The 144,179-nt window shown below is 41.9% G+C and overlaps 1 protein-coding gene across 1 annotated transcript; it reads left to right on the top strand.

Moving 5' to 3' along the window:
- The first annotated feature begins 34,202 nt into the window (after positions 1-34,202).
- Tafa4 (TAFA chemokine like family member 4) lies at positions 34,203-139,807 on the top strand. The gene is made up of 5 exons (XM_042680109.1): positions 34,203-34,267; positions 35,357-35,472; positions 118,644-118,799; positions 131,770-131,894; positions 139,075-139,807. Exons 1-5 carry the CDS (start codon positions 34,254-34,256, stop codon positions 139,084-139,086), a joined length of 423 nt encoding a protein of 140 aa, XP_042536043.1. The 5' UTR covers positions 34,203-34,253; the 3' UTR covers positions 139,087-139,807.
- The last annotated feature ends 4,372 nt before the right edge of the window (positions 139,808-144,179 follow it).

Below are 144,179 nucleotides of genomic sequence, written 5' to 3'. Positions count from 1 at the left end.
TCTGAGGATCGTGGTTCAAAGTCAACCCAGGCAGAAAAGTCCTGTGAGACTCTTATCTCCAATTAACCACTTGAAACTTGGAAGTGAAGCTGTGGTTCAAAGTGGTAGAGCAGTATCCTTGAACAAGAGAGCTCAGGGACAGCACGTAGGCCCTAAGTTCAAACCCAGGACCACCACCAACAAATAGTCTTATTGAGCTTTCAGAACAGAATTTTAATGTTTTGAGGCAATGCTATTTTGTTTCCATCATGGCTGCACCATTTCCCTGTATTATCCCATTCATCCCTCCCCTGAGGCCTCCATCTTAGGTCCGGTCATCATCTCCCTTCTTTCCTGAGGAAATTGACGCTGCTGGGAGAAGCCATATTCCTCATCAGTAGCAGAAGAGTGACTTGAACTCAGATTGTGTGGTCCAGAGACAGAATGCTCAGGAGATCATTCATTCTTACACTTCTAAAACCATCCACCAAACTCTTCTCATGTGTCACCCAGGCCCAGTGAGGAGAGGAGATAAATAACAAATGTATTTATCCCAGGAACCGGCTCCCAAATCTTCTGCCTGCAACATGGAGGCATTTGACCGTGCATCAAACGCATATTGTGAAACAGATATTTTATCCAATTCATGAGGCCTGTAGATATACACCATGACTATTCAGGCTGCCTCAGATCTGTTGGCAATTAATAATCAGGTAACCTGGTTTTGTAAATGCCTTGGCAATGTTTGCTCCGTGCACTGGGGGTGAGAGGGCATAGCTGACAGAGGGAGGAAAGAATCAAGAAGATAAGCTTTACGTAGGCCCTGAGCTATGGTTGCATATTTGCGTTCGAGAAACATTTGGCAAAGGCCATGGGCCTCCTGCTCACCCAGGTCACAGTGTGATGGAGTCACAGCAAAGGAAGGCCCATCTCACCCCTCCCTAGAATTCACAATTGATCCGTTTGGTGGTGCCTGAGCCCTTTGTTAGCATCCCATGTTTATTCATTATCGTGATTACACAGTGGAAGCGGCTCTCCTTGATGTGATGAAGCAAAGCAAGAGGCAAAGGCATTTAAATACACTTGAAATTAACGTTTGCACAAATAGGTGTCTGGCAGTGACTCTAATTTGATTCTAAAGACCCAGGAATAACTGAATCTGAGAAGAAGGGTCAGCTGGAATCCAAACTCAAGGATGTATGGCTCATCTGAAAGGTTTTAATGTGCTTGATCAGGGAAAGTCCCGCCCTCCCATGTTTGGTGGGGGAGCTGCCGGCTCAGGACTCACAAGCTGTGCCCTGGGTGCAGCGAGTTCTGGTGATTTCGATGGTAGTTACCATCAGCTGTCCTGATGTGTACAGGAACAAAAGCACACTAATCATCCAGCCATGTATTAATCAGGAAAGGAAAATATTCCTCAAGTCTGAAAGTTAAGGTCACCCTGAGAAAAACAAGACAGGCAAGAGTCCTCTGTTCCTTTAAGACATTCTGATTCTGAATTTACTCTCTTCACATTTACAAAAAGACTCCAGGACCCCCCAAGTGTAAACTTGGGCTCTGGTTTGATATGCAAATATTTCTGAACCAAAGCATAAATAGACATGAACTTACAAGGAATTGACTACATTCATCTATGAGTTTCACAGTCTTCATTTACTTAGAAGCAAGGAGAGAGAGAGAGAGACAGAGAGAGAGAGAGAGAGAGACAGAGACAGAGACAGAGAGAGAGACAGAGAGAGAGGGAGGAGGGGGGAGAGAGAGAGGAGATGAATAAAGGGTTTAGGCAGATAGTATTTTTTAAAAATCCTTTGCAAATTCTAGAATTTTGTTGAATTTTAAAAATCTATATTAGCAGCCTTGTTGAGTATCTAGTACTATTGCTATTCTTTATTTAGGGTTTTTAATTTGTTTATTCGAGACAGAATCTTGCTAGTTAATCCAGGCTGGCCTTGAACTTGAGATCCTACGTCAGCCACTAGAGAGCTGAGACTTCAGGCATGTGCTACCACTCTTGGCTGCTATTCTTGATATTAGTACTTAGACCAATGCGCTAGAATCACTGGAAGGGTTGCCGAGCCAGATTCCCTGACCTCACCCCCAGAGTTTGTGGGGGATGAGGGGATTAAGAACATCTGGGCCGCCTTAAGATTTGATTTGTGTTTCCTTTAGGTTCCACAAGGGTCTGATGCTCTCTAGTCTTGGACCTCACTTTGCATAAAATCTTTTAAGACAGTTTATTTTTCTCAGAGGTGAAAATGTTTAATATGGAGATTTTCATAAAACAAGGTTATTTTGATTAGACCAGGAGCTTCTCATTTTGCATCACACTGATAAGCTTGTCTAAATAGTATGATTCTGAAGATTGAAGGTTGATTCAAATGACTGGACCCAGAGTACAAATTAGGCGTTCGTTAATGTATGTGAAGCCAATTTTGGCAATGTCTGCCGCCAGTTACTCTTCGATCACAAGATGGCATTTTTTTGTCGTTGAAGGCATTGAAAATTAAGTATGTTTTTATATTGTATAGCTGGATATAGCAGCTTTACTATTGGCAGCAGTAACCCGCTGACTTCTGACATCTTGTTGATGTCTATATTGACCAGGGGAAAAAACATAGCTTTGATTCCCATATACTTTGGAGAGTGATTTAAATTATAATCCTATTGGCAGGTGATGAACAGGAATTTTGCTTTTGTTCCTGTGTAGTTAAGACTCAGCAGATGTTAAAAGCTGATATGGATTTGAGATTTCATCCATCCTGGGACTAATTGGAGACAGGGGGAAGGCGCAGTAGAGAGAGTTATAGGACTTGAGGGGATGTGGGAAGTCTTTGCACAGATGCCTGGCATGTTGCTTTTTCTTTCTATTTGGAGGAATAAATTATCTTCTGCGTTTGCCTACATGAAAAGCTTTCAGTGGGCTTTATTTAGTCTTGCACTATTTGGGAAAGTTAGAAGTTTACAAACCGAAGGCTCCCCTTGATTGAAAATAAAAAGATGTAAAGAGCTTGATTTTTCCAACTCCTTGCTCATTTTTTTTTTTTAAAAATGGAGTTTGTCTAGATTTTTTTTTTAATAGAGAGGATTGAAGCCATAGAGATGTGCGCATATTGGCAGGCAGGTTGAAATTAATGATCACTGAGCATCTTAGTGTGAGGGCAGTCATTGAAACGCCTCTGTCTGCAACTCAGCTGGGGCAGGCCCATGGTTCTCTTCCATAGACAGTGATATGTGCTGTTATCAGTTGGTGCTGTAGTGACATTTCCCAAGGTCCCATCAGTCACTGTTGCCCCTTCTGCAACAGTGGTCCACCTGCTCCTTTCTCCTCCCTGGCTGTCTGCCCTTTGGCCCTGCACGTCCCTTCAGCCCTCAGTCCCAGACAGGAAGAAGATGAGGGCTCCCAAGTTGAGTGGCAGGAAGGGCATTGCAGGAGAGATAGCTTCCGTGGTAGACTGAGCAGAAGCGTTCACATGACAAAATTGTCTAGTTTTTTTTTTTGTCATTTTTTTTTTAAAAGAGCAAATAGTCACCCATGCTTGGGGACAGCTGATCAGTGTTAGTACAGATGTTCAAGCTACATCATCGGTCAGCAGCCATGCCACCAGACATCCTGAAGGCACATAGTGACTTTGGAACAACACGAGTTGTATAACAGGAAAAAAAGGAGCATGGTCTCTTCTAGCACATTGCTAGCCCTTGTTCTGTGAATGTGGGACTCGTTTGGTTAACATCCTTCCACACATCTTTCCACATATGTCACGCAGGTAACATACATTCTGTGTCAAAGAAAGCTGCACACATGGAAGAAGAGTAGGTGGATGATGACTGCTAGACTTTCTCTAACCAAGTGATGTTGGTTTGTCAATGCCAGCTGATCAACAGAAGTCAGAGCTTAATTGGCATTTAACATCAACATATGTCAATCTTTTCAAGATCTGTGCATTCTTGTTAAAGACAGTCTTGTGTGTGATTTTCTCTCCCTTAAATTTAGTATCCTACTGTATATCTGGTTCTGTAAGATATGTTTTTCACCTACTGAATTTTTCTTTTTTGGTGGTGGGGCTTAAACTCTGGGCCTGGGCACTGAATTCTTCAGCTCAAAGCTAGCGCTCTACACTTGAGCCACAGAGCCACTTCTGGTTTCCTGAGTGGTTTATTGGAGATAAGAGTCTAATGGGCTTTCTGGCCTGGGCTGGCAGCATTGAACTGTGATCCTCAGATCTCAGCCTCCTGAGTAGCTAGGATTACCGGCATGAGCCACTGATGCCTGACATACTACTGAATTTTTGGGGGGGGAGGGTTATTTATTTATTTTTGCTGGTCTGGAGGCTTGAACTCAAGACCTGGTTGTGGTCTCTGAGCCCTTACACTCAATGCTGGCGCACTACCACTTGAGCCATGCCTCTATTTTCAGCTTTTTGCTGGCCATAAGACTCTCACAGGCTTTCCTTCTCAGGCTGCCTTTGAACTACGATCCTTAGATCTCAACCTACTGAGTTGTTAAGATGACAAGTATGTTTCACCAGTGCCTGGACTTTTGCCTTTCTCCCTATCAATTATCTGCATTGATACATACATAATTTTCTTTCATTGCTTTAAGTATCATAGAATATTCCACTATGACTATTGAATAATTCATTTAGCTGCTTTTTTTTTAAAGGCATGCATTTGGATTTTGGGCCTTTTTTTGTTCGTTGGGTCATGAGACTTGAACTCAGGGCCTGGGTGTTGTCACTGAGTTCTTTTGCTCAAGGGATACTGCTCTACCACTTTGAGCCACAGCTTCACGTCCTGTTTTCTGGTGGTTAATTGGAGATCAGAGTCTCACAGGAATTTTTCTGCCCGGGCTGGCTTTGAACTGTGATCCTCAGATCTCAGCCTCCTGAGTAGTTAGGATTATAGATGTGAGCTACTGGTGGCCTGGCCTGTGCATCCAGATTTTTGTCCGATTTTTTTTCCTGTTAGGCAGTGTGGTGAGAGCATTTGTGAACAGAATCACACATGACAGTGACTGAGATACAGCAATAGTCTTCTCTGCTTCAAACCCTCCCACAGTTGCACATCTCTGTAAAGGTATATACCAGCGCTTTTGTAGAGCAGAAGGGACATTGCCTGTGCTTCAGGGCACCAATGCCCTTGGGAAAATATCTGGAACACATGGGGACTGTCTCAAATCTCTTGCATCCTAGGTTCTCTAGGGACTAAGATGTAATTCTAGAACCTGCCAAGCTCTGGATGTGAAAGGTAGGATCTGTCACAACCGTCTTACATATCCTTAGATGTTCTGGTAGCATGTGCTCCAGTGCTACAAATGCTCTGAAACTCCTTCCAGCCAAGCCACTTGGATCTCCCCAAGCCACACCCCTGAGCTCGGGAAAATGTGGCTCGTGGGCCTCAAGAACCGAGTTGTAAATTTTATTCAGTTTTAGTTTAAGTTGAAATAGGCAAGGAGTCGTGGCTGCCTTAACAGACGGCCCAGGTAAAAGGCAGGCGGCAGGCGAGAGGTGCAGCCATTAGATCTTATTAGTCCCAACATATGTTAGAAAGTGTCTTCAGGACCAATAGGATTAGCATCTGTTTTGTTCTGCAAGAGGTTGCCTTTAATGAAAAAAAGAAAACAACAACCCACAAACCTTCAAAAAACAAGGAGATAAATAAGCCAGTGAAAAACAAGATGGGGTCATTAAGATTTATCAGGCATTGCCCCTCCTTGTTTAGAGACTCAGCCTGGGGCAGCCTGGGGGAGCAGCCCTAAATTGATGGCTATGTAAACACAGCCATTAACCTTAAGCACCTCACACAGCTCCTTGGGCGCCGGCAGTTTTCTTGCCCTTGAAAAGGCTGGTTGATGGATGCCAAGATAGGTTAGAAACCGGTTCCTTTCCCTAACTGGTTGAAACAGGGGACTTCTGACTTAGTGTCTATTTGGTAGCAGAGATGGGATTCTATTCTCCTGCAGGGGTACCTTCAAGGTTTACTTCTGTTGTGCAGTAAATAAGACCCTGTGTATTTCTTTACACATACATGCTTTTTTAAAAAAAAATTACACAAATTGAATTGTCATTTGAAAGTACTCTAAGGAAGTTTGTGGAAGACATGGTTTGAAAGCAAATGGAATTTTATCGTTCTAGAAGTTGGTATGGATTTTAAATTAGGAGTACATTGTAAACACAACAACAGCCTCTATTTTCTGGAAAGCTATATTTTATTTTGTGCTGGTAGCAGGACTTGAGCACAGGGTCTGAATGCTGTACTGTAGCTTTCCCATTTAAGGCTGGCGTTCTACCATGTGAGTCACACACCTCCACTTTTGGATTTTGCTGGTTAATTGGAGATAAGAGTCTCAAGGACTTTCCTGCTCTGGCTGGCTTTCTGAATAGCTAGGGTTTCAGGTGTAAGCTGCTGGTGGTTGGCAAAAGACACTCTGAAGCCGGGCACTGGTGGCTCATGCCTGTAATCCTAGTTACTCAGGAGGCTGAGATCTGAGAATCACAGTTCAGAGCCAGCCCAGACAGGAAAGTCCGTGAGACTCTTATCTCCAATTCACCACCAGAAAACTAGACGTGGCTCTCTGGCTCAAGTGGTAGAGTGCTAGTCTTGAGCTGAAGAGCTCAGGGACAGGGCCCAGGCCCAGAGTTCAAGCCCTACAACCAATTAAAAAAAAAAAAAAAGGGATGCTCTGAGAATTACATTTGGGCTGATGAAGATAGAGGGTAAAGAAGATGATCATGTCGAAGACCCATTTGGTTGTAGGAAAAACAGAAACTGTATGAAAGTAAAAAGCTGACCGCCCCACTAGTGCCCTCATTTTCTCTGTGGTGTCTTCTGTATCCTCTTTTCCTGGGGATGGCTGTCTATACAAAAAGTGCATCAACATTAGAGAGTATGGCAGGAACATGCATGAGCTGGCCATTTCCCTTCCTTACTAATGGAACTTTGATTTCTAATCAGGCGCAGAATCAGGATTCTACCTCTACCAATAGTCAGAAGATTTCTATGTCCAAAGAGAGTCTTCTAAATCTGAGTATGGGGCCCTTTCTGGATCTTTCTTCTTCCCAGTCCTGAGGTTGATGTAATAGTTGGTATAGTAACAGCCATTTGGGATTACAGTGTGACTTTGAGGATGAAGGCAGGAGGGAAGAAGATAGAATAGAAAGAAGCAGCAGAGTGAGATCCTATGCATCTTGGGTGCTGTGGTACTCACTGTAGCCTGCTTGCCACTGGTCTTAATTTTGGATGAATTACTTTGCGTAGAATCCTTTATGGGTCATGATTACTTGGAGTGAACTGCAATGGTATAAGTAGAATGAAGTGCTAAGCTTCCACACCCTTAATGAGATAGCAAGCTGGCAACCTGTAAATTCAGACTATTCAGTGCTTACTTGCATCATGTATACTTGCATTGTGTAAGGCCTGAGTTGTGGTGGGCGAAGAGACTATATAGCAGATTTGGAATAGGAGGCCTGGCTACCAAGCAGGAAATACTAGGGAAGCACTTCTGGGGAGGGTCAGATGGAGATATTCAGGGATTTGAGACAAGAGGTGGAGAAAGTTGGGGACTGGGGGTGTGGCTGAATGGTAAAGCACATACCTCAGCATGCATGAGGGCCTCGGTTCAATCCCCAGCATCGAAATACAGAAAAGGAAAGAAAAGAAGAATTAAAAAAAAGAAAGGGCAGAAAACTGCCAAGGGTATTAAAAGCCATCAGAGAATTCTCCAAATTGGCAATATTGAAGTTAGTTACAACTCATTCTCAAGCAAATTGAAGTCTTATCCATTTGATGGGCTTTGACAGGAAATGTATATTTACTGCCTGAAATAACTCCAATTGCTTGAGTGCTGAGCCACTGTATTCCATAAATGATTAACATTAGATGGAGTGAGGAGAAACCTCGCACCTTTTCTTAAACAGCCTTCCACAGGAAAGAATTTCTCACCACTGCAAAGTATTTACCTTATTTCCCAAAGTACACATTTGCCCTGGTTACTTCTGAACTTGTCTGTCAAAAGATAGTTATTGCTTTTGCAGATAAAGAAATAGTCACTTACAATCTAAAAAGATGAGCAGATAAATGCAGCTTCTCTAGGTTGATTCAATATTTATTGAATGGGGATAGAAATTTCTCTTAAGCATTTTTCCCCCTTCCTTCATATATGTATCTCAAGTGCTTGTTCTGCACAAAGTAGTGGGATAGGTACTATTCTTAATTCTAATGTGGATTTCATACGTCATGAACTTTCAGTCTAGGAAGAGAAATTTTAGCTACAATGTAGATAGAATGTGAGGCATTCCAGATGGAGGAAACAAGCCAGTTCAAAGTTCAGAGGTTAGAAAATTCTTCTTCCATCATCGTTTTGAGATTTAAAAACTTTAATAGCCCATTAACACCCCAATTATGGTCTGTGAGTGTGCTTCCAACAAAAGCCCTCAATGTTACGTCTTAAACATACAATAATAGCTTAAAAACATGGAAGCTGATCAACCGAGTTAACCTGAAGGTACAGTAAAAATTCTAGAAAGAAGTGGACAATTTTAGGATATATTCATTCAGCAGAGACTTAGTGTGTTTATTTGGGATGCTTGGTGGTTTTCGTATCTTTTGCAGCAAAGTCTTACTGATAGTCTTCTAGTAGCTTCTGAGAGAGAAGGTATCTTAGAGTTCTCAGAGCCCAGACATAATGCTTAAGGCTTTTCAAAGGCAGAATTTTCAGCACGAGGAAATCATGATGGGTGTTTGAGAACCTCCTTGGAGAGAGAGGATTGGAACTGTGAAGTACTTTACAGAGGTGCCACTAGCTATGATGTCTCTGCAGGGGTTGGCAAGCTTTTCCAGCTCTGTAGTAAACATTTTAGGCATTGTGGGCCATGTGGTCTCTGCCACTGTTCTACTCTCACACTGAAGTGGGAAAAGAAGCTAAAGACAATCTGAAAATGAGTGTGCCCGGCTATCTTCCTATAGAGTTTTATTTATGGATAGTTAAATTTGGGTTTCATATTATTTTCATCTACCAATAAATACTCTTCTTTTAATTTTTTTTCCTCCCCAATTATTTGAAAATGAAAAATGATTCTTTTGTTGTTGTTGTTGTTGTTGATTGTGGGGTTTGAACTCAGGGCCTGGGTACTGTCCTTAAGAACTTTCGCTCAAAGCTAATACTGTATCACTTTGAGCCACAGTGCCACATCTGGTCTTCTGGTGGTTAACTGGAGATGAGTCTCATGGGGACATTTCTGCCCAGGCTGGCTTTGAACCACGATCCTCAGATCTCATCATCCTGAATAACTAGGATTACAGGCATGAGCCACCAGCACCCACCTAAAATGATTCTTAGTGTGCAGGTTGTTTAAAAACAATCTGTGGGCTGGGTTTGATTCTTGAATAAAGTTTGTTTGCTCCTTAGTTAAAATAAGCATCCATTGGCCAGGCATGATTGTTGATAGCCCTTAGGAGGTGGAGAATCATAAGTTCAAGGTTAGCCTCGGCTACATAGCAAGAGCCTAGCTCAAAAAAGAAGAAAAAGAAATAAATAAAAATAAAGTCTGTATTTGCCTTTGCCTCCTTCTAGAGGTTAGATATGACAGACTTCATTTTTGTTCCTATTGCCTTTGTGGAATTTTTTAAATTGTATTTTTATTACCTATTTTTATTGAAATAGGTTTTGGTTTGGTTTCAACTTAAACAGTAATTATCAATGAGATAATGAATTCGATACTCTGGATTCGTTCAATACTGATGAAATGATCATTCTTTAAATTGCATTTAGAAAACCATGAATTGTTTCTTTGAGTTTTAAAAAAATGTAATTATAAAGGTGATGTCTAGAGGAGCTACAGTTATATAAGTCAGATAAAGAATATAGTTCTTTTTGGACAATGGCCCCCCCTTCCCTCACTCTCTCCCAGTTTTTCCTTTCTGTCCCCACCCACAAGTCGTATAGTTCATCTTCAACACTGCTGCACTAAAACCATGAATTATTAACATGGAAAACATTAACTTCGCACCTACAGTCACGACATCTATACCAAGAGAGTAATTTTATTATTAATTTAATAAATTAATAAATGTATTATTAATTTTAAGAAGTGGAAGTATAACATATGTTAAAATACCCACAACTTAAATTTTAGGACTTCAGAAGTTCCAATACCTCTGGGGTCCTTTGTTCCCCATGTGAGTCAGATAACCACTTCTTTTAGGTAATAGGAGTCTACTTTTGCCAGCAGAGCTTTGTTTTAAGTCTTCTCCAGCTCAACACTTGTCTACGATTGCCTATAGCAGCCATCTTGATTGCTGTGTAGTATTCCATGGTGTGAATCAGCTTCTCTTTGCCTATCTAGAATACTGTTTGGGTTGCTATGGATAGAGCTATTGAGGTTTTTTTGGTAGTACTTGGAATCAAACCAGGGCCTCCAGAAGCTTGTCAAACATCCTACTGTTTGCTCCAGCCCTTTTCTTTGTAATTTGTTTTGGAGAACTGACCTCAAACTTGTGATCTATTTGCCTCATCCTCCAGAGTGCAGGTGTACACTACCAGGCTCAACTATTTTTGTATACATTTTTTGCAGATATAGGCCTGCATTTGTTTCTGTTGCATTCTCTTTTTTATTTTCTTTAACTGTTTGAGTCAGGGCCATGTCTGGCCAGAAATGATACATCATAATAAGAAAGCATAGTTACCATTTATACAGTACTCCTACGCACCAAACGCTATTCTCAGTCCTTTAGAAATACTAATTCTAATGGTGCTTTGTGGATTACTATTTCCATTTGACAGGTAGAGGAAACCAGGAACCGAGTGAAGTCTCTTACCAAGGACACACAGGAAGTCACAGAGATTGAATTTCTCTCCCTCTCTCTGCCTCTCCTACTCTAAGTAAGAATACCTTTAACATTGATCAGGTTAGTAACAAATACTTTCCCCATGTGGTTACCATTTGGTAGGATGGTAGACCAGTGAGAGGTCAAATAAGAAATGAACCATAGTATAAACTGAACAACCAGGATCTCACCAATTCGAGCTAGAATTGAAACGCAGGAGGCTGGCCTTCAAAAGCACAGCATCCAGTAAAGAACAGAAGTCTTGACAGGTACACCCTGCCCCTAAGCACACCCCTGCCCTTCTTCTTGGGCCCTTTGCTGCTCCAGTTGCTGGGGTTGCCTCTGGCCATTGCTGCTTGGCCAGTTCCATTTTTCCACTCTACCTGCATACCAAAGACAGATGGCCTTTAGGAAACTGCCACGGGAGCTGCCTGCCTGGATTTACATCTTGGCTTCAGTCCTAGGCCATGTGCATTCCTGGCAAATGAGCTAGCTCTTTTGGGGACTCTTCATCTTAAAAGGAAGAAAATCATCAGGTGAGAACAGGTAAGGGATGAAAGATCACTGCATTTAGCATGGAAACCCTTCATTCTGTATAAGCAGTTGTGGTCTATATTCTTCCTCTTGATTTTAGTTGTTGCTAGTTTAAATAAGTAGATTAGTGCAAATGAAAGGAATGAGTTTTTTGTAACTGGAGGAGAGGGATGAGAAGAGGAAATGGGAGGAGAATGAAATCAGGGTGACATGGACCAAGAAGCCCCATACTCATATCCTGGCTTATGGAATTGTAACCCCTTTGTTCAACTACTTAATAATAAAAATAATAAATAAACAAATAGAATGCGTCACTGAAGGTCTTGTTAATTCCCCTCAGAGTGACAGTTCTCACACAATCCTGCAGAGTAGGGCTGCCTGGGCAATAGTTTGGGACAGGTTCCTACCCAGTTCCAAATCTCCCAGCATTCAGAGCCTGAGAAAACACCTGGTTGAACTCCTGGAACGTCAGAGAACTGTCACTGGCCATTGTTATTCTCCAGGGTGTCTCTGAGCCTCATGGGGTGGAGTGGTGGGGGGTAGGGGTTAATTCTTAGGGGCTTCAGATTCCTCTTTTCAGGCTATCATGGAAGGGAAACCAGATTTCAACTCTTGGGGGTTTAAAAAAGCAGCCACAAATCCCAGAGTACTTTTATAGGAGCTAGTAGCACCTTGGGCCTGTCTGCTTGCAGCTGTAGCTTTTATTAATTCCCTTTGAATGCAAGAGCCCACAGAGATGGGGAAGAGGTTTTAACTGCATGCTGCTAACTGTCTCATCTGGTACCAAACTTCAGGAAAATTCCAGCAGCTGGGGGGGGGGTGGTTGGAGAGCCCCCCCTTACAAAAAACCCCAAAACAAACACCAAAGAAAACCCCAGATCTCCTGGTGATCAGCTTGTGCAGTGCATTTCACATTTATGCTTCTTAATGTTTTTCATTTAATTAGTGTCCAGTAGTTAAGTCAAGCAGCTAACATTTTGGCTGTGTCCTTGAGTTGTGGCAGCCTTTTTAATCACAGCTTTCCCTCCTCCCCCCCCTTCGCTCCCCCCTTTTCTTTTGATGTACTATTCTTCCAACAAATAATAATAATAAAAGACCCAGATGAGATGGGGCTGGTAGATGTGAAAGAGGAGTTTGGTTTTCAGGGTTTTCCTGTTTGATGATTACAGGGGTCCTAGCAGGTGGAGAAAAAAAAGAGCAAAAAATTTGGCTTGCATATCCTTTCCTTCAGTGTTCTCAGAAAGTAGAAAACAGAAAGAATGGAAGGTGGTAGCTGCTCACGATGGTGATTGGTTTCCGGTGGAAGACTGCAGTAAAGGCTTGGGACATATTTAGTAAGTTTAGACCCAAAGAATAAATGAGAAAGATCACTTGTTCTCTTAAATGTGGTCAGTGAAACATTGATCCAAGAGGGCTTAGCGGAGGGGAGGGATATCTCACAGGTGAGGCGTGGAGAATTGAAATGATTTTATAGCATTTGGGCTGGGGACCTGGCTACCGTCTTGCTGCTCCCGTAAGGAACGTGTTATTTCTAATAAGGGCTTTGAGCCAAGGCAGCTGCACCTGCTGCCCGGCGTACCTCAGTCCCCCTGCTTCCTTCCCAGGAAGGATTGTGGCATCTTACCTTCTTGTTTATTTCTTCTGAAGCACTAGATACAATGGAACAATCATTCTTCTCTGTAATGCAATCCTGTATTGTAGCATCTCCTCTGTTTACTGGTTGTCTGGTTTATTTCAATGCCAGGCAGAAGTGACTGGTATGTAGCCAAAAAAAAATGTAAATGTTTGTTGAGATAGTAATTGATTTTGAGGATTCTGCAATGCAGAATTAGAGGATCATCTCATAAGGATCTGGCTTTGAATTCTAGGCTAGTGTAGTGTGGTGTGGTGTGGGGTGTGTGTGTGTGTGTGGGTGTGTGTCTCTCCTTGGGCAAACTACTCCACTTCTTTTCCACTTCTATTTTTCCATCTTGGGACACCAAGTAGCTCAGTGACCTTGTTGAGCTCAGCCCTGGACACAGACTGTCTTTGATTGTGTCCCTTGTTCTTTACCCTAGCAATGAAAAATCCACAAGACAATGTAAATCTCTCAGGAGGCACTTGATTCTGATTGGACTGCTCTTCCTTCTTTTTGGTGCTTCATCTTATAAGAAGATGATGGTGACCCAAGAGAAGGCTGTCCCATGTTTGAATGCAGCCTTCTATGGGAAAGAAATGGATTATGGAGGATTAATCGTTACAGCTCGTTGTATCGATTACCTCAGCATAATTGCTTTTCTCTCAAACATCAGTGGTGTCTGCTGTCTGCAGCAAGCTGTACAGAATGTGAGCAGCACCCTTAACGTGTTTGAGGGCTCTTGTTACTGAAGTAATAGAAATTCAGCAGAAGAGGAAGATGAAGTTTGACCCTCTTTCAGGGAAATGAGACACTAAAATGGGTTAATATTTCAGGCAAAAAGCTATCACCACATCTTTTATTTTTGCATGCTTGGTAGTTTAATAGGAGGTGAGAGTTGGTATTTACCAGACAATTCAGCAAACATTGTGTCAGACTTTTAATGATGTTTTAATGTGACAAATCTACAGGGTTGGCACAGAGGGTGTGTGGAATGAAGGTTGGTGCTCAATTAGGTGTGCAAAAGAAATGTTTGGCCATGTGCAGGTGGCTCACACCTGTCATGCTAGCTACTCAGGAGACAGAGATCTGAGGACCTCTGTTTGAAGTCAGCCTGGCCAGTGAAGTTTGTGAGACTTTTATCTCCAATTAACCAGCAAAACCTCCCTCCCTCCCGTTCTCCCTCCCTCCCGTTCTCCCTCCCTCCCTCCCTGTCTCCCTTCCTTCCTTCCTTCCTTCCTTCCTTCCTTCCTTCCTTCCTTCCTTCCTTCCTTCCTTCCTTCCTTCCTTCCTTCCATCCTTCCTTCCTTTCTTTCCTTCCCTCCTGCTCTCTGGCTGCCAATGCTGAGTGAACCCTGGCTTGTTGGTGTCATGCTTATACGGAGCTAGCTAATAAAAATCTCTCATTCTGCTCTATCTGAGTCAGCATATAAGAGTAGTTTAAAAAAATAGTGTTGAAAGATGAACCCAGGGCTTTGTGTGTGTTTATACACACTCTAGTACCAAATGTCATCCTGCACCCTCTCTTTAGGTACTGTAGTTTGAACCCAGAGCTATACCCTTGCTAGGCAAAGTACTTTACCAACTGAGCCATACTCCCGCACTCTGTTTCTGAGGTTTTATTACTTACTTAGTCTGGGCTGGTCTTGAGTGGTGTGTGACTCCAAAGTATCTGGGATTATATGAGGGAACTACCAGCTCACTTTCTCTTTCTTTCTTTTTTGTCATTACTGGGGTTTGGACTCAGTATCTCACATACATCTGGTTTCCTTGCTTGACTGGTGCTCTACCTCTTGAATCATACCTTCAGCTCAGCTTTTTGATTATTTTGGAGATGGAGTAGCTCAGACTGCTTTTCTGCCTGGGCTGTTTTGAGCTATAATCCTCTGGATCTCAACCTCCTGAGTAGCTAGGACGATACATGAGCCACTTGTATCCCTGGCTCCTTTCTCTAGTTTAGAACAGTGGCATTAGCTCATTGTGCCTGCAGGTTCTGCAGATTGAAATATTTGGTGTGTGTGTGTGTGGGAATTCCATCTATACGGAACATGGGCAGATGTTTTGTTCTTGTCATTATTTCACAAATAGTAGAGGAGAGTCACAAGTTAGAGCATTGCCATAGCATGACATATGATAAGTCCTCGAGAGGCAGGGTGCCTGCTCTGTGCAAAATCTGCTGTGTTGAGCATCCTCACATTTTGATACCTTAATGGTTTCCCGCTGGGCACGGATGGCTCACACCTGTAATACTAGCTACACAGGAGGCTGAGATCTGAGGACCACAGTTCAAAGCTGGCTTGGGCAGAAAAGTCTGTGAGACTCTAACTTCTAATTAATCAGCAAAAAGCCAGAAATGGAGGTATAGCTCAAGTGGTCAGGTACCAGCCAGCCTCGAGGAGGGAGAGTGGGAGGAAGAGTGGGAGGAGGAGGAGGAGGAGGAGGAGGAGGAGGAGGAGGAGGAGGAGGAGGAGGAGGAGGAGAACTGGCTGTGAACAGGGCCCAGTCATATATACTACTAGTCACTACATTCTAGTTGACACTGACAGAATTAATTTGGGTATTGAAAGGAAAAATTGTGAGTTTTTTTTGGCTATTTTCACATCTAGTATCTATTTTTTAAAAAAAGGATTTTATAACTGTAGCGGTCTCTTGATCTTCAGCTTCAGAAAGTGTGAAAGAAATAAAAAGAGTGAGGGCTGTCTGGGATGAATTATTCCTAGTAAATCCACACCAAATCCAAGAAATCACTGCTATACCACCTTCACCCTGTCGCCACCTCCCCTTGCAAATGATGCATCCTAGGCTTTGGCCTAGGTGTGGGTGTGATACTTTCTGATTTGATTGGTGGATCTTGAATTTCATTCATTACCGTCATCTGCTGAGTTCAGCGCTGTTCTGCAGGATGATGCTTTGGTGTGCACCCTGAAGTTCGGACTGCTTCAGACTCCATCTCATGAAGAGCCTGGGGTTTCATCCATCAGGGCCAGAAGCCTTGGGCTTATTTAGAAAGGTCAGGCTTTCTGACTTATGGCCACGTCTGTTTTGGACCTCAATTCCTTTTCACTGGTGTCCCTTGTGCTCTCTGTGGAAAACACCTTGTCCGTATTGATGAACACAGATGCAGGCCAGAGGTCGAGCAATTTTACTAGCTGCAGCACAGCGCCCTGGCCCTCTCCCACCTGGAGACCCGCGTCTCCTTGTTCTTCTCCCTTGCTGGGAACATAACCAAAATAGCCCTTTTGTCATTGCTGTGTGCTGCTGGGCTCAGCTCATTCCAGCCTTTTTCCTTCCTGACACTCCCAGCAGACGCTGGAAGATTTTTCATCTGAGGATGGAGGCATTGTCCAAAGTGAAAGGAGCAGCTGCAGAGAAAGCGATTATATTGGGAAGAACAGTGGTTTTGTGTCTTTCCTCCTCCACCTTCTTTTTGAATGGAGAACATTAATTTCTTTGGCTGTGTTGGAAATTGGAGGATCGCTTCTTTCTTTCTTTCTTTCTTTCTTTCTTCCTTTCTTTCTTTCTTTCTTTCTTTCTTTCTTTCTTTCTGTTTCTTTTGTTCTTTCTTTCCTTCCTCTCTCCCTCCCTCCTCCCCCCTTTTCCCTCTTCCCCCCTTTTTCCTACTCCTCCCTTTTCCCTCCTTCCCTCCCTCCCTCCCTCCCTCCCTCTCTTCCTTCCTTCCTTCCTTCCTTCCTTCCTTCCTTCCTTCCTTCCTTCTTTCCTTCCTTCCTTCTTTCCTATACTGGGGCTTGAGCTCAGACCTTAATTCCCTCTCTTGGTTTTTCCATTCAAGGCCAATGCTCTGCCACTTGAACCACACCTCCACTTCTGGCATTTTGGTAGTTAATTGGAAATAACAGTCTCATAGAAGGCCTGGTGCCAGTTGGTTCAAGCCTGTAATCTTAGCTGCTCAGGAAGCTGAGATCTGAGGATTGCTGTTTGAAGCCAGCCGGGGCAAGAAAGTCCTCAAGACTGTTATCTCCAAAAAACTACCAAAAAAAGTGGGCTATGGAGCTGTGGCTCAAGTGGTCATGTGCTAGCTTTGAACAAAAGAAACGCAGGGACAGCACCCAGGCTTTGAGTTCAAGCCCCAGGACCAGCAAGGAAAAAAAAAAAAAGAGTCTCATGGACTTTTCTGCTGGGCTGGCTTTGAACTGTGATCCTCGGATCTCAGCCTCCTGATTCGAGGTGTGAGCCACCAGTGCTTGGCACAAAGACTGATTTCTTTAAACTTTCTCATCTGCCCAGATCTCTGTATTGTAGAAACTTAGCTAATGGTGAATTCTAAAGTCCTCTTCCTACCACCTTTGAAGTATCCTAACTTGTGAAAATCAGCTTTGTGTTTAATCCTGACTTTCCAGAGCCCAGTAGCTTGAGGTTCAGAGGGCTCTGGTCCTGCACCACCCCAGTCACACCCCAACTTCCTTACTTGACAGCATTACAGCCATTCTCCAATGATTAACTCTGTATATTTGCATTTCCTCTATAGTTCTCTATCTCAGAGGGTTGTTGGAGGATTTACTTGCGTTCATGTGTCCAGCGGGGTATTTTTTTCGACACAGTTAATATTTAATAAAGGCTTTCTAATAGCAGCTGCTATTTGCATACTGAGTCTCTCAAGACTTAAATATGCCAAATTGCTGACAATTGAAGAGTGGTTAGCTAGAAAGATCGTCAGTTGTGATGCCTGGGAATGACGTTGTGACTCTAGTGGCTGAATTTTAGCTCTGTCACTCAGCATGTCAGTCCACACTCGGCTGCCACCTCTGGCCTACTGTCTGTAAACATCATGACATTACTGCTTTGCTGTCCATTCATGTCATGACATCACACCACGTGTACATTACCCAACTCTCCTCCTCTTCCTCTGATGAGAAAGAGCATTGTGTACGTTGGCTTTGTCCTTTCTGAAGTGCCCTGGACTAGAAGAAGTTGGGGGATAGTTGCTTTGGTTTTGACCCAGTGCAACTGTAAGTTCCTGATCTATGGCTGACAATTAGCATGAGAAACAAGGAAAGAACAAAAGCTTTGATTTGTTTAGGAGCCTGGTGGGAGAGTGGACCATGCATCTGATATAGTAGAACTGAACCGCTGCCTAAAAATGGGTTTCCCACATCATCGCTGCCGCCCTCCTCCTCCTCCTCCTCCCCCTCCTTTCCCTCTTCCCCCCCCCTCCTCCTCCTCTTCCTTCTGTAGCTCCTAGTTGGAGGAAAAAACTGTATGAGTGAATAAATCCCTCATGTGAGAGAAGAGACTCTAGAAGAAAAAAACGCTTCCATACGGACTCTACAGACCCCGCTAAGTTCACACTCACTTTAAGCAGGTCTTATTCTGTATCTAATATTCTTCAAGTATCCTTTATCTTCCTTCTTCATGGGGCCTAGCAGGCCTGGGGGTGGGGGTGGGGGGGTAGGGGGGAGGTCGGCCTGGAAGTAAACATCCATTAACCTGGAAGTGAACGCCCCTGAGATCGGCCCTCAGCCTCTGGCAGTGAGGAGTTCATGCATAAACGCCCTCATTTCCTGTCTTTTGGTAGACGGTTCTGGGGGGCCATTGTGTACCCGGCTCTGCACTTCTTGTGAGACCCCAGCTGCCTTAGCCCCATCAGCAACATTAATCACGCAGCCTTGAATCAAGTCCTTGTCTTTGATTCTGTTTGGGCGAGAAGGTAGCCCAAAGCCCCATTCATGCTGATAATGTCATGTCATTATTGCCTGTCCTTCATCTTGGTCCACATAGACAATCGCACTATAAATTGGGAAATCAGTGGCTGTGCTTCCTGACAAGGGCAGAAGTTTCGCTTGCGGAAATAGTTTTACCTCTGAGGATGACAAGGGTCTCTTTGTTTTTGGACTTGTGACCTTTGCCATCGCATGGAGCTCAGGAAGGTCACCTCCTGTTCCTGCCAGCTGTTCAGTGGGCAGTCCCCGGCATTTCCTCCTGGAAGAGGCCCATCCTGGGCCTGGGTGTTTACAGCACCGGCATCCTGACGGTGGCCCAAGTTTGTGAGGTGCCTGCCTTGAAATAAGAGCTTCTGTGGGGATAATGAGGCCATTTCTACCCTTGCAAGCTGGGATACATTACATACTAGTTGTTGCAAGAGGCACTTGAAACCATAGAGCTTTCTATGAAACCTCCAGAAACCTCTTTCTAGAGGTTTCTATGGTTTCAAAATGCCTTCTTCCCTCCCTCCCTCCCTCCCTCCCTCCCTCCCTCCCTTCCTCCCTTCCTCCCTTCCTTCCTTCCTTCCTTCCTTCCTTCCTTCCTTCCTTCCTTCCTTCCTTCCTTCCTTCCTCCCTTCCTCCCTTCTTCCCTCCCTCCCTCCCTCCCTCCCTTCCTTCCTTCCTTCCTTCCTTCCTTCCTTCCTTCTTTCCTTCCTTCCTATCTTTTCTTTTCCTTCCTTCCTTCCTTCCTTCCTTCCTTCCTTCCTTCCTTCCTTCCTTCCTTCCTTCCTTCCTTCCTTTCTTTCTTTCTTTCTTTCTTTCTTTCTTTCTTTCTAAAAAATAAACTTTGCAACCATTTCTTGGTGTCTCTGTGACTTGTTTATGTCTTACACAGAAGTCATGGCATTGCTTGTCATCTGATTTGTTAAAATTGGTGGGCATGGGTTTAGCTCTTGGAAGGGGTTGGGAAAGGAGGGGGGAGGGGATGAAAGAGAAGAGAACAGAGTCCTCAGCCTTTTCTGTACCTTGAGTCTTTGGAGTTTCGGGAAATCCTGACTCAGAGTAGGGTTCTGTTCCCCCACCACCAGAGGGATGTGTGTGTGTGTGTGTGTGTGTGTGTGTGTGTGTGTGTGTGTGTGTACTAAGGCTTGAACTCAGGGCCGAAGTACTGTCCTTTAGCTTTTTTTAGAGGTTGGTGCTCTAACACTTGAGCCATGGCTCTACTTCTGGTTTTTTGGTGGTTCGTTGAAGAATTGTCTCATGGACTTTCCTGCCGAGGCTGGCTTTGAGTCTTACCCTCAGATCTCCACCTCCTGTAGCTAGGATTACAGGCATGAGCCACTGGTGCTCACCAGAATAGTGTTCTGAAGCACATAAAGTAAGATTAATCGGATTACAGTGGCAGTGAACTAAACAGGAGCATAGTGAGCAAGCAACACCTCAAAACACTTAGTGATAGAGAATATGTATGCTTTGCTGTTCATGCATTAAACAACACTATGTATGAGCAGGTCCATTAGCTTTATAATGAGGAGGTTGTTGATAGATGCCTATTTTGAGATATTAATCATAGACTATAATGAGATGGACAATACCTCTGAGTCCTGTTTGTGACCAAGTCATAGAAACTATTAAATTCTCAGGTGGACGGTGGCAGGCCAGGTATATGTTGATGATGTGTGGGAGGCTGCTGGTATGTTAATGCTCAGGGTTCCTGCCCCTCCCCTTCCTCTCCTCCCTCCTCCTTCCTTCTCCTCTTCCTCTCTTCCTCTCTCTCTCTCTTTCTCTCATTCTTTCATCTATTATAGAAATGACCATTGATTGGGAGAACCAGTGATGTCTGAAATTACTTATTAGATTGAAAATACCTTGGAAAGTGGTTCTTACTAACTTGATTTGTCAGGTTTTCTCCAGCAGGATCCGTCTGTGGATTACGGTGTATAATGTTGTAGGACTGCATGAGGTGCTTCCAGGCCCGGTATGAGACATGTGGGTCTTTATGATATACAGAAATTCTTACACACCAGAGAGAAACAGAGGAGGAAGGTCAGGGATCAGGTCAGCACCAGAGCAAGGGGACATGGAACAATGTGATCCTGTCCTGGCTGAAGGGTTCCTAAAAGGAGTCGGGGCGTGGGCTGTGGCCTGCTCACTTCTGAAGATGGGGAAAGGCTCTGTTGTCCAGTGGTCAAGGGGCCAGACCCTGAACCTGGGTTCATATCCCGGATCTGCTACTTATTGGCTGCATCACCTCCCTGTGTCCAGACGGTGTAAAATGGAGGTGGCAATAGCCCCTGTCCACAGGTGTGACAGGAATGACAGGTATGATGGGAGGATTGCAGGAGACATGCGCAGAAGGGCCTTAGGACAGAGTCAGGCATTTATCAGCTGCGGCTGCTGCTGCGGCTGCTGCGGCGGCTGCGGCTACTGAGGGTGACTCGGGGTGGGACAGGTGTAATTTACAGAGCCCTTTCTGGTTCTGGGCCTGATTTGAACTTCACAGTGGCCTACGAGCTATTTTCAAATCCGTTCACTCGGTGAGGAGTTTAGAGGGGTCCAATAACTTACCCATTGGGCCAGGCGCCTAACTGTAATCCTAGCTACTCAGGAAGATGAGATCGGAGAGTTCAGGTTTGAAGCCAGTCCGGGTAGACAAATCTAAGAGACTTGAAGCTCCAATTTAACCAGCAAAAAGCCAGAAGTGGAGGTGTGACTCAAGTGAGAGTCCTGAGCTGATAAAGCTGAGCAAGAGGATGAAACCCTGGGTTCAAGTCCCGGTAGCACCCTTGCCCCTACTTCCCATCCCCCCCCAGATACATTTGCCCATTGGAAGATGTAAAAGAATAAATAAGAACCTAAGCTGTGAATGGCAAGAGAGCCATGTTCTAGTGACTTCCCTATATTTGGAACCAGCCAGCTGACGTCACCTGCTGAGTTTGTGTCCCATATTACTCATGGGGCCTTCTCCTCCCCAGTGGACCGTGTCATGGAAGAAGTTTCTACTACTATCTGTTCCAGCCTGCCCGCATCACAAATGAGCACGGACCCTGCACTTTGTGCACTGGATGCACGTGCTTCTAGTCTACTTGCAGTTCATTTACATTTAAATGAGCCCTTGTTTACCTAGGTACTGCCAGCTGGGGAGTGCAGAATTGGGAGACTATGGGGTGGCTCGGGCATAGGCCCCTTCGCTGTATGACCTTGGGAAGGTCACTGCAGTGGGTGGGCTGTTTCACCATCCCGGGAATGGCCTGGTGGTGTTCAGACTTTTATGAAGCATTCACTGTAAGGTAGGCCCAGCCAAAGAGGAGAATTACGAAACGTTTACAAAGCTGTCAGTGATGGCGTAGAATTTCAAGGCAGGGACTGCAGGCCGGCAGGCCCAAGGAAGACTGAGACTGAAAATAGAATGAACCTCAGGGCCCAGGATCCAGGGCTTCTGGCTTACTTCTGCCTTGTTGGCATCTGGGCCAATCTTGTCTCTGTGGACTCGGCTTCTTTGTTTCGCTGTACAGTCCAGATGGATGTGTTACCCTTTGAGAAATCCCGGAAGAGGAAATGTCACCTCCTTGGCTGACTTAGCCACAGGTAGAGTAAGAATGAGACAGACGCTGCTGTCCTGCTCACAGATGGCACCTGTGGCTCATTCTGCCAGGGCTGAGGGTGTCTCTGAGTGCTGGCAGGGGTGGCCTCAGGTCTCAGAGTATCTCTGGCTCTACATTTGGCTTCAAGGTGACAGCTGAGGCTCAATAGGAAACTGACTTGTTAGGAGAAGGAGGCGGGACATCAACATCCATTCTTTTTTAAATCTCCACCCCTGTTTGTTGACTGCGTGGCACTTCCCAGGTGCTGTGGGAAGTACTCCAGGTAGAGCAAAAGCAGAAACGGGTTGCTGAGGATGGAGACCTGACCTCTGCCCTCACCAGCTTCGAGATTTCCTGGGTTGATACGTGTTAGTGCCAGGAAGACAAGATTAAAATAGAGGATTGCAAGTTTGAGAGTGGGGCCTTGAGGCGGAGATGGCTGCCCTGGGATCAGATGACTGAGGAGGAATTAACCAAGGAGAGATGGACAGAAGAACGTGTCTGGCTCTGAACAGGAGTGGCATATGCAAAGGTCCTGTATCAGAAAAGCTATAAAAGACTGGAAGAAATAGTTGGATTGTATTTGAAGTTCATCCTTGCCTTTCTTCTATCTCCAAAAGGAAAAATGAGTTTTAGGTGACTCCGTTATTTTAAGTAGAGCTAGGTCACAAAAATAAACTTTGTATTACATGGCAGATTATGTTATAGTGTTTCTCCTTCTCCTCCTCCCCTTTCTACTCCTCTTCCTCCTCTTCCTCCTCCTCCTTCACCTTCTTCTCGATATAAACTCAGCTCTAAAAAAGAGACGACATTCCTTAAAGCCCTCTGTGGTTTTTGTTACTCTCTTTTTGTGCGTGCACGCACATCTGTGTGTGTGTGTGTGTGTGTGTGTGTGTGTGTGTGTGTGTGCGTGTGTGTGTTACGGGGTCACAACCTCTTTTCTTACCATGGACATGTTTGCTGCTGCTGTGTTTCTCCGCGGCCTTTGGGAGGCTGTGATTAGTGAATTCATGTGTGGAAACTTAGGAGACAGAGGCATTTCTTAGGATCCAGGCAGTGGTTGCAATGCATTATGGATGTGAACCATTTGCCTTTTAGGTCACAGGGACGAGGAACAGCCTCAGACCTTTATCTGAGCCAGTGGAGTCCAAGCATGGGAAGGGTTCAACACAGATGCTGTGAATGCCAACAAGCCCCTCCCCCACCAATGGCATTAAAAAACAACAACAGGGCTGGGAAGGTGGCTCAGTGGTAGAGCGCTTGCCTTGCACGCATGAGGCCCTGGGTTCGATTCCTCAGCACCACATAAGCCAAAAGAAAAAAGCCGGAAGTGGCGCTGTGGCTCAAGTGGTAGAGCGCTAGCCTTGAGCTGAAGAGCTGAGGGACAGCGCCCAGGCCCAGAGTTCAGGCCCCACGACTGGACCCAAACAACAACAACAACAACAACAACAACCACCCAGGATGTGGAATTTCCATTGAAAAGTTAGCTGAACATTTCACTGGTAACTGTCATTTAAATATGAGCTAGGTACCAGTGGCCATGCCTGTATCCTACCTAATCTGGAGGCGAAGATTGGGAGGATTGTACTCTAGGTCAGCACAAGACCCCACTTCAATCAATAGCTGGACAAGGCGTCACATGCCTGTCACAGGCCAGACCAAGTCAGGCATGCAGGTGAGACTCTATTTGCAAACTCAATAGGACTAGTGAGCGACTCAAGAGAAAGGGTACCTGCCTAGCAGGTATGTTGTCCAGGTTCAAACTTAGTACAGCCTGCCCTCCCCCAAGTTTACCTATTAAAATGCTGATATACAGTTGTAACTTAACTAGATGTAAATTTACAATAGGAAGGTGCCATGTTACTGAATGAATCTACCATTGAGCTAAGGGATGTTCTGAGTTGGGCTTCCTGTTTCATCCTCACTCCTCTGCCTCTTCCCCCTCCCTCGGCTTTTCCCAGGCTGCTTTGCAATGTTACATTCCCTTTCCTTGTCAGATTGTAGAAATCCCCGGCTTCATTTGGAGCCCTGAGTCCATTGCTTACTTGATATTTTTGTCCTTACCTAAGTAAGTGGAATGACTGATTAAAAACAAAAAAAAAACCTCTTAAATGGACTTAAAAAAACAAGCAAATAGCCAGACATCCGTGGCTCATGCCTATAATCCTAGCTACTCAGGAGGCTGAGATCTGAAGATCATGATTCAAAGCCAGCCTGGGCAGGAGAGTCTGTGAGACTCCTATCTCCCAATTAATCATAGAAAAAACCAGAAGTGATGCTATAGCTCAAGTGGTAGAGTGCTGGCCTTGAGCAAAAGAACCGTAGGGAAAGCACTCAGGCCTAGAGTTCAAGGTCCAGGATCAGCAAAACACACACACACACCCCAAACCCAAATAAACAGAAATACACCACCACAACAAAAGAACAAGCAAACCTGCTGTCTTCCGGTGTCATTGTCAGGAGCGAGGGACCAGAGGGACAGCCTGGATCCCAGAGTGCACAGCCACTTAGTTACTATGATAACAGTCTTTGGTTGGGCACTGGTGGCTCACACCACTAATCCTAGCCACTCAGGAGACTGAGAGGCTTGAGATTCAAAGCCAGCCTGGGCAGAAAAATTGGCAAGAGCCTCATCTCCAGCATTAACTAGCAGGAAAGCTGATCTGGAAATGTTGTTCAAGAAGTAGAGTGCTAGGGGCTGGGAAGGTGGCTCAGTGGTAGAGAGCTTGCCTTGCATGCCTGAGGCCCTGGGTTTGATTCCTCAGCACCACATAAGCAAAAAAAAGCCGAAAGTGGCGCTGTGGCTCAAGTGGTAGAGTGCTATCCTTGAGCTGAAGAGCTGAGGGACAGCGCCTAGGCCCAGAGTTCAGGCCCCACGACTGAACCCCCCCCCCCCCCAAAAAAAAAATAGAAGTAGAGTGCTAGCCATGAGAAACAAATGACAACAAAAACCAAGAGAAACAACAGGGAGAAACAAGTCCTAGATCTTACTAAACTTGCATCTATAGCCAGGCACCGGTGGCTCATGTCTATAATCCTCGCGACTCACGAGGCTGAAATGTGAGGATTGTGGTTCAAAGCCAGTCCTGCAGAAACATCTGAGACTCTTACCTCCAATAAACTAGCCAGAAAAGGCCAGAAGAGTCACTGTGGCTCAAGTGGTAGAGCATTAGTCTTGAGCAAAAAGAGGCTCAGGGACAGTGCTCAGGCCTTGAGTTCAAGTCCCAGGACAGACAAAAACAAAACAGAACTTGCACCTATGACAATGTTTCATGAAGATAATTTCCATTTCATTTAGAAGCTCTTGATATATATTTTTTCTTGGTAAGGCTACTTAGTGTGATATTGCTATTTAAGTGGAATCTTGTATTTATTCAAGAATGATTATATCTGATATGTGTTTGAGATTATTTAAATATGGATTTGTTCAAACTTTAACAGGAATGGTTACAATTAAAATATGTATTGTAAATCAGCGGCAGTATAGTAAATAGACTTCCTTGTTTGAGCCACACGAGGGCGCTACTGTCAAAGGAAAGATGATTTTTCAGGTTGAAACTGTAATAATAAAGGATCAGATTGAGCTTTTATCCCAGGCATGGATGGAAGAGGCTGGTTATGTTTGTGATGGGCTTTCTCTTGCACCTTGCATCTCTAATGTGTACAAGCCACGAGTTGCCCATTTGCTCCTCTTAAATTGTGCTGTGAGTTTTCTGGTCTAATTGAACCCTATTCATTTCCAGATGAGGAATCTGGAGATCCTAAAGGTTAAATAGTCACTCATTTGGGAGTGAAAGTAGAGGCTTGCTTTTATTCTTTTTATTAACAGAGCATGTTTAACTCCTGTAAGGTGCAGGATACTTACTCTCAAGGCCAGGTGGCTGAGAAATCCTCTCTTCATGTTCTGATTATACCTTAGGACAGGCCAGACCTCCTCCCTTCCTCTCTGTCCCCCAGTGATGAAAGTATTAGCAGTGTTGTTATTAATATTTATTTCAGCTCAACGGATTTTTAAAAAATGAACATTCCTTATGCAGAGATTGGATCAAATCAGAAAGAAAACTTTTTTTTTTTGGAGACAAGCTCAAGTGTTTGATGACTCGTAGATTGCTTCCCACATATTATGTTTGGCTATTTATTATGTTGAGTAAAATCCTTGGCTGCTCTGTGTTGGTTATTTGGAAAATGAGAAGTGAGGTGGAGATTTTTTTCCAATTAAAAACTAGTCTAATGAAAAGAAAAAAATCCCTCTACAGTAGGGATAATTGGGCCTTGAGAGATTTATGGCTAAATTGCCATTACCGGTCATCGTGGATGAGCCTCAGACTGGATTCATTTCTTTTGGACAAACAAACCATGAGGTGCTGCTGGGTAGCACTGAGTTTTGGTGAGTACATTTTATTTTAGGTAACATGCCAGTTTGTTTTGTTTTATTTGTTCTGGTAAAGGGTTTTTTTCATTTTATGATTGGGAAGAGGTTTTTTTTTTTTTTTTTTCTCTTTCTTTCTCCTTTGTTATTAACAAAATGCATTAGAAAGAAGCCTGTCACAGCCCTGAGACTAATATATTGTGGCTTTTTTTTCTTTCTTCTAAATTATTTTTGCTGGTCATGGGGCTTGAACTCTGGGCCTGGGCACTGTCCCTGAGCTTTTGTGCTCAAGGCTAGCACTCTACCACTTGAGCCACTTCTAGCTTTTTTTTTTTTTTTGGTAGTTTAATGGAGAATAAGAGACTCACAGACTCTTCTGTGCAGGACTTGAACTGTGATCTTCAGATCTCAGCCTCTTGAGTATCTAGGATTATAGGGGTGAGTCACCAGCACATGGCTCTGTGCCATTTTTTATTTTTTGGTCGGTCATGGGCCTGAACTCTGGGCCTGGGCGCTGTCCCTCAGCTCTTCAGCTCAAGGCTAGCACTCTACCACTTGAGCCACAGTGCTACGTCTGGCTTTTTCTGCTTATATGGTGCTGAGGAATCGAACCCAGGGCCTCATGCATGCAAGGCAAGCACTCTGCCACTGAGCCACCTTCCCAGCCCCTCTGTGTGGCTTTTAAAAGGAATTTTTGGTTCTTAAAATGATGGAGTGTGAACTTTATATGAACGTAACATGTCTATTTACCTGATTTAAATCACCTCCAAGAAGACGAGCTTTCTTAAAAACTCTCTAGCACCTCATTTAGATCGGATGGTTGCTACCATGTGAATTAAAATGCCATTTCCAAAATTCTTTAATTTTTAATAGACCCAGTTATTGTCTTTAATGGCTCATTTATAACAAGCTTTAGTATGTTGTAAAATGGTTCAGTAATAAATTCTTCACTAAGGTGCTCAAACAAGCTGTAAAAAAAAAAAAAGCCCTAAATTTATGACATGTATAATGCCACAGATTGGCAGGGGAAAAAATAGTGCCTGGTCTGAGCTAGGGCAGTGACCAGGCTGTACCTGACAAAGTTATTGTATCATGGTGCCAGAAAGGAGCGCTGACTGGTGGTTTCAGCCAGCATTGCTGCCTGAGATACATTGTCCCCAAAGTTGTTCACCTATTAAGTCCATTTCCTTTCATTGGGGCGCTCTTAAGAAGTTCATTAGTAACTGTTTTCTTTTAGAAGTAGTGTCCAGAGAAACATTACATCTCCTACCACTGCCTACCTGGATGGAAAAGCTGTTTACACATTTCTAAAGATACTCCATCGTGGAGGGGATATTTCAGTGGCTAGAGAGGGACCATTTCCCCTCATTTCTGGTGTGTGTGTGTGTGTGTGTGTGTGTGTGTGTGTGTGCCAGTACTAGACCTTGAACTCAGGGCCTTGGTATTGTCTCTTAGGGCCTTGGTACTGACTCTTAACTTTCTTTTGTTCAAAGCTAGACCTCTCCCATTTGAGCCACAGCTCTACTTCTTGCTTTTTGGTAGTTAATTAAAGATAAGAATCTCATGGACTTTCCTGCCCTGGGCTGGCTTTGAACCGTGATCCTTGGTTCTCAGCCTCTTGAGCAGCTAGGATTATAGGCGTGAGCCACCAGTGTCAGCCTATGAATTGTTCTTTGTAGGTGCTCCATGTTCGAATGGGGGGTGGTTGCCGGGCAAACCATCCTTTAGGGGGGCTGCCCTCTGCAGAGCCCTGCTTTGGTTCCCCAAAGGCGATCCGCTTCCAGGTTCTCCTCTCTGAAGTGGAAATTCATGAGGCTAAATGATTGGCCACTGGGAAGTGTGGCTCTCACAGCCTCAGCTGGGAGAATCACCGGGCCCAGGGACCCAGGGGGTGAGGACAGAAGTCTCAGGGCCTCCCAGTGGACTTCAGCCCTAGAGGTCAGAGCTGAGCTGGTGACAAGCCTGGAAATAGCTCATTATCCCATCCTTTGCTCTGCAGGCAATGAGAGGTGTTGCCCCGGGGGACCGTCCTGGAGAGTGGGCAGCTGGGAAGGGCAGCGCCCCTCTGTGTGTGCTATGATGCCTGACTTCGCCTTGCTGGGCTGTTGTAAACATGCTACACATTTGCCCTGGGTCAGCAAATGAGCCTGATGGAATGGGCAGACACAGTGTGTGTGTGTGTGTGTGTGTGTGTGTGTGTGTGTGTGTGTGTGTGTAATGCCTTGATGGAAACCAATAGAAATAATTAAGTTATCACTCATGCCTTTCTCACTCTGGTTTGTCTCCATGAAAGTGTTTTAGAGAACCGTAATGCCAAGAACAGTTATTTCCACCTGTTGGAGAAATGGTGGCTTCCGCACTGGTGACCTTTATAATTCCTGCTGTTTGGTCTTAATTTGGGAAATGACATTGGCCTTTAATTAATCTGTGGAAAACAGAATCACGCAGTACTACCTTTCATGCACTTTTCATGATGATGCAAAACTCACTTAGTGTTGATATAAATTATTGTACTAAATTCCATCCAATTATGTGTGCAGATTTAGCCATGCACAGACTGTGTGTGTGCACACGCACGTGCACACGCATGTGCACCTATCGTAGGGCATTCAGGGCCTCACACTCTTGCTTGGCTTTTTCACTTAAGACTAGCACTCTTAGCAGAAGAACACAAAGATGCAATGTGCACATGCACCTGATCAGATAAAATAATATTTATTGAAATGAACTCCAGGAAATGAAAACAAGAGTTTTTAAAAAAATATGCTGTTGTTTTTCTTTCCTATTGTTCATTTATCTATCTAGCAGTATTCACTAGACATTATGTTGAAAATGAGCTATACAATTGGGAGTAGAGATGTGAGGGAAAAACTGGGAGAGTGAGGGAAAGGGTTTGTCCAAGAAGAAATGTGCTCTTTACCTGACTTACGTAACTATAACCCCTCTGTACATCACCTTTATAATAACAATACAAATTCATTAAAAAGAGACTAGCACTTTACCATGTTGAGTCATAGCTCTACTTCAGGCTTTTTGCTGGTTAACTAGAGATAAGAGTCTCATGGATTTTTCTTCCTGGGTTGGCTTCAAGTCATGATCCTCAGATCTCCAGCCTCCTGAGTAGCTAGGGTTACATGTGTGAGCTACCAGCACTAGCCAGATATTTGGAATGCAAGGTTAGTGACTTGTGTCTTTAATTCCTGAAGAAAGATGGTGGTATTTTTCAGTGTTTTCCTAAACCATGGGAGGAAACAAATACGTTTGGGAAATGCTTTTGCCAGATTCCAAACATTAGTTACACTGGTATCAGATGGCCTGGCTCAGGTATTGCTGAGTGATATGGGAAAAGTCATATATCTTTTCTTTAGCCATATAGGGCTATAAATAAGTTCTCCTTTTAATAGAGTTAGTAATTAGTTAAGTAACTATTTTAAAAGTAATAGAATTTGAACTGAGGGCTCATGCATGCTTGGCAATCGTTCTACCACTGAGCTATACCTGGACCCTTTTTGGCTTAATTTTGGTACAAGGCCTTGCTGTGTAGACTGGTCTTGAATTATTGATACTTCCGCCTTTGCCTTTTTTGAGTAGCAGGAATTACAAGTGTGCTCCACCAGGACTTTTGTGTGTCAGTGTATAGGAATGCTTAGCACAATGCTTGCAGTGTGGTAGGCACACATAGGCTCCTCTGGAGATTTGAGTAAATCCTCAGAGTTGAATTTAAACATTCATCCAAGCTGTCAACTGTCATTGTTCAGGAGTGGTAGTCAGGTGTCAGTCATTTTACTCTGTCTAATAAGCAGAAGCCTTTTAAGTGGCTATGTAATGTTTCATGTTGCTAGAATTTATGATAACAGAAAATTGAAAGAACAGTACAAAGAATTTCTACTTATACTTTAACCCAATTCACGAGTTAAAGTTTATCCATTTCTTTTTCACCCATCTATCCACCCATCCACCCATCCATCCATCCATTCATTGGTCCATCCTCCATCCATCCATTCATTGATCCATCTGATCAATCCATACATCCATTGACCCACCCATCATTTCATCCATTCATCTACCCATCTACCCATCCATCCTCCCATCCACTCAACCATCCATCCATCCATCCATCCATCCATCCATCCATCCATCCACCCATCCATCCATCCATTCATTGATCCATCTGATCCATCCATACATCCATTGAACCACCCATCAATTCATTCATCCATCCATCCACCCACCCACCCACCCACCCACCCATCCATCCATCTATCCATCCTTCCATCCATCCATCCATCCATCCATCCATCCATCCATCCATCTACCCATTCATCCATTCTGTGCTTCTTCTGTCATGACCTCCTTTGCTCACTCATGCTTTCTTTCCTTTACCTTTTCATTCTCTCTTTATTTTCCTTGGAATCATTTGAAACTAAGTTAGAAACATTTACCCCTTTCTCTTAAGCATTTCAGGATATTTTTAATAACAAGGTAATTTTCTTTCTTACCTACACTATGGTGATGGAACTTAGGGGAGTTAATGTTGATAGAGTTTTGAAGTTTGATCTACAGGTTGTATCCAGCTATTGTTAAGTGCTGGAGGAATATTCTTTGTGGCTCTGGGTATGTGGGGTATGCGCAGTGCATTCTGGGAATGACTGTGTGCACACATTTGTTTTTCCTCATGTGAGATCCAATTTCAGATCACAATTGTATTGGGTTGACATATTTTTTGTGTGCATGTGTCCTTTTGTGACCTTGATAGTAAGAATGCATAGCAAATATATTGTAAATGACCTTCAAAAGCTTCTGACATTTCGGCTTGTCTATTTTTTTTTTTCCTCTCAGGATCAGTCGCAGGTATAGAGTTAGTTTGTCTTCTGACTTTAAAAGGAACCAATATGGGTAGACTCTCAGAGCCTGTGTGGAAGCTACTGCATAGATTGACATGTGTGCAGCGAGGGGCGTGGTGGGAATTCTACAAGAGATGCTCCCACGGTGTGCTTATCCACAAACCAATGACTCTACGTTGAAAGAACAGTTCTCTTAGGATTTCACCCTTCCCCCTCCCTAATTGAGGAGGCAAGTAGATCAAGAGAAGGAAAGGCACAGGCTTTTCATTTCCTTGAAAAGATCTCAAGGGAAGACAGAATTTTTCTGTGTGACACAGAAATAAATTAAACATCTGAAGAATGATGTCTTCTGCCTGGGAACCTCAAAGTTTTTCCAGCGCCCAGGAAACATAAATAGATATTCTGCTCTTCTGTGGTAAAGGAGAAACCAAGCCCACATAATGTCATCATGTCAACGTTTCAGGTAGAAGATGAAAATGGAGCTCAGCGTCCAAATGCTGTCTGTGTCATTTGAGTTCAATAAGCAGATGCATTCTGAACAAGGTTTTGTTTTTGTAAGCCTACATATGCGCAGCGTCTTTCATCATGGAGAGTTAGGAACACCCTTAAAAAAAATCAGTGACTTTTAAAACAGACTCAGGGCTGTATTATTTTTATTTTTATCTTTTGGTCAGTCGTGGGCCCTGAACTCTGGGCCTGGGCACCGTCCCTCAGCTCTTTAGCTCAAGGCGAGTGGTCTACCACTTGAGCTACAGCACCACTTCTGGCTTTTTCTACTTATGTGGTGCTGAGGAATCAAACCCAGGGCCTCATGCATGCAAGGCAAGCACTCTACCACTGAGCCACCTTCCCAGCCCAGGACTATGTTACATTACACAAATGGATGGGCGGACTTGCACACACTCAAGTATAGAAGTGACATGAGAGAGTTAATCCTTTCAGGCAAGTGCCTAACCCACTGGATGGGGAAAGGTTGAGTGAATTACTTTCCACCCAAAAATTAAACCTGTGGCTCCTCTCTGGTATGCAGACTATGAGACTACATGCCTTTTTCACAGATAGGTCATTTTTAAATGAAAAAACAACATAAAAGAATGTCCAGTGGTTTCTTTTGTGTGAGGAAAACAAGATAAATATTAGCCAGGAAAGGTCATGTTGGTTTCCAATACATTATGATGGTTCTCACAAACTGTACTTCTTTCTGATAGCAGAAGTTCACGTGATGCCCTTGGGTGAAATGAGGACTAAGAGACTTAATAGAATTGGAGGATTGGGGAGATAACATTTTTTTCTGTGCAATTCATATTTATACAGTTATTAAAAGTCCCCCTTGTTTTCTTGTTGAATGAATCTCTCCAGGTATAGTTTCCTTCTTAAAGCCCCACAGGGGTTGTACTTGACGTTGATCACCTGAAATATTCTCCCACTGAATTGGAGCATTAGCTTTCGGTATTTAGAAAAGAGGAAAAAAATGGAGAAACAAAATCTTAGTTGTGGTTGGTGGTGACCCTACAGCTAGTTCACCAGATTCCAAAGCAACGAGATTGCATCTTGCCATCCATTTTTGGTATGCACAACTTTAATGGTTGTCACTGCGCGCAATGGTTTTCTGCTTATCTCTGTCACAGGAGGGGATGCATTTGATTTAGCAAGAAGGGAAAGTGATGTGCCATTTTGTTCTTCAGATGTCTTCAGTTTGGAACCAAGATAAGCATCTAATGCCTATCCTACAAAATTAAGAGTGAGGGCCTTCCACACTCTCAACTCTTCAAAAGGGTAACATGGATCAAGATATATTGCATTCATAAACTGCTTTGTTAAATGGCAACCCCTTTGTATAATTACTTAAATATAACAATAGTATTAATAAGTAGTTTTTTTTAGGTTGGTGTATTGAGTGTTTAGTGTTAAGTAGTCCCGAGTATTCTTTACCTTTTGACACAATGAATTGCATTGGAAAGAAGTTTTCTGTCTTCCATTAACATCAAAAAGATAAAAAATGGAGACTGTCCGGCATCATTCTTAGTTTTTTTTTTTGTTGTTGATTGTGAGGCTTGAACTCAGGGCCTGGGCACTGCCCAGCTTAAGCTTTTGTGCTCAAGACTAGTGCTCTACCACTTTGAGCCACCGTTCCATTATTGGATTCCTGGTAGTTAATTGGAGATGAGTCTCACTGGACTTTTCTGCCCAGCCTGGCTTTGAATCGCGACCCTCAGTTCTCAGCCTCCTGAGTAGCTGGGATTACAGGTGTGAGCCACTAGTGCCCTGCTCATGCTTAGGTTTCTATACCTGGATCTCAGAATTAGGGTCTTCAGGGTGGTTCTCCACTGCTCCGTGAGATTGGATAAGTTACATCATCTCTTGGGAACAGATGGTGCTGAATTTCGACTTCATCCAATGGTCAATGAAGCAGGGAGAAAGACGTCCTGGTGAATGTTGTATGGTTTGGGGCTCTCTGTCATACCTTTGCTGCTGTGAACACTTCTGCACTGAAACTCTGTTGCACGAAGCAGGGGATGAGAGAAGTATCCAGAATTTCCTCACGATGGAACACTTTTCATAGAAAGCATTGGACTGTCTCCCACTTGTTAGAAACAATAAGCATCCTGGTGAACCCATTATTTTCCTGCTGGAACTCAGTTTCGTTTAAATGCTAAAATGCAAACTGATTCTTGTTTTTCTTTTCTTCATTTTGTTGTGTCTTCTTCAAAATAGGTCTTCCAAGCTAAGATCATATTGGTTTATTTTTTGGAGCTGCCAAAATAATGGGTCCTTGCTACAAATGGAAATTTGGAATGGCGCCAAAATACGTGCTGGACTAACTGTGCTGGACTGGGACCATCTCTGATGAAGTCTCCAAGGTGAAATGATTGTTTGCAGACCCCGAGTGTCCAAGAGTTGACTCTCTCCCCCTTCCCTTCCTTCTTCCTCCCCTCCCCTCCTCCTATTCCCCTCCCACCCCCTCCCTTCCTCTTCCTTTCTCCTCCCCTCCTCTTCAATCTGTTGTCTTCCCTAAACTTGGAAGTTGGTTGAGTAGACTACGAGGCCCGTCCTCCTTAAACCAGAGGGTGTTAATTGACAATCAAAGAACCCAAGAAGCTCCTGGACCATGACTCCAACATCTCCATGGATCCTTTCACATACTAAAACCATGTCAACTTTTACTTGACCGTAACTCGCAGTGTGTATTTTTAAAAATATGGAATCTAACCACCATGTTCTGTTAGAACAGCTGAACTGGAGCCTTGGTGAATCACAAGTAGACTTTTCACCAAGGCGTGGTGCTAACTTGGAAAACTCCTTTATTGTCTTACTTACTTATTTACTGGAGCCAGGGCTTGAACTCAAGGTCTTGAGTGAGCTCCCACTTTTTTTTTTTTTGCTCATGGCTGGCACTCTATGACTTGAACCAAAATTCTACTTCTGGCTTTTTTTTGTTTGTTTGTTTGTTTATTGGAGATCAGAGTCTGCCTGGGCTGGCTTCCAACCCCAGGCCTCAGATCACAACCTCCTGAGTACCTAAGATGGAACACTCTGTATATAAGGTAGTTGTGGAGAGCTGAGTTACTGCTCAGCACAGAGAAAAGTCTGCTTGGCTTCCGGCTACCTTGGGGCGAAGCCAGTGGGGTATGGAGGCTGTTGACTTCTTTTTTTTTTTTTTTTGGTCCAGTCGTGGGCCTGAACTCTGGGCCTGGGCGCTGTCCCTCAGCTCTTCAGCTCAAGGCTAGCGCTCTACCACTTGAGCCATAGCGCCACTTCCGGCTTTTTTCTTTTTGCTTATGTGGTGCTGAGGAATGGAACTCAGGGCCTCAGGCATGCAAAGCAAGCACTCTACCACTGAGCCACCTTCCCAGCCCCGGCTGTTGACTTCTTTTCCCTACTTCCCAGGCTGCATTTTCCAGGAGCCTGGCATTCTGGCTTTGCCCTGACTCAGCCCTGTCTCTCCTTAGGATGAGAGTCTACACGAAGTCGGTGTTGCTGTTCCATTGGCTCTTTCTGGCCTATGTGCTAATGGTGTGCTGTAAGCTGATGTCTGCCTCCAGCTACCACCTCCGGGGACACACAGGTGAGCCCTCAGGCCTTTAAGCTTCTTGTGCGCCCCCCGAGCTCAATGCATAAAACCCCATTAGAACTCAGCGTGCCTGTTTCCAGCAGGTAATCCACACAAGCTTAGCATGGTGAGCAAGTAGGCAGAAGATGCTGGAAGTAAAGCTGGGGGTATTGGCTAGATGCTGGAGCAGTATGCTTCTAGGTGTCTTTTCAAGATCTTTCTCAGTATTACTTTTTTTTATGGCTGCTTTTTCCAAAGGAAAAAAGAAAACAACCAGAAAACCATTGGCGCTGTGTGTAGGCGTGCATGTGCATGCACGTGTGTGTGTGTGTGTGTGTGTGTGTGTGTGTGTGCATTGCACGAGCTCCCACATGCTCCCTCCCCTTGCTTAGGGAGAGAAACATGGGCGAGACTCATTTAACACAGGGCTGTACTGAAAAGAAGTATTCAGATAATTTAAGACTCATTTGAGATGTGGAGAAAGATGTTGAGTAATTAATACGCTTAATAAAAGAAAGAAAAGGCCAGTGGTAACTTTTGCACAAAGACTTACAATAGATTGTATTTGAAGTTTTGCAGTCATTCTGATCATTTAATTTCCAGGGAACTTGCCGGTGAATTTCTTTCTTTTCTTTCTTCATTTTTTTTTTTTTAAAGGTAGTGTTTTGCTGGGCTCTGTGTTGTGCATGCTGGTCCCAAACTCCCAGGGTCAAACAATTTTCCTGCCTCAGTGTCCCTAGTAACTGGGAGTAAAGATGTGCTTCCCTTACTGACTAGGCTAGATTGCTTATTTTACTTGTCCTTTTATTTACTTTTTTTTTTTTTTTTGCCTAGCTATGTGCTTGCTAAGCAGGTACTGTGCCATTTGAGCCACCCATGAAGTCTGGATTGCTTAATTTTAAAGGACAAATTAAAGCTGTCATCTAAGCTGGGCATTGGTGGTTCATGAAATCCTAGCAACTCAAGGAGCCTGAGATCTGAGGATCATAATTTGAAGCCAGCCTGGGTAGGAAAGTCTATGAGATTTTTTTTTTGTCAATGGTGAGGCTTGAACTCAAGGCCTTGGTACTTTCCATGAGCTCTTTTGCTTAAGGCTAGTCCTCTGCCACCTTGAGCCACAGCGCCACTTCTGGTTTTCTGGTGGTTAATTGGAGATACGAGTCTCATGATCTTTCTTTCCCTGGCTGGCTTTGAAACATCATTCTCAGATCTCAGGATGACAAGTATGAACCACCAGTACCGGCCTTATGATGGAGCTGTCTGCCACTCAAGTGGTGGAGTACTAGCCTTGAGAGAGAGAGAAAAAAAAAGCTCAGAGACAGCACCCAGGCCCTGAGTTCAAGTCCCAGAACTGGCAAAAAAAACCCAAGTTACATGTGAACCTTAAATTGGGTACGTGGCAGAAGTAGAGGTCTGCATTTGCAAAGCTTTTTGTGAGAGCTCCGAGCTGTCCTTACTCCGATACGTTAGGCCTGGCTGTAATTGTCAGCTCAAGATAATTTCTTAAACCTCTCACAACTCCATTTTCCCTCCTCAAGAAACAGTTCGAAGAAGATGAGAAAAATAATGATTGAAGTTTCAGGGAATCAGCATAAAATCGATGGCGTTTGGCTGCTGTGGAGGTCTGGCTGCTGCTGGCGTGGCGTGGTGTCCTGGGCCTTTTGATGGCTTTGTTCAGGGAAGACCATGTGTGAGGTCATTAGTTTCATCTGTGGCCTCCACATCAGTGGCTCCCAGTGCAGGAGGTCCTCTGCGTGAGGCCACAGGCAGAACGTGGCCGATGGGCTCTGTTATCGACCGTGGATTTCCAGGTTTCCATGCACCAGGCTGCAAGGGGTGAAGATGAGGAGAAGAACCGAGGACATGACCCAACTTTGCATTTTCATCTGTGTGCCAAGCCTCGCTTTGCACCACACCCCACTGGATTTGGGCAAATCAGAACACTGGCTGAATCTACATTACCACTGGAGTTGGAGACTGGAGAAAGGCAAATGGTAGCTTCTTTATCAGCTCAAGTGTGACCTCCAGCAGGGATGGTGAAGGGTCTGGGCAAAGCCCTGCTCTGTCCTGCTAGAGAAATGAGGGTTGTACACTAGAATTTCTAGAGTCGCATGGACTTTCTGGTGTGGCCTAGAACATGCTAGAACTTGTGCTTTGCTGAGCTTCCGTAGCCTCAGACAGTACGAGGTACTTTGTGGGTCATGGGGCTTGAACTCTGAGCCTGGGTGCTGTCCCTGAGCATTTTTGCTCAAAGCTAGTGCTCTACCACGTTGAGCTCCACTTCCAGTTTTCTGGTGGTTCATTGGAGATAAGAGTCTCATGGGTATTTCTGCCTGGGCTGGCTTTGAATCTGGATCCTCAGATCTCAGCCTCCTGAGTAGCTAGGATTACAGGCGTGAGCCATCAGCGTCCGGGTGCGATGTCCATTTCAAGCGTGCTGAGGTTTCCTGCAGATGTTGTGTGCATTCTGCTTATGGCAATGAGGATGATAATACCTATTTTCATGCCAGCTGCTACTCTTAGTATGATTATCACACCTTAAATTTTTTGCCAGTAATGTAAGGGAAACATCATCGTATTGTGGTGATGTCATCTCTTTTTGACTAAGGGCTTGCTTGATATATCAATGAGCTATTCGTATGGCTTTTTGAATATTGTTATTCTCCTGGAGTCGTCGTAAGAAAGGAATTGCCATTTGACAAAGCAGTTCATGAACGCAGTGAGTCTTGATCAGCGTTACTCCGTTCAACAACCTCACCCACCCCTCCCCACCCACCCCTTCCCTCGCTCTTCTTAAAAGTTGTTAGGATATGTATTGTATTGAATTCTCCTTTTGTTATTTCACAAAAGCAAGCAATTTATACGGGCAACCCCTCTTGATCAGTGGCATCTTTTTAAACCATCGTATCCTCTACCCATTTTTTCTCCTGTGGGCTTTATCGGGTGTGCTTGTTATTTTGTGAGTGCTCTTTGTATATTGAGGACCCTGGAAGATTTGGAGCATGCTGCTCCCGATCCTTCCTGCTCTCCTCCCTTCCCACCACTCTCTTTCTGTGGTACAAGGGTTTGTCGTGGCCATCAGAAGACTTGCGTTGGTCTCCGCAGTCACACGTGGCAGTTTCTTCTCAGGGCAGTGCTCCGAGGATGATGAGGATCTGCACAGTGGGGATTGGCAGCTGGGGAGCTGGGAAACCTCAGTCAGACTCGCACTCCACTGTGGGTGGATCTCCGGCAGCCTGGCTAAAGGAGGGTGTAGAAGAGGGTAATAGAAGAAAGGCTGCTGACTGTCCCTGGGGCCGTGAGCCTGGGTTGACCAGCGATTGGACCTGAGCCCCCAGGAAACCCCCGTGAGGAGTTTGTTGGGCCTTCTTATGGCTTAGATGAATAGAGGTCCTGGATGGCCAGGGCGTTTTCAGCTCCGTCTCCACCAAGCTAATGAAGACAGTGGCAGAAGGGAAGCTGGCGGGAGCCTAGCACCATTTTGAGAAATGAGGGCTGTTGAGTGTGGATTAAAAATTGAATTAATTGGGGCTGGGAAGGTGGCTGAATGGTACAGTGCTTGCTCAGCATGCATGAAGCCCTGGGTTCAATTCCTCACACCACATAAACAGAAAAATCCAGAAGTGGTGCTATGGCTCAAGTGGTAGAGCGCTAGCCTTAAGCACAGAGAGTCTCAGGGAGAGCGCCCAGGCCTGAGTTCAAGCCCCAGGATCAGCAAATAAACTTAATTTATTGAGATGTATATTTCTTTTAAATATAGATTTTTCCAGGATGGTTTGTGGGAATTTATCCTTAAGGAATAGGAGGATGATGAGCTTTTACAAGAGTCCAGAAGTCAGATTTTAAGGCATGTTAAAGCACAAAAGGCCACGTGTGTTGTTTTTTAGAATTCTGTCAGCCATGTTGATTAGACAGGAGAACACATATAGATCTTCTGTAGTAACAAACTATGGCCCAGAGGGATAAATACCAATGGGACAAGTACCTGCGCTTCACACCTCTAATCTCAGGAGACTGAGATCTGAGGATCCCAGTTTGAAGCCAGTCTAGGTGGGAAAGGCTGTGAGGCTCTGATTTCCAATTAACCTCCAAGAAAAGTGGGAAGTAGAGCTGTGGCTTAAGTAATACAGAGCCGGCTTTGAGTGAAAAAAGCTAAGCGATAGTGCCCAGGCCCTCAGTTCAAGCCCCAGTCCTGGCACAAAAGAAAAAAAAATTAGAGAAAGAGAAAACTATACCTAATTTTCCCAGGATGCTTGGTCAAAATCTTTCCTTAAGGCACAGGGCAGTGACTACTTTGTACAAGAGTCTAGAAGTAGGGTGTTAAGAGAATTACAAAGCACAAAGGTCTCCTTGTATTGTTTCAGAATTCCCTCCACCATGTCGATTGGACAGGAAAGCACAAATTGTTCTGCTGTAGTTACAAACCACAGAGAAGGTGAAGTCAGGGGAAGCGGCAAAGAGACCAATAGGCAGGATTGATTGTCTGAAAGGGAAGCCAGTAATTCAGCAGTGGTAGTCACTAGGCACTGTGTTGGAAATGAATTATACAACTTGGTGGGAAGGAAGGAAAAAAAAAAGCTGGGAGAAAATGAGGGAGGAGGCGACACTGTTTAAAAAGAACTGTCCTCATTAACTGATTTATGTAACTTTAACCCCTCTGTACATTAAGAACGAGAGGGAGAGGAAGGGAGAGAGAGGGAGAGAGAAAGAAAGCCAGTATGAATTGCGATTTCTAACCTGTGCTTCTGCCTCCTGGGTTTTGCCTGTCAGCACCATGTTTCTCCACAAGAGGGCAGCAGAGGCAGCGCAGTGGGAAGAACTGGCTTGCGAGGTGTCAGAAACTCCACCTGCCCTGGGGGAAACTGACTCACTGTTTAGAATGTCTTTAAAATTCTTTTTTCTTTTTGCTGGTTGTGGGGCCTGACCTCTGGGCCTGGACATTGTCCCTCAGCTCTTCAGCTTAAGGCTAATGCTCTACCACTTGAGCCACAGCGCCACTTCCAGCTTTTTCTGCTTACGTGGTGCTGAGGAATCGAACCCAGGGCCTCATGCATGCAAGGCAAGCGCTCTACCACGGAGCCACCTTCCCAGCCCTGTTTTTTTTTTTTTTTTATAAATAAAGTTTTATTGGCACACAGCCATGCCCATCTGTGTATTTACTGTCTCTCAATACCTTCCTACCACAATATCAGAGGTGAGTAGTTACAACTCGCCCCGTATGTCCAGCAGATTTCCAAAATATAAACTCTCCTGTGTAGACCTGAGGAGGTTGGGGACATGGTAGGCTCTGAACACCCTTGAGACTTATTCCTGGGGCTCTCTGCATACTTGAACAATTTCTGATTTTGCCTGTGGAAAGACAGATGTAGCTGCTTTTCCAGTGGAGTTGAGGGAATTGGGAAATTGTGGGGCTAGTCACCGGGAGGGCCCAGGTTTATTTTCTCAGCTCTTGGGCTTGGCTCTCTTGCCACATGCCGTGACCCCCACAGGCTGTTTAATATACTCGATCTCAGTGCTATACACTGGGAAACGGGAACCCAGCGGCAGCGGGGTGTAAGAGGAAATCAAGGCTGAGGGGTCTGGAGTCAACCCAAAGTCTGGTTTTGCGACATCTGGGCTGTGTGACCTATCCAGGTCACTTAGCCCCTGATTCATTGTCTGTAAAATGAATGATCCATGCCCACCTTCTGTGTGGGGTTGTTGGAAGGAGTGTGAAGTAAGAAGTGGTTCACACAAGGACTAACACGGTGAGCAAGAAGCAAATGGATGCTGTTTCCATGGATAGAGATGCGGATGAGTTTGACAACTCACCCAAGGTATGGTGAGACTGTGTGTGTGTGTGTGTGTGTGTGTGTGTGTGTGTGGCTGTACCTGCGTTTGGTAAGAGTGCATCTTCTTATTAAGAAAGCAGGCACAAAGGGCTTTTCCAACATGGGACTGAGGGGGAGGAGTTTGGGGGGGCAGTGGGGGGGAATGACACAGGATGATGTGGGTGATGTACGTCCTTTACCAGCTTGTCTGGAGTAGGATCTGCTGTGGAAGATGCCTCGCTGGTCCAGGGCCTGGGTGAACGTGAAGGATTATGGGAGGTCTGTGGTGGTACCCTGCCTGGGTAAGCGGGTGAGCGGGGCCCTGGTTTCACGACGCCACAGATGTTCAGAGACATAGGGCGTTGTCACCCCTGGGACCAGAGGAAAGCAGGAATGGCAGGCATCCCCCTCCATCTTTTCATACTGGCTGCGTTCTGAAACCTCTTTAGGACCCAGTGTTTTCTATGAAGTGAGGCTTATAAAGCAGAATAAAAATACTCATTGTAGAGAGGCAATGAGGAATTGGTGAGCTGAGCACTGTGTTTGTCTAGCAAGTACCCAATGAATAACAGCCAATGTTTCTATTTTTTATTTTTGGCCTGTCTTGGGGCTTGAACTCAGGGCCTGGGTGCTGTCCCTGAGCCTCTTTGTGCTGAAGGCTAGTGCTCTATCACTTGAGCCACAACACCATTTCTGATTTTTCTGAGTAGTTTATTGGAGATAAGATTCTTGTGGACTTTTTGAGTGGTTAATTGGAAGTGAGAGTCTCAGGAGGACTTTTATGCTGGGGCTGGCTTTGAACTGTGATCCTCAGAGCTCAGCCTCTTGAGTGGTTAAGGTTATAGGTGTGATTCTGCAAAACATGTATGTTGTGAGCATGTTTTGGTGCCTTGTGCTAGTTTTAATTTAGGATGGAAAATTTGAAAGCCCTGGGTGTGCATTCCTGTACCTCATGGGGACATTCAATTGAACTAGTTTAGATCTAATTTTTCACAAGGAACTATTTCATTTAAAGATAACGATTGGGTAGACAGCATAACTTCTATTTTAGGAAGGTTTTTCTTTTGGTGAATGTAACTGTAATGTGTTAATTTTGACAACGATGAAGTTGCATGTGTAAACTGCTATCTTTAGGTGGCAGGTTAAAATGAATTAATTGTATGCAATTTTGAACAATTATTTTCTTGCACTGCCTATATCTTGCCACTAGAGGGCAGGCGAGGCTTAGGCTAACCAAATAGAGCACCATACATAATTCCAAATGTTCTATAGACACAGTAAACAAACCGAGTGGAATCAATTTTACTAATGCATTGTCTTTTTTAGACGCACTTCTTTAGTTCCATATATTCACATTATTGTATGTAAATAGTTCATGTTTTAAGGTGTGGTTAGTCCTTCCTGTGAACTAATCAAGTTGGGTCTTCCTGTTGCTTTCTTGAAATGATGATATTTGCATCTTTGTGGGTCAGTTACACTCTGAATGTGTATGTGTGCATATGAACGTATGTATGCATGCATGCTTGTGTGTGTGTGTGTGTGTGTCAAGTGATGATGTTGGCTAGTGAGTCTAAAAGCTACCTAGCCAGGAAGTTTACTTTAAGCACCAATCAGCATTTACCTTATGGGGTGAAAACTCACAGTGTCATTATAATATCACCCCACAGTTTCCTCTGTCTTCCTTTCTTCTGGCCCACTCATTAGGCATGGCATGTAGATGTTCCTGGGTGGGCACCTCAGTGCATGAATGAGAGAACGAGGGAACAGCGAGGTGGGTTAGGAAGCCCATGTTCGGGGCATGCTGGAGAAGTGTCACCCGACGGTCCTCCCTTGGAGGCCGCACCCCAGCCCTCATCTCAGCCTCACGTGGAGGGGGCCGGGGCACTGCTTCACCTGGCCAGGGCCTTGGCATGTGTTCAGATCTGTAGGCAAAGATGAGAACCTCTGGTGAGGTGAGGAGCTAGCTCGTGTCAAGCTGCTGTTTGACCTGAGTGGTAACCAGTCTCTGCGGCAGTGGTACTGCAGCTCGCTTGCCCGAATGAGAGCAGAGATTGCAGCTACAAGGGCGGCCCCTGCCCCAGGCTTCGGACAGCCTGGGGGAGTCGCCTCCCTCGCTTGCTTTGGCCTCTCCTGTCCGGACACAGCCTTTCCTCCTCTTTGCGCCCCACGTTATTATTATTTATTTTCTTGCCACTGCCTTATGGTCAGGCTCACCATAATCTTGACTTTTGAAATAAAAGGGAAAGCACAGATGTGAGAGGGCGGGGACCTGCTCCTTCCTTTCATCCTCAAGGGCGAGTCCCAGCGCAGGGCCGGGCAAGGCGGGGCTCCAAAAGGCCTGGGGAAGGAGTGCGCTTCACTTGTCTACATGGAAGGAAAGAGGGAAGGAAGGACAGAGGAAGGAAGGAAGGAAGGAAGGAAGGGAGGGAGGGAGGGGGGAAGAAGGAAGAAAGATAGGAAAGAAGGGAGAGAGGAAGGAAGGAAGGAAGATAGCAAGGAAAGAAGGAAGGATTAATGGAAGAAAGGAAGGAAGGAAAGAAGGATGGAAGAAAGGAAGAAAGCAAAGAAGGGAGGAAGAGAGGAAGGAAGGAATAATAGAAGAAAGGAAGTAAGGAAGGAAAGAAGGAAGGAAGAAAAATAGGAAAGAAAGAATGAAAGGAAGGAAGATAGGAAAGAAGAAAGGAAGGAAAGAAGGGAGGAAGGAAGGAAGGAAGGAAGGAAAGAAGGGAGGAAGGAAGGAAGGAAGGAAGGAAGGAAGGGAGGGAGGGAGGAAGGAAGGAAGGAAGGAAAGAAGGGAGGAAGGAAGGAAGGGAGGAAGGAAGGAGGGGCAGGCTGGCCTGCTGGCGGAGGGCAGAGCTGTACTTCCTTACTAACTGGGCTTTCCCAACCCATGGGGCTCTATCTCCCCTCATCTTTTCAGTCTCAGAGGTGGAATGGGCTGTGTGTTGTCTTTGAATACTGAGCAGGGTGGTTACAAGAGTCTCCTTATCCTGGAGAAGAATCAGTGCATTTCACCTCATGGAACAGAGCTGCCAGCTGAGGGTCCAATGCCCCGGGTCAATATCTCCTCTGCGTGGCACTGCTGTCCAAGGCCACCCGGATCCTCCGCTCCACGGAGGAAGGAGAATCACTGGAGCGCAGAAGTGGGAAGAGCAGAGAGAGGCAGGGAGGAAGGGACAGGGGGTTTTGTGCTCTCCTGGCTCCTAACGTGGACAGTTTGAATGTCGTGGCCCATCTGGTGGTCTCAGATTTGTAAACTAGAAATGGTGTTATTGAGGAGACACACATTAAAAAAGACTGATTGGCCATGGGAAGACTGAATGTACAATAGTTACAGTTCAGCGCTACCACTGTGCTCCATGCATGTTATGGATGGGGTGTATATGAGCAGAACAACCAAGCGGTCTCATGTTCTTTGGTCTGACCTATTGTGGAGGGACGAACAGGATCCCAAAGTGAGAGGTGAAGCAACTGAGAAGTTTCTTTGAGGACGAAGCACTATGAATATGAAATGAAATCCACAAGCAGCGCATTTGCCCGTCGTTCATGGCTGGCCTGGGGTGACTGCTGGCAGTCCAGGGCCAAGGCAGTCTGGGACAATTTGGTGGTCAACCTGGTTGTTCCTGGAGCAGCACAAAGCCAAGATCTCTGTCTTCCTCCTCTACCATAGAAGGTGGAATGTCTTGTTTTCTGTGGATAGCTTAAAAAAAACACCTTTGAAGAGGAAGCCTTTAAGCCTGGTTGGAATTGACTTAGAGAAGGGAGCAGATGAACAGGCTGAATTCCCTCCCCACCCCTGAGTCCTGTGGTCATTCTACAGGATTTCCTATTGGGGATGGTTTGTGCTTGAGCTGTTGCTATCCAAACATATTGAACAGGAAATAATATTGTGAGTATGAAAAGATAAATCAGCCATCACCCTTATTACTCTGTGTGCGTGTGTGTGTGTGTGTGTGTGTGTGTGTGTGTGTGTGTGTGTGTGTGTAACTAGGACTTGAACTCAGGGCCTGGGTGTTGTCCCCTAGCTCTTGTGCTCCAGGTTAGCTCTCTACTTGTTGAACTGCAGATTCACTTCCAGCTTTTGAGTGGTTAAGTGGAAATAAGAGTTCCACAGATTCTCTTGCTAAGCCTGGCTTTGAGTCTTTGAACCTCAGATTTCAGCCTTCTGAATAGCTAGGATGACAGGTGTGAGCCATGGGTGCCTGCCCACTACTTTTGTAGCTGGTGTGCTTCTACATTTCAGGTAGAAATTGGAAACACCCACAAAATGGCTCTGTTAACATTTTGGTGGCTAGGATTTTGTAGGTGCACAGACACACACATGTGTCTGTCTCCTGCAGAAATAAGCATCTCATTGCTTCATGTCTGCGGTGGGGGAGGTCATCTCTTCTAGTGCTTGTTGGACTAGTCTCCAGTTTCTTTCCAATGAGAGCCTGGCTCTCTGGTGTGTGCTACATCAGAACAGAGGTAAGTCATCAAGACCTGGATTCGAGTCCTCTTAAGTGTTGAGTTTGTGATGATCCTGAAATACTGGGGGTTTCTCACATTTCCACGTGATGTTGCTAAGCCAATCATGAGCAAAAACATGAAGTAGCTGTTGATTTTATCCTAAAAAAAAATCACCCAGTATTTTGGGAGGCCTTTATTTCACGTAACATCAGAGGATGCTCGAGGATTTGCAAACCCTCCCCCTGGGACCCTGGGCAAAGCGCCTTCACCTCTTTGAGCCTCAGGCTAGTTTTCCTGGGAAGGAGTGTGGGGTCCTCTCACCTGCTCTTCCCCTCCCCCATCTCACAGGCCCCCCCCCCCCAGGTGGGGAATTGTAATGCAACCAACCAGCTTGATTCTGTGACTGTGTGTGCTCTGACAATTCTGTAGGCCTCACCATGCCCACCTACCTGCCCTTAGCAAGTGCCCAATCCTGGGAGAGGTGGCTGGTGGCATCTGTGGGCATGCCTGGCACCCTTTCCTCACAGGGAAGATGTGGGGTGGTCATGTGTTTTTTTTGGGGGGTGAGCTCACCTCCTGCCTCTCCCCCCCCAAAAAAAAGAGCTGTGGAAAGGGAGAAGATGAAAAATAGGTCCAGCTTTCAACAGCAGTGGTTAGGGCAACGTGGCAGTGGAGAATTAATGTCAGAATTAATGTCAATATCTCTGTCCCCCCCCCCCCCCATACTGTGAGCGGTCAGTGCCCTGCCCAGTCTCCCGTGCATTTCCCATCACCAGCAAGCCATCCACGGCTTGGCTGTTTTCTGCCCACTTCTTTTGCTTGTTGACCGCCTGGGCAGGCAGGGCCTCTGCGATTCTGGGGGAACCACTGGGCCCTGTCTGTTGGGGAGGGAGTTTCTAAAGGCTGGGGGGAGCTGGCTTCTTTATTTTATTTTATTTTATTTGTGAACATACTGTACAGAGGGGTTACAATTACATGGGCAGGATAATGCATACATTTCTTACCAAGCATGGCTTCTTTCTTTCTGTGTTCGGAGGTGCCTGGGAAGGAAGATTGACTTTAGATTTCAATAAACGCATTAAGGGAGCTACGATGGAGGCTAATCAGATATTTCTCCCCCCTTAAAGTGAGTTTTCCACACCCAGTGGGGAGCCGCCCCCCCCCCCCCCCCCGCCTTTTGTGCACCAGGCTCCACCAGCTCCCCGCCAGCCCCACAGAGGCAAGCCGGAGCCACCACACCAAAGCTGGGTGGACTCTTCTGGAATTTCCTTGGGATGGACAGACAGGAGTGATTTCTTTCTTTCAATTCTCTGTCTTGTCTGTCTGTCGGTCTTGCTCTCTCCCTTTTGTTGTAAAGATGAGGTACAGAGGGGTTACAGTTACAGAAATCAGGTGATAAGTACGTTTCTTTTTGAACAGTGTCACCCCTCCCTCATTCTTTCCCAGCCTTCCCCCCACCCCCAGTGGTAAAGTTCATTTTCATTATAGTACCTAGTCAGTGTCACTGAGGAGTGACTTCTGAGCCTTGGAGAGGGCTCGTATTTACTGTCCCCAAATGCCAGCAGGTGGCTGACCATAGTGTCTATTAAAAAAAAAATTATTGTAAGGGTGATGTGGGGGGGGGGCTACAGTCCCATAAGCCAGGTATTGAGTTCCTTCCTTCCTTCCTTCCTTCCTTCCTTCCTTTCTTTCTCTTTCTTTCTTTTCTTTTCTTTCTTTCTTTCTTTCTTTCTTTCTTTCTTTCTTTCTTTCTTTCTTTCTTTCTTTCTTTCTTTCTTTCTTTCTTTCTTTCTCTCTTCTTTCTCTCTCTCTCTTTCTTTCTTTCTTTCTTCCTTCCTTCCTTCCTTCCTTCTTTCTTTCTTTCTTTCTGCCTGGGCCTGTCCCTCAGCTCTTCAGCCCAAGGCTAGTGCTCTACTACTTGAGCCACAGTGCCACTTCCAGCTTTGGTGCTGAGGAATCGAATCCAGGGCCTCATGCATGCAAGGCAAGCGCTCTACCAGCACCTTCCCAGCCCAAGTACATTTCTTTTTGAACAGTGTCACCTCTTCCTTTGTTTTCTCCCAATCTCTCCCGCCACTCAAATTGTATTGTTCATTTTCAACATACTGTCAAGAGAATACCACTGCTGAACTAGCTCACCCTTTGTCCCACCAAATCACACACACGCACACACACACACACACACACACACACTCCTATATTACATATAGGACAAAAGGCACAAATAAAAAACCCCAGCAACAAAAAGGGGAAAAAAAAACCCCACAAAAAATAAAATAAAAAAACCTCTTGTTTCCATTTCTTGAAGTTCATTTGATAGGCATCATTTTATATGTATGTATAGCTATGTACATAGTTATTGAGCCCCTGTGATGTTCTCCTAAAAATATCTTCTTTTGGTCTCACTGTGTGAATGCTTATAGTCCTGTTTAACGTATCATGTCCACATGTAAACAGAGCTTTCCTATAGCCTAGCAACCCCATTCCTGGGCATTTATCCAATTGATGACAAACCAGGCCACTAAGGCCATCAGCACAACCATGTTTATTGCAGAATTATTTACCACAGATATGGAACCAACCCATATGCCTACCAGTAGTTGAATGGATCAAGAAAATGGGGTATATATACACAATGGAATTCTATGCTTCTATCAGAAAGAATGACATTGCCCCATTTATAAGGAAATGGAAAGACTTGGAAAAAAACTATACTAAGTAAGCCAGACCCAATGAAATGTAGGTTGTATGGTGTCCTTCATTTGTAACAATTACAATGTGCCTATAAATCTACAGGTAAACTCAACAGATAGTAAAACATAGTGTCCATTTTGCTTGATGGGCTCAGAAGCTGTGATTTTTTTTTTCTTGGAAGAAAGGACTTTAAAGGCAAGTGTTTTGGAAAATAATTTCTGTGACTCTCTTAGCTTTAGGGTCATTGCTTAATGATTATTAGCATATGCAGTTCTCAGATCAAGTGAGTCTTGTGCTCTTGCAGTATGTTTTAGAATTTGTGTTTGTGGTGCCAAGCCTGAGGCTTGAACTTAGGGCCTGGGTGCTGTCCCTGAGCGTTTTTTGCTCAAGGCTAGCTAGCAATCTACCCTTTCTAGCTTTTTAATTATTAATTGGAGATAAGAATTTCATGGGGGCCAGGCACCTGTGGCTCATGCCTGAAGTCCTAGTTATTCATGAGGCTGAGATCTGAGGATCGTGGTTTGAAGCCAGCCCTGGCAGGAAAGTAGGTGAAGCTCTTACCTGTAATTAATCACCAGAAAACTGGAAGTGAAACTGTGGCTCAAAGTGATAGAGTGCTAGTCTTGAGCAGAAAAGCTCAGGGACAGTGCCTAGGCCCTGAGCTCAAGCCCCTCAATGAATAATAATAATAATAATAATAGTCTCATGGACTTTCCTGCTCAGGTTGGTTTCTAATCATAATCCTCAGATCTCAGCCTCCTGAGTAGCTAGGATTATAGGCATGAGCTATCAGTGTCTAGCTAGAAAATTTTGTAAGCCATAGGATTCAATCATCGTATACAGGCATGAGGTATTAACTAATTTTGTAGTATTCTCTCAAGGACATGAGGTTTAGCAAATAAATGGTGCATATTTACATCTGTGCTTGACGTATTAGAGTCTTGTTGGGCAGGAGAGGCTGTGGTACTCAGCTCTCTTGACCAGACCTCTTTCTTGGGCAGTAGCTAGGCCATGATTACCTGGATGCAATTTACCTCAAGGTTGACTCCTGGTTGAGAAGCACTCAGCCTAAATTATTTCTATTATTTCCTGAGTCTCAGTCCATTAACCAAGTTGGTCAAAAGGCCAGGAAGAGAAATGGCATTCTGGAAATATTATTAGCATTTTTCTGGTGAATGCTAACTACTGTACATTTACAGCCGATTAAGTTTTGCTCGCTCTGTTTTATTATGGATTACGACAGGGATTTGGGAGACTTGAGTTCTGTTAAATAATAAATAGAACCAGCAAGGTCATTTTCTACCTGACCAAAAGAAAACTTCGCTGCTAAAGACAGGAATTAAGAAACAGGTTAAATGTCTTGGGGGTGGGGTGGAGATGCTGGGAGAATTCAAGTTTTCCCCAGTGGCTAAAGAAGGAATTGTTAATGTTTAGGTCATTTAGCTCTATAGGTATGCTTTTTGGGGCCAGATTATATCCGTGGCCCCCTCCTCCTCCCTCCCCGCCCCATGAGTTTAAACCCTAGGATCTTGCATTTGCTAGACAGGTACCCCACTGCAGAGCCATGCTTCCAGCTCTTTTTTGTGCTGGTTACTTTTGAGGTAGGGCTGTGCCTTTGGCCTGGGTGCGCATGCCCGGGTGGTATGTGTTATGCTTCCTGTGATGGCTGTAAGAGGTGTGTGCTACTGTGCCCAGAACTTGTTAGGGAAGAGGTCTTGAAAAGGGATTTCTGTCCAGGCTGGCTTTGTAAGCTCAACCTCTCAAGTAGCTTGGGTGATAGGTGTGAGCCACGGGCACCTAAACAGAGAATTTTCTAAAATTAATGCATAGTAATATATTAACTACACAAAATAATGAGGTTCATTGTGACATGTTCATAAGGCACTTATTCTTTCTTAACACGGTTTTTTGTTTTTGTTTTTGTTTTATGCTGGGGTTTGTATTCAAGGCTTCATGATCTAGCACCTGACAATGCCTCTAGCCTTCTTTGCTCTGGTTATTTTTTGAGATAGGGTCTAGCTTTTTGTCTGTCAGTCTGCTTGTCTGCTTGTCTGTCTGTCTGTCTATCTATCTATCTATCTGTCTGTCTGTCTGTCTGACTGTCTGTCTGTCTGTGCTGTGGATGGAATGGCAGGGGTGAACTACCATGCCCAGCTTTTGCTGAGGTTTCAGGCTTATTGGCTTAAGTGCCATGGTTGAACTCTGATCCTCTGGATCCCAGGCTCTGAGGTAGCAGGGATGATGGGTGTGTGGCACTGTGTCCAGTGATTGGTTGAGATGTGTGTGTGTGTGGGGGGGGGGCAGGTCTCATGAACATTTGCCCAGGCTATCCGAGAACCTCCATCCTCCCAATCTCTACCTCCTTAGTAAATAGGGTTACAGGTACTGGACACCTGGCTAAGAAGTGTTATTTGAATTGGTTGCATTACTTGTAATTGACATGATTTCATATAAATAGTCTGGATTTAGGGAACATTGAGGGTTTTCTTGGTAATTATTTTTTATTAGTAATCAGTAATAATACAAGGGCATTTTATTGTGGTTATTCCATAGCTGCACAGGAGTGCTATGAACAAGTTCACACCGCAGTGTTCCCTTAACACCCGTCTCTCTTCTCTCTTTGCTTTCCCAAATACTGGTGGGTTTCATTATGTTGTCTTCATATGTAAAGTTCTCAACCACCTTCACCCCCTAATTACCCTCTCCTTTACCCCTGCTCCCTTCTACTGGTCCCCTGACACAGTAGGCAATTTATAATCATGTCCCACTAGAATGACCACCTCTCTCTCTCTCTCTCTCTCTGGTACTGGCTCTGGGGGCTTGAACTCAGGACATGGGCATTTTTCCTTTAGCTTTTGTGCTTAATGCTGGCATTCTACCACTTGAGCCATAGCTCTATGTCCAGCTTTTTGGTGGTTCATTGGAGATGTGAATCTCACCAACTTTCCTGCCTCGGATCTCAGCCTCCTGAGTAGCTAGGATTACAGGTGGGAGCTACCAGACAGTGTCTGTGTCATCATTATTTTAACACTTTGTTTTTATTCTGTCTTACAACTGCTGAGTGCACACGCCCTCCGCCCCACAGTGAGAGGCTTTTTCATTCTCTATTTACTTCCCACTTTTTTTGTTGTCAGTGTCTTTGACTTTGAACGGAGTTTGAGAGTTTTGACTGAAGATACAAATAACACAAAATCTTTTAATTTCACGTTTCAGGTGCCTTGTCACTTTATAGCCCAGTAGTGAAACATTGTCCTCAGGATCAAACTTGGAACTGAAGCACAGGTTGTGTGCAGGTTACTTAACCTCACTGAGCTCTGATTTCCTGGCACCGGGACCGCAGCACTGCCCACTTGGGAGGTTTGCTATGTATGAGGATTCTGCTGACTTATGCGTGGGTGTGCTGCTGTCCAGCTCTGAGCATGTACTCATGCTAGCCATGTCATCAGCTCCAAAAAGGAGAATTCCTTTTGTTTTTGAATCAGCGGAGATAGGCAAGGGGCGACGTCTGTATTTCACATGGGTGTCGTTGACTGTAGCAGCTGCATTGGGCTCATTGTGTCGTTCCTTCTCATGTTACCATTCATAACTACAAAATGGATATTTTGCAAGCTGGTAAGATACCATCTTGTGATTCATATAGACACCAAGCCTTTCCACTGAGCATTTTGCTCTCATGTATAAGCGAGTAGTGTGTCATTCTATACCAATCACATCACTTAACAGGATGGCTTTCGCGCCCTGCCTGGGGCAGCAGCGATACCTTGTGTCACACTGATGGCTGCAGTGGTTGGGTCAGACACTCCGGGGAGGGAGGAAGAGGATCGCTCTCACTGGCTGGTGTTGGTGCCGTGTGGTGTTTCACAGCCGATGGAGAAACGAGAAGTCAGCCTGGAATACCCGGATGATGGGTGGAAATAAAAGCACCTTGGCCTGCGTTCATCATTTTGTCCTCTGTGCAAGACTCAAACATTAAGTCGTGCATTTCTTCAGCTACTATGACAGCCCCCAGACCCCCTGCTCTTCTCTGCCAAGGAGGTTAGCTTGCAAAGCTATGGGGTGCTGACATTGGGGTCCTCCATGAGGCCTCTCCGTTGGAGGACCCCCAAGGAAAACTCAACATCGAAATTCTTGAACAGGGTTTGCATCTTACAACGCCTTTCTCTTTCACTGACTTTGAGGTGATGATACGCTAGTGGAACAATTCATTTTTTTTTTTTAAAGCTGAACATAGTTTTCCTTTTCTAATTATCTTGAAGTGGTTGTAGGAAAGAGTTGCCATTTAGCAAAGCCGTTCATGAATGCAATGTGTCTTGATCCATTGTCACACCTTTCCACCTTCTCACCCATCCCGCCCCTACCCACCCCTTCCCTCCCTCTTCTTAATTTTGTCAGGTCTACATTGGATTCTTGACTTCATTTCTCCCCCCAGTTCATGAAGCCTTTTGTAATGTTGGTGATTAAGCATGTTTCTGATGGCCGTGAAGAGTGTTCTCTGAGTGCCTTCAGTAAGAGCCCCTTGTATCCTTCAGACTGGAGACACTATGACATTTGGGCTCTGTGTCTTCAGCCATGGCTACGTGCAGAGTCACGGAGACTTTGCACACATTGTCAGGGGCCACTGAGCGCTGCTATGGAAGGGGACAGATTGCCACACTTTGGACATCTAATCATAAGTAGCCTGCTCAAGAAGTTTACATCAAATTCACACACGATGATGAGTCTGGTTCGGTGGCTGGTAATTCTCATTACAGAACTATGAACAGCAATCCTTCACCCTGAGCATTGTCTCCTTACTGTCCTCCCAATCCTGGAGGTCTCTTTCTTATTGTCTCCTGTTTGCACATGCACCTTTGCTTTCCCAAGTTCACTCGGCCAGTGGCGGCAGAGCTCAGGTTCCAGTGGCTCCAGTTTCATGCTGGAACTCATCTTCCCTCTCCACACTATGGTGCTTCATCAGGGGGTGACGTGCTTGATTCTGTGTCTTCCTTCCTGCTCACGTCTCCCTATGTAGGACTGAGGCATAATTATGGTTCTTATGCCACCCATAGGATTGTGCAAGTTAGGACTTGGGTCCAGCAACTTCTCTCAGGATGAATGGTGCTACAATGAATATGGCACCTGTAATGCTTGCTTTCCTGTTCAGGACATTCCTCCTTCAGCTTTGCCAGGGTGACAATGACACCTAAGAAAGTTATAACGTTTGTTTCTTCTAAGACACTGTCTAATGAGTTGCAAGTAGAGCTCAAGAGACTGTAGTCCACATATAGATCAAGAGAAGATTCTGGAAAATTCTGGAAAATATTTAGAACCTCTTAATCTTGGGATAACGAGGAAAAAGACGACCATTCCAATGAGCTGTATTAGACATCAACACTCAGGATGACCTCCTGTTTCATGAATTAAAAATGACATAAAAGCCAGAGGCAGTGGCTCATGCTAGAGGCTTTGGAGGCTGAGATTGGGGGGATTGTCACATGAGGTCAGCGAGGCCAGAAGGTCATGAGATTTTTCTCTCAACTCCAAGCTGGACTTGAGGGCATGTGTGTGTCCTTCCAGCTCTGTGGGAAGCGTTAATAGGATTAAGGTCCAGGGCAAAAAACAAAACTCTCTTGGAGAAATAATAGAAGCTAGAAAGGCTGAGTCCGTAACTTCAAACGGTAGAACGTCTGCCTAAGTTCAAACCCCACCATTGCCAAAGTTAAACACGGACAGGGCCTCGATCATTATATATCATTCTTAGTTTGAAATGTTTATGGAAAGATACAGCCGCCTAAAGCTTCTCTTCTCTCATTCTGCTTTTATTTAGTTTTCTTTGCTTATTTATTTATTTGCTGACTTATTTACCTACCTCTAGATCTAGGAGCAAACCAAGGATCTCACACATGCCAGGCACGCGCTCTAGCATGAGGTAGGCCAGTGACACCTTGGTCTTTAGAAACATGGTGGTCCAGCCTTGCCTCAAACTTACATCTACCAGCTTTTACCATCTCAGCGCTAAAACTGTAGGCATATACCACCATACCCGTCTTGCTTCAACTCCACTCTTGTTGGTTGGGTGTGACGTGCTACTCATTTAGGATTACTTTCACTTCAACTAAGTAGCTTAGTCAGTTCACCCAGATTTTCCTCAGAGTACAAAGGAATGCAGTCCAGAGCTGGGACAGCTGTTTAGAGACATGTGCTCCATTTCCCCTTCTGCCTTGCCATCTTAGCTTGAGACCTCTGTCCTTGGGTTGGCAAGATGGCTATTGTAGTTTTCCAAACCTTGTCTACATTCCAGGCAGGAACCACAAGAGAGGGCACAGGGGAAAAAAGCACATGGAATGGGAGTCTGGCCCTTTGTAAGGAAAACCATAGCTCTCTGGAGGAATCTGTTTGTATCCATAGGTCATAACTACTTGTGCCAAAACTGTGTCTGATAGTGAAGAGGCTAGGGCAGGGATGCGGGGAGAACTCACCCTCTGTTTATTCGTTCCATCTTTATGAAGATGGTACATTATAATGCAGATGACATCTATTCTCTCTTGGCCCATTACCCTCTGGGGTTGTACTTCATTTTTATTAATAATGGAAGGTTTAGATGTTATACTTCTGTAACATTGGTGTAATTAAGTGAAAAGTTGATTTTCAGAAACATAGATACAGTGTTAGCAACTGACTGAGTTTTCTTCCCATTACGGCTGGAGCAGGTGAATATATTCCTGTTATATACCGAAACGTAGCTATTTTGCATAAACTTGGCTATTTTGCTTAGAAGATGCCACATCAATCTAGATGATGCTAAACTGTTTCTTCTATGATAAATCAGAAGATCTCCAACAACATTCAAGTCTTTGGTATTGGCTGATATTGGCGAGTTGACCAGCACCCAGAGTTGAGTAGTAGCGCCTAGAGTAAGTTCACTGAGACTTAGGTTCTGCTATTTTCTTGCTTAGCTCTCATCTATTCGTCCATTACTCACCCCAGTCAGTGTTCTGGTGATCAGAGCTCCACTATTCCCTGTTACAATGTTTATTGTACTGTGGGCTTGGAAGCTCAGTTGTTTGAATTGAGTTACTTGAGAGTGAATTGGTGCGTATCCAGACAGTTACAGGGGAGGCATAGAGCTGTTGTGTTGGGAAGGTGTAATTGATTCTTGGTGATCTCACTGGAGTTCTTACTCCTTAAAACTCCATTCCAGAAGCTTAAAAGTGACTTTTGTGAAGATGGAATTGTTGGTGCACTTTCTTTGAAAATGAGGAAAAGAAACAAATCGTAAATTCCTCCAGTCAAAAACAGCAAGAAGAACCTATTGGAGTGAACCATCTCAGAGGGTGAGCTCATTCATTCGTTGGCCAGGCTTGGAAGAACAAATGTGTTGACTTCTCGATTCTGCACAGTGCGATTCCAAGAAGCAAAGACTAGGCAGCTTCCCACTGGGTACAGAGAACTCACTAGAGCAAGTAGTGAGCACACAGATGGTCGTCAGTGAGGGAGATGTCTGTCACTCTGTGGGCCACCTTCCAGGTGTTTCCCATGGCCTGTGAAGTCATTAGTCCGGGGCTGTGTCCACCTCGGATCCCAGATGTGCCGCAGGCTCCATTTCCCATCGTTCCCCTCTCTTTGTGCTGCTGTGTCCGGCCTCATTTACCTTCTTGCTGTTTCTCAGAGAACGCTGCTCTCTTAGGCCCATCTCTTCTCTGTTTGGGACATTCTTTCTAGCTGGAACCCTTCCGTTTCATGGGGTGCTTTGCTTTGATGTCTCTGTGTATGTCCTCTCTTCCTACACACTGCTTTATAATTCTTTATTAAAAAAATCCCAGTTATCTGACATCCTCTACATTTTCATTTTCTATTGTTGGTTGAGAATTTCCATAGTTATATCCCAAATAATGCCTAGCAAATAGTAGGGACTCAGTAAATAGCAGTCGACTGGATGAATTTTGAATATGAGATAGGAATTATGTCCTATTTGTTGTTTTTTTTGTCAGTCGTGGGGCTTGAACTCTGGGCTTGGGTACTATCCCTGCGCTCTTCAGCTCAAGACGAGTGCTCTACCACTTGAGCCACAGCACCACCTCTGGTTTTCTAGTGGTTTTTTTTATTGGAGATAAGAGTCTTACGGACTTTTCTGCCTGGGCTGGCTTTCAACTGCGATACTCAGATCTCAGCCTCCTTAGTAGCTAGGATTATAGGTGTGAGCCACTAGCGTCCGTCCGGCTGCCCTATTTTCTTCTGTATTCTCTAAGCCAAGTACTATGACTTCCAGTAGTGATGTTAGTTAACAAACATTGGGCTGTCTTCTATACTTTTTGTTTTGTTTTGTTTCGGTCAGTTGTTGGGCTTGAACTCAGGGTCTAAACACTGTCCTTGAGCATTTTTGTTCAAGGTGAGCACTCTACCACTTGAGCCACAGCACCACTTCTGGTTTTCTGGTAGTTAATTGGAGATAAGAGTCTCACAGACTTTTCTACATGGGCTGGCTTCAAACTGCCATCCTCAGCTCTCAGCCTCCTGAGTAGCTAGGACTATAGGCGTGAGGCACTGGTGCCTGGCTGGTCTTCTATACTCTTAACCACTCTAGATGTATTTACTATAATATCCATAGATATTATAATTGAAATGGATAACTAATGAAGTGTTACACCATGGAAAACAGATGCTAAGAGGCTGAAGGAAAACACAGAGAGGTGCTTATTATGTTGCATAAGTGAAAGGTAGTATAAAATGTTCCAATGGGGACTGTCTTGGGTAGGGTAGGCTAGCTCTCCTCTTGCGAGTCCCACCTGGATAAAAGGAGAAATGAGATTCACCTAGCAATTAAGAAATCTCTCCCAGGAAGTAGACAAGGAAACATGAAGTGTTCTAGGGAAAGCAAACAAAAAAAAAAAGAGATAAGTCATGCATTTAAACTATTATTTAAAATAGATTAGATTGTAAGGGGAGAGAGAGAGATGGGTATTACTGAGTCAGACTCCCGTGAATTCAAAACACAATGGCCTCATGTCTATTCAGGAGGCAAGGATTATTTTTAGAATAGAGGGGGAAAATTCTATCCTTAATTCTGTAGTAGATAATAATTGTAATTAAGGCTAATAGAGAGAAAACATTGTGACAGTCCAACTTTATATGTGTGTGACATTGCAAATGGAAGTATCACTTGCTTGTTCAGAAATCACAGTTGCTTTGTACATCATTACCACATTCTTGGGAAAGATTCAAATGAATCACAATCGAACATTCATGTTTCTAGCTGAAGAGCCCTCAGTTTTCCTGAGAAAGGAGAAGAGTTTATTAAGGAAGAATTATGTCAGAACATTATTGGGAAACATGAAGGAGTTTTAGATCCAAAAGGATTAAATGGTCTCATCTTGAATATGAGATGTTTCCCCTCCTTTTCTCCTTCCTTCCTTCCTTCCTTCCTTCCTTCCTTCCTTCCTTCCTTCCTTCCTTCCTTCCTTCCTTCCTTCTTTCCTTCCTTCCTTCTTTTCTTTCTTTCTCTCTCTTTCCCCCCTCTCCTCCTCTTCCTCCTCCTCCTCCTCTTCGTCTGTCTTCACTCACAAGAACTTAATGTCTCAGTATGGCTGTTTTCTTTTCTTTTGAGTAGATGACATTGTTTTGGAAACTTTGTTAATCACTTTCAATAAGTAAGGATTCAGGGTTACTAAATTTTAAATATTGATCATGGGTGTGTAATGTGGTTTTATTATTTTATTTTATTTTAGCTGAGCTTGGCCAGTGCAGTTCCAAATTTTTAAGTGGGGGTTTGGGGAGAGTTGTTAAGCTGTACGTTCTACCCCATGTCTTAGCTGGTTGAGCGGAGGGCATGGAGTTGGGTGATAGAAGAGGAACAGGTCAGTGGGGTGTTCTCTCCAGAATCATATAGGCACAGGATCCCAATTGCTGATACAGCTAGACTATTACTGGCTTCTACTCAGAAATAGCCCAAACTTGGTACAAAACTGACCAATGCAATCTGGTGCTGGTGGCTCGTGCCTGTAATCCTAGCTACTCAGGGAGCTGAGATCTGGAAGACAGTGTTTTGAAGCTAGCCCAGGCAGAAAACTCTGTGAGACCCCATTTCCAATTAACCCTCAAAATGATGGACTGGAAGCATGACTCACGTGGTAGAGCACTAGCCCTGATCCAGAAAGAAAAGTAGGAACATGAGAGTCTCTTTCAGTACAGGCACAAAAGCAAGCAAGCAAATAAACAGAAGAAATGAATGCAGGCCCCAGGGAGAGAGAAGAAGGGTCACCACTCAGTAGGTCCTTCACAATAATAGTCCTGTCCATCATTCATCATCTGGCTCCTCTGGTCTCCATGTGTCTGGGCTGGCCTCATTCAGGCTTGGGACTGAGGTCAGCACCGCCTCTTCATTTCTGAGTCTGCTTGTTGAAGACTCTCTTGTCCCCTGAGGGACACTGATATCAGATCATCTGCTCTGTTTCTGTCTCCCTAATCTCTGTCCTCCCTTGCCACCCCATGCCCCTCTCCCCTTTATCTCTCCCCCAGCTTCTCTCTGTCTCTTCTTCTTTAACCTTTTCCCACCATGTCAGTGAGCAGAGAAGTTACACAACGAACTTCTAATCCTGTTAGCTCCCAGAAATGAATTTCTAATCCAGTTAGCTACCAATTAGAACTATTGACAAATTCTGTGAACAATGGCTAAGAGAGATTTTATATCTGTAAAGCCGAGGCAATGTTTGCCCAGCAAGTATGTAAACTCTTCCTTTTCCTTAGGAAGACCCTTTGTAGCTAAGGCCACTCCTTCTGCCTGTCCACTTTCAATCTGATCACTACACTCTGTTCTTTATTGTCCTTGATATAACTTAAGTCTATCCTGTTTCTTAATTTGTTATTTAGCTTTTTTTCTAGTTCTGAGGTTTAACTCAGGACCTATGCCCTGTCCCTGAGCTTTTGTGCTCAAGGCTAGCACTTTACCATTCAGCCACAGCTCTACTTCTGGCTTTTTGGTGGTTAATACAAGATAAGAAATCACAGACTTTCCTGCCTAGCTGGCTTTGAACCACAATCCTCAAATCTCAACCTTGTGAGTAGCTCAGATTATATGTGTGAGCTACTGGTGTCCAGCTATCTTACTTATTTTAATTGTTTATTGCCTGGTCCCACGCAAATCCATTCACTCCATTTATCACTGTACCCTGGTCTTGTGAGCAGTGATGGGTTATTGTCTGGATGAGTAGTTATTGTTGAATGACATAGACAATTGCACTATTGGACAAAACCAACCCCTAAACTGCTTAGTATAAGTAGTTACATTCATTTGGAAGACTCACAACCTCTCGAGGGGCAGTAGATGGAGCCATAGATTCTGCTTGCTTCACAGCGAGGGAGACAATTTTGTAGCCCAGTGGTAAACGGCAGCCAGCAAGGCACAGACCAGGATTGTGGTCCTCACTTCCCAACAGGTATATGACATCATCACAGTGCGTCATCTGATCTGTATAGTTTCATGTGTTACGCCTCAATAAATTTGGGAGTTAGAAATGCCTTTGAAAAATCGAGAAATGAGGAGGGCATGGAAATGGATGAGCCTGTTGTGGATTGGTGAACTGGAATGAACTCTCCAACAGTAGATCCTTTGGGAGAGAAGCATTTCAATGAAAATGGGAGCTGGTGTTTCAGTTGTTCAAGGCCAGGATGTTGACCTGCCTGGTGAGTGGTGGCTTTGTGTGGACTGGGTTGCTTGGTGGCTCTTAGCAGGCATCTGAGCTGTCCCAGGGCCCGCCCCCCCATGCCCACATGCCACTGTGTCCGCATGAGTCTGGCAGGCTGGCTCCACAGCCTGGCTGTGTAGTCTTAGGCTTAGCTATCAGGATGCTTGTACTAAACATTTTTAAAAATGAGCACAAGTTAATTGTACAAGAGGTTCCATCGTGACATTTACATACCTGCATGTAACATAATTTGACCAGTTCACCTGTTACTCTGTCTTCTTCCCACTCCTTTCTGATGTCTCTTCCCTGCCACCAGCAAAACTCCTCCTTTTAAATAACTTTCTCCTCCTATTATTACCATTACTATTATGTTTGGATTCACATGTAACTGAAAAACATGTGATTCTTTTGTCTTTCTGAGATTGGCTTGTGTCACTCAACAAGATGATCTCCAGTTCCACCCATTATCTTGAATAATACTCATTGTGTGTATATAGGTTTATATACATACTTATGGATATAGACCACATTTTCTGTAACTATTTGTGAGTTTTTGGGCACCTGGACTGATCCCAGAGCTTTGCTGTGTTCTTATTTGAGCTCAGGGCTAAAGAACTAACTTTGTTAGTACAAGCTGTCAGTCTCTTGAGATCTGGGCCTAAAGACTGGCACAGTATCATCTATGTCATATTATTCAGAGCATTCACAGAGCCAATTCATGTTCAAAAGGAGGGGATATAGACCTCACCTGCTGCCAGAAAAGTGTGGGCGTCTTTGTGGCAGCCTTTATTTATTTAGTCATTTAGTTGGTCATAGGGCTTGAACTTAGGGCCTCGGTACTGTCCTTGAGCTCTTCTGCTCAAGACTAATGCTTTATCACTTAGAGAAACAGTGTCACTTACAGTATTTGAATGGTTAATTGGAGATAAGATTCTCACGGGGACTTTTCAGCCTGAGCAGGTTTTGAACCGTGATCCTCAGACCTCAACCTCCTGAGTTGCTAAGTGTGAGTCAATAGTGCCCAGCTTGTGGCTACCTTTAATTTGCCTTAGCAAGTTACTACCTTTCAGATCAATGCATTGGCTAAAAGAATTTAAGCAATCTGAGAAGGAAACATGGGATTATAAGCAAAAATTTCTCCTCTTAGAATAACAAAAGAGGAGTTATATGTCATAGAAAACTGGACATGCATTAAATTCACCGGTAGATTTTTATTTTTTGGGTTGGGGAGACAGTTTCAAAGTAAGAATGTTTACTGCTCTATTTTTCCTGGAGGGATCTCTTGTACTAGGTGCAGGATGTCTATTTCTTTCAGAGAAAAACTTTAGGGGAGTGCTGGGATTCTCCTTCCTGGACATAATATTTTTTTTATAAGTAGTCATTTTCCTTGCTGGACCTTTCCAATGAATCAGGTTGATTTTTCTTTTTTTGGTTGGGTGAGCTAATGAGGTGGAAAGGAGCTCGTTGACCTCATTGCATGCATGGTGAGTTGCGCATGCTCCTACCCCAAATCACCCATGTGTGAGGATGTAGCAGAGGGACTGGTACCTTGCCTTTGAAGCCAGCACTGGCAATGTTCCAGTGAAGTTCAGGCTTCATTTAGTTCTTCTGGGAATTCACTAGGGATTATCACCAGAGCTGTTGACACTAGATGTGGGTGGGGTGTGTTAAAAGAACATGAGGAATATTGAGGCCATGGATGGAGGGATGAGCAATGTAATAACGTGAATAAATGTCACAGTCAGTGTCAGTGTCATTGCCACAGGGCAAGTGGATCACCCTTGGCTGATAGAAAAGCTGTACAGTAGGATGGAAGAGTGCTGTAAGCTTCTACCTTTGTTGTCTTAAGACGCCTGTTTCCTGGAGGAGAAGGCACATGGATCACAGTTGTAGTTGTGGGTAAAGAACAAAATAATGAAGTAAGACTATTTTCTTGTATTGGTTGATACCTGGCATGGTATCGTCAAGAGAAGGCATGGTCTGATCCATTTTCCTGTGTCCTTTTTGGATCCTTGGGACCTCCAGTGGGAGTAAGGCCACAGAATAGTTTGGTGTGCATTCCGCTTAGGGATGGAGGAGATGTTTCCAAGATGTACTGGCAGCTAATGGCATAGACACTGGAGCCAGGCTCTGAGTGTTCAAATCCTAGTTCTCCAGTTTGATAGTGGAAGCTGCCAATATAAAATACAGATGATAAGATGGGTGCTGGTGGCTCACACCTGTCATCCTAGATACTCAGGAGGCTGAGATCTGAGGATCACAGTTCAAAGCCAGCCTGGGGAAAAAAAGTCTGTGAGATTCTTATCGCTAATTAACTCCCAGAAAACTGGAATTGGTGCTGTGGCTCAAAGTGGCGGACCACTAGCGTTGAGCAGAAAGGCTCAGGGACAGCATCCAGGCCCTAAGTTCAAACCCCACCACTGACAAAAAAATACAGATAATAAGCTGGGCACCCATGGCTCTTGCTTGTAGTTCTAGCTACTCAGGAGGCTGAGATCTAAGAATCATGGTTCAAAGCCAGCCTGGGATGAAAAGTCTCTTAAGACTTTTATTTCCAGTTAACCACCACAAAACCAGAAATGGAGATATGGCTCAAGTGGTAGATTTCCAGCCTGAACACAAAAGCTAAAGGACAAAGCCCAGGCCCTGATTCAAGCCCCCATACCAATACACACACATACACACACACAGACAGACACAGACACACACAGACACACACAGACACAGACACAGATAATAATAGATGGAAAGATTAATAAACAGTCCAAAAAGAAATGTACTCATTAACTGATTTATGTAACTGTAACTCCTCTGTACATCACCTTTAAAATGACAATAAAAAATAAAAAAAAAAATAGCACTTTTAAGATGTCGTTATGAAGTACCTCCTGTACATAAAGCAGATACAGGAAGTGCTGTTCAAGAACATCCATTAACGAGTGGTAGAATTTGTCTTTTCTAATGTCATTCCTGTCAATGAGAACTTAAAACATGGCAGGAATACATTCCGCATCCGCATGGGTTTCACTTAACCTTTGGAGGACAAGTTCCATGCAGGTACTGCCCTCAGGTAGATGTTTCCAAAACAAGCTGAACACCTGGGAAATCAACCTGGCTTTTATGACCAAGTGATTTCACACCCTTCTGTGTTCACATGCACTAATTTGGAGCTGGTGGCCTTTGCACAGCTCAGTTCCTCTCAAAATCCTCCAGTAAATCAATTAGAGGTGACAGTACCTGGGGGAGAACCACGCATGCGTGATTTTTCCTTTGAGGTGGTGGCCTTGTGCTGTGAGGGAAGAAGGTAAGAGCAATGACAGTTGTGGAATCAGAACCAGTTAATGCACACTAAAAGTTCCGTGTGTGCGTGTGTGTGTGTGTGTGTGTGTGTGTGTGTGATTCTTTAAGGCCATCTTCTATTTCAGCTTGGAAAGAGTTGAGTTTTTGCATTGAGTATCTTGCTATTATACTGATTTACAGAGCTGGGGAATTGAGACCGGGAAAGTCCAAGCTTGGAAAGAAACATCAGTTCGTTCAGTATTTTAGGAAGGAATAGCAGTTGAGGCATGGTTGGAAGCTGCTAGTCTTTCTCCCCATGGTTAAGGATGATAAGCCCACTGTGATGTTTGACAAGCAGCACGCTGGCCCCCAAGGGCAAATCACAAAAGCTCCTCCTGCAGGAAGACCATTGGCTGTCAAGGTAGCAATTTCCCTGATGGTAGAGTAACTTTGGGGAGTTCTTTAAATGGGAGAAAGGCTAGGGCTTTATATTTTCTTTTCCATTTCCATATTAATTATGTCTAAGTGTCATCAGCTAACTTCTGTGTCTCAGGCAACAATGTAAGAGTTTCAATCTGTTTTTTTTGTTTTGGTCGGTCATGGGATTTGAACTCTGGGCCTGAACACTGTCCCTCAGCTCTTCGACTCAAGGCTAGCACTCTACCAGTTGAGCCACTGCACCACTTCTGGTTTTCTGAGTGGTTAAGAGTCTCATGGACTTTCCTGCCAGGGCTAGCTTTGAACCTCAATCCTCAGATCTCAGCTTCTTGAGTAGCAAGGATTACAGACGTGAGCCACCAGTGCCTGGCTAATCTTTTTTTTTTTTTTAAGGCATACTGTATCTCATATATTTCTTTTTTCTATTGCTGGTCTTGGGCCTTGAACTTAGGGCCTGGATGCTGTCCCTGAGCTTTTCTGCTCAAGGCTAGTGCTCTACCACTTTGAGCCACAGCTGCATTTCCAGTTTTCTGGGGGTTAATTGGAGATAAGAGTCTCACAACTTTCCTTCCCTGACTGGCTTCAAACTATGATCCTCAGATCCCAGCGTATTGAGTAGCTAGCATTATAGGTATGAGCCACCAGCACCTGGCTTAAAAAAAAAATCTCATATATTTCTTGGATGGACTATGACTTAAGCTTACAAATGGGTTTTCTAAACCCAGTACATAGCAAGACCTTGCTGAAGACTTTAGCTTGTGTGAACTATGGTGTCGAGGATGAACAAGGGATACTCGGGGAAGAATGTAAGGTAACCTCTCTACAGCTTTCCACTTTCTTATTAAATCGGTCTTTGGCCAATGCTTTCCGTCAGAGTAGACCCAACAAACATCTCTCCCATTTTCTCCATGGCCCAGTGCCTCATGACTCCTGTAGCTGATGACCTCTCAGACTTCTGGAACTTCTGCCAGCTAACATGTTGTTGTCTTTACCTTTTCCTCTTTGACTGCCCTACCAAGACCCAACACCTCCTTTGCAACAACCTTCTGTAATCAGGATCAATGATCAGCCGAGATTGGAGAACAGAGCCTTGAGTTAGACTTCAGGTTAAGGAAGGAATTCGGATGATATTTTAAGAAGCCTGGAACATTTCTCAATATTTGAAAAGGTTGTGAATGGATCTTGGGTGTTAATGAAGCTTGAGGAGGTGCTGGCTTTTCCAGGACCTGCTGGAAATATTTGCATTTATATCATATAGTAAAATGTTCACTGCTTGTGTTAGCTATTAATATTTATATATTGATATTTGATGGCTCACTACCCAGTTCATTATGGGTTCTTCTTGTTTGTGGGTGGTTCTTTGGTTGTAGGAAATTACTTCTACTGTTTTCCAAATAGTGGTATTCACATTAGTCTCCATGATGGTCATTGAATGCCAACAAATGTTGCTGGACCTGAGGGGGAGGTACTTATTTCCTCCCTTTATTCAGGCCTTTCATAAATGTCACCTTCTGTGATCTCCCCTAAAACAAAAAAATCTCTGACTTTTGTCACTCTTTATGTCCCTGCTATTTTTCTTTCACAGGACTTAATTGCTATCATTTTAGAATATTTATTTGTTGACTAAATATATCCTGTTAGAATATACCTTCTGGGAGGGGAAAAAAGACTTCTGTTTTTTTTAGTTTTTAAACATGGTTATTGTAAAGGTGACATAGATAGGGGTCACGGTGACATCCGTCAGGTAATGACTTGTGTTTCTTGAGACGAGGTCTTGCAGTGTTGCCTGGTTGATCTGGAACTCTTGGGCTCAATCTTCCTTCAAAGTTAGCCTTCCCAAAAGCTGGGACCAGGTGCCCGTGCCAGTGTGCCCAGCTATGGGTAGGAGATGTCTGCCAGTTTTGTTCACTGCTAGCTCTTTGTTATATAAAATAGAGGTTGGCAGGACCATAGATAAAATCTGGCCCACGGGAACTAAGAAATACACACACACACACACACACACACATACACACACAACACACACACAGACAGATACACACAGACACATACTGACACACCTCACAAGTGTATTTTTTCTACCTGTTTTTGATGCCGGTCCTGGGGCTTGAATTTAGGGCCTGGGTGCTGTCCCTGATCTTCTTTTTGCTCAAGCCTAATGCTCTACCACACAACTCCTCTCATGGCTTTTTTTGGTAGCTTAGTGGAAATAAAAGTCTCACAGTCTTTTTTACCTGGTTTGGCTGTAAATCACAATCCTCAGATCTCAGCCTCCTGAGTAGCTAGAATTATGCATGAGCCACCATCTCCCAGCTGATTTTTTATGTTTTTAAGGAGTAAGAACAGAATCAACCTTCGTCTATAGTCCTGGAGTAATATATAAGAGGTGACCAAGACCATATGTAGGCCACAAGTCCAAACAATTGGCTGTGGCCCCTGACAGGAGACATCTATGGATTCCTGACCTCAAATAGGGGCTTGCTCTTGAACAGTCTTTCCAAATATTCCTGAATGAGGAAATGCTGCTTGGGTCACTAATTTTGGATCTTACAAGGGTTATTTTTCATTTCTTAGATCCTGGAAGGATACTTCACAAATATTTGGGGTGCAACAAACATTCTTGAGTCAGGCCCTCAAAACATAAAAAATCCATTCTTCACTGAAAGCAATACTTGTGATAAAATATATTCTCGTATTTCAAGAGTTGTAGCACTTTATAGCAAGGTGAGTATTGTTAATAATGATATATTATTTCCTTAAAAATTGCTAAGAGAAGTTGATGCGTTGGTGGTCTACGCTAGTAATCCTAGCTGCTTGGGAGTGGAGATAGCATCCTAGCTCAAGACCTTGAGCTGGGTGTGATGGTGTATGTCTTTGGTCCCTGCTACGTGGGGGCCTTGGGCAAAAGTATGAGACCCTATCTGAAAACAAACTAAAGCAAACAAAACCAGACTAAAAGTAAAAGGACTATAGTCATGGATCAAGTAGTAGAATTGTCTAGCAAGTATGAGGCCCTGAGCTCAAACCTTAGTATTGCACTTCCACTAAAACTGCTAAGAGAACAAATAAACAAGTGCTGTGTCCTCATCCCAAATCAGATCAGTATGTGAAGTGAAGCAGATGATTAGTCAACTCATAATGTATACTTGCTGGAAAGTATCCTGTTGTATGCCATGACATGTACGAGTTGTATGCCAATTAAAGCATCACTAAAATGAGTCTTGAGCCAATGTAGGAACAAAAAATGAACTACAATAAAATCATTGCTTTAAGATGAACTATTATTGATGCATGTCCTGGTGTTTTTAGTACCGAAAGAAAATCATTCATAGCGGGGTACAAGAAAGACACTTCTTCATGTTTACCCCAACTCTCTCTCCTCCCTCCCTCCCTTCCTATTCCCTATCTCCCTTCCTTCCCTCTCTTACTTCCTCCTTTCCTTCTTTTTGTAGTGTTCAGGAAGATCAGACTTGACTTTGTACTTGCTAGCCTCCATCACTTGAACCTGTTCCCTAGGCCCTTCTACTCCATTTTGTGCCAGTCCTGGGGCTTGAACCAAAAGCCTGGGAGCTATTTGTTTGCTTTTTCTCTGAAGGCTAGAGCTCTAGCACTAGCACAGCTCCACTTCTGGCTTTTTGGTTAATTGGAGCCGAGAGTCTCACAGACTTTGCTGCTTGGATTGGCTTTAAATTGCGATCTTTAGATCTCAGCCTTCTGAGCAGCTAAGATTATAGACGTGGGTCACAGACAAAGGTGCCTTTTGTTTTTGTGATAAGGTTTCACCACCACCTGTGCCAGTGGCTGGCTTTAAACTTCTTTTGTCTCTGCTTCCTGAGTAGCTGGGATTGTAAGTGTGAACCACCGCTCCTGGGGACCCCAGACTTTCCTGCATCCAGGTCCCTTCCTCCAGTTCATGTAACTGTTTGAGAAGTCCCATGCATGGTTTCAGACGCATGGTATCTCCTCCTAATACCTGAGCCTTTCCTCCCTTCTCAAGACTGGAAATACAGCTGTGGTTTGTCAGAGCATCTCAGGGATGGTGGAATCAAGGAAAGATCTGCATCAGGGGACTTAACTTCACAGTGTGTGTGTGTGTGTGTGTGTGTGTGTGTGTGTGTGTGCGCGCGTGCGTGCGTGTGCATGTGAGACACCTTCTCTTTATTCCTCTACAATATATTTTAGACGAACCTTTAGTTTTATGAAGTGAAGTGCCCAGATCTTTTTTTAAAATTCTATTTTATTTTTTTTTATTGTGAAAATACTGTACAGAGGGGTTACAATTACATGGGCAAGATAATGAGTACATTTCTTATCAAGCATTGTAGCCTCCTCTTTTTTTTTTGGATCCGGTCGTGGGGCCTGAACTCTGGGCCTGGGCGCTGTCCCTCAGCTCTTCAGCTCAAGGCTAGCGCTCTACCACTTGAGCCACAGCGCCACTTCCGGCTTTTTTCTTTTTGCTTATGTGGTGCTGAGGAATCGAACCCAGGGCCTCAGGCATGCAAGGCAAGCGCTCTACCACTGAGCCACCTTCCCAGCCCCTGTAGCCTCCTCTTTTGTTTTGCCTTCCCAACCCTTCCCATCCTCCCCCTGCCCCCCCCCCAATCCTCCCCACCCCTCCCACCAAAGTTGTAAAGTTCATTTTTCCACATAACGACTTGTACATCTCATTGTTGCAATGGATCCACCTGTATCCCTATTTAAACAATTTGTTTTTTTCCCTTCCCCTCCACAAATTATACCAACCTAAAATACAGTGAAAGCAGGGGTTATACCGTGGGGGAGGGATATACAAAGCAACAAGAAATCATCTTATAAATGTGTTAGAAACAATTGCATCAAAGGAAAAAAAAAACATTTGAATACATATCTTAGGGTTCATTTCCCTAACATCAACTTATCTGACCTTTTCTGCTTGACTCAGACATACACTAGTTTTTGCAAATAAGGGAAACCATGGGACCTAAGTTTCTTGAGTGCCCAGATCTTTGAGAAGGTTTCTTGGTATGGGTTTGCATATTAAGAGAAAATGCATTAATTTGCATACAGTTCGTCTGACACAATGTGAAAGGGTGATCCCGTAGGTGTGTGGAAAGCATAGCAGGTAATTTTAAGCAGGGGACTGGAGAATGACACCCGCAATGGCAGTTCTGAAGTGAAATTTACTGAAGTAAAGATGCTGCTGGCTGGCGGTGGCTGGCTTTGATCTGTAAGGAAGCAGGAAGACATTGCTGCTGGAGCTGGGAGGTGACCCGCAGATATGGTATAGATGCCTTTATTGTTTCGAAGCCTCCCGGCCCCCACTGACCTAATTATGTCACCTGCAAGCGGCTCAACTTTGTACCTATGCAAAATGGCCACTTGGCATCTGGGCTTCATAGTGAAATTTCTCACTGGTTTATTTTCCTCTCTGTTCCAAACTAACCTGACTAGTTCACCTAAAATGGAGAGATTGTAGCTTTCCAATTTGGAGGTTTATTGATTCATGGTATTTACTATTCATTAGACATTTAGAAGTCAGCCAGCAAGGAGCAAATATATTTGCTTCTATTGTATCCCTCTCTCATTCAGCAGAGATTTGAACACAAACTGTGTATCAGGTTTTGTTTCTGCAGAGTTTGAGGAGCTTTCAATGCTAGTAAAAGCAGGACAATGAATGAACAGGAAGAAGGCAACATTAGAAGATAATGAGGTGTAGGGAGAAGAGTTACACAGAGTCAAGGATCTGGGGGTAGGGCAGGATGGGTGCACTGGAAGTGGCTCTTCCAAAAAGCACATGCATTTGCTTAAAGACCTGAGGATGTGAGAGGCACAGTGCTCCATATGGAGTGCTGCCCTGAAAAGGCGGTGGGGGAGAAGAGGAAGCAAGAGGCGACAAAGACTGGAGGCTGGTCGATGGATCCTATACCTTCATCCTTGGACGTTCAGGCCACTGTGAAGACTCTGGTTTCTACCTGGGTGAATGGAGAGGTACTAGGGTGTGGATAAAAGGCAGGGAGACCGGTTAGAAGGCAGATGGATTAGTACTGGTTAGAAATTAGGGTCTATTCAGGAAGATTGGAGTTTGAGGCCAGTGTAGACAAAAAAGATAAAAAGATTCCCCCCCACCCATCTCGAAGCCCAGGCTGAGGATGGTGGCTCACACCTGTCACCTCAGCTCCATGAGAAGTGTAATCAGGGAGGATTGAGGTCCAAGGATGACCCTAAGAAAAAAAGGATGAGATCATATTTGAAAAGTAATAGCAAAAATGGCCGGGGTCATGGCTCATGTGGAAGAGTTCCTGCATAGCAAGCACAGACCCCAAGTTTGAAACCAGCACTGCCCCCAAAGGTACTTATCCCTATACGCTTACATAAGATGCCAATTTTCTTCAGACACTAAAGCTTGGAGTGGTCAGAGAGTGAACTGCCTTGAATACTCACCTCCTGTTCCACGGTGAACTGTGAATGAGACAATCCTTTTATGATTTATTTGGTTTTTGTTACAGAAAAGGAAGCACATCGGGCATTATTGATGGGGTAAATGTCAGTTAAGGGAAACTTTTATTCCAAGTCCCATAAGAATGAAAGAATGTTTGTGCTCTATGTGAAGGACCAGAAAATTGTACTGGCTATTCATTCTCAGTGGAATTCCTTGTAGGAGAACTTAGTTTTTAAAAATTTTTTTGTTGATTGGGGGGCTTGAACTCAGAGCCTGGGCACTGTCCCTGAGGATTTTTGCTCAATCTCGTGCTCAACCACTTTGAGTCACAGAGTCACATGTAGTTTTCTGGTGGTTATTTGGAGACAGAAGTCTCTCTGACCAGGCTGGCTTCACATTGTGATCTTTAGATCTCAGCCTCCTAAGTAGCTAGGATTACAGGCACGAACTACCAGAATCTGGCTTAGTATTTTTATTTCTTATCCCTACATGCTTCAATGCTTTGGATACTCAAAATAATGTGTACAATGGCCCTTTTATTGGAGCATCTATTGTGAATTAGGATGCTATTTTATTGTACATTTAGATTTCACTCATAGAGAATTATTTATACGTCTCTGTGCACATCTGCAGAATCTGAGCATTATCCCATGGACTTCTGATGAATAACAATTCCCTTCCAAATGGAAATCTTTAGAAATTATTCAAGACTTGTGATTTCTTCTCAAGTCAGGTTTTTTCTCATGATATTACTGAATAAGCAAAGGGTTGGAATAGAAATGTCTGTGGAAGGACTGTGGGTTTTTGTTTATTTTTGAGTCTCCCTGTGCTCTTTCTTTGGTTTTTACCCTCCTATTTTTATAGCTGCAAGTAATCTGTTTTGACAGTATTCAGCCTCGTCATCCACCAGTTACCAGTATTCTTAACACTGTGGTATGTTTCCTCTTTCCCTTTCCCCTCCAGATTGGTAATACTTCATGGGATCCTACCACCCAGTTAAAAAAAGTTTATACTTTCTCTGATTATTTATATTTTCTCAGATCATTTTGTATGCATAGCAGCTCTCTTAGCCTTTATTGTATTCCCCTTCATGCACAAGAAAACTCAGTGTGATTGGCATCTATGGGTACAGGCAGGTCCCAGGCACAATGTTCTTGGCTTCTTATTGTTCTTTCTCTACCCTATATAAACTTCTCCTGAGCCATGCTCCCTCATCAGCCTCTGAATTGGTTTGTCGCCAGCACTCTCCCCTCCTTCTTACCCTTCAAGATCCACTCACTACGTAGGGCCATCTGCAGAGCTCTGAGTTTGATTTTTTCCTCTTATTAAAAGCCTCTTGGTGATCTTGATTTCTAGGGGAGGGGCACTGACCATGTCCTTTTCTGACTAAGACACATGGCTACATTTCTACTGGTTCCCTTCTGCCTGCCTTAGACTGTGAGCTGTTTGTGAGCAGGATGGTCAACTCTCTGTGTTCTCAATAAAATCCAAGATAAAGCTTTGTGTGGGAGAGCAGAGGTGGTCACTGAATTCACCCCTAGTGCCTTCTGGGAGGCCTTAGGATGGCAGGAAAGGCTATTCCTTCAAAGGGAAAAGAGTTGTCGTTGTCGTTCTTAGGAGTTCTGGGGACCAGGTGCAGTGAAGAGTAAAAGAATCTTGTTTAGCAGCAGCAGCAGCTGCTTCTTCTTCTTCTTCTTCTTCTTTGCTTTTCCCACTTTGAAGGGTGTATTTTCAGAAAGATTAGCAAGATAAATAAAAATAAAATTTATCAACTAACTTGGGGGCACTTCAGAGAAGGCACTGGGTCTCTGAAAGCCATGAAAGAAAACATTAAAGTTTGCAGTCATGAAGTAAGTGCTTAAGGAGGCTAAGATGACTAGTTTAGAGACAGATGGATGACAAACTGCAAGACAGGTGGTGTCTTGCATTCATAGTAGGCACCCAAGCTAGTTGCAGTTAATGTCTGGTTGCTCAGAGGACTGTGTCTTGTTTCATCCCTGGCTGGTTATATGACCTTGAACTCTGGTGTTAGAGACTTAGCAATTTTCATCTGTGAACCTGTAGATGGTATTTTCCAGTTCATTGCATTACCAAGTATCCATAGGTAGTGTTATAGACAGATAGTGGTGCCTCAAAGATCTCTATATCCTGATATCCAGAACCTGTGAATAGGTAAAAGGGGCTTTGGGGATGTGATTAAGGACCTTGAAATAGAGGAATGATCCTGATTGTCTGGATGGATTCACTGTGATCACGTGGGCCTTTATAAGTGGAAGAGCAGGAAGCCGGAATCCGAGGTCTGATGATGAGAAAGCTGTGATTGCTGCCCTTGAGGACTGAAGGGAGTGTGAGTTAGTGATTAGAGAACAAGCTTGGGAAAGGTAAGGAAATAGATTCTCCCTTAAAGCTGCCAGAAATAAAGTAGCCTTCTTGATACCTTGACATTTGCCTAGTTAAGCCCACTTTGAACTTGTGACCTTCAGACCTGTAAGACAATAGGTTTCTGATGTATTAAATCAAGGATTTGGGGGGGTGTCTTATTACAACAGGAGTCGGGAATGGTGATGGTAAGTTTTTTTAGTATATATATATATATATATATATTTATTGTAAATATATTGTACAGAGGGGTTACAGTTATGGTAAATTTTTTTTTTGTCAGTCATGAGGCTTGAACTCTGGGCCTGAGTGCTGTTCCTCAGCTCTTCAGCTGAAGACTAGCTCTCTACCACTTGAGCCACAGAGCCACTTCTGGTTTTTCTGGTGGTTTATTGGAGATAAGAGTGTCACGGACTTTTGTCCCCAGGCTGGCTTTGAACTGTGATCCTCAGATCTCAGCCTCCTGAGTAGCTCAGATTACAGGCGTGAGCCACTGTGCCCAGCATGGTAAATCTTAAAAATGATGTATGGTAAGAAGTGGAGGAATAAAGGATGAACAAATGCAGCAGTGGTACTCACATAGACACTATGTTGAAAATGAACTATGCAACTTGCGGGTGAGGACAGGAGGGAAAACCTGGAGAGAGTAAGGGAAGGATTGACATTGTCCAAAAAGAAATGTACTCATTACCTGACTTTTATAACCCTAACTCCTCTGTGTATCACCTTTGTAATAACAATAATGATGTATGTTGTTATTGTTACAATTATTTTTTGTATAACTTAAAGCAGTGACTTACTTTTGATAGCTTTCAGCATCTTACAGGCACCTGGGAATGTGGTATAGCTATTATATTCCTCCACCTGTAGCAGCATGATTCAAAAAAAACTGTGGACCTTCACATAATTCATAATATAAAAAATGGCAAAGGAAGTTAGTTATACTGAAACACAGTTATCACAAATTAAAAACAAGTGTGTGATAGATGCATTTGTACTTTATTAACACATTATATAAGATCACCTCAGCCTCGTGGCTGTTGTAATATTGAAGCAATGATGAGCTGAAATGACATTTCAACATATCTGTAAGCAACTGAAACGTGAAATGAAAATAGCTGTAACTTGTCTTGGTGACAAGTTTACAGGCATTCGGTGCTGGTGTATTTCATTGCCTGTAGTCATCCTTGAGCCATGTGGACTACTCAAGGAAGGCCTTTAGGTCAACCAAAAGCACGCACTGTGAAACCAAGTCTTTTATTCATATGAAGGTCTGGCATTCGTAAATCCTTAAGGATTTCCATGGCACAGGAAATGACTACTCTGATTCATTTGGAAAAGCATAAAGCCATTTGTTTTTCCTTCTCAGTTTTAATTGGTTCCAAAGGGTGACCCCTTTCCCAGAAAGTGGGCTCATATCTTGAGGCATGCAGTAAGAGGGCCATTGACATGGTCAAAGATGGCCTGGAAGGCCTTGAACTTGGGCTGGGTGCTGAGTGAGCCACATAGGTGGGGAATGAGGGGAGACATTCAGGGAGCCAATTCCTCAGACCTGGGGGTTCAGCAGGGATAGCCCACAGTGGAAGGCTCACCCCTAGTTCTGGGCCAACAGGATTTCAAAAAGCTTCAGTGCTTCTGGAAGCTTTTTCAAATACTAGGGCTTGCTCTCCTCATAGTTACAGTGGAGTTGTTGCACACAGTGGTTGGTGATGTCTTTAAGGCCATCATTCACCTTGTTTAGCAGCACCTCCTCATGCTGGTCTTTGCTCTACCCAAAGGTGCTGTGGGATGATATCACTTGGGCACTGGGAAAGGTCTTCATCCTGAACTTGGGAGCTGTCCCCCAAAGACTGGAGGTCTTGAATGCAGTCTACCTGCGGGCCTCCAAAGTCACCACCTCTTCCTTCCAGGTCTGGCCCGGTCAGTCCGCAGCACGCACAGGGTCTCTCAGCATCTTGGAAAGGAGAATGGGTGATGGAGTAGAAGGGCATGTTGCTCAGGCAGTGGAAGCATATTAGTGTTCTTAAGCTTTTACCTGTGTTTCTTTGGGCCCCTGGGTTATTGATAAGGCCAACCTCCTAAGAGAGAGGAGCTAGCCAATCAGTTGTAGAGTAGGGTAAGGATACAGCGAGTTGATCATAAAATGAATTCCCTATTATTTGTAAAGCATGAATTTCGGAGGAAAAGCACTGTAAGAATAGTAGCAAAGTTGACCCTTGGAGATAATTTCTAAACAGCAATGGTTAGGACAACTTTTACTGAAGAATAATGTATAAGAAGGTAGAGAAAACTGTGGTGACTCTTGGCACGGTCAGGACCCATAACTCAATTTCAATTAGAGTTTGTAGCTTATTAGCATACCTGTCAAAGAACTCATTTGGTCAAAGACAATGTGGCTGAACCTTTTCCACACAGCAGGTATTCAAATATTTGGTAAGTTGTTTTAACTCGGTAACATTGTACAGTTATATTGACTTGGTAACATTGAGTGTATGCTATTCTTGGTCTGGATTCCATTTTTTTTTTTAAAAGCAAAGTCAGTATTTGTTTTCTCTTGGTAATTGAGACAGACAGCCATTGCAACCACAAGTAATCAAGTAGCATTTCAAAGCTGTCCACACCTGCCATATACAAAATCCAAACATAATACGTTTTTATTTGATTCCCATGCAGCTCCACAAGATAGCAAAATTAATACCAGTAGAGAGATTCCACAGGAGGGTTCCTTTGCAGAATTGGTGGAGAAGCATTCTCCGATACCTTTTTAAATGATGGATTTGACAGTACCATCTTTACCAGATTCTTACCCTGGTTTAAATATGTCAGTATTTTCTCATTTTTCTTTATAAGAGTGAGTAACCTACTGGTACTGGTGGCTCACATCTGTAATCCTAGCTACTCAGGAGGCTGAGAGCTGAAGATCGTGGTTCAAAGCCAACCCTGGGCAGGAAAGTCCATGAAATTCTTATCTCAATAAACCACCAGAAAATTGGAAGTGGTGCCATGGCTCAAGTGGTAGAGTGCTTGCCTGAAGCTAAAGAACTCAAGTATAGCACCCAGCCCCAGAGTTCAAGCCCCACCACCGCCAAAAAAAAAAAAAGAGTGAATAGCCCACCTGAATGGAGCATAGTTGCTGGGAATGTGAGCTTCAGGACTTCAATCTTTGTGTCAAGGTTGTACATTCAGGATGGCAGTGGTGTGAGATGCCAGAGTTGGTGCGGGGAAGAAATCACGTAATTCACAATGTGCATCATCTCAGATTTATTTTGTCTTAAAAATGGAAGTGAGGGAGCAAGCAGAGATGTCTTCATGGTTCATCAATCACCAGCCGTCAGCTCTTATTGTTGCTTCGATGGTGCATTTACATCCTCAGCATTATCTCTAATAGCTCTGAGTTTGCACCTAAATTAACAGCATGGTATGTTTCTGTTGTAGTTCAAAAGGTATTGATTTTTTTTTGGTCATGTTTTTCAGCATCAGTGAACATATAGATGACATTATTATAGAATTTTAAAAAGAGTTTAAGTCGTGGGTATTGACTGTTAAAACAACAGCACAATAGCGAGTAAAATTATTTACAGAATCGGTTTCCACAGAGTAACAAAGTATATGCTCTTTGTAAACCATTGAAATTGGTACCATTATGTGGTACCGCACAAACACAGTTGGTAATTCACCAACTTGGAAATAAAAGTTTTTTTGCCTTTTAAAAAAGTTGTGGGTTATTTACATTGTTTCTTTATTTTCTATTTAAAAAATATAATTTAAAAAATTATCCTTGAATAGGTACAAAGGGGTTTCAATTCAACATGTCAGTTTATGAGCACAATGCATCTTTGTTGTTTCTAATTTTGTGCATAAAGCAAGAATAACATTTTATTTACACAAGTAACAAAAATTATGTATATATGAACGGTGTGTGATAAGAAGTTTCAACATGTATCTATATATCCATACATGCACAAATATGGATTGTGGAATGCGTAAATCAGGCTATTTGACATAACAATGCCTTGCATACTTACCACTTTTTGTGTTTTCAGAGTATGTGGCATCTCTCTTGGGAATTTCCAGGTGCATAGTATATTGGTATTAGGTATCTGTATCACCAAAGTACCATAGATTTCCTGAGCTTATTCTGCCAGTTTAAAAGTTTGGGTCCTGTGACCATTATCTCCTCAATCTCTCTGTTTCTATGACTGCAAAGTTTATATATATATATATATATATATATATATATATATATATTCCATTTATCTGTCACTGGTTTCTTCTGTTTCTTGGCTATCATGAATTCAGTTGCATTGATCATGGAGCACAAATGGGAGACAGACCGATTCCATCTCTGTTGGATAGGTACCCAGTAAATGACTTCTCTGGATCATATGGTAGTCTTATTTTTAACTTTCTGAGAGGCCTCCATTCTCTATTTTCTGTATACAGTGAACAGATTTCTCTACATTTTGCCATAACTTCCATATCCTCCAACTTTTTTGTAAAATCATATGAGCAAGTATGAAGTGATGATCATTGTGATTTTAATTCCCATCTCCCTGGTTTAATACTATAGAAAGTCTCTCTACATACCTGTTGGCCAGTAGTATGCCTTTTTAGTTTCTGAGAAATGTCTATTGACTTATATTGTCTATTTTAAAATCAGGTTGTTTTCTTGTATTGAGTTGTTCATATTCTTTATGTACTTGAGATTTAATCCTTTATCAATATATGGTTTGGAAATGTATTGTCTCGGTTCAGAGGGTGTCTCTTCACTCTGCAAAACAAAGGTCATCATAGCCAGGCACCCGTGGCTCATGCCTATAATCCTAGCTACTCAAGAGACTGGAATCTGAGAATTAGGGTTCAAAGCCAGCCTGAGCAGGAATGTTTGTGAAACTCATATCTCTAATGAACCATTAAAAAGCCAGAACTGGAGCAAAGGCCCAAATGTTAGAGTGCTAGTCTTGAGCCCAAAAACTCAGGGATAGCTCCCAGTCCCTGAGTTCAAGTCCCAGGATTGGCAAAACAAAACAAACAGAAACAAAGGCCATATACCACAAGCCTGTGCCCAATGGTGAAAAGTTGAAATCTTTTCTCTTAAGATAAACAAAGGAGGGGGTAACAATGCTTGACAAGAAAGCACTCATTACTCATGTAACTGTAACCTTTCTGTACAGCATCTTTACAATGAAATAAAATTTAAAAAAAGATTGGAAACAAGACAAAAATGCCCTCTATCCTATGTCATATTGGAAGTCCTGGGCAGATCAATTAGACAAAAGCAAGCAATAAATGGCATCTAAGTTAGAAGGGAGGAAGTTGCCTTTGTTTGCTGATCACATGATCTTATATATAGAAGAACTCTAAAAACTCTACTCAAACATGTTAGAAGTAATAAATCCAATAAAGTTATAGGATACAAACTCAATATACAAAAATCAATAGCCTGGTACTGGCAACAGAACAGATATACAGGCCAGTAAAACACAATAGAGAACCCAGAAATGAATCTATTCATTCATGGCCAATTCATTTTTGACACAATGGATAATAAGCCATCAGTCTCTTCAGTAAACAGTGCTGCCAGAATGGGACATCTCCATGCAGAAGAATGAAATTAAATCCTCAACTCACACCATTAACAGGAAATGGATCACAGACATAAATGTAAGGTGGAGAAACTTTAAAAATACTAGAGAAAATACGAAGGAAAAGCTTTGTAACATTAGCTTGGGCAGTGATTTTTAAAAAAATGAACAAAATCTGTGGGGCAACAAAAGCAAAAACCAACCAGTGGAATTATAGGTAACTAAAAACATACCCACAGCCAAGGAAACAATCAACAGAGTGGATAGAGGACAATACTTTATGTTACTATTTTAAAGTTATATAATTTAAAGTAGCAAGAATGCAAACAAATCATATTGGCTACAAATTGTACTTCTAGACAAATAACTAAGCCCCATAGTGTTACAGTAATGCTTAAATTTGTGTTCGACTTGTTTTGTTGGACTTGAGTTTCACTGAGTTGGCAAAAATAGGTTCAAAACTGGCAGTACAAATAGACATTATTTGTTCTGATTCAGCCTATGGTTTTCAGTGTTTCTGCTCATACATGAAGCTATTCAAACCTCACTGCCATCTCTTCCAGTTACATGTGTTTGGGTAGACTAGCTGTCAATGGCTTATTGCTGGGGTTTGTGCTGTTTATCCTAGGTTGTGAAAGCATTCCTATGAAATGATTTCTCTCAGGCAGGTGACCCCATTCTTGTAGATGTTACTATTATTTGTTGCTTCCCTGCCTCATTGCTGTTATGTCTGATCTTAAGACTCGCGTTAGCCAATAGCATCTAAAGGAAAGTGCACCTGTGTTTTCGTTGCCTTTTGTCATCAGGAGTAGCAATGTTTCAAGTAAAGACTGCTTTCTTGTTTTAAAATAGTTATTGTTAAGGTGATGTACTGAGGGATTACAGTTGCGTAAGTCAGGTCACCTCTTCCCTTGCTTTCTTCCAGTTTTTCTCTCCCACAAGTTGTATAGTTCATTTTCAACATAGTGTCTAGTGAGTGTCACTGCTGCCTTTGTTCACGCTTGGTCTCACCATTTTGGTGCTCCTCCTTACCCTCCCCCAAGCAAACTTACATATAGGAAAAAAGGGACAGACATAAAAAAAAGTGACAATGGAGGGGAAAAAAATAAAAAATCAAAAATCAAAAAAATCAAAAAACAAAAAACAAAACCAAAAGGCAAAATAACGACAACAGCAAAAACATCTCTTGCACCCATTTCTTGGAGTTCATGTCGATGAACATCATTTTTATGTGATCATATGCCCATAGCTATTGAGCCTTTGCTATCCTCTCCTAAGAATATGCTCCTTTGGCTTCACTGTGATGGTAACGACTGTGTTCTTCATGCTCATCCTAGAATAAGGATGACATGGAGCCAGAAGCATTGTTGACCTGCTGTGGACTTTTGGCCGAGTGAGTACAACCTTGTGGGAACACAGTGGGATTTGAGAGCTGTCTCTGTCGCATTGTCACACACCCTGTTTGGACTGCCATGTCACATTGCTGCCTGTAGGCTTTTCAAGATGACCAGTGAGTCTGTGCGCACGAGGGAGCTGAACTGAGCCATAGGGAAAATGTAATTTGCTGTAAGATGTGAGAATGGACTTTGCGGTAGGGAAGTCAGAGTCAGGGATGTGAAGGTGGGAGTTGGGATGGTTCTTGACCTACTTAGGGCATGAGGTAGACAAGGCAGCTCATTCAGAGGGCTCTGGAAGGCAGTGCATTGTTTGGCGGGAACCAGATTGTGAATAATACTTGAAGACAACTTGGGAAGATATGAATGAAGACATCAGTCGTGATGCACTTTTAGAACAATTGCAATGACCACAGAAGAGATTAGAGATCAGGTGTAGACAAGAAATACTGCTCAATGTTCTGACCCAGCAGAGAAGATTGAGGGCCTACAACCAGCTGGATTCTGTTGATGAAGGGCCATTTGTAGAGACTTGCTCATTTAAGTCAATAATTCTGTCTAGGGCTAGCTATTCTGGTTTGGCTGTATGATCTTTACTCTGAGTGATTACTTAACTCCTTTCTTTTCTATGTTGGATGGCCTCAAACTTAACCTTATTCTTTGTATTATTATTATCATCATTATTACTATTTCTATTATTGTTCTAGTCCTAGGGCTTGAAGTCGGGGCCTGGGCTCTATACTTGAGCTTTTTTTGCTCAAGCCCTGGTGATACACCACTTCAGCCACAGCTCCATGTCAGAAGTTTTTAGTGGTTAATTGGAGATAAGATTGTGTACTTCCTGCCCAGGCTGGCTTTGAACCACTATCTTCAGATCTCATCCTTCAGAGTAGCTAGGACTATAGGCATGAGCCAGCAGTACCTGATTCTTCGTAATATTTGGTAGTACTCACTTCTCTGCAACTCATACTACGGTAATCCATTTAAACAAATCATTCTTTAAAATAACCCTTCAGTATAATGTTCTACTACATTAGAAAGGTGAGAAAATTAGTAATAAAATAATCTGTGGTTCAATATTTAAATTCTCAGGGGAGACAATATTAGAAGGCCTAACAGTATTATGGTAATTTACATGATAATTATAATTACCATATTGTCCTACCTTTAATGGGCAGTGATTTTTAAATCATAGTTGGTACATATTATGTGAAGAGTAGTCAGGTTCTAAGTTCTGATCATTATAACATGAATGTCTTGTAAGGAATTAAGCCACAAGTTTGTGTTTTTAATTTAATTTGAGATAGAGCCAGGCTCTGGTGCTCATGCCTGTAATCCTAGCTACTCCAGGGAGTTGAGATCTGAGGGTCAAGGTTTAAAACCAGCTTGGGCAGGAAAGTCTGTGAAACTCTTATCTCCAATTAACTACTAAGAATGCTAGAAACAGCTGTGGCTCAAGTAGTAAAGTGCTAGCCTTGAGAAAAAAAGCTCAGGGACAGCACCCAGGCCCTGAGTTCAAGCCCCAGGATAGGCACACAGACACAAAATGTTTGAGGTAGAGTCTTGCTATATAGCTCAGGTTGGCAGTCTTCTTGCCGAAACCACTAGTGCTTGGATGACAAGCATGAACCACCACACCTACTGTAAGACAGTAAGTACCATGAAAACCTCAGAATGAGTCTTCCTTGTGTAGGACTTCAGGATTTCAAGCATTGATGTCCACCCAATTCTGTGACAATTGAAAATGCCCCGTACAGTTGTGAATGTGTGTTTGAGGCCGTCTGGCCTAGACTTTGATTGATTGTTCTCATCGCTGCTCTGGCTTGCTCACCACGTCTGCTACCATCACTCTGCATGCCTTCATGAGGTCTCCTCATCCTCCTTAGATAAAGGCAGGACTCTTGAACTATCAGCTTCAGGGTCCATTGCTGACTGCCTTGGGCTCTTGGGAGTCCCTCATTCTTAACTGATTTTCTAATTGTCTTGTTTTCTCTATAACTCTTTTCACATAGTGATTGACTCAGACCATGTTCTTAGATGCTTTTAAAATATAGATTCACGGTTTCTTTGAAGAATTCAGCTGAGTTCCTGTTGTGTCTTGGAGCAGTAGGCTAGATCTTGTTTCACATTCGTGGTTTACTTATATAAATCATGTGTGTGGAAAGGAATCAGAAAAGGAAAGATCTCGGATGAACCCGGGCCTCTGAGAGCAGAATAGGTGTCTTGTTCTCTTTGATTGGGGTTTTGAGAAAGACAATTACTCAAAATGTGCTTCTTTCCCTTTTACTGAAACTGTTGAAAAGCCAACACAGGAGTCAGAGAGGAAGCAGCACGTGAGTTTTCCATCTGTTAAGACTGTGTGATGAGCCTTCAAGGCCAGATGGACTTCTTGATTCTCCCATGTAACCTCAGCATCCATTCCTGGACCTTAAACATGGTGAAAGATACCCAGATAAACAGTCATGGCCAGTTATAGCTTTCCTCCTGCTCCCTGAATGAAGGAAGGCCAGGAAAACAGCAATTGTGAGAAAATCAGCCTTGGACAGGACAAAATTATGGACCACTGGATGTCAGACTGTCACCTTTCTACCAGTGAAATCAAGCCCTTCTTCCATTTGGAAGAATGAGTATGAGCAGGCAGCAATTTCAAACCAATTTTTATAGCAACCCAGAGAGGAGGATTGTTCTTTTAAATTATTTATCCCTTTATTTCTAGCTATCTAGTATAGGATATAATAGACATTAACAGATAGATGGATGGGTCTCACATGAATTTATTTATTAAAGCCTGGTAACTACAAAATATTACCACTGTGGCTGCAGAAGAGACGAGATGAGCAACCTTAGTAATTTATCAGTGAAAGGCATTTTTAATACAGATCTTTCTGGATAGCATCTCAGGTACTCAGTGAGGAGGAAAGGCCCAAGGGAAAACATCACTGTGCTCAGACAAAGGTGCACAGTGGAACAAAAGCAAAAAGTAAACTGTCCCATTAGAGTGCTCCCTTGCTCTATCTTGTTCTTCAGCCATCAGTAAATTGGATGTGTGTGTGTGTGTGTGTGTGTGTGTGTGTGTGTCTTGGGGCTCGAACTTAGGGCCTGGGTGCTGTCCACGTTTTGTTGCTCAAAGCTAGTGCTATACCACTTGAGCTACAGTTCTACTTCTGGCTCATTAGGTTCTTAATTGGTGGTAAGAATCTTACAGACTTCCCTGTCCAGGCTGGCTTTGAACTGTGTTCCTAGATCTCAGCCTCTTGAGTAGCTAGGATTACAGGTGTGAGCCACTGTCATCCCACTGTAAGCCTGGATTTTTGACAGCAAGTGTCTGAAGATGAAAGCATTTGGAGCTCCATTTCATACTCTATATTGTCAGAATGTGGTAATTTAATTGAAAGACTAACTTCCTGGCCATGTGACTTTAAGCAGTGGGGTTGTTGTATACGTTAATGCAGTGTGTAAAATGTAGGTGATTAACCAAATGTTCTTGTAGGTTTAGAAACTTATTGCTTGGTGGAAGATTTTCATTTCTCTCTCTCTGTGTTAGATGTTGGGTGCTCTGTGTTGTTTAATCTGATTGTTTTCTATCTGTTCTTCAATACACAGTTCTTCTAGGGTTTGCATATTTATGATAACTTCAGGCCATCTGCTGCTTGGCTACTATCAGAGAATGAAGAACAATTTTCAACTTAAACAAAGTCACGCTCAGCACACCCAAGCACTTCCCATAATGTTTATTTTGCAATGCACTAGATTTTGTATTCTGTACTCACATTGCATTATTCCTCTGTGCAGGACAATTTTAGAATTTTCTTACCTACCACACCACACACACGCGCGCACGCACACACACACACACAAATCAACATGCTGCCTTTTATTTCTGGGCCAAGTTCAGGGCTCTAAACATGACAAAGATTCATTCTGACCTTCAGATTTAGCATGTAAATTAGGATACTTGAAGCAGAAGGCTCCACATTTTCTTCCAGTTCATGTGTAATGCCAACAGATTGGTTTGAATCAAAATGGAACACTTAGAAGCAGATACCATTTATAAAATGTCAATTAGAGAAGGCAAAACTGCATATCAAAGTTGGCCAAGTGGTGATATCAATTAGAATACTTTTCTATATTGCTTAATACCACCATCATCATTTTATTCAAGAGTTAAATATGACATGATCTCCATTCAGCTAACTTGGAACACCTTGTGAATGCTTACCAATATTTCTTCATGGCAGGTGACTTTTTTTTGTTTTTGCAGTCACCTTACAAAACATCTGACTAGTTTGTATCTGCACCATACTATAGATTTTTGGACCCTTGGGAAAAAGAACAGGGACTTTTGTGACAAAGACATGAATAATTAGAGGATGACTTCAAATGTTAAATTATGGGGCTTTCTTTCCATCTGTGAAAGATGTTTTCTTCATTATGTAAATCAGAAGTTGATAAACAAGGCCCCTGAGGTAAATCCAGCTCTCTGTACCTTTTTGTAGAGATGCTGAACTAAGAATGATAATTACCTTTTAACTTTTTTTCAAATTATTATTATTATTATTACTGGTACTAGGGCTTGAACTCAAGGCTTAAACTCTTACTCTTAGCTTTGTTCGCTCAAGGCAGGCAGTATACTATTTGATCCATGCCTCCACTTTTGGCTTTTTGGTGGTTAATTGGAGAGAAGAACTTCATAGACTTTCCTGGTAGGCCTGGCTTCAAATTTCCATCTTTAGATATCAGCCTCCTGAGTAGCTAGGAATATAGGTATGAGCCACCAGCATCAGGCTTTTCTTTACCTTGGGTATATTTAAAATTTTAAAATTTAACATTTTATTGGAGAGGCGAAGTACAGAGGAGTTACAGTTACGTAAGTGAGGTCATGAGTACATTTCTTTTGAACAGTGTGACCCCTTCCCTCATTTTCCCCCATACCCTCTGACTTCCTTCCTCCCTAAGTTATAAAGTTCATTTCCAACAAGTGTCTCGTGAGTATCACTGTTGAACTGGTTCAGCCTTTGCCCTACCGTTTCTGTGTGCCCCTTCCCTTTTCCAAATCAGATAAATTTATGTAAAAGACAAAGGGTACAGAAATAATAATAAAAAACAACTGTGGCAACAGGGAATACACCAAAGGAAAAAAGAAAGAAAATAAATAAATAACTGCAAACAGTACAATAAAAATCTTCTTGTTTCCATTTCGTGGACTTCATTTCGATAAGCATCATTTTATATGGCCATGTGTGCATAGCTATTGAGCCATTGTGAAATTATATTAAGCAAAGTAAGCCAGACCCAAAGAAATACAGGCTGTATGGTTTCCCTCATCAAATTGTGACATTTTAAATGATTTTTTAGGCAATAGTTCAATAGTCATGATTTTGTAGTTCAGCCTCTAAAGTCCAAAATATTTACCCTTTGGTCTTTTAAGAAAAAGTTTGCCAGCTCCTGACCTAGATTTCAGTGATAAGACTTTGCCTAATTGAATACCATTGACAGATGTGTGGCAAATAGAAATGACTTTCTAGGCACATTTATGTGTGTCAGTCCATGCCCGGCAGAAGACAAGCTCAGTAAAGCTGGTGCCATCAGAGGAGAAGCTTTCAGCACTAAGAAACTGCTTAATCCCAGCTTTTCATAGAAGCCACTAAAGAGTCATCAACAGGAAAGCGATCTGAGTCGTCTCCAGCCTGGACTGTGCACTCTGCACAAAGAGGTTGGCCTGATGGTGGTAGCCAGATAAGCAAAGGCAAAATAAAACAAGCCAAAAATAGCCATTTCTCCTAATAGCTTGCTCATTGGGATAGGGATGTGGTTCACTTTGAAAATCCATATGCCAGTGACAGCAAAATGCTGTTTAGCAAATCTATCTCTGCAAAAATGAAACTAATGGCTTCCACAAGAACAGGGAGCTTTCTCGAGACTCAAAGGCAGAAATGTGCCTGTGAAATTCTAGGGTCTTGTTAGGGCAGGTTATGTGAGTTAATGCTTCCATGCCAAGCAATTGTTGACCATTTCTTTGGAAGGGAATTAGCTGTGCAAGTTGTGTGTGTGTGTGTGTGTGTGTGTGTGTGTGTGTGTGTGTGTGATTGGGGGTATGCTCTCTTCCCCTCACACTCTGACTTCTTGTCATGACTTTTGGGACAAGGTAGAGAGAGTACTGTCACATCATGATCTCATAGTTCTTTTCCTTCTATTGATTATCTCACGGATGATAATTCCAACTCATTTCTTCACATGCATTGGTTCTTAATAAATTTGTGGAACGTGTACTGGCTGAAGAGCTTGCTCTTCTTTCTCCTGTTACATTTGGACAAGTTTCAAATGTGCCCTACTAACTACTCCCCCATTCTGGAAAGAGCTGAGACACAGATACAGGGCAGACCTGTTAGGACAATGAATTTGGCCTGGGAGGCAGAGATACCCATTTTCTGAGTTGGAACAGTTTCCTAGCCACACTGGGGCTCCATGCTGCATCCATACACAAAATTAAGGAGCTGGATGAGAGCTCTTCCACTTCTGTCATTTTGAAAAGTCTGATTCTGTAAGTGATGCAAATCTAGAGTTCCTGTAAGAACACTTGTTTGATACTGAGCTTGTTTGCCTACCATGCAGGATTATCATTGTTGCAGGGCTAGTTCCCTCTGGATGCTCCTGGGATGACTCATTTCTTAGCCTTTTACTGCATTGGGAGCTATTCCACTACTGGCATGTGGCTCCTCCTGGCTTTGCTGTTGTCTCCAAGCTTCTATTGTGGCATTCCTTTCTCTCAGACTCTTGCCTGCCTCTCTCATTAGGACAGGTGACAAAATTGGGTCCACCTGAGTAATCCAGTAATCCAGATGTATTTGACTATTTCAGGATCCTTAATTTAATAACATTTACAAAGCCCCCTTTGCCCTGTGCTGTGGTGAAATCTTTCCATTCCCTTGAAAACCCATAGGCTGAGGAGGATCTCCCCTACTTCAAGGGATGGTGTAAGGAGATGTTGAAGGTGTTCATTTTGGGGTTAGTGCCTCATAAAAGAACCGCTGAGAGCTAGCTGGTCCCTTCCATGAACGGAGGATGCAAGTAGAAGCACCATGTCTCAGCCAGGAAACTAGCCCTCATTAGAGAGTGAATTAGCTGATGTCTTGATCATGGACTGGGCATCTCCCAGAACTGTGGGAGTGACCTGTTTCTGAGCTACCCAGCTTATGGCATTTTGTTACAGCAATCTGAATGGATGAAGATTTCATGTGAGGTAACAGTGACACAGATTCTGGGCATCTTTGATAGAGGTGGGGAGGGGACATTATTATTTTTTTTTTTTTAAATTAAAAATTTTATTTGAAAACATACTGTACAGAGGGGTTACAATTACATGGGCAGGAAAATGCATACATTTCTTACCAAGCATTGCAGCCTCCTCCTTTGTTTACCCTTCACCTCCCTTCCCAGCCTCCCCCCTCCCCCCCACCCAATCATACCCCCCCTCCCTCCCCCCCACCGACATTGTAAAGCTGGTTTTGACATGACATTTTGTACTTCTCATTGTTGCAACAGGTCCACCTGAATCCTTAAACGACTTGTTTGTCCCCGTCTCCTCCACATGTTATACTGACATCAAATATAGTGAAAGCGGGGGTTACACTGTGGGGGAGGGACATACAAAGCAACAAAGAAATAATATTATAAATGCGTTAGAAACACATGCATGAATGAAACAAAAACATTAAAATACATATTTGAGGGTTCGTTTTCCTAACATCACATTCTCTGACTTTTTCCGCTTGACTCATACCTATACTAGATATTGCAAATAAGGGAAACCATGGGACCTATGTTTCTTTGGGCCTGGCTTACTTCACTTAATATAATTTTTTCCAAGCCTTTCCATTTCCTAACAAATGGGGCAATGTCATTCTTTCTGATGGAGGCATAGAATTCCATTGTGTATATATACCACATCTTCTTGATCCATTCATCTACTGAGGGGCATCTGGGTTGGTTCCATATCTTAGCTATGGTAAATAATGCTGCAATAAACATAGTTGTGCTGGTAGCTTTAGTGTGGCCTTGTTTGTGGTCATTTGGATAAATGCCCAAAAGTGGGATTGCTGGGTCATTGGGGAGCTCTATATGGAGTTTTTTGAGGAACCTCCATACTGCTTTCCAAAGTGGTTGAACAAGTTTACATTCCCACCAACAATGAAGTAAGGTTCCTTTCTGTCCACATCCCCTCCAGCATCTGTTGTTGTTAGAGTTCTTGATTTTTGCTGTTCTAACTGGAGTGAGGTGATATCTCAATGTTGTTTTGATTTGCATTTCTTTTATGGCTAGGGATGTTGAACATTTCTTCATGTGTCTATTGGCCATCCTTCTTTCTTCTTCAGAGAAGCTTCTCTTTAGGTCTTTCGCCCACTTACTTATTGGGCAGTTGTTTCTTTGAGGATTTGTTGTTGGGTGGTTTAATTTTTTGAGTTCCAAGTATATTTTAGATATGAGACCCTTGTCCGTTGTATGGCTAGTAAAGATCTTCTCCCAATCCGTGGGCTTTCTATTGATCTTGCTAGCTATGTCATTTGCCCTGCAGAAGCTCTGCAACCTTATACAATCCCATTTGTCCAACCTTTCTTTGATTTGTTGTGTTTCCGGGTCTCTATTCAGAAAATTTCGGCCTGAGCCAAGGAGACCCAGGGTTTCTCCTATTCCATCCTGTAATGTTTTCAGAGTGTCTGCTTTGAGTTCAAGGTCTTTGATCCATTTGGAGTTGATTCTGGTGCAGGGTGATATATAAGGATCTAGCTTTAGTTTTCTACATGTAGTTAACCAGTTTTGCCAGCACCATTTACTGAAGAGGCTGTCTGTCTTCCATTCTATTGTTTTAGCTCCCTTATCGAAGATTAGATGGCTATAGGTCTGTAGGTTCATTTCTGGGTTTTCAATTCTATTCCATTGGTCCTGAGGTCTGTTCTTATGCCAATACCAAGCTGTTTTGATTACTATGGCTTTATAGTAGAGTTTGAAATTTGGTATTGATATTCCTCCAGCAGTGTTCTTTCCGTTGAGGAGCGTTTTTGCTATTCGGGGTCTTTTATTGTTCCATATGAATTTTTGGATTGCCTCTTCTATTTCCCTGAAGAATGAGGGTGGAATTTTGATAGGTATTGCGTTGAATTTGTAGATAGCCTTGGGAAGTATTGCCATTTTCACAATGTTAATCTTTCCAATCCAGGAGCATGGGAGGTTTTGCCATTTTTTAAGTTCTGTGTTGATTTCCTTTTTCAAGATTTTAAAGTTTTCATCATAGAGGTCCTTCACTTCTTTAGTTAAGTTAATTCCTAGGTATTTTATTTTTTGTGGGGCTATTACAAATGGAGTTGCTTTCCTAATTTCAGCCACACTTTTCTCATTGTTGGCATACAGAAAAGCCATGGATTTTTGGGGGTTAATTTTATAACCTGCTACTTTGCCAAAGTTTTGAATCAGCTTAAGTAATTTGGGAGTGGAGTCTATGGGATTCTTTAAATACAAGATCATGTCATCTGCAAAGAGGGAGAGTTTTATTTCTTCTTTCCCTATTTGGATCCCCTTTATGTCTGCATCTTGTCTTATTGCTGTAGCGAGGCATTCTAACACTAGATTGAAGAGAAGTGGAGAGAGTGGGCATCCTTGTCTTGTTCCTGAGTTAAGAGGAAATGGCTTTAGTTTTTCACCATTGAGTATAATGCTGGCTGTAGGTTTGTCATATACAGCCTTTATTGTACTGAGGAATGTTCCATGGATTCCTAATTTTTCCAAAACCTTCATCATAAAGGGGTGTTGGATCTTGTCGAATGCTTTTTCTGCGTCTATTGAGATAACCATGTGGTTCTTATTCTTGCTCCTGTTGATGTGATGAATAATATTAATTGATTTGCGTATATTGAACCAGCTTTGCATCCCTGAAATGAATCCTGTTTGATCGTGGTGTATGATTTTTTGGATGAATTGTTGAAGTCGGTTGGCCAAAATTTTGTTGAGAAGTTTTGCATCAATGTTCATCAAAGAAATGGGTCTATAGTTCTCTTTCTTTGATGAGTCCCTGCCTGGTTTTGGGATGAGGGTTATGATGGCTTCATAGAATGTGTTCGGTAGTGAGCTTTCTCTTTCAATTTCATTGAAGAGTTGGAGGAGAATTGGTGTGAGCTCTGCTTTGAAGGCCTTGTAAAATTCCGCTGTAAAACCATTTGGTCCTGGACTTTTCTTAGCTGGGAGGTCTCTTATTGCTGTTTCTATTTCAATGCTTGATATGGGCCTGTTAAGATAGTTTAACTCATCTTGGTTTAGTTTTGGCATGTCAATATTTGCTAGGAAGAGGTCCATTTCTGTCAAGTTGTCAAACTTATTAGCATACAGTTTTGAGAAGTATTCCCTTATAATGTTCTGAATCTTGGTTGTTTCCGTGGTGATGTTTCCATTCTCATCTCTGAGTTTATTAATTTGGGTGTGTTCTCTTCTTTTTCTGATAAGATTTGCTAAGGGTCTGTCAAATTTGTTAAGTTTTTCGAAGAACCAACTCTTTGTTTTGTTGATTCTTTCTATAGTTTTTTTGGATTCTAATTCATTTAATTCTGATTTAATTTTGATTATTTCTTTCCGTCTACTGGATTGGGGTTTATCTTGCTGCTCTTTTTCAAGGAGGTTTAGATGCGTCATTAAATTGCTAGTTTCAGATCTCTCCAATTTGTTGATGTAGGAGCTCAGCGCTATAAACTTGCCTCTGAGTACTGCCTTTGTTGTGTCCCAGAGGAGCTGGTAATTTGTGTGTTCATTTTGTTGAATAGCATGAACATTTGAATTTCCTTTCTAATCTCTTCCATGACCCACTCATGATTCAGCACTGTGTTGTTCAGCCTCCATGTGATACCGGACTTTCTTTGGTGGCTTTTGGTGTTGAGTTCTAATTTTATTCCCTTGTGGTCAGAGAGAATGCAAGGTATAACTTCAATGTTTCTGAATTTAGACAAGTTTGCTTTGTGGCCTAAAATGTGGTCTATTTTAGAAAATGTTCCATGTGCTGCTGAGAAAAACGTGTATTCTGATGCTGCTGGGTGAAATGTTCGGTAAATGTCTGTTAAGTCTAGTTGATCTATGCAGCTGTTTAGATCTGTGGTTTCTCTGTTGAGTTTTTGCCTAGTTGATCTATCTAGTGGGGAGATGTATTGTTTCAATTTTTCTTTGCTATGGAAGGTTTTTATTTGGCCTTCGGTTATGAAGGAGAGTTTAGCTGGGTACAGTATTCTTGGTTGATAGTTGTTTGTTTTTAGGGCATGGCATACATCGTTCCAGGCTCTTCTTGCTTTGATTGTCTCTGCTGAGAAATCTGAGGTGATTCTAATTGGTTTCCCTTTATAAGTGATTACCCTTTTCTCTCTGACAGCTTTAAGGATCTTTTCCTTGTTCTGAGTTGATCCTGTGTGGATTATAATGTGGCGGTGGGATGTCCTATTCTGGTCTGGTCTATTTGGGGTTCTAAAGGCTTCTTGTATCTGGACAGGCCTATCTTTTTGCATGTTTGGGAAGTTCTCTGCTAGGATCCTGTTAAACAAATTTCCTAGACCATTAACTTCTGTTTCTAGGTGCTCCCCTACACCCATTATCCTTAGATTAGGCCTTCTGATGGTGTCTTCCAGGTGTTGGATAGATCTATCATATTTCTTGGACTTGTCTTGGATGGTTGTATGTTCTTTCTCTATAATATCTAGGCTGTCTTCAATCCCTGAGATTCGATCTTCTGCATGGTCTAACCTGCTGTCAAGACTCTCTACTTTGTTTTTTATCTCTTTTCCTTCTAGTTGGTCAGCTTTGATGGCTTCAAGTTCTTTGTTGAAGCTCTGTTTTAGGTCTTGTATGAATTTCTTTACTTCCTTAATTTGGTGTTCAGTGTTTGTTCTCAAATCACTTAGTTGATTGGTTATGGTTTCTTTGGGCTCCCATTCCTTCTGTTGGGTTCCATTCAGCATTCCCTTTGTGGTCTCCCTGACTTCCTTCAGCTCTTTGTTAATGGATTCCATGAATGCCTTTAGTGATCTTTGTGTGTTCTCTACCTGGTCTCTCAATTCCTGTATTACTCTTTGATTAGCTTCCTCCCGTTCGTGGGATTCCTGCAGATCTCTTTGAGTGTTCTCAGCCTGCTCACGCCATTCCTCCCTTTCTCTTTGAGTATTCTCAAGTTGTTCACGCAAATCCTGTATCAGTTTTTGAGTAGCTTCCTCACGCTTATGATATTCCTGTATAAACTTCTGGGATGCCTCCTCTCTCTCCCTGTCACGCTCATACAGAGTCCTTTGTACATTGTCAAACTTTTCATTTATCATGTTTGCCAGCAGTGTTTGTAGAGCTGTTTGGGAACTCTCCTCTGGATTATTCATTATCTGTTCTAACCCCTGATTATCAAGATTGGGAATTGAGATACCCGAATTTGCCATTTTTCTTGTGTTTTTCCGGCTTACTCTGCCCATTTGAGATGAAGATAGCACCAGTTTTGTGCTAGAACACTATCTTAAGGCAACCATCAACCAAAGTTTGCATTTGTACAGTCAATAGTCTACAGATACAATCTAGTTCAACAGATACATCTATTCGACATCAAACAACTATATGTTAAAGGACTTCGAACCGCAGAGAAGAATTTGGAAAACCAGAAATTATTAGGGTTAGGGAGAGATGTGGGTAAAAAATAGGAATAGATTGGTGTGGGGAGGCACAGGGAGAGTTAACTATGTCCTAATCACAGTGCAGGAAATAGGTTGGGTAGGATGCAAGTAGAGAGAGAGAGAGAAAGAAGAAAGGGAAAGGGGAATGAAAAGAGACCAGAAAAAAAAATAGAAACGTAAAAATTAATGTTATTTTAGAGATTAAAAGACCATCTATTTATAGAGGAATATGAATATGTTGAGAGAAAGGGAGGGACATAGAGGAGATGTGGAAAACTTTAAAAAAATGCTTAAAATATTATATAGGTATAAAGAGGTAGTACTGCTATTAATGAATTTAAGTCTCAGAGGTTTTGAATTGAGTAATAAGTTTGTGGGTTAAGTGTGTACACAATGGGGGGTAGGGTCTACTGGTTAACTATGGGTTTATCTGAGGATGTGCAGGACAAGAGTTAAGTCACGTAAAGAAGAACAAAGAGGAAAAGATGGAAAGGATAGGAAAGTGAGAAGAAAAGATCAGAAGTTCAGTAGAGCTAGACAAAAAACAAAAAGATAATTAAGAATGAAAGAAAAAGAGAAAGAAGACAAGAAAAAAAGGAAAACACACATTCACGTATTCCTAAAATAAAAATTATAAGAGGAGAAAAGAAAAAAAAAAAGTTAATGGAAAACAATTATTTTTTCAGAAGAGGCAAAAATTAAAGATTAATAAAAGTTTTAGAAAAGCAAAAAAAATTTTTTTTATATATATAAGGTAACAAAAAATGAAGAAAAAAAAACAAAACAAAAAAAAAGAAAAAAAGAAAAGAAGAAGAAAAAAAAAAAGGTCTTTGATTTTTTTTTTTGGGGGGGGGGAGGGGTGGGAAGAGTCCTGTATCTCCCTTTTGTCTGTAACCAGAGTGTGGTTGGAGTCTCTGGTCAGCTTGAGGTCCTGTGGCTTGATTGGTTTCTTAAGTCAGTTTGTTGGAACAGGCAGAAAAATGCTCTGCTTTACCCAAGATTTTGAGATTCCCCCTCCCAGGTTAGTTTACTGGGAGGGTGATCTGCTTTGAGAATCACAAAAGAGGGGGATGCAGTGATGAGGCTAGGTTCTGGGTAGAGTTGAGGCCTTTCAACAAACAGTAGCTTTTCCCTGGGGCTATTTTGTGAAAAAAACTCACAGCACCCAGCCTGGAGCCATTCTCAGGGTTTCTGTTTTTCAATTGATTGTGGTGGCTGCTAGAGGGAGGGTCAGCCTCTGGCTCTGGTTACCCGGTGAGGAGAGCCACTCCAATGGCTGGCGCCTGAGCTGGGTGACTTTTCCCTGGATGGAACTGAGTCTGTGAGGTCACTTCGCCGTTAAGTTCTTGTGACCTACTAAATGACTCGTTTTATTCCAAGGCCTGAGCTGGAGCTAGCCACTCCTACGAGCTTTGTCGGTATCCAAGATGGAGATCACCGGTGCTGGGGGGGAGGGGTGGCCTTCCCTCCTCTGCTCCCTGGGAAGGAGTGAGGAAGTGGGGCTACTCACGCCGAGTCTTGGATCCTGGGTCGTCTCTGGTCTGCAAAGTGCAGGATGAAGTTGTCCGCTCCTTGTCGGTTCTTGCTGGTGTTGAGTAGAATCCTCTCGCCCGCTGCGTCTGGCTCCTTCGTCCTGGACTCTGTGTGAGCGCTCAGGTATGGCCGCGGCTGCGGTCGCCGCTGCGACCCTGCCGCCGCAGCAGCAGCTGCTGGCAGACGCTCAGATGTGTCTGCTTGGCTTCCCCTCTCTTGGCTAACTCTCTGTCCTGTGATGGCACACTTGGTGTGATTCTCTGGCTTGGGACTGTTCACTGGAACTCTGAAACTGTTTTCTATGCAAGAGCTTGTTCAGATTCCAGCTTCTCCTCCGCCATCTTCCCGGAACCGATGGGAGGGGACATTATTCTGTGGACCACATACATGTGCTTGAACATCGACAACATTGCTGCTATCAAAACCTTTCCATGGTTGCTTATTACCTAGAAAGTGAAGCATTTTTTCCCCACTAGATGTATTTTTCTTTTAAAATGCAGACTAGGACAAATTAGATTTCAGTTTCCTTTATACTCTGGCTACCAGAAAGCTCTGTCACAAATTTAAACTTAATTGCAATAACTGTGCTGAAATTTAAATTTGCATGGTTTATTCTTGTCCTTGCTTGTTTTGTTTACAGTTTTTGTATGATTTAATTTTGCTAGTGTTGCTTCTATGAGGAAGTGAATTTGTGTGTGTGTGTGTGTGTGTGTGTGTGTGTGTGTTGGTCTAGGGGATTGAACCTAGAGCCTTGTACATCCTGGGTAAATGCTCTACTGTTGAGCTGTGCCTGTAGCCTGAAATTTTGTTACTTTTAATAAGAATTCAATCCAGTTCAACTTTGTAAATATTCCATAAATCATTCATTTTTTTACTTTATTTTTAATTTAACTTTATTGTCAGGGTGATATATAGAGGAGTTACAGTTATACACATAAGGTAGTGAGTACATTTCTTGTTGAACTTGTTACCAATAAAATGGTCAGACAAAGGACAAAAGGGTGAACCAATGCAACAGTGATACAAGACAATATGTTGGAAATGAACTGTACAACTTGGTAGGGGGGGTTGAGGGGAGGGAAAGTAGGAGAAAAATGAGGGAGAGGGTAATGAATTTTCTACTTTAAATAAACAAAATATGTGGCTCATGAATTATATCTCAAGTTTGTCAATTGAATGTCTCTATATCTAGCATGTATATCTATCTCAAATCTAGAGTTTTTTTTTCATTTCTGCACCATCAATTTTTCTCCATTCACTCCTGTATATGTTCCTGTCTTGAGCAGGAACTTATCAATTGAATCACTTCTCAATTGTATCAAATACATTTTAGTACATAGGTACCACAAAGGATGAAAGAATACAGACACTCTACCTTTTAGAGTGTCTTTTAAACAGGAGTTTGGGTTTTCTCCTGAAACATTGGGTGATGAGATCCCCGTTATTGACAACTGGATGAAATACATTGTTTCTTAGAGATATACCATTCATTCATCCATTCTTTCATTTTTATTAAAAATGAATTGTAAAATGCACATAAGATAGAGTTTACCATCTTTTTAATTTTTTTATTATCTTTAAGTAGTTTTACGAAGAAGTTCCCATTCTACAAAACAGTATATGAATACAAAGTGTCTGATAGCATTGCCGCCGATCGCTCCTAACCCACCCGTCTCTCACTTGAGTTCACCATCTTAATCATTTCCATTAGAATTTTTTGTGGGCCTCTCATCTGCCAGGCCTGCGCTCCATGGTTGAGCTATGCCCCAGCCCTCAGTCAACCACACTGAATGCTGGTCAATAGCATCTTGCACCAACACATTTTGTGACCATCACTACCATTCTCCTGGAAAATTCATTTTCTAAAGCTGCAAATCAGTTCTTTACATAAGGACACCCTGTTCTGTCCTATAGCCCAAAGGAATCTACATTCTGTGCTCTAGGTCTGTGGGTCGGCTTGTTTTAGATTCATTTTAAAAGTGGAATAATACACTGCTTATGTTTTTGGGAGTGGCTTATTTCACTAAGGTAATGTCCTTTCCATGATTTCTTCATGTAGAAGAGTGTGTTGGATTTTTTTAAAAGTCTGAATAACATTGCATTGTATTTATAGACTACGTTTGCTGATCACTCAGCTGACAATGAACATTTGTGTGTGTGTACTTTGAGGGACCATCTATTCAAATCCTTTGCTTATTTTAAAATGGAGTGGTTTTGTTTTTGTTTATTTTGTTTTTTCCCCCTATGGTATATCCCCTGTTGTCACTGTACTTGATTTTGGTACTTTGCGTCTTGTGTATACATTCATCTAATTTGGGGAGGGGAAGGGGAATAACAAAATGCTGAAACAAGGACACAGGATGACCCATTGCAACACTGATACTCACAAGACACTATGCTGGAAATGAACTTTACAACTTCTGGGGGAAGGGGGAGGGGTGGGGGAGGGTAGGGATAGTAGGAGAAAAACAAAAAGGGGATAACAATGTTGGACAAGAAATGTACTCATTACCTTACTCATGTAACTGTAACTCCTCTGCACAGCATTTTTACAATAAAATATAATTAAAAATAAAATGGAGGTTTTGCTGTTGTTGAGTTGTAAGAGTTGTTTATATATTTAGGTATTAGCCTTTTATCAGAGATATGATTTGCCAATGTTTTCTCCCATCCTATAGGTGTGTTTTCACTCTGCTAATTTTTTTTTCTAGTACTGGGTTTTATTTTTGTTTTTTTGGGGGCCCGGTTGTGGGGCTTGAACTCTGGGACTTGGCGCTGTCCCTCAGCTCTTCAGCTCAAGGCTAGCGCTCTACCACTTGAGCCACAGCGCCACTTCCGGCTTTTTTCTTTTTGCTTATGTGGTGCTGAGGAATCGAACTCAGGGCCTCATGCACGCAAGGCAAGCACTCTACCACTGAGCCACCTTCCCAGCCCCAGTACTGGGTTTTGAACTCAGGGTTTTGTGCTGCCACCCACACTCCCAGCTTGGCATTTTTGCTGGATATTTTGGAGAGAAAATCTAGTGGACGTTTCTGCTCTGATTGGCCTTGCACTACAATCCTCCAGAGTTCAGGCTCCCAAGTAGGTGAGATTATAGATGTTTTAAATTTGGATGTATTCCAGCTGATTTGTTTTTAATTTGGTTGCTTCACTTTTGTCTTCATATCTAAGAAATCACTGCCAGGTCCACTGTCACGAAACATTTTCCCGTATTTCCACCTAAGACTTTTACAGTTTTAGGGATAACATTTAGGTCTACTTTGAGTTGTATAGATTTTTTTTTATATTACTGATAGTATCCTTGTTATACATTATTTTTTGGGGAGGGAAATCTATAATTCCCAAACATACGTATTTTAAATCTTCACTTTGCAATCACGCATTACTCCTGTTTGGTTTGTTCTCAATTTTTCTCTCCCAACTCCATCTCCTTAGCTCTGATATGGATTCCCCACTGCAGCCAGAATGTGGTTTATTTAAGGCCTACAAAACCTAGTCAAGGGCTGGGAAGGTGGCTCAGTGGTAGGGTGCTTGCCTTGCATGCATGAAGCCTTGAGTTCAATTCCTTAGCACCACATAAGCAGAAAAAGCTGGGAGTTGTGCTGTGGCTCAAGTGGTAGAGCGCTAGCCTTGAGTTGAAGAGATGAAGAGCTGAGGGACAGCACCCAGGGCCAGAATTCAGGCCCACGACCAACCAAAAAAAAAAAAGTCTAACCAAGGGTTTTATGAACTTGTTCCTATGACCTCTTATCTTACTTACGTCTCTTTCCAGTGAGAAGAAACTCATGTAATCTGAGAGGATATACTGAGCTTCATGATAGCAGAGCTCAGTCTGGTTATAGCTTCAGCATCAGAGAATAGTCTGGGATTGAGTTTTTCCCTCTATTTTTTGCCTCTTCTTTCCTCTCGTTTGTATTTTTATTTTTAGGTTCCATCTGGTGGTGAGATGGTGGCGGCAGCTAAAGCCGTACATCCTTTTGGGTTTCAGTGTAGTGAGAAAGTGCAATAAACTTGTTAGTTGGGTACAAGACTCACCACTAAACTAGTTGATGTGGCTGGCGGTGAGTTGTCCGACACTGGATGTCTTAGTTCTGAGTCACATAATGTATTGCAGAACCTGTATAGTTTGGTACCTGCTAGAACTGCAGACCAAGAATTGGGAAAGAGTGTTGCACTGAAGGGAATTTTTTTTCTTTTTGGTTGCTACTAGCATTAATATGAATAGGTAGTAGAAATGGGCTGTTCTCAAAGCTGTTCCCCTGTACACTATAATCTAGAACCTGTTTTATGTTTTTGCAAGTCTACCTAAAATTTGTTAACTTTTTGAGTCAGAAAGACTGCTGTACTCCTCAGGGCAAACAAATAATTCATCTGAATAATGATGGACGTTGTCCTTTATTTGAACAATTACAGGAAGACTCTGTATGCTGAGCAGAGAAGGATCATTTCCTCCGAGAGTCTGTGTGTGTGTGTGTGTGTGTGTGTGTGTGTGTGTGTGTGTGTGTGTGTGTGTGCGCGCGCTAAGATTTTATGGTGGGAGAGGAAGGAGATTTAAGAATCTCCTTGCTAAAACAACTGTGTATCTAGCTTGTGGTTCTGCTGGGCACTTTATTTGGTCTGTGTCAGGCTCAGCTGAGCTTGAGGGTTTGCTCGTGCATCTGAGGGAAGCTCGTGAGGTAGGCCTTGGCTGTTTAGAATAGATTCCATGTCTGTGGTGAGCTGATTGGTGTTGAGGTAACCATATTCCTTTCATCAGTGGGGGCTTGTCTACTTGTGACTCACAGAGTGGCAGGAAGGCAAATGCCAGTGGTTCACCTCTTCTACTGTCTCAGTGGTTAAAGCAAGTCCCAGGTTCACACTGGCACAGAAAGTAAGAGAAAGACTTTGCTATTGTGAAGACATCCACAAAAGGAGGGGGAAAGCTGGGGCCAGTCTTGTAATCCCTCCATGATGATTTCATGAGATATTTAGGAGATAGTAATGTCAGGTTGTTTAGCGATTGGCTGAATGTTGGAGATGAGGGAGAAGGAAGGAGGAAGCGTGGTGAATTCATTTGTATTGGCAGAGGTAGTGGTTGCACACAAGGAGCTATTACTCAGTGCCCTTCACAGTCATTTCTCCCTTGTAGGCACATAGTTGCTTCCCAACTTAATGAAACCATTCTGTTCCCAATTTTGCCGGAGTTTGGAAGACTTGGGGCCCTGCCCTGGCCTCAGATGGAATAGGGGGATGCTTTATTCGTCTGTGTTCTTCATTTCCTTCCAAGAGGACCTTTTTCTGTTCACTTTCAGAACCTTCGCAGTTCCAGGAAGTCTTACGCTCAAAATAGAATCTGTAAACCCTGTTCTTCCTGCCATGATGCATTTGATCTTCGTATTCTTAGCTTCCTTGGCCGTGTGTGTGTGTGTGTGTGTGTGTGTGTGTGTGTGTGTGTAAGTCAAAATGGTTTGATGTTCTACAAAGGATATAAGGTTCCTCTCCCTGATCTCAGGTTCATCTAGTGACTGGACCATGTTTATTGAAAATGGGAGTGCTTGAAGGTCCCCCCCCCCCCCCCCCCCCCCCCCCCCGTTGGGACTTGTCCATCTGATAAGAGATTTACAAGCAAAAACCTGGCCTCTACGTGCCTTTGCTTTGCCACAATTTCTCAATGAACTAACAAACTGGCCAGAAGAGTGTTATACTTATTCTTTCTGTTACCTGTAGTATACAACTTAAAGTATGTTTCTAAATGGTAAGATCCTTTTACGAATACCGCTGACACTGAATTTAATTTTTTAAAGGCACAAACATGATGCTTAGTTTAGAATTTGTAACACCTGGTAGGTTTCCACTCTGACAACACTGGCTTAGGCAATAGTTGCTTTGGTTTTCCTGCTTGTCTTTTTAGATGAGGACAATTCCTATGACTTCTCACCCTCATTAGTGATGTTAGTTGGAATGCAATTAAAAAATAAAGAGGATCAACATTGTTTTATCATATTAAATAATGGATTGCCTTTCTTCCTTCCTCCTTCCCATTCATTCTTTCTCCTTCCTTCCTTCCTTCTTTCCTTCCTTCTTTTCTTCTTGACCTTCCTTCCTCCTTTCCCCTTCCCTCCTTCCTTTTTCCTTTCTCCTTCCCTCCCTCCTTTCCCCCTCCCTCCCTTCTTCTCTTCCTCCCTCCCTCCCTTCCTTTTCCCCCACCTCTTCCCTTCCTCTCCTCCCCTCCACATTTCAAGTCCAAACTGTAACAGTGAAAATGTTTAAAGTCAGATAATTGTGTTACTTTGTAATGAGACCGCATATAGTTAACATGGGTAAAATACAGTACTTTTTATCTGCCCTATGGTTTTTAAAATACAAGTGAAGCAATGAAAACAGCCAGAGCAGAAGCCTTACTCCCACATGCTCCTCATTAGTGCTCTGATAAGGTTAAGCAGGAAGGGCCAAAATGACACTAATTGATTGGTGTCATTTTTCTTTGGCTTGTGTTTCTGGACAGTGATAGCTTAAAACATGAATTCTGTGTCTGCAGAATTCTGTACCTACTAAGGCCTGGCAAGAGGCGCTGGACTTTTCACAAACACCTTCTATTGCAGAGAGAGGAGTCTGAAAAAAAATAAGGGGTTGCACAGGTCAGGGCCCTTACAGCTAGCTACTCAGGGAATAAAAGATATTTGTGTCCATTGGTGTTGGTCACCTGCCTGCGTTTAAATGACTTCAGGGAAGCAGCATAAGTGATGTGGCTTCACAATTCCACTGTCTTGACACTTTGTTTTTTGATGACACCGTTAAGCACAGTAAGGCTACACCTTGGAGTTCTATAGACCAGTCAGTAAAGAAATGGCATTTTCTGAATTTCACTTTATCTGATTTGGAGCCTCTTATATTTGATTCATTGTTACAGAGTGAATTAAACTTATATGTGTGATGCAGTTTTAAAAAGTCTATAATTCAAGCACAGCAATAAAACAAGATAGTCCTCACCATACGCTCTCTTTTTTTCTTCATCCTTTTGAAAAAGGCTCAAAGTCTCACTTATTCCTCTCACAGAAGATTGTAATTGTTACTCTCCATGAACTTCTGTTAGCTGTTAGAGGGAGGGGAGCACTGGTTTGTGCTAAATGTTTTTAATGTTCTCTTGCTCAAATATAAGCTGAAAATTAAAATGCCATTTTTGCCATTTAGCTTTATGAGTAATTATGGCCTAAGTGGCAATTGGATTTCTGAATTGGGTTGCTTCTCTATGAACCACCAAACAGGATCGCTTATCTGAAACAGTTTACTGCCAGACCAAGCCCTGTAACGAATTGCAAGCAAGCAATTAAAACAGAGGGTGTTTTCAGTCAAGCCCTGGTTGAGTACAGTTATCGACTGTATATTCTCTTCATTATGAGATCTGCATGGTGAAATTCAGAAACAATATTCCCTTCTCCTTTTCTACTTAGTGTGTGTGGAGCTCATGCCAGTAGACCATTTTCTTTTCTTTTTTTTTTTTTTTCGAAATTAGGTCATGTGACCTCATTTGAAGCTCTATCTCCCAGGGTGAGATTTGAGTAAGTTGGCTTCTATGTCCCTGAAATCAGAGAGCGATTAACTGTCTGCATTTGTCTGCCTAAGTTGAGATGCTTTGCAAAGTCAAGAATAATAAAAGCAGAAAGACAGGGGAAAATGTAATCCCACCATTACCAGACAATCTTACCCCTTGATTTCACAGAAGTAGTCATGCAGCCATACAAGGATAATGAAGGGAATGAGGAGGCTTTTTACCTGTGTGGAGATGGCCGTCAATTTAATAGAAATATGAAAGTCTCAAACTCATTTCATTTTAGTGCTTGAGATTCTGCTTGAATTTAAGATGAAAGGTCTGAGTTTCATTAGGAATGGGAGCCAAAACTGTTTCTATTTCCAGAGCATATTTTGTGTGTTCTAAGTGCATTCCCTTAATCTAGTTAATTTGAAAACATCTTAGATGAAAATTATTGCCACAAGAAGAACAATAATTACAAAATGGCATTGGCAACTTTAGACCAATTTAGGAAGCTGGAAGATTTTCATCAGCCAAAATCAGGCCAAGAGATAGCATAAATCATTCTGCTCAGAAACTCTGAGAGCTTTGAGGGGATTATCTTTGGTGTTCGAGTACATCATATTGTGAATCTCAAACAGAGAAAGAATGTAATCCTAGTGTTAGAAAAAGTTCTTCATTCTGCTGTCTGCTACAGAGCCATACAAACTTTCCTGTTTGCTAGGATACGGGGGAGGCTTAAAAAAATTCTGATACTTAGACTATGTACCTCAGACTTTCACATTTTAATTCTGTCTCTTCCAAAAACTTTCTTCAATCCATTAAAGGAGAAAATACTTGTCAGTGGTGTATATAATGAAACAGCTATGTACACACATGCATAATGCATACCTTCCCTGTTATTCTCAACAAAAAAGTAGAAACTAGATTAGTAATTTAGCATTCCCCTCTACCAATGATAGAAGGATATTTTTGCCTACTCTGTGTGTGTGTGTGTGTGTGTGTGTGTGTGTGTGTGTGTGTGTGAGCATAAAAACAGGCACATTGACAAAGGGTACTGAACAGAAGTCTCCCTCCCCCAAAGAAATCCCCTTACATCTGTGCAGTTAACTAATGCTTGTCAAAATGCCTGAAAGACTTAAATGTAAACCCATAAAGTATATCATTCCTAAAAGATAATAGAGAAGAAAAGCTCCATGACATTGGTTTTAAGCATGTTTTTCTGTAGATGACACCAATGTATCGGCAGTGGAAGCAAAAATAAAGTTTCTGTGCAGCAAGGACAGCTGCTTTTAAGTAGATGACCTTGAGAAGGGAATGTTGAGGGTATAGAGGAAGGAAGGGAAGAGCTAGGACAGGGAAAATTCTAGGTGAAGGAGCTGTGAGTTCAGATGAGCTAAGGCAGAAATACCTGACTAGCTTGGGGAGCTACAGTGGCGGTGTGTCCAGGGCAGGGCCGGAGCTCGTGTGAAGGCACGTGGTATTCGGATGTGAGAGAGAGTTGTTAAAATGATCCATCGATCACACTCTACTACTTGAGATGGATGTAGGGAAGGCTTTGTTTTAGTTTTATACTTGGACTCTTCTGAAATTAGAACAGGGCCCAAACTCTGGAGAACATGAAAGGGTGAGTCCTAATCTCTTACCAAAAGGTAGCATTTCAGGTTCCAATTTTGCGAGACTAGCTGGAGATACAACGTTGAATTGCATCTCTTGATTTTTAAGTTATGGGCGACTAAAGTAATTTTAGAGCAGAGCACTGTTGGCTTAAGCCTGTAATCCTAGATACTCAGGAGGCTGAAGAGAGCTGAGGATTGTGGTTCCAAGCAACCTGGGCAGGAAAGTCTTGAGACTATTTCCAATTAACTACCAAAGAGCTGGAAGTGGAGCTGTGGCTCAAGTGCTGGAGCACCAGACTTAAGTAGAAAAATGCTAGGGGGCAGTGCCCAGGCTGTGTGTTCAAGCCCCAGTATCTGTCCCCCATCACCCCCAAAAAAGAAGGAAAAAAATAAAAAATGAAAAAGAGCCAGGAGCCAAATGAAACATCTGTGGGCTTTAATTGGGCTACAAGTTGGCATTATTCACGTTGGTATGAAAGCTTCATCCACAATGAACCACTCTGTTTGTGTGTGTGTGTGTGTGTGTGTGTGTACTAGGGCTTGAACTCAGGGCTTGACCTTTTTGATCCAGACTGGCTCTTTACTCTTTGAGCCACTCCTGATTTTGGTGATTCATTGGAACTATCTCATGTACTTTCATTCCCTAGGTTGGCTTTGAACCATGATCCTCAGATCTCAGCCTCCTGACGTAACTAGGATTACAGCCGTGAGCCACCATCACCCAACTGTTTCATCACTCTTTATAGAGCACAGTAGCAGTGCACAGATCACTTCAAATCTGACTTGGGTTCCTTATGCCTTCTTTTGTTGATAAAGTTGTAGTCAGGGACTGTGTACCGTAGTGAATGACTAGGTAAACATCTTATTTGCAAGCATGGCTGCTTGTAGTGATTAGCCCTGACCTGTGGGGCCAGTCATGCTGCTCTGGTTTGTAAGTGGTTCAAGGACAAGTCCCATGATGCCAATGGGCACTGGCCCTCCTTCCCTCCTTTCCTCTTTACAAGGCAGATTTTGGACATCCATCTGACTTGATTGCCTGAGAGGTTGATTAGAGTGAGCACAGCTCTCTCTGCAGCCTGGTGATATAATTATGACTCTTACTTCTCCTTATCTTTCCTCTCTCCCCTTTTTAGGAGATGAAAACCCCTGGTATAAATATGTGACAATGAGCGCATCTGCTACTGTTTCTTCTCAGCCTAATGGAAGAACAGCTGGGAGTTAATGAGCTTTTAATAGTGAGTGTAGGGGGTTCGTTTGTTGCAGTCTCAGTCTCTGCTGAATACTCTGAGGTCTCGTTGTTTTTCTATTTCCCCTTAACATTAGCTTTATTGATACCTGCAAACACCTGCTTAAAATTCACTCAGCATGGAGCAGACATCTTTCTCATTTGGATCACCTTGGCCTCTACTGAGTCTCCTTTAATTATGACTCTCATGGAACTTCATGGGAGGTTTTTATATACCTTCCTTTTTAAAGGGCCTCAAAAAACGTGATATAGGATTCAATTTTCATTCAGCACAGAAATAACTTCCTGCATGAGCTTTGGTGTGTTTTTCTTGACCCTTCTCAGTTTTCTACTCTAGCCTTAAAGGCAAAACAAGACAAAGAAAAAAAAAACCCCACAAACCTTCTTCCACTAATATATTTTTCTAGCAGTGTTCTTAGTGTTTATTTCCTATTTTTCTTTTCCTCTTAAATGAAAATTTCCTCAGACCTACCCAGTGTAAATAAATCCCAGGTCACAAAATAATTTCTTGTAGCCAAAAAAGAAAGAAAAGTGTCACGATAAGCAATAATGCCTTTTATGCAGTATATAGATGCGCTTAGAAAGCTTAGAAATCCCCTTTCTGCATCCGGGTTTTCTTGTCTGCTCTCCACAATTACTTTCTTAGATGAGCTGGGCAAGCATTCCCATTTGACAGACTAGGAAACAGAGGCTCAGTACATTAGTAGTCAAAGTTAAATTACTAAAGCTGATGTGTGGCCAAGTCTTGATAAGAAGGAGTACACAGGTATCTTGGGTCTAAGTTTCCGTACCCAGAAGTTCTCAGTTTTAGCCCTTTGGTTGTATTGCAGTAGCTCTTTACCATGCCCACTGCAAATTACATCCACTATATTTGTTGTTGTTGGTGGTGGTCATGGGGCTTGAATTCAGGGCTGAGCGCTGTCTCTGAGCTCTTCTGCTCAAGCCTAGCGCTCTTCCACTTTGAACCACAGCTCCACATCTAGTTTATGAGTGGTTAATTGGCGATAAGAGTCTCACAGGGACTTTTTTGTCTGGTCTGGCTTTGAACCACGATCCTTAGATCTTAGCCTCTTCAATAGCTAGAAATACAGGCATGACCCATCACCTACTTTTTAAACAATGAAGAGACTATTTTTCCACAGCATCTTGAAGTTTGCTTTAATTCATTCACGTAGGGTTGAACACACACTTGTTGCCTGGCACTGGTGACTCACACCTGCAATCCTAACTACTCAGGAGGCTAAAACCTAGAGGACTGTGGTTCAAAGCCAGCCTGGGTTTTGTTTCTGGTAGGCTGTATCTCCAAAAATGAGTCAGCAAAAAGCCAGACTGGGGGTGTGGCTCAAGCATTAGAGCACTTACTGTGAACTACAAAGCTGAGTGAGAGTGTGAAGCACTCAGATCAAATCCTGGCGTACATGTAGGAAAATTTTCTTGAAGTACAACTGCTGAGGTATGCACTTCAAAAATTTTTTTCAGGTAACGGGTAGGTTTATTCATCGTTCTGGCTGGCACCAGGCCATCTTGGCCCTCCACGCTGTGGGGAAAGGCCTGGGAAAGAGAGCTGAGAGAGCTCGGAAAGTACACTTCAAATTTTTGTGCCCTTAAAAAATGTATCCTGCTGGGTGCCAGTGGCTCACGCCTGTAATCCTAGCTACTCAGGAGGCTGAGCATTCACCGTTCAAAGCCAGCCTGGGCAGGAAAGACCCTGAGACTCTTATCTCCAATAAACCACTAGAAAACCGGAAGTGGTGCTGTGGCTCAAGCGGTAGAGCACTAGCCTTGAGCTAGTGCTATTTTAATTTTCATTCCCTTAATTATTAGTGAGAGTGGACATCTCCTATGATTGTAAGTCATGTGTATTTCATTTCTAGTTTTGTGTTTTGAATGAATGATCATGCCACAACCAAGTGGAAGTGTGATTGACTTTTTAGTTATTTTTTCCTGGCCGAGTACAAGTGGTGATGGCAAATAGTATGCTCTGTAGGCTTAGGACCAGTGCATTTAGTGATCACAATGATGCACATAGAGTGTAAGCTTTCTGCATGTGATGCTTATAAAGTTAAAGAGGTTTCCTTCTGTTTCTAGCTTGATGAGAATTTTATTTATTATGAATATCTATGAGTAAATTTAGGTATCTATTGAGGTAGTTATGTGGTTTTTGTGTGTGATTCTTTCTATTGGCTTATTCCATTGATTTTTTTCTGGGGGAGGGGCTGGACCTAGGGGGGTGGTTTGAACTCAAGGCCTTGTGCTCTTGCTCAACTTATTCAATTATGGCTTGGGCTCTATCACTTGAGCCATGCCTCCGCTTCTTATTTTTTTATTGTGTAGATACTGTACAGAGGGTTTAGTTACATGAGTAAGGTAATGAGTACATTTCCTATAGAGCCATGCCTCCACTTGTTTAATCAGTTTTTAAATTTTGAACCAACTGTGCATTCCTCGGACACACCTCACTTGGTTATGATGGGTTAGAATGTTCATATGTTGCTGGAATTAATTTGCCTAGTGTTTATTATTGTTAAATGCACATTTTAATATGTTTTAGAAATACAAATCATTGGTATTGGGTACATTCATATTATTGTGCAGTTGTTAAGACTTTTTAGTTCTAGACTCTTTTCATCATTCCAAAGGAAATTTCTTACCTATTGAATACCTACTCCCCATTTCTCCGTTTCCATGGCAATCAGTAATCTGTTTTCTGTCTTTCTGCATTTACCTATTCCAGCTGTTTCATATGGGTGCAATCATATAGTTATATGGCTTTGCTTTTAGAGTTCATTTATGCAATAGCATGTATCAGAAACTTATTCTTTTTATGGCTGAATAATGTTTCATTGCACATATGTACCATTTTATTTAGTTATCCCTTAGCTAATGGGTTTAGGTTGTTTTCACCTTTTGGGTTATAAATATTTCTATGAACATCCAGGTACATGATTTTCTATGAATACCTATTTTACATACACCATTTTACATTTCTCCAGCAATGTACAAAGTTTCCAGTTTCTTTGCAGCATTTGTCAATATTTATTACTGTGAGGTGCTGTCTCCCTGGGGTTATTATTTTCATTTTCCTAACAACAGATGATATAGGACCTTTTTATGTGCCTGTGGGCTACTTGTGTGTCTTCAGAGATTTGGAAAAATATCTATCCAAGTCCTTTATCCATTTGCAGATGGAGTTATTTGCCATTTTGCTGTTGAGTCAAAAATGATTTTATTAAATTCTAGATCTTAGAACCTCTCCAGATACAGACTTTGCAGATTTGTTTTCCTGTTTATTCAGTGAGCTTTTACTCCCTTGATGGTGTCCTTAATACATAATCTTTTAGAGTTTGGTCACATCCAGTTCACCTATATTTTAAATTTGCTGGAGCTTTTGGTGTCATATTAAACAGTCCATTTACAAAGCCAAGGTCAGGAACACTGACCAGTGTGCTGTTTTTTAATTGTGTAATTTTGGTTTTTATGGATTTGTTCATGCCTAAATGAATTTTGCATCTATTTTATGAGAGCTCTTGGCCTGTAATTAAAAAAAAATTCAATGTTATTGTTTGCTTTTGGTATCACCGTAATCCTGGCTGCATAAAAGTAGAGAGAGCACGTGTTACCTATCTTCTCTTCTAAGCAGGGCTGACATAAAACTGGTAGTCTTTTTTAAATGTTGGGAAAAATTCATCAGTAGTATCTCTTGATGTTCGTGTTCTTTACAGGAAGATTTTAACTACAAATTAATCTCTTTATTGATAAGGGAATACTCTGTTGTAGTTTATCCCAAGTGAGGAATATCAAATTCATAACTGTTTGGCTTCTTGTCAGAGGTTTTTCCCACAAAGCTCTACTATTCTGCATCATCCCTAAGGGATAGGTTTTTGATCAAAACATGTGTTTCCTCAAACACATGTAAATTAAAGCAACAATAAGCCAAACCTCTCCTTCCTTTCATACTCACCTTGCTTGCTCTTGTTTCCTCTGATGGTTTCCCCCTCTCCTCTCCACCCTCCCGCAACATGCCTGCAGGTCTTTCCAGACATTTTTGAAGAAGAAGAAACTGAGTGCAATGAACAAGTAGGTCATACCCTTTAGGCCATAGTTCAAGGGGTGTAAGTATAGATTTAGTAACACTCAGATGTGGTGAGTAGCAGCTCAGTTCTTGCTGTCCCTATGTGTAAGTCTATTCAGTATGTTGTAGCAAGGAGGGAAAGTAGTCTACAAAGGCACTGGGCAATACTATGGTCATCACACTTAGAGCACCTGTCAATCTCAGATTGCTATGTAAATATCTTTTGCTATTATCTCTTAGTGTTACAATCCTACCCAGTGTTTTAAATTTTCCTTTTGCTAGGGGATAATCCAGAAATGCTTATTTCTGGTGGCAGAATGGGAAATTAATTGCACAAAAGTCTACAAATGGGTGGAAGCCCAAAACAGACGTGTGCCTTCATTGGCACAATCGTTTTGTTTGTTTGTAATGGAAGGTGATTGGGAAATGGATTCACTTACATCAGTCTGTGGGAATACATCTTGGAAATTCTTTGTGTATGTCTGAGGATTCATATGCCCCACCCTGAATAGCTGTTCTTGCTTATTCTAAAAGTTCACTTCCTCATTCTCATTCCTTTAAGACAGTTAACCATGATAACCAGGATCACAGCCCCTGCAACCTTTTAAACTCACTTTGAGCATTTCAAAATAGGTATTATTAACCTATCCTGATCTGTCATGACCTTTTCTACCTTTGCCACATTGAAATGTATAATCCCTATAGTGACCCAATTTCAACCTCTATTTGAACATCATTGCTAAAGCCATTGTGTTTGAAGAAGAGAAAATGTTTGACAAAGTCTTTTGCTTTAGGATTTGTATTAGAAGCTACAAAAGCTGGGTTGGGAATGTGGCTCAGTATTTAAGAGTATTTGCCTACTAGTGTATGTGAGTCTTTGGGTTTAGACCGCAACAGTATAAAACAACCACTACCATAATAAAAGCAAGCAAACAAAACGCAGCAAAAGTCAAAATGAGCTAACAACACCACATCTATGATATAACGAACAGACTTGTCATAGGGGCAAGATTATATCTGAAAAATTGTTTTGATAAGTCTGATTTGGTCTAGTGTAGAGGATGGGTAGTCCTTCCTGAGTGCTCGCAATACAGAGATCTTGCTGTGCTTTTGTCTCTATATATGTTCGTTGTCCTTATTCTCTTTAGTGAAATTTTTATGCCTAAGGAAGGCAGGTTTGCAATTTCTTTCTTAACACATGGAGTTGCTATAGTGTCTTCTTGTTTATCCAAATATGATTGCAGTTTGGGGATTTTGAACTAGTGAATATTCATAATGGACGTAAGTATGACATATATCATATGAGCTTAGTTACCTAAACTATCACATGAGCTCACTTTCCTAAAATAGATTGTTATGTGTTTATACAGATCTAGGAGAACTATTTGTGGTATATATGACTTTGTTTCCTGTCTGTTTGGTTCCTGTAATGCACATGGTAACTTTATAAAGCTTTTTTTAAGAGAAAAGAAATCTTTCTAGGTTGTAGACTATCTATACATTTTTTAGGTAGGACTTACATTTATATTAGTATAAGCTAGATATGAAAAATAGGATTAAAAGGATTAAGTGTTTGGTGGTTCATGCCTGAAATACTAACTACATGGAAGGCCAATATGGGAAGAAACATAGTTCCAGGCCAGTGCAAGCTGAAAATCTGAGAAACTCAATCTCATCAGAAAGAAGTGAGACTCTATCTAATAAATAAGCAGTACAAAAAAGAGTTGAGGCATGTGTGCCTACCGAGCAGGTATGAAGTCCTGAGTTCAAATCCCAGTATTGTTTATCCCCTCCCCCTCAAAAAACCCTCAAATAGATTAAATTCTTTACTCAGGAAAGAGTTTATTGACTGTCTACTATATAGCCAGGAATAAAGGAGTTATGTTCCCTGCACTTAAGAGGCTTAAATGATAAGAGATGGTGCCTAGGAAGCCATCATTATTGATATCAATTAAATATTAATAGTGTCAAATGTAGCACATATAGATACAGTATTTTTTCCTCATAAAATGACCTTAGCATTATAGGAACATAAATACTAAAATAAATAAGATATGTAGAAAAAGTTCTCAGATGTAAAGGAGCCAGCTCTGTGTGTGTGTGTGAGTGTGTGTGTGTGTGTGTGTGTGTGTGTGTGTGAGAGAGAGAGAGAGAGAGAAAGAGAGAGAGAGAGAGAGAGATGGTCCTTCACTTAGTGATGGTTCAAATTAGTATTTTTGTTTTACTTTACAGTGGTGCTAAAGTGGTGATATTTACTTGCTCAGTAGAAACTGCAAAGTTTGGATTTCAATGTTTTCCTGGGCTGGTGATTTGTAGCCTGCCACTCTCCCAAATATAGGGAAGTAGCAGCAAGATACAGCTACTGGTCAGCCACAGTTACTGCATTGAGAAGCACCTGTGATCTATATGTTTATAGGCACCTGTAGAAAGACTTAGCTGTGAAAGTAAAGTGCAGTGTTTTTGGAAACATCTGGCCAGTCAGGATTTCAAAATACAAAACTAATTTCATCATGTTGTTGAAAAGTCAGTTCCTTTATTTTCTATATCCCTGATCTTAGCCTTCAGCTACAACTACTATGCTTTAAGATATTTTATATGACCTTTATATTACCACAATAGGCATGCACTATGATTTCTTGTTACAACAATATTTGATCTTAGGCATTAAGCTCCTGTTAATACAGAATTTCCTTCTTTGATTTCCCTATTTCTTGTGGCTTTGTTTCTTTGTGTGTATACATGTGTTAGCTTATGCTCTTCAGGAAGCTCCATTGTAGAGAAGATCTACTCAGGCTGGAGTGTGCTTCAACACTATTTTGGAGTGAATTCTTTGATTTCCTTCTAAGTGCCTTCTCTTTTCTTACTTTTCCTCCTTTATTCTTCTGCTGCAAGTAAACCCTAAGAAAACTCTAATAAGCTGTCTAACTATTTCTGTTCATGAAAATAAAGGTTTTGAAGTGGAATATGAAATATTTTATCTCACACTTCATTGGGTATAGAAACCTTTTTTAGAATTTCTCATGAATGATGCTATTAGTTTTTGGCATAGAATGCTGTTATTTTTTCTCTAGCAAGTCCAGTCCAGTTGTTTTATTCTTTACCACCTTACATTGTCTTAGTCTTGATTCCTTTGCTTTTTCAAAGCTCTCATAGTTTGACTTTGTTCTTTGAGCTGTAGTTATTGTGATAAGTTTGAATTTCCTGATGTGTTTCTCTGTTCTTATTTCGTGTCTGGATGCAAACTTCATTGAAGTCTTTCTGATCTTGGACATGTGTGATTTTTATGATGAGATCCTCACTGCTTTTTATACTTGTTCCATGTGTTTAAAGTAGGAGATTGGATCATTTGTCTTGTTTCTCTAAACATTTCCTGCTTGTTTTCCTCATTTCCATTCCTTTTGTTTTTGTTTTTATTTTGGTGAACATTTTTTTTTCCTTGAGAAAATTATTTTCTGCTACAAGAAAAAAATACCCAATAATGCTTTCATATTGTCTCCTTGATTTTTACTATGGGATTTTATTCTATCTTACATACCTTTCCCTGGGAACTCTCATATAGAAAGGTTAATCACATTGTGTATGAGTCCTTATTATCTGATTTGATACATGGGTTTTTGTTTTGCTTTTATTTTTTGAGTATTTGATTTATAGTCTATGAAACTTTGTCTTGCTTTCTTGCTTTATATATCATCAAAGACTCAATGAGCTTTCGTGCATGTATGAAGGTGTGTGCATTCATTCTATGAAGTCCTATTACCTATAGCTGTCATGAAGAAAACACATCAACTTAGAATACCTAGTACATTGTATTAGTCACTATCCATTCTTCTTCCTTTTTCTCTTCTTGAGTAACACTACTACACGTTGAATACTCCTTATCCAGAACTCTAGATACCATAAGTGCTTTTGAAAGACTCCAGACTCACTGGGATACTTTCGTCTACGGGAATGCGCCCCAGAAACCAAGACTCCAAACCAGTAGATGTAACAAGCAAGAGGAGTTTATTCAGCGTTTGCACAGCAAACACACTCTCTGCCCCGAGCAGCGGTTACAGGCATTCTTAAAGGCAAAACCCACAAAATTAGCATATAACACCAGGTTTTTCAGGATTGGCCCATTTAAAAGTCACCATGTACTCCAGCAATCATTTTGCTACTTGGGAAATTTTGTAACACTCTTTGTAAAACGATTGGCTCGGGGCAAGTCTAGGGGGAGCGGTCACCTTGGAGGGGAGTTCACATAGTTACAGGCTTGTGATTGGTTGACATTAGGAAAACATACTCTTTTGTTCTTTATCTTTCACCACAGACCTTGTCCAGGGGCCTGGACTCTGGACTCTGAAACTTTTTACTTATTTTTAGGGAGGGGAAGGGTCAGTGCTAGCGTAAGCAATTGTAAAATGTAATTCTAATTTTTAATCTTTCACTTTAATTTTTGGAGTTTTATGTATTTTACTACATTTGAGTAGATCCTACAGGCTGAGCATCTTTGATGTAAAAATCTAAAAACTGAAATGTTTCAAAATGTGAAACTTTTTGATGGTCAAAATGTTTTTGTTTGTTTTTTACTTTAATTTCATTGTCAAGGTGATGTATAGAGGAATTACACAGGTAAGGCAGTGTGTACGTTCCTTGTTGAACATTGTTACCCCATCCCTTGTTCTTCTCCCACTTTCCCTCCCTCCCATCCCAAGTTGCAAAGTTCATTTCCAACATTTTGTCTTGCGAGTACTGCTGCTGCATTGGTTCACCCTTTGTCCTTTGTCTGACCATTCTGTGATTTTCCAGAGCCTTCCAGATTTTAGATTGAAGATGTTCCACTTGTACCTTTAATACTCTAAGGTTCTTATCTGTAGTTAGTACTTTAGATTCATGGCCTGATTCTCTATCTTCTAGTTTTATTCACTTTTTCTATTTGTTTCCTATTGTCTCTCTTTTATTGGACTCTATCCAAACATGGCAGGTGCTTATGGCAGTGGATTTATGAATGTGGCACAATGTGGGGACTAGTGAACTAATTTATCTAGTACACTGAGGTCAGTCCCTGCCTCCTGTTTTTAGCCTTTTGTCATGGAGCATTCACTGGGATCGTTGCAGAAGTCATTCTCCTCTTAGCATCCACTTCCGCCTGCCTCCAGCAAACACTTGTCATCCATCTTCCTAAAGACTGTGTAACTGTCTTTCCATTCTTAGGGTTTCACTTTTGTGCCTTGTTTTAGTGAGTTGGAATCTTTTTATCTTCCTTTATTATGGTGTTATTGAGGGTGTATCTTGGAACAGAAAAATAATCAGCATAGGTGTTATTGTACTATCTTTAAATGGAATCAAGGAAGTAATACATGTCTAAAATCTGATTCTACCAACTACTACCAAGGCAACGTCTCTCATGGTGTCGTGTTTCAATAGTATTCTAATATTTTGATTCTGGTCTTAGATCTTTAATGACATATATAGGATGTCAACAAAAAAATAATGCTCTCAAAAGACAGGTTAAGTAATACCCCCAAGTTGTTTAGATTAGACTAAACTACCTGATGTACTTTATGGCTGGTGTCTGTTAGAAGTAAAACAGAACAAAATTTCCCAAGGGGAAAATATTAAAAATGTAAACATATTTTTTATATTTTAAATGGACTCACTTTTCTATTTAAACTTATCAGCAAATTTCTACCTTGTATATACAGAGATTTATTTACTTTTGGCCACTGAGGTGGTTCTGTATGCAAATTTAACAGGGTAAATATAAGAGATCCATCCAACTGTGGCTAAATGAACCACTGAAATCACAAAGGCACATATTAAAAGGAATTTGTGATGACTTCAAATTGCTCTTTTGCTAATTTAGATCTTGTAACTCTCAATTTGGCTTAATTCATATACATAGAGTTGTAGAACAGGCTGTTTGGTTATCGGTCCAATTCTAGCACTTCCCCTTCTGTCTTCTTAGTCTTTTGATAAGCCTCATCATGACCAGGATGGGCAAGGCCATGCCAGCAGGAGCTCAGAGGTGTCAGGGCAGTGGGGTGGCAGGTTACCTACAAGTGGAGAGATTTTTTTTTAATATTCGCGTCCTCCGTGTCTCTGCAGTTGTTTTCTTTCTGAAGCAAGGTGCTCTGAATGACTGAAAGCATGGGCAGCTGCTTTATTTGATTCCTCTCTTCAGTGGCCCTTCTGAGCATTAGATCTCTGAAATTACTACAGAGTAGGAAGAGCAGAAGGTGGACAGGGAGGAACAGGAATCCCTTGTGTAGTCCAACACAACAAGCTGGGGAGTAACTCAGGTCAGTGAAAGTACCCTAAAATGGGCCTATGTTAGCTTCTCAAAGGAGAGCTCAGAGTTGAGAGACTCAGCTGGATCCACACCTCTAGAAGAAATAGAGCCATATGGCAGGTGGGAAAACACAAAGATTGCCAACTCTTTCTGTATTTACAATGAACATCTCCTAGTTGGGTGAGTGGGTTATTTATAATACTGGGTTTTGAATCCAGAATCATTTACATTTTCTTTATTCTGGGAACCATAAACAAGCAGGTTTTATTTAAAAAGTATTTTCTGACAGTATGGTATCTCATCTCTGAAGACTTTATGGCAAAGTCTCATTTTTTAATTTGTTTTAGTATTGGAGGTTGAACCAAGAGCCTTGTACATACATGACCACTCTGAACTACATTTCTACCCCTGTTTTATAGTATTTTTGATGAGCTTGTATACCTTATACATAAGAATAGGGTTCAGTGTGATATTTTAACTCTGTACCCAGCTTACATTACTCAAATCCAGCTTCCTTTCTGAAAATCCAACTTTCAGATTGAAATTTTTTATTTTCCACATAGGAGAAGGAACATACTTTATTTGTCCATGTCTGACTTATTCACTCAACATAATGACTTGATTTCCATTCATTTTGCAGCAAACGAAAAGATTATGTTCTTTTTTTTGGGGGGGTGGTCCGGTCATGGGGCCTGAACTCTGGGCCTGGGCACTGTCCCTCAGCTCTTCAGCTCAAGGCTAGCACTCTACCACTTGAGCCACAGCGCCACTTCCAGCTTTTTTCTTTTTGCTTATGTGGTGCTGAGGAATCGAACCCAGGGCCTCATGCATGCAAAGCAAGTGCTCTACCACTGAGCCACCTTCCCAGCCCCATTATGTTATTTTTATAGTTGAATAATACACCATTATATGTAAGTATACACACATGTTTATATATTGATGAGGAAGTAGGCTAATTCTATATCATAGCTATTGTGATATACATGAATATGTTGGTTTCTGTTTGGTATGCTGGTTTCCTTTCCTTGGATTTTATACCTAGGAATGGAATAGCTGGATTGTATGGTAGATCTATCTTTAGTGTTTTGATTAAGCTCTCTATTTTTCTCCATAATGTACTAAGAGTTTCATTTTCTCCATTTCTTTGCCTCTGTTTTAAATGATTATTTTCATAATAGCCATTCTGGCTAGGATAAGGTATTATTGTAATTTCAATGATTTTCCTGAAAGCAAATGATGTTGAGTACCATCCGTGTATTTTTTTGACCATTTACATTCCTTCCTTTGAGGAATGTCTGTTTATATCATTTGGGCATCTAAAAATTGGAATGTTGGCTTTTTTCCTGTTTAATTTTTTTTATAAGTTTTTTTATTGTAAAAATACTGTACAGAGGGGTTACAGTTACATGAGCAAGGTAATGAGTACATTTCCTATCAAGCATTGTTGCCTCCTCCTTTGTTTTTCCCCTACCATCCCTTCCCTCCCACCTTCACAAACCTCCACAACTACACTCCTCCCTCTCACCCTACCCACCCCCAGCCTAAATTATAAAGTTCATTTTCAACATAGTGTCTTGTACATCTCATTGCTACAATGGGTCAACCTGTATCCCTATTTAAACATTTTGGTTTTTCCCTTCCCCTCCCCAAATTAGACCAACATCAAATACAGTGAAAACAGGGGTTATACCATGGGGGAGGAACATACAAAGCAACAAAAAAAAATCACATGGTACATTATAACTACATTAGAAACAATAGCAAGAAAGAAAAAAACTACTTGTGTCCCTATCTTGGGGTTCATTTTGCTTAACATCATCTTATCTGGTCATATGTACATAGCTTTTGACCTTTTCTGCTTGTCCCAGACATATACTAGTTATTGCAAATAAGGGAAACCATGGGATCTATGTTTCTTTGGGCCTGGCTTACTTCATTTAATATATTTTTTCCCCAGTCTTTCCATTTCCTAACAAATAGGGCAATGTCATTCTTTCTGATGGAGGCATTGGTGGGAGTGTAAATTTGTTCAACCATTCTGGGTATGGAGGTTCCTCAAAAGACTCCACATAGAGCTCCCCTATGACCCAGCAATTCATTATCTTTTTTTAACAAATGCATTTTTCATTGCTATTGTAAAGGTGATGTGCAGACCAGTTACAGTTACATAAGTCAGATAAAGAGCACATTTCTTTTTGAACAATGTCACCTCTTCTTTGACTTTTCCCCAGTTCTCCCCTCTCATCTCCACCGCCCTTCATTATGCCTTTCATTATCGTTTTGCAACTATCTACTAATTGTCTCTTTTCACACACCTCCAGGCACAAGCACTTACACTTCCTCCATCTGCAAATCCTGTTTTCTCACTTTGCCTTAATTTCTCACTCAGTACTCAAATATCATTGTAGTAGTCCCTCCTTATTTTTTTTCAGTTTCTATTCACCCCTTCCCTAGATCTCCTTATTTTAAATCATATCTTTTTTTGATTTATGTTTCTTCATCACTAAAATCTGAACAATCCAATGTAAGATGACTTAAAAAATTTCTCAACCATTTTTAAAAATGATCTTTAATTCTTTGTACAAAAAAGTTACCATCCAAAAATCAAGTTATGAACACAATGCATCTTGATCAGGGTCAGCCCGTCCATCATTCTTCCATCCCTCTCAACCCTACCCTTCCCTTCAATTTTCTTAATTTTGTAAGATATGCATTAAATTTTATGACTGTATCTCCCACCCTCCCTTTTGGTCCTTTTGGTTTGGTGTTATGTTTTCTTGTGCTTAGAACACAGCAAATTCTAAGCAAATATTTATTGAGTAACTATGTAATCAAGAAAACATTTATTCAACATCTTTGGGGTTTTGAGCAGCTCAGTATAATCATTAAACAGCAAATTGAATTTCTGCAATGATCGTGCACTATTTATAAAGAAGAAAAGTGAATTGGGAGGCAGAATTCATTTCCCTAAATCTGGAAACCACCCATTGTGTAGCTAAGTTTTCTTTCTTTCTTTTTTTTGGGGGGGGGGGTTCCGGTCGTGGGGCCTGAACTCTGGGCCTGGGCGCTGTCCCTCAGCTCTTCACAGCGCCACTTCCAGCTTTTACTTTTTGGTTATGTGGTGCTGAGGAATCGAACCCAGGGCCTCATGCATGCAAGGCAAGCACTCTACCACTGAGCCACTTTCCCTGCCCCTCTCAGTTTTTTTCTGATTCTATATTAACTTTTTCTTCTTTGTTAGTAGGAGGTAAAGATGAGTTCACTTCTTGGAAATGGGTGGGTTATTTCCATTTTGTATCTCCACTTGTTGAGACCAGAGGTGACTTTCTTCCTTTCTTCTCTATCCTTAACACCTAGCAGGGACTCTCAGATGGGGAACAAGATCAGTAGTTATTTGTCTTCATCACTAAATGATCACAGCTGTCTAGTTGATGGCTTCTGTAATCTTACAGATGGTCAGTTTTCCCTCTAAAAACTAGGGTAGGGTTTGAAGAAGCAAGTTGAGAGACAAATTAAGCAAGTTGAGGAACCAAATTAAGAATATTGGACATGTTTTCCACAGGCGCTGTCCACCATGGCCCTGTTATTGGCTTTCATGGTATCTTTTATTCACCATCTCTCTCCTGTGCTGTTCCCATGGAGAAGAAGGCTGAGAATGCCACAGAAAAAGCCACACTGTAATCAATTAATGCCTTCTAAGAAGATCACTGGAGCGTGAGGCTTCTCTGAGGGTATATTTTCTAGTGTCAGGCAGGAGGAAGAAGGGGAAAAAGGATTTGAACAAAAAGAAAAGGATGCAAGGGATAAAATATCATGAAGAAAGCTGACTTAATCTGATGCCTTCTGTCTCTCTACTGACTTTCAAGTAGTTTCAACTGAGAACTTCTATTGAAGATGTGCTTTTGTATTTTATCCCTTTTACAGTGGCAAAGCTCTGCTTGTATGGGGAACAACAGGTATTTTCTCTGTTGTTTGAAGCTTTTATTACAAGCATATTCAATAAGGAAAAAAAAAACCAACCCTGTTATGTATTTAATCTGTTTACACTTCAGTTCATCCACCGCTATAGGAGAGGTTGGGACATGTAGCCCATGGGCTATAGAAAGCCACACAATCATTTGGTAAATGATTTTTCTCTCTCATTCCTACCAGGCCCCCACCAAATCAAGCAAGGTACCTGTGAGGTGGTCGCTGTGCACCGATGCTGCAATAAGAACCGTATAGAAGAGCGCTCGCAAACTGTCAAGTGTTCCTGCTTCCCAGGGCAGGTTGCTGGCACAACCCGGGCTCAGCCTTCTTGTGTTGAAGGTAAGACATTGCTCATCGGTTTCTCCAGCATTTCAAAAGGGGCCTCAACCCATCAAGACCCTCTTCTCTGCTTTACTGTCTTTGTAATTCATGGACATCAAGGCTGCTCTGTGATGATTTCTGTGAATCTTGGTGAATACGGAAAGTCTTGCGTTCCTCAAGAGGAACAAATGGGTGGCTCCATCATAGGACAGTAGGGAAGAGGTGCTTCAAAGCCTTTTTGTTCTCTTATGTACTTGGCTCTTACTGGGAAGTTAGTTCTAGTGGCCATAGACACCAGATCTGTGGATGCTGAAGTTTCTACATAAAATGACATAGATTTTTGCATAGTACCTGTACATGTCCTCTAGATCACTTAAAATTGTATCTAGACTACTTACAGTAGTGAATACATGTAAATACTACACAGATAGTCTTACTGTATTATTAGGGATTTATGGCATTTATACATGTTTAGTACAGATGAAATTAAAAAGATTATTTTCTGGGGTAAATTGAATCCATGGACAGCGAGGTTGTGGATAAGAGGTCCATTGATGCTCAGGACTCAGCAGTGTGTGTGTGTGTGTGTGTGTGTGTGTGTGTGTGTGTGTGTGTGTGTGTGTGTGTGTGTTTGCTGGTCCTGGAGCCTGAACTCTGGGCCTGGGTGCTGTCCCTCAGCTCTTTGCTCAAGGCTAGTGTTCTACCACTTAAGCCAGCCACAGTGCTATTTCTAGCTTTTTCTGCTTATGTGGTGCTGAGGATTTGAACCCAGTGCCTCATGCATGCAAGGCAAGCACTCTACCACTGAGCCACCTTCCTAGCCCCTGTGTGGTATTTTAACCTTACACTTAGTGGGGATTTTGTTTGCTGGTGTGTGTGTGTGTGTGTGTGTGTGTGTGTGTGTGTATGCTGGTACTGGGGCTTGAACTCAGGGCCTGGACACCGTCCCTTGAGTGCCTGCCTTGAGTGAAAAATCTATCACTTGAGCTACAGCCTCACTTCTGGCTTTTTGGTGGTTGGAGAGAAGAGTCTTACAGACTTTCTTGTCTGGATTGACTTTAAAGTGAAATGCTCAGATCTCAGCTTCCTGTATAGCTAGGATTATAAGTACGAGCCACTGGTACCTTGCTGTTAATTGATTTTTGAGATAGGTTATCATGAGTTTGATAACCTCATCCTTCCAAGTGCCGGGATTGCAGCTGTGTACCACCGTGCCTGGCTTCATGCTTCGTGTGATATCTACTCTATTATTTCCAGTCTATCCTTTTAACAAATATTTCTAGGACACCTTTAGAGCAAAGTCCCTGAGAAGAGTTTGGGATCATGTATCATTCATTTGTATTCTCTAAGTCCCCTAGCAGGCTACTGTGCCAATAGCTAAACTCCATCTATGAATCGATGTTGATGGTTGTTGATGGAGGCCTGGGACTGGTTGGTTCCTTTTGATGCCGCTGGCATCTTCTAGCAGACACCTTGTTAGACACAAACATCTGTCCCCAGGGGAGCAATGCCCAGGCTTAGCTTCCAGCAGTCTCTCTGCAGTGGTGTGAAAACTCCCTGACAGACAACACTTGCAGCTGTGTGCAATGCACGTCTAAAGGTCAAGCAGTTAAGACATGAACAAGTCCTTAACTCCGTATCTTGTTGCTCAATCAGTGATAAGAGTGGACTTATATCCCTACACCCACACCTATGCACACACACCTTAGCTGTGTGGTCATAGGGGTGTGTTCGGAATATCAACCACCTTAAAAGCAGTAAATATAGTAAACACATCCTCAACTATTTTACCAGGAGTTCTTGGGGTTAAATGTACTTGGTTCAGCTACTATAAGGATAACACAGGACATCTCTAAACTATTACCTAAAATACCTACTGTGCTCCCCAGTAGTATCCCATAATGATAGATGATAACCTTTCTACAAGGCAGTATATAAATATTCATTTAGAAAGGCATAAGGCTAGATGAAGAACCTCATGTTAATTCAAGCAGTTTTTGCTCTTCTGTTACAGAAAACCCTTTCCCTTTTTAGAGCATTTTTTTTTGGATGTGGGGATTATCGATAAAGGATTGTGGACCTATAAAAGGAGATAAGAATCTTTCACATTAAAAAAAATGACATTTAAACACCAGTTTGCCAAGTTTCTATATCTCCAGTTGGGACAGTAGAATCTATTTATCTTTTCTGATAACTGATTCCCAATCATGCATATTCCATCTCCTTGCTGCATTGCCAATCAGTCCACATTTCCCCCATCCCTGCTGCTACCTCCACAGCCAGGGACCAACATTACATTTTACGGAGTTTACTCTTCCGAGTCTTTCATTTTTCCTGTGCTGTAGCCCAGATCTTCCTTCTGCACAATAGAACTTTTCAGTCTCATGCTGAAATCCATAGTCCAATGCCTTCCTGGGGTCTCGGAAACCTTGCATTGTCTTGTGTCATGACTCTACCTTTGCCAATCCACACTCTTTTTCCATTCCTTCTCACTTCTCATTTACTCTGTCCTTCACTCACTCTGTCATTTCTCCTCTTCTCCAGGACACGTATCTGGCCTGCTGAATTCCCATTCTGTTCTCCCCATCCTCTGTGTGTTCTTGTGTGACTCCATGTACCCAAGCCACGACACTTAATCACTGCAAAACTTGGTCAATGTCTTTGAATAGCTTGTGGATATGTATGGAGGGTTCTTACTTTGATCTCTCTGCTTTGGCTGACAACAAACTTGTTTTATTGTAACAGAGGATTCATATTCACTAATCACACATCACCCTCTCCAGATAACAACGGCATTTGCGTGGCTCTGCAAGCTTTAAATTTGTTCTAAAGGAACTTATGAAGCATCATATGGACTATTTTTATATCCTGCCTTCTTGAGAATCTTTAGGTAAAGAAGTTTTATAAGTCATGCTAGGCACTGGTGGCTCACACCTGTAAACCTAGCTACTAAGGAGGCTGAGATCTGAGGACTGCAGTTTGAAGCCAGCCCAGGAAGGAATGTCTATGAGACTCTTATCTCCAATTAAACACCCCAAAAAGTTGGAAGTGGAGTTATAGCTCAAGTAGTAGAGCACCAGCTTTGAGCAGAAAAACTAAGAGATAGTCTTCAGGCCCTAAGTTCATGCCCCATGACTGGTGTACACACACACACACACACACACACACACACACACACACACACACACACACGGTTAATAAGTAATGCTCTATAATATTCAGACTTTTGTTGTTACCTGGAAGTCACCAATAGAGAAATGACTACTATTGGCATCTTCATCTTAGTAAAGGAAATATGAATACTTACTCTTTACTAGCTTGCTTTAAATTATATATATGGGAAAAATCTCCTTTGGCCTCTACATTTGATTTCTTATATCTGTTTAGTCAATATTTATATGTATACTTGTGTATATTTGTGTATTTAGAGATAGATATGTCATTTGTATTTTAGTATGAATTATGGTATGAATCAATGTAAACTTGTGTTTGCCCAATTTCTTAGATCAATCTGCTTTATTGCTACCAGAACTATGTTGAACAGATCTCTGTGTCTTTTAAATTTGGCTTTTCAAGTGTTCCATAACAGTCCATGGAGTTGGATAGGCCATTCCTTTACTGATAAAAAATGTGGCTTTCCAAGTCTTTCCATTTCTTTACAAATAGCCCAACATCATTCTTTGTAATGGATGAGAAAATTCCATAGTCTATACTCAAATAATGTAAGTCCTTAGAAAGGCAAAATCAAAGTTCAGCAAAATAAAATACCAGGAAAGAAGCAGTACACAAAAGGGATGGGGTAGGGTCAAGGAAAAAATGAGTAGATAAATGAAGAGAAGAGAGCGAGAATGCAATTAAGAACCCAATGTATATCCTATAAAATAGAGCGAAGGAAGGGGTAGGTAAAGTAAGGATGGGTAAAAATGTTGAAAGGGGTGGCATTGACCAAGATATACTCATAACCTGCTTTGTTAAATGGCAACTCCTTTATACAATGGCTTATAGATAGTAGAGTACTACTGCTACTGCTACTACTACTACTACTAATGATAAAGAAAATGTGGTTGTGTTTGTGGTAAGGTACATGGACTTACAGTACTTTAATGTCATAGGATCAGTAGGAGATGGAGACCAAATTTTTGGCATCTGACCATAGCCAACCACGTCTATGAGACCTTTCTGCAACAAAGCAAATGTTCTCTCTCTGGATCCTTCTCTAGAGATGTCTCTGAAGACATATCTGATCTTGTAGGGAATGAGTTATGGTTATAAGGAGATGGTTATATCTGCACATAGTACATTGAACAAGTTTGGTAAATTGTTCAGACTGAAAGGAAAATTTAAGAATGGGAAATAAACATTAGAAGAATAATTCACCTAGTTTTCATTGTATTTCAAACCATAAATCATGATCTTACTGTGTTAAATCACATTCTTCGAGGAATCTTGTATCCTTCTTCAATTTTCTCAAATTCCTCCTCTTTTTTAATAATATAATAATACAGCTGTCAATGAAATAGAGCTGTCAATTAGAAAAAGATAGATCTGATGATGCATAGGTCAATGGTTAGTAGCAGCCTGTGACTAGAAGCTTCAGATTGCACAGTGCCGGGCAAGCTTTATGTACTGTGGCCCTTTAGGAGGACATTTATAGCATGAGAACCCTAGAAAGCCAGGCTTGTGAAGATACCATCCTCTCCTCCCACTCCATACCTAGCACTGCCTGGCAAACAGTCAGTGGCCAATAAATGTGCATTTGTTCCAAGTCACTGAGAAAGGGGTGGGAAGTGTAAGCTTTAGCGAGGATGTGTGTCTGTTTTTGTATCTCCCTGATCTTCTATTCCTTATATGAATGTTTCCACAAGGGCTTTTTAGCTCTCCCTGCTTAATCTTTATCCCATAATAATTATGCAGTATCACGCTATTAATTGGCATGTGGGAAGACCCATTCTCTGCAGATAGGTTCTTCTTATCTTATTTGTCAATGAGACTGGAGAGGATCTAAAATATCAAATTCACTGAATTTACATTTAAATTAAAACAAAGGCAAAAAGATGTTAGAGCAGGGCACTAATTAATATTGACATAGAAACTGGAATATCCTTTTACATTTTTTGGTTAATCTATACCACAGACACTTAGCTGGTGTTTTTCAGTCCGTGCTTTTTCATAAAAACACAGATTTTATTAGTTAAATAGAAAATTTAGCCATTTTCATCCCCCCACTCCCCCATTTTGGGTTATAATTAACTTATGAAAATCCCCACTGTGAGAATTATTGAAATGTAGGATCTTTATTATATGGTTAGGATGGGGAATTATATAGGTCTCTTGTGTCTGGAGCTTGAGAGAGAGAACTTTCCTTAGGTTATAGCATTCTTTCTTCTGAATCTGCAGCTGGTATCACCCAAGCTGGTCTGTGGCATGAGCAATATTCTCCACATTTATCAAAATACAGCTCTATAGAGATAATGCTGAATGGTTTTGTGATAAAGCAAGATAAATATGTAGTACAAGAAAGTTTAATTTAAATTGTCAAAATGAATGTATTCTAAACACTGGATTTAAAAGAGATTAATAAGACAAAAGATTTGAGATTGAAGGCAGTTACTTTTAAAGCTATATTGTTTATCTTCTGATCATGCCTCAATTTCTTCCACTTTCTTGAGATGTCAGAACTAGTTTAGTTAGGGAAGAGAGTTCCTGTTTGGACCTCCACCAGCTCTTAGAGCTTTATGGACTGTGGGATGAAACATAGGGTCTCTTCATATTGTATTTTCTCTGCCACTTAAAACAATTGTCTGAGAGTCAGTAGAGATTACTGGGTATTGGAAGGACCTGTGATTTGTATGTGTGGGTTCACTCATCAAGGTCTACAAGAGCACCCAGTGTCTATCCTGGATACTGAGGGAATGGGGGAATGAAGTCCAACGTTTATGGAGCCTACTAGGAGACAGAGTCAAACTTCATACCTTTAGGACTTCAGATCAGAGATGGGCTTCAGAGACAGTGTGTCTGGATTTCCTAGGTAGAAGAAGATAAGAAGGTGGAGAGAATTAGAGTATGTGCACAGGGCAAACTTGGGCATGTGCTTCCTGCAAAATGGTAGACACAAGATTCAAGAAGTAATTAGAATTCAAGAAGTAATTTTCTTCTGAGAATCTGCAGTTTAATAGTGGGTTGATAGTACACCAATAATAAAGACAAGCGGTGTAGAGACAATGTTCCTATAGACCATCTTAGGATTTATAAGAAGGACAACTGTGATCCTTTCACCCTTAATTTTATAGTGAGCCCAGGACTAGCTAGGATTTGTGTGTTAGAGCAAGCAGATGCATGGAAATTTTAGAATTGTGAAATTGCCCATGGTAGGGGCAAAAACAAACGTTTGGAGTAAGGTAATGACATTTACTATGAATTAGAATTCTTTTCCTAAGCCAAATGTCTAAGTAGGTCTTCAAAGTATCACTCCAATGTTTTTGTCTGATGACACTTGAGAAAGAGTTTACTGGCATGTATTATGTGGAGGCCAGGGATGCTGCTAAACATCTTACGATACACTGGAAAGACTCTGTAATAAAGAAGAATTAATTGGCTCCAAATGTCAGTAATATTGAGGGTTTCTGGATAAACTCGGGTGATGCTGGATTTTGCATTAAAGAAAATGAGGCACTGAGATCACAAAACCTTTGTTACTGACATACCAACTCATTCAGGACTTTGTGCTTTGTGGAAGTAACAATGAACAAATAAATGAGATTGCTTCAAAATATTAGTTCTTTGATCCTATATTTGTTAGACAGCTCAAGCCAGTGTAGTTTCTTTCCTTGAAATAATAATAGAAAAGTTAATAAATGCCTTCCTTTTGTTGTTGTTCTGGTCCTGGGGCTTTAACTCAGGGCCTGGGTGCTGGCTGTCTTTGAACATATTTGCTCAAGGCTAGTGCTCTACCACTTGAACCACAGCCCCAGTTCTGGCTTTTTGGTGACTAAATGGAGATAAGAGTCTCACAGATTTTCTTGACTCAGCTGGCTTTGAACTGTGATCCTCAGATCTCAGCCTCCCGAACAGCTAGGATTAAAGGCATGAGAAGCTCATACCTTCATTTTTAAAGAACACAGTGAGCATGCTGAAATAATGGTGATTTTTAAACCAAATAACTAAAGATACATTGAAATCTCAGCGGATACCCTAAGAAGAGATTTTGTTAATCTTTCTCTCCATACTTAAAGGATAAAACACTCTTTTTGTTTTGGGGCGTGTGAATACCTTACCTGTGTAAATACAACTGAACAAATTCAACAAATATCAGACAAACTCTTGAAAATTGAGTCTAAAATTGTTAGTCAATTTGAAGGTGGGCTTATGTGAATGGTAAAACAAATACTGTATACAATCTCTGTTAGATGTAATGGAATAGGACTTATACAATAGAGAGTTTAAAAAGCTAAGCATACAAATGGTGGGACAAAGGGTAAACTAATTCAACAGTGATACTCACTAGACACTATGAAGGAAATGAACTATATAACTTGGGGCGGGTAGGGAGTTGGAAGGAAAGTAGGGGGAGAAAATGAGGGAGGGGGAGACATTGTTCAAAAAGAAATGTACTCATTACTTGATTTATGCAACTGTAACCCCTTTGTATATCACCTTTTCAATAAAAAAGCTAAGTACATAGAATTTGTTCCTAACCACCCTTCCCTGTCTTTATTAATTTTCTTCCCTTCTCCATAAAACTGGAAATTTGTTATGGGTTGGCAGCTTGAAAATGGTATATTTTATATGTTTTCCTAAGTCGAGAAGGCGTGGAGCTTTTAAAAAGAATTTTATTGTAAAAATAGCAGTGACAAAGCACTTTCTCATTTAAGGTGTATGATGACATTTTGTCACAGGAAGGCAAGATACCCCGCCTGCAACTTTTCCTACAGAGATAGGGCTCAGGCACGTGGGAGATGTGTCAACAGTTGTTTTAATAGACTCCTATTTTTTTTCCCTCCTCCTTTGTTCCAGCTTGTTGGGTCAGTCTGCACTTGGGGCTTTGACTTCCCAGTGTTTAATCGGCTCATTTCCTTCAGGTTCAACCCTCAAGTGGTTATTAAGGGTTGTCTAAGGACTGGCAGCAAATTTAACTCATAAAGGCATCTGGCGCTGGCATTGTGGCGGGTCTTGTTCCCTCTCTCCTTGCTGAAAGAACATTTGCTATGACTTCTTTCTCATAATAAACATTGTATCTGTTATTGGGGCACCTTACTCACTGAACTCTTCCACAAGAATATAAAAGGGACTGTTCGTCTTTGTGCAAACAGAACTATTTTAAATTTCAGAGCACCTTGCCATTTAAGGGGGATGGTTGTGCATAGCTGCCTTTAGAAGAAAAATAACCCTCCCATTTTTTTTCAGTTAAATGAAGGAAAACTGATAAACTGAAGGGAAACTGATAAACAGGTTCAAAAGAACTTGATCTTATGTTTCCTTCTGTCCTATAGAACTTCTTTCAAAGAATGTTCGTGGGTTGGAAGAATCAATATTGTTCAAATATCTATACCTGCGCACTTAAGCATTGCAGCGCTGCTCACAATAGCCAAGTTGTGGAAACAGCTCAGCTACCCTGCAGTAGATGAAAGGGATTAAGAAGGCTGTAGGGCCAAGATAGAGAGTATTGATGTACATTCTCCAGTCACCAGGAAACACATATGGGAAATATCATAGTAATTCCATTAATCTGTATGATAACCATTGGAAAAGGATATGCCTTGCACTGTACCTGCCCCCCCCCCCCCCCCAGCTCCATCCTCCCTGATCTACCACGGCCGGCCCCACCTCAGCTCCTATCTGATTTCACTTACCCTCAATGGGCCTTCTCTTTAGCATTCTTTCTGTGCTGAGCTCTGCTGTGAGTTCATCTACTTCCAAGTTACTTTTTCTGGACCATCATTTCCCCTGTCCTGCTGTACCATGTGACCCAGGCAGATTCCAGGGCTCCTGCGGGTTTCTTCCCATTTCCCCTCCGTTGAAGGCTATCCCGTGCCTCCGCGATGATGTCTCCAGCCACCTGGATCTGCTGGCTTTCCCAGGGGCCACTCACTGACCCACTGTTCCATGTGTTTTCTCTTGGTCAGACCACGAGCCACCTTTCAAGGCTTCTTTTCAAGGTCCCACTGAGTCCTATATCTTCCCAGAGGATTAACTTCAGTTGTAACTATGTGTAAATATAACTGTGCTTCATGAACAGTACTTCAAATTGAGGGCTGGGAAATAGCCATTTGGGACCAAACCAATGCATTAAAAAAATGATGATGATTAGCATGGGGAGGGTAAAAAGGCTCCACTCAGCACTTACCAATCCGAATGATTAATTCTATTAGAAGAGGGGGTTCTGAAGTCTTCATGCATGGGAGAGATGGGAATGCTCCCAGTGCTGAGTATCTGTGTACCAGAGTTTGTACCCACAAATAATGAGTAAAACAAGAACTTTCACAAGGTGTAATGAGATGGAAATGTTCACCACTTGGATCTGACCATTACATTCTGCACACATGTATCAAGTTGCCATACCATGCCCATAAACTTATAATTTTGATTATACAATAAATACATTATTGCATGCTGTAGTGTTATAGCAAGGTTAGTGGGCAGAGAGGAAGAGATTTCAGATTCTACTACTTCATTCTTAGTATATCAGTTTCACAAGAAGCACTATTGGTACCTTTTGCTACATCTGATGGACATTTAGACAGCTCTGTGCAGTTAGTTGCAAGATGCAATTGTTATGGTATTTGCAGCTAAAAAGAAGATAACATTTAAGCCTGGTGCTGGTGACTCACACCTGTAATCTTAGCTACTCAGGAGGCTGAGATCTGAGGAATGTGGAAAGTCCATGAGATCCTTATCTCCAATTAACCACCATAAAACCAGAAGTGGCTCTGTGTTCAAGTGGTAGAGCACTGGCCTTGAGCTGAAGAGCTGAGGGACAATGCCCAGGCCTAGTAGTTCAAGCCCCACAACTGACTGTATATATATATATATATATATATATATATATATATATATATATATATACATATATATATATATATACACACATATACATATATATATATGTCTCTATATATGTACATTTGTATATATACATATATATAACTTTTATAGGGTTTCGTGGTCATCAACTCCACTTCAGTAAGTCTTTAACAAAACAAGTAACCCATTAGGCAACAAACCTTTCTAGGTCTAGGCAAGTAATGTACCCAAGTCAGTTCTTGTGATGTTGATATGTACCATCAGCTAGTAGCTGCGGTTAAAAGGTGGAAGTATGTGTTTAAAGCTTAACATATCATATCTGACTGCCTCCCTTTGAATGCTTGTTTGACTGCCTCTGAACTCCATGACCTTGCCTGCATCCCTTCAGACCTCTCTGGATTTCAGGTTTTTCATCTGTGTGAAAGAAAGGAGAATAAAATCTCAGGATTGTTGTAAAATCTAAATTAGACAAGATAGGGAAGGCAATTCACAAGGTGCCTGTGTTCAGTGATAAAAATGATCTTAGGACTTGTAGATCTGTGCTTGAACTTGACTTTCAGATTTCACGGCAATGGTGGTCTCGGTCAAATCAGTCGGGAGTTTTTCTGGAAAGGAAACATGATGTCATGCTCTCTGTAGAGAATAATTAACTACTTGCTTTCCATGTTGGATGCTTTGTTATTTCTTCCTCTTCCCTAATTGCTCTAGTTAGGACTTCCTTTGACTAGGTTGCTTTGAAGTGGGTAGAGTGGACCATCTTGCTCTTTCACAGAGCTTTGAGCTTGTCACTGTCAGTATGAAGTTAGCTGTGGCTTGCCACACACCAGCTTTTAGTATGCTGAAGCACATTCCTTCTATCCCTAATTTGTTAAGAGACATGAAAGGCTTTTCAGTTTTATTGAATTCTTTCTATGCATCTGTTGAAATGATCACGATTTTTTTTTATCATTTTATTCTGTTAATGGAATAGATCATATTAATTGCATGTGTTGAACCATCTTCTATATCCCACAGATAAATCCTATAAGATTGTGGTACATAATTCTTCTGACATCCCATTAAAGTTGACTTGCTGGTATTTTGTCAAGGGTTATACTTATATCTAGTGGAGATATTGGCCTGTAATTTTTCTTTTCTTGTAGCTTTCTGTCTGACATTGTTAGGAGACTAATGCTGGTTTCATAAAATGAGATTGTAAGTGTTCTTTTCTCATTGCTGTGTTGGAAGCATTCAAGAGCTGTTGCTATTGAATTCAGTAAAGTTTCCAGATACAAATTCAAAATACAAAGATGAGTTGTAAAAAAAAATATGTATTTACTGTACTACCAAACAAGTATTGGAAAAAGAGTTAAAAAGATCCCCTTTAAGATACAATAAAAATGAATAACACACTTTGGAATAAGTCTAACCAAGGAGGTGGATCGTTTGTAAAATGAAAATGACAAGATATCTATGTTCACAGATTCTATGTGAACCACAAAAGAATCTAAGTGGGTAAAGGAATTTTGAGCAAGAAGAACAAAGCTAGAGATACCAATCTCTAAAACAAACTACGTTACAAAGCTACAGTAATCAAAACAGAATGGGTTCAGCATCAAAAGTGACAGTCCAGAAATAAACCAATGTATTTACCTTCAAGCCATGACAAAATGTAAGACAATTCATCTCTTCCATAAATGCTGCTAGGAAAAGTCATTATCCACATGCAAAAGAATGAAATTGGATCTGTATCTTACATCATATACATAGAATAATGCAAAACTGGTCAAAGACTTAGATGTCATCCTTGAAACGGTGAAATTCCTAAAAGAAATCATAGGGAAAAAGTTCTGGGTCTTTGTGTTGGCCATGTTTTCTTTTGCATATGGTACCTACAGCACATGCAACAAAAGTAAAAGAAGCGAAAGTGTGCTAAACGAAAGAGCATCAGCACAGCAGAAAATGGAAAGAATGGGAGAAAGTATTTACAAATCATAGTTCTTTAAAGGGTTTATACTCAAAATATACTCAAAAAACTTAACAGCAAAACCCTAAAACCTAATCTTAAAATATAGGCACTGGAAGCCAGGCACTCCGGTTTACCTGGTAACCCCAGGTATTTGGGAGGCACAGATTAAGAGGATTTCATTTTGAGGTTGGACACAACAAAAAGCATCAAGACTCTATGTGAAAAAATTACCTAAAGGAAAAATGGCTGGTGTATGTGGCTCAAGTGATAGATCCCTTGCATAGCAAGTGCAAGATCTTGAGTTCAAACCCTAGTCTTGTTCCCCAACCAAACTACTACTACTACTACTACTACTACTACTACTACTACTACTGATAATAATGATAATAACCTGAGTCCACATTTTGCTCAAAGAAGGTATACAGATGTCCAACCACTGAAGCATGTATCTATTTTTATCAGTTCCTTTATTGAAGAAATTGAAGTTAAGGAAAGTTAGTTGCATGTAATTTTTTTTGTCGGTTGTGGGAGGCTGAACTCTGGCCCTGGGCATTGTCCCTCAACTCTTCAGCAAAAGACTAGTGCCCTACCACTTGAGCCACACCACTAATTCCGGCTTTTTTCTGCTTATGTGGTGCTGAGGAATCGAACCCAGGGTCTCATGCATGAGAGGCAAGCACTCTACCACTGAGCCACCTTCCCAGCCCTTCATGTAATTACACACACACACACACACACACACACACACACACACACACACACACACACACACACACACACACACACACACACACAGTAGCCCAACTAGAGTCAAACCCCACAAGCCTTGCACACAGCTTTAGCTCCCACCAATTGTGTAATAAACAGGCAGCCAACTGTGAAGAGGAAATACTTTGTAGAATGTGGCTGAGTGTATTCTTTTAATTTATTTAGGTCAAAGTAACTCCAGCTGTGTTGACCTTTGTTTGGGTCTCTCAGTGGAGGAAGACTCAGAGTCACGATTTGGTCTTTGTTTTCCAGCCTCCATTGTGATTCAGAAATGGTGGTGTCACATGGAACCCTGCTTGGAGGGTGAGGACTGTAAGGTGCTGCCAGATTACTCAGGTTGGTCCTGCAGCAGTGGCAATAAAGTCAAAACCACAAAGGCAAGTATGGACCACATACAGCTGTAGTTACAACTGCAGTACATTGTTTCTTGTGTGTGTGGTGGGGGGGGAGGGGTTCCCACCTTGATTTTATTCTGCCATCCAAAGAAAACATTATTTTGTGTTGATAAGCCTGCTGGGGAAGTGCCACCTTACGGTTTTAGCCTTTCAGAAAAACTCATTCCTTCCCTTGGCCCCCTGCCCATAAAGCCCTATCAGGTTTTATAGAGTGATGATTTGGTGAGTAAACTCTTGTTTGAGGCAGGGACATTAAATTCGTTGTGCTTCTTCATGAGTCTGATTTAATGTAGGAGTTTCAGAGTTGACAGAACAGTGTTTCAAAACACCCTGGCAAGAATCCACACAGAGATGATTTACTCAACTAGAAATACCTGTTGTCTTAAAGGAGATGTGAGACTCAGGATGGGAGCCTTCAACTGTGCGAAGTCAACAGTTTTCTTCCCCTTTCTGGTTCTCCTTATGTCCGACAGGTACCATTAGCTACACAGTCCTTCAGCTAGAAAGCCAACTGTGAACCACTTGATTACTTTATCCTTGGGATTTTTTTTTTTTTAATTACTAAATCCTTTTGTGGCTGTTCATCCCAACTTGGAACTTCCAAGGTCATCTGCCATCTTGGTTGGTTTAAGTTAATCTTTTTCCAGTCCAAACTCTAGATGAGGAGTATAATAGTTTTTTTTTTGAGATATCAGTCCTACCGTTACAAATTTTCCAGTAGTTTTCATTGGCTCTTTGGCCTGCCGCCAGCCTTTCTGATCTAATGGCCCCTGGACCTCTCTATGATGAGTTTCCAATGATGCACTTTAGACTGTATCCTTCTCTTGTTCTTTCCCGAGTAGACTTTTTCCTCTTACTCCTAGCTTTCTGTATAATGGTGGAACTGGCATCTGTCTATCTATTTATCTTGATCAGCCTAGTGCCAATTGAAAGCTTCATAGTAGCTAGTACTTGGAGAGAAATTAATGACAAAGTTCATTTTGAGATTATTTGAGTTGGGCATATTGAACTAGAGAAACTCTTGGGTTCTGATTGCTTTCTGAGCTTTTCCCCTGAGGAATATGATAAACAGTGACCAGCTTCTTACCTTTCCTATGTCTTTCCCTTTATGAATATTTTGCAACAATAAACACTAAAAGTTCTCATTCACTTTCTACCACCAAAGTCCAATGCAGGCCAGTTAAAACCAAATCCTAAATGTGTAATTTGTATGTAGATATAGTGCTGCTAATACAATAAAATGCAAAATATAAAATGAATTTCTACTTAAATGAAATTTTTAGCTGATATTTTATATCCAACATAGTCACTGGAATAGGAAGTCAATCAATTAGTTCCTTATTGTCTAGTCAAAGCCCTACATCATTTTCAACATTTGTGCTTATCAACAAACTTTTCCTATAATGTCAGACCCCAAATTCTTGAACAATCATGAATAAAAGGCATTCATAGCAAAGATTGCATCTGTCCAAATGCAAATCAACTTGTCCAGATTTTACTTTCCCTGAATGATATTCTATCAAACGATTTCTATAGCACTTGTATTTGGCATACGTCATCTTGCAATGATTGAAAATATTCAGGAGCATGTATGTAGATTACATGTAACTACAATGTCCCTTTATAGAAAGAACTTGAGCTTATATAGATTTTGGAGAATCCTGGAACCAGTTCTCTATGAATACCAAGGGACAGCAGTGTACTTTTTTGCCCAGGGAAGTGGAAATCATGGAAGTATTTAGCAAGGAGATTATTAACACTCCCCTCATCTCTACCCAATGTCCAGCTAAACCAATCTCCAGGAACTCCCATGCTACATACCCAGCATGTTTGCAAGAAATACCAGCCTCAAGATTATTCTTTTGTTTTGTTTTTTGGGTCCGGTCGTGGGGCCTGAACTCTGGGTCTGGGTGCTGTCCCTCAGCTCTTCAGCTCAAGGCTAACGCTCTACCACTTGAGCCACAGCACCACTTCCAGCTTTTTTCTTTTTGCTTATGTGGTGCTGGGAATTGAACCCAGGGCCTCAGGCATGCAAGGCAGCGCTCTACCACTGAGCCATCTTCCCAGCCCCCAGCCTCAAGATTATTCTATCCCTGCTTCTGGTTCCTTCTAGTCATTTTCTTCTAAGTCCTTTCCAAATAAAATTATTAAAGTCTCCAGTGAGGTAAGCTCTTAGATAATATCTATCAGTGATAAAAAATTTCTTTTATTGTATTTCTTGGACCAAGGAATAACATTTTGAAAGATTAAATTTATATTGATTTATAGCTATAAATGTAAACAACACCGTGAGCAGAAGTCAACTGTGTTCTAGAAAAGAATGCATCTAAGTGGCTCTCTTGATAGCTCAGTTTTTTGCCTTTCTTTCTATAAGTAGCTAGAGAGGGAATTAGCAAGACGCAAACCTTTAGGGGCACTTTGGCTCTGGGTTTTGGGGATATGTTTGCTGTAGCTAAATCCTCAATGGTAGTGACATTTTATTTAGTGCACGGAAAAGTTGTACAACATAATACAGTTCCCCAGGCCATCATGATACTTGGACTGCTATTTTTCCTTCCCCCTAGTAATATGCCACCCTAGAATAATCTTGAAGCCATAAAACGTTGTTTACTTTATGAATCCAAGTCAATGTGACTTGAACCACATAAAACATTTTATGTCTGTTTTGGATCATCTGCACATAGAGTAAATTCATTTGTGGAGCCTAGACTGCTTTCCAAGGGGTGGATGGCATTCTAGAAGCTGTATATTTGTTGGGAAATCCACCTTGACCCTTATACCTGAGGAGAGAAGGCAGGACTATAAAGATGGAGCAACTACCTCTCTGGAGGAGATATAAGCCTGTTACAAAAATAGTTTCCTTAAAGAGTACGTGCACAATGGCATAAAAACCGCAGAAAGGCTAACAAAGAAAAGTCAGAGCTCTCCCAGCAAGCCACCTATGTCAGAATATTTATTTTCCATTTAAATGCAAATAGGAAAAGAGTTAGCACTCAACTTGAGATATTAATGGTCTCAGATGAAGATATGAAAATAAGAGAATAGGCAATTCTCTAAGCAGCTATCTTTCTCAGGTACAAAAGAATACCATGGAGATTATTCTACCTGTAAGTAAGTTGTTCAGGGTCTCCAGAGACAATGCAGCCACTACTTCTGGTGGGAAAAATCTAAATCCTGCCTCAAATCTCCTTTTCTGAATTTCCCTGTGCTGATTCTGTGTGTTTCTTCTCAGCAATAAAACCAAGCATTGGTGAGGGCATTTTTTTTTTGTTGCTGTTTCACAAAAGATGCAAAATTGTTAAATCTGGAGAAATTCTGTGTTAACAATCCTGTTCTTTAAAACCACTACTAAGGGGGAAGGTGTATGCATTTAGAGTAGTCATTCCCGACTACTCTAGTTTTCTCCAGAGTGGACATTTGGCTATATGTGACAACATTTTTGTGTTGTCCCACACTGAGGTGGAGAGAGAATGCTGGGAATCAGATCTTCTTAACCATGGGGATAGTTTTACCCCAAGTGAAGAATTACTTTACTCCAAATGTTAGTAGTGACCAGATTGAGAAATGAGTGCTTAGAGAATTGTGTATTAACTTTTTTTAAAAAAAATATTTCTTTTTTTTAAATAATAAGTTTTTTCTTAATTGTGAAAATACCATACAGAGGGGTTAAAATTACACTAGCAAGGTAATGAGTACATTTCTTATCAGCTCAGGAATGAGACAAGGATGTCCACTCTCTCCACTTCTCTTCAATTTAGTATTAGAATGCCTAGATATAGCAATAAGACAAGATGCCAACATAAAAGGGATATGCCAAATAGGGATAGATGAAGTAAAACTCTCCCTCTTTGCAGATGACATGATCTTGTATTTAAAGAATCCCATGCACTCCACTCCCAAATTACTCGAGCGGATTCAAAACTTTGGCAAAGTAGCAGGGTATAAAATTAACCCTCAAAAATCAATGGCTTTTCTGTATGCCAACAATGAGAAAAGTGTGGCTGAAATCAGGAAAGCAACTCCATTCGTAATAGCCCCACAAAAAAATAAAATACCTAAGAATTAACTTGACCAAAGAAGTGAAGGACCTCTACAATGAAAACTTTAAAACCCTGAAAAAGGAAATCAAAGCAGAACTTAGAAAGTAGAAAAACCTCCCATGCTCCTGGATTGGAAGGATCAGCATCGTGAAAATGGCAATACTTCCCAAGGCTATCTAAAAAAATTATTTCTTTGCAAGCTTCCTATCTGATTCTTTCACTTTATTTTGTTCTTCAGATTTTCTAATACATGTCTACAAAGTTTCCTGTATTTCTTTGGAAACTCTAAGAGAAATGAGTTAGGAATGGAAGCAACATAAATTTTCTCAAACTTCAGGACACTTCGATGTTGTTTATCTCTGATGGATTATATAAGAGCATTAGCCTTTGAGATGAACCTAAGTAAGAACAGAGACACAAACAGAGCCTTAAACATAACTCAAACACAAGTTTAAACAAGCAAGTTTTCTCTTTAACTGTCCTTCACATCTCAAGTCCTATCTAGTATCTTCCTCAAGTGGCTCCTTAATTGGTGCCTTTTTCTCTCTGTCTCCTGGAGTCCTGCCATGGGTCTTTGTAATAATAATTTCATGGTGTCATGGTTACAGGACACTCATCATAAGGATTTGTTAATAACACAAGCTGTGTTAAATCTGGCATGGTGCTGAGCAAACATGCTTTAAAATGTCCTAAAGAGGCCAGGTGCAATGGCTCAAGACTGTCATCCCAACTACTTGGGAGGCAGAGACTGAGGATTGAACTTGAAGGCCAGCCCAGGTTTAAAAAGTTTGGGAGACTTCAAATCAATCAATGACTGGGGCATAGTGATCAGCCTGGGCATCAGGCAAGACCCTGCTTCGAAAATAACTGATGCCCGTGGCATAGCTCAATGGATAGGGCACCTGCCTAGCAGGCAGGAGGTTCTGAGTTCAATCTCTAGTGCTGAAAAAAACATGTCTTTAGGATTGTGGCAAATGGGCAATATGAGGAAGCTACTAATCTACCCACTCTCCCACCTGCTGGTACCCTGCTGGGCTTTTATCCTTTTCTTCCTCCTTATTTCCTTCCCCGATGAGGTATCACCAATGGACATCCATTAGTCACTGCCACACAGTATAATCGCCTTGTACCGACCTCTCTGTCAGTTACCTCTTAGCCTATGCCCATTCTATGATGTTGTTGCGCTTCATTCTCGTCTAAAATTCCTCTTGCTTGTCGGAGGCCTTTGCCCTAAGGCATTATCTTCCCTGACCCTTAGGGTCAGGGCACAATCTTCAGGGGAGTAGAGATTGTTTTGGCACGTTAGTAACCCTGCATCCATCAAAATTCAGAAATAGCAAGGAAATCATCCATATGTAGTAGGCATAGTAATAATTTTGAAGGAAAATAAATCAGAAAGCATCTTATCTCACTCATGGCCTTGTTTTCTGAAATGAGTGGGACACACAAAATGAGCCACCTCAGATGAAATATTTTTTGAAAATTACACCCTAGGGTGTCGAGATTGATACCTGGCTGTAAATGCTTTTAGGATATATACAGATGCACAATCCAGCTAGAAGCAGCAAACATGAAATAACTACCATTTCCTGGGTGCTCTCTATACGACAGGCACTGAGCCATGCAATTCAATTCGTGTATTTCCTTCGCTCCAGCCAAAGCAGACAGATGCTTTCATCTCTGGTTTGTACCCATGACATCTAAGCAAGGAGATACAATGTGTCCATTTCAACCTCACCACTAGATGCTCAGGCCATTGATCTTTCCGTTGGCCTTGTTTGTTTGTTTAATTTACATCCTCATATTATCTTCTCACATATTCATTTATCTGTCCTTACCCCCTTCCTCAGAAATAGCAGTGATTGCAGAACACTGGAGGCTCATGCCTGTAATCTTAGATACTCAGGAGGCTGAGAGTTGAGGACTGCAGCTCGAAGCCAGACCAGTTAGGAAAGTCTGTGAGACTCTTACCTCTTTCTTGTTTTCGGATTGCAAAGGAAAACATGCCCAAAGGCTCTCAGAGTGAAGAATTAGGCACCTGGCTTTGTATTTGGTGAGGTTATAGAAATCCCACAAGATTAGGTATGTTCATTGATTCATGCTGAGCACACTTTGTTAATAGCACTGCGGAGTTTTCCGAAGGAATACTGATTAAAATCATTGTACATGGTGATCAAAATGTACCTTTCTAATGCATTTAATCCACTTTTAAAAGTGAAAGTTACTTTAGAAAGTCTATTGTATGGAGTGGAACTCTATAATCCATGGAGAAGGGTTGAATTTTGCAGCTTTAAAGATGTAGGCTTATGGTAGGAGATGAGAAAAGTTCTCAGATTAGTTAATACAGTAGCTCAAGCAACAAAAATAGCATAATATTACAATACATCTATGAAAATATTTTCAAAATTGCTGGGCACCAGTGTCTCACACCTATAATCTTTGCTACTCAGAAGGCTGAGGTCTGAGAATTGCCTTCTGAAGTCAGCTTAGGTGGGGAAAAAGTCCATGAGACTCTTATCTCCAAATAATGAGCAAAAAGTCAAGTGGAGCTATGGCTCAATTGATAGAGAACCAGCCTTGATAAACAACTACTACTACTAAGGGACAGTGTCCAGGCCTTGAGTTCAAGCCCCAGTACCAGCACATACACAAAAATTAAAAACAGATTGAATTATTTTGTAGCATGGTCATGTGTCTGCTCTTGGGCAGAAGCTGAAATGGCTTCTCTGTAAAGATGAAATTGAGTCATCTTATTAGCTCTGTGGACTGAAAGTCATTGTAGCGAGTACTCAACTCTGCCTTTACACCGTAACTCTAATGAAGCATCCTCAAATCCCCTCTCCCCCCAAAAAGGTCCAGAAAGTGGAGCAGTGGCTGAAAGTGGTAGAGTGCTAGCTTCGAAGAAAAGAAGCTCAGGGACAATGTCCTGAGTTCAAGCTGCAAGACCAACACACAAACCAAGAGCAGTCAGCAAATCATGAAGAGTCAATTTGCTGTAGCTGGTTACTGATAAACTACATACAAATGACACAGATAAGGACTATATGGTTCTCATGGCAGAAAGGGTTTTTTTTTTGTTGTTGGGGTTAGAATACTCACTCACTTAATTTGTTTTTTTTTAGGTGACACGGTAGCAGAGAGAGAGAAAGAGACAGAGAGAGACGTGCTTTATCCTCGAGAGGCGTTGGGATACAGACCTGTCTGGTGTAGAACACCATCCAGGCAGGAAATTGTCTTGGCTTTCAGCAAATTCACGTTTGTAGTTTGTGCACCATGAGAAGTGGCATCCACCCAGCTGCCCTCTTTGCTTCATGATTTGATTACGGAGAAATACAACCACTAGCTGCCACACGGTTCAAGTTTTATCTGGATTCCAAAGGAAATACCTCTAAGAAATCCCTGGGGAAGCAGAGATGTCAAAACTGAACACGAGGAACATTTCGGTCTTCAGTTTCTTTTTCTGCCTTTATCAAGGGACAGGGACATATGTTTCATAGGGTTCTTCTTTCAGCTTTTCTTTTAGCCATTGTATGAAAGTGGTTTTAAGGAGGTCTAAATAACAAAAGCTTCTGGAAAACATAATTACAGAGGTTGAGTACTAAACCCCAGGGAAGCAGCGAAGAATATTTATTTTATGAACCACGAAGAACAGAAGGTTTCACTGGGGTTCCTTGGTGCACATTTGTACTTTTACTTTTGAGAATTAAAAAAAAGTTTACTGAAGTTTCATTGACAGGTTAGCAGAAATTAAAAAGAGGCTACTCCCCCCGCCATGCCCAATGCTCTTGAGTTCCAAGGAAGCAAATTGGCTGCAGTGTTTCATAACCAAAGCTCTATTGTGACACACACACTAAGGAAATAAAACATGTTGGGATAAAGTCACGTTGGTAAACCATTAAAGGGTGATTCTTATAACCAGCTTATTGTCAGTTCTAAGAAAATAATTTGTTAGCTCCTACTCAGGAGAAGTCTTTAAATGCAGAATTTGTACATGATCATTGCTTTCATCTTGACTTAGTTCTTTCCCTCCTCACTTGACACTTCCCTGACTTCCTTCAACGTAAGTAAACCTGCAGTCACCTTCCCTCACTTTGGTTCAATGATTTCATGGCTTTTGTCATGCATGTTAATATACATGTCAGTGTAAACGAATGTTCAAAAATGCCAAAAAAATGCCAGGTGCTGGTAGCTCATGCTTGTAATCCTGAGATTACAAGGTTACAAGGTTGAGATCTAAGAATTGTGATTCAAAGCCAGCAGGAACAGGAAACTCCATGAGACTTTTATTTCCAATTAACCACCAAAAAACATCTGGCAGTGGAGCTGTGGCTCAGGTGGTAGAGCACCTTTTGAGCACAAAAGGTCAGAGACAGTGCCTCGGCCTTGAGTTTAAGCCTCCAGATTGGCACACACAGACATATAGACTAACACAGACAGACAAACAGGCAGAAACATATATATATATATACACACACACACACACACACACACACACACACACACACATACACACACACACACATACAGCCAAAAACTGTTTATTACTAATATTAGTCCTTTTACAATTATTAAGGAAGAAATCAATATTATAATAATGATTTGATTTGATTTTTCCAGAAGGAATAGAAAAAGAATCATGGTCCACCTGTTCCCCGAAGTTTTCTATTTGACTTGCTGAATGCCTACCAGAATTGTTACAATAGTATAAGTTAAAAAATTATTCTGTCGATGGCATATTAGTTTATATGCTAATGTTATATCTTAAGATTTGGTGCTAAACATCCTATGCTTGAAGATTTATAAATACATAAAACAAGTCATTTGTGAAGTAACACTTATGTTTGGGGAATATAACTATATGACAAAATTGGTACTTATGTTACTGGTTTTGTTTCTCTTCCCAACCTGTGTAACATTGAGCATTCAAAAAAATCTAGTGAAGATCTGTTAGGTTAATCTCATTCTTGATGTGTTAGGGATATATTCAGCTACTTTTGGGTAAGGTTTTTTTTTTTCCACTGTCAGAGACTTAAAAAAATATAAGGAGCTATTGTAGTACATGAAACAATGCCTTAGTGTCTGGCTTGCACATCAGATCTTGTACATGAAATATAATCAAGCAACAAAGACTTCACCTTGAGGAACATTTTTAGGGAGTAAACGACTTGCAGGGAATAAATGCTCCATTTGGGAAAATGGCAGGTTTCCAAGCTGCCATTTCACCCAATATTGCTTCAAAGCATACTATTTTACCTAGTCAAAAGGGACTCCTGAAATGGGGCTTTCTTTGAGAAGCATTTTAATGTGATCATTCCTATTCCTCTCCTGTACTTTTGCAGAATTTGAAATAAAGATGCCAAGAGGGTTGTGAGGATATGAGTCGCGTTAGGCTCTCTCTGGCTGCGACGCTCGGGACATACTCGATTCTTTATATCTTAAACCACACAACTGCTCCCCTAGTAGTGTAGATGTAGCCTGGGTCTCTCTAACTGTACCAGTCATCGCACAGATTTTATAGCTCTTCTTCATGTCCACAGTGCTCTTCAAAACTATAGATACCTTTATATGGAAGGAAAAACAATGGATGTTCACACATTTAACTCCGATAAACATTTAATGAGCCTTCTCAAGACAACCCTAACTTAATGACAACCTTCTCTATTTCATACAAACAGATCCACTCTCTCACTCTCTGAGACATCCTTAGGAACAGTTAGATTTCTTTTTTCTTTTTTAAATTTTGTGTTGCTTATTCTTTTTTCAATATATATATATTATTGTAAAGATACTGTACAGAGGGGTTACAGTTACATGAGTAAGGTAATGAGTCCATTTCCTATCGAGCATTGTTACCCCCTCCTTTGTTTTTCTCCTACCATCCTTTTCCTTCCCCCTACCCCGCCCCCCGAAAAATTGTAAAGTTCATTTTTAACATAGTGTCTTGTACATCTCGTTGTTACAATGGGTCATTTCAGCATTTTGTAACAGATTTCACAGAGAGATTCCATAGAGAAGAAGTTAAAATGTAGTACATTTAAACTTTCCCTCAATGCGCCCATCTAAGTGTTAATGGAAGTAACACAAGGAGGAGTCATCATAAAGGAAAACTCTGAAGACTTTCAAAGCAACATATAATTCTTTCTGGGTTCTGGGTGTCCTGGAGATAGGTCAGGCTTGACCCTGCCTGGTGTCTAGTATCAAGATGTGTTTACATCCAACACCTGTATGTTGAGATTATCTTCTAATGTGCCAAGGGCCTCATGAACAATGCAGGCTACCAACATATTTTTTTCTTCAAAAATGGGCCAAATATTTATAAATGAATTTCCAATTGGGTTCCTTATTTAAAGGTGACAGTTGCCTTGGGACACTATTAATAATACAAAACTTCTTTGTGGTTACACTTGGGCCGTAGCTGCCTGTGCAACTACACACTTATACACAGCAGTGTGCTTATTGGAAGATCACTAGCACTCAAATACAACACTCTGCACACACACTTTCCTGCAGATGTTCAAAAGGTTTTTAAGATTTTTTTTTTTTGGTCATGGGGCTTGAACTCTGGGTCTGGGCGCTGTCCCTTAGCTCTTCAGCTCAAGACTAGTGCGTGGCCACTTGAGCCTCAGTACCACTTCTGGCGTTTTCTATTTATGTGGTGCTGAGGCATTGGATCCAGGGCCTCATGCATGTGAGGCAACCGCTCTACCACTGAGCCACCTTCCCAGTCTCTCAAGGTTCTTTTTGGATATGATGTGACAACATTGAGCCCCTAGAACCCACATAACACCACTGGTTGAAGAGAAGTGGCCCATTGGAGGAATTTACATTTCCTAGTCCCTTCTATCATGCTGGCTAGCTCTCCTCATTTGAATTTTTATCCATACAGTCAAATTTTGTTAGGGAAGAACTTTCTGGAAGGGGAGATTGAGACTAACTCCTGAGAATGGCAATGGAACCAACTTTATAAAAAGTATGTCTATATGCTGGGTGCTGGTGACTCACACCTGTCATCCTAGCTACTCAGGAGGCTGAGATCTGAGGATAGTGGTTCAAAGCCAACCCAGGTAGGAAAGTCCATGAGACTCTTATCTCCAATTAACCACCAAAACCTGGAAATGGAGCTGTGGCTCAAGTGGGAGAGCACTAACCTTGAGCTGAAGAGCTCAGGGACAGTGCCCAGGCTCAGAGTTCAAGCCCCATGGCCACCAACAGCAAAATTGTCTCTATCATAGATGAATTATCCAGGTATGGAAAAACACTCCTGCATGGTATTCTTTGTGTAGAGACCTACTGGCCATGTATGAACCAGCACGGATCTGATGACTACCATCATCATTTAGGAGTGCTCAGAAATAGGCAAAGAACTATTAAGAGTTGCACCAAAATATGTAGATTCTTCTACTCTAAAGGTTGGCAAGCTTTGGCCCATCAGTTCAATATGGCTCCCTTGTTGTTGTAAAGAAAGGTTTATAGGAAAGTGAAAATGCCATCATTATGGCTAGCTGCCTTTACATTATAATGAGGACCAAATAAGCTATGGCCCACAAAGCCTGAAGTATTTATTCCTTGTCTCTTTGCAGAAATGATTTGCCAATCTTTATTTTAAATCATGGAAAACTAAGATGGGTCACCAGAGTGCTCACTAAAAGATCGAGGCTAACACGCATGTGTTTGAATCCTGGCACTGCTACTTCCCCATTTTCTATAATTTTTTTTGTTTCTTTACATGTAAAATGGGGCTAGTGATATAAACACATCTCTCTTAGACCAATTTTTGTTGCTGTAACAGAAGTGCCAGCAATTGGGTAGTTCATAAAAGAAACAAGTTTCCTATGGCTCATGGTTCTATAGACCCCAGAGTCAAAGCCACCACTGTGTTGTCAATGGCAATAAAACACAGTAGAAAGCGAGAGGGCAAATAGATGTGCGTTATTAGTCTAACAATCTGCTTTCAGAGTAATTCAGTTCTGGGAGAGCAAGACCTCAAACATTGGCGAGAAAGGCATCTCCCCTCAACCCCAACCACTATTAGCACTTGGGGTTTGAATTTAAGACCTTGTGTGTTTGTCAGGGACTCTGCTACTTGAGGTATGGCTCTGACCCTTTTTGCTTTTGATGTTTTTTGAACAGAGTCTGGTTTTGCTCCTGGTCTATCCTGGAACATGATCCTCCTGTGTTGTTTCCTATGTATCAGGAGCAGCAGGTATGCACCCAGCTTTTTACTGGT

This window comes from Dipodomys spectabilis, unplaced genomic scaffold (genome assembly GCF_019054845.1).
Source record: "Dipodomys spectabilis isolate Male_0828 unplaced genomic scaffold, ASM1905484v1 ptg000054l, whole genome shotgun sequence".
Taxonomy (NCBI): Eukaryota; Metazoa; Chordata; class Mammalia; order Rodentia; family Heteromyidae; genus Dipodomys; species Dipodomys spectabilis.
This window is presented reverse-complemented; position numbering and strand designations above follow the sequence as displayed.

Coding starts and splice junctions, on each gene's coding strand:
- Tafa4 (XM_042680109.1), top strand. Junction 35,473..118,643: donor CCACCTCCGGGGACACACAG/GTGAGCCCTCAG, acceptor CATTCCTACCAG/GCCCCCACCAAATCAAGCAA. Junction 118,800..131,769: donor TCAGCCTTCTTGTGTTGAAG/GTAAGACATTGC, acceptor TTTGTTTTCCAG/CCTCCATTGTGATTCAGAAA.